This window comes from Pollicipes pollicipes, unplaced genomic scaffold (assembly GCF_011947565.3).
Source record: "Pollicipes pollicipes isolate AB1234 unplaced genomic scaffold, Ppol_2.1 Scaffold_2555;HRSCAF=2994_pilon_pilon_pilon, whole genome shotgun sequence".
Taxonomy (NCBI): Eukaryota; Metazoa; Arthropoda; class Thecostraca; order Pollicipedomorpha; family Pollicipedidae; genus Pollicipes; species Pollicipes pollicipes.
In genome coordinates, this window is record NW_023596136.1 from 36,649,673 (window position 1) to 36,775,873 (window position 126,201).

A 126,201-nucleotide genomic window follows, 5' to 3' on the forward strand; every position below is an offset into this window, starting at 1 on the left:
CAAATAAAAAAAGGCATGAACAGATGTGCAAGATGATCGCGTGAAAGGGCAAAACACAGGAACATGACGCTCGAAACATAGACACGTACGGATAGACCAGCAACGCCACCCTGCTACTGGCCAAAAGTGAGGCAGCCACAAGTGAGCCAGCCCGTCCCCTACAGTGGCAATTCGGACACCGTCAGTCTGGCAGCGACTCTGATCTCATAAAATCGTCACATGGCCTAAACTAGCGATGACGCATTCAGGGGAATATTTACTGAATAGTGAAATTGTGTGATCTAGAACGGCCTTTTGCACTTACGATTGTGCTGTCGGTTATGCTGTTGACGCCACTTAACCCGCCCAATGATGGTGCCACTACCATGTTGTATTAGACTATAATCAAGTTGTGTCACAGCAATACAAAGCCATAGCAGACACCTAGGCCGATTTCTCACCCGCGGTGGTCCAGCGGCGTCAGGATGGCCGAGCGGTCCAAGGCGCTGCGTTCAGGTCGCAGTCCGGTTCTCCGGGCGTGGGTTCGAATCCCACTTCTGACAAAATTTATGCATTCCAAATTATGTCTTCCAATACCCTGTGTAATGCCGTGCATGGTTTATCGACCACATCTAACAAGACGCACCGATGTTTATGTGATGTTCATGGATTGCTCCTGATATAATGACAATCATCGGGCCGGAAAAGCTGAGACCCAAGTCTGCTGAAAATTTATTGACGCCATTGCTGGTGATGGGTATTCGGGTTTCATTTTCACTCCTTGTTGATAAAATGAAAAAGTGGACCTTATGCTACTTTTCCATTTTTCACTTATCGTTAGATCGCATATCGCGTCCAATATGATCGATAATGCCTATTTTCTCAAAATCACTCCAAATCGGTCCAAATTCAAAATTTATATTTGAAGAAGACGACTTGGCGTTAGAGATTACAATGGACTCCCTGGTGACCACAAAGAAAGTATCACTTTTCAACTAGGTTGCTTTTTGCACCGTTTGTGTTACGTAATCGTTCGTCGTACGCTCATTCGCCAAGATGATTGTGTCATAAATGTTTTAAAAGCATACCAACAAATGCAAGTCAGCTCTAAGCCTCATGTCTGATGCCTGTTTCAATAACTCCAAATGTGATAAATTCATTTAATCCCAAGGTATGGGCAGCTTTCACTTGTCAAAAACTTCTGTATTTTTTACCAAAACTGTCAATGTATGTGAATAATGTGATTCACAGCTGGCTGTATAAAACATGTTGCATTACCTTGCTTTGTGGGGCCGATTTCATCCTCCGATGATGGTTTGTACATCCCCATAACCCAGATTGTATTGCTTTGCTTGGAAAAACATGTCGCACACTTTCCTTACCAAGCGCTAGACAAAATGTGTCTCTGACTGTTATTTCATTATTTCGCTGGCGTTGGCTGCCGCTCGGCTGGCTCCGCTAAGGTCAGTGGGTGGGCGTCGATCGATGGTTAATGAACAACAGTGGTGACATTCACGCCAGCTCAGTACTAAAGTCCTCTTTGTCTTGTAGGATGTTTTAGTGAAGTGTGTGTTCTTGCCCGAGTGCTGTTCAATAAATACTGGAATGGTTGGAATGTCATGCTTTTACGCCGATGCTTGTGTGGAAATAACTGACCTGGAACATAGAGCTACATCCACAGGTGGATTTTAAAAGCCAAATTTTCATTCGTTGACGATTGAACATTCTTTTCGATCATGCAAGATTTATATAATCAAAACTTGTTGCTCGGTGGAAGAAAAGAAGCACTGCCACCCGCTGGTTCCAAAAGCGTGAAATATGATCGATACTGGAAGGGTCAATACCCAATACCCTTGGAAGTACCGATTAAGGCCACGCCAGGCCGGGGGGAATGTTGACTTCTCCCCTACAGTTTTTTGAGTATAAGTCAAAAATGAAGGCTTGCAGCAAAATGGAATTGTAATACCTGCTTGGCTATCTGATATATATATATATATATATATATATATATATATATATATATATATATATATAAGCATCAAGTGTTAATGCATGGAGTTTTGATTTACAAAGATCAGGGACTTAGGTCTAGTCAAAAATGGTCAACCTTTTAGCATTTTTGACCACACACAATTTTTTTGTACATCATTTGCCATTATTCAAGCTTGTTATAGCAAAAGAACATCACAGCATTTACATGTTGCTTATTTCGGGTTTTTGGGACACACGAGTGCGGTGATCTGAGGTCAGGTCAATTTTGATTATTTTTTGTAAATCATGCAAATTTGTACATATTTGTGAACAGTTGTGGTGTTGTACGAGAGAAAAAGATTATCAACTTACATACACAAATATCATATAACCATGCAGCACATGAACTTGGTCAAAGGTCATGACAAATTTCTATGGGTATCTTCAGCAAAGCACATGTTGAGCCCCAAAATAAGGAGTTTTGACAAGTAACTTTGGACGCGAATTCGAATACTTCATTGAAGACCTATTCTGATAACACTCTAATGCATAAGAAAGTCAGAATTGGTAATGTAGAGACATGCAAGGTCAAATGAGGTCATCCAAAGTCAATGACCTATGTTGCCAGCGGTAGGGATGCTAGATGAACGAGTGCGACAGTTGTAGCCACCCCGTTATCATGTTTGTAAAGCTGATGATTTCTAATTTCAAGCACCAACGTACATGTTCTCATTTGGTTACAAATGCATAACCCAGTGTCGAAAGGGCCATGTATAATATACACAACAACTATAGTAGTAAATGAATAATATAGATATATAGTATGTGGATATAAAGTATGTTATACATATATAGTATATAGGTGTATAATACGCTATTCCTGCCCACATAACTAGTCATGTAAATCCGGTAAGCACTTCAATTTTTAATTTTGATTGGTTATGAATTGACATAAGCCGACCTGACATGACGTCTGGGTCACCCTAAAATGTTTATTGTCTTGAGTGCTTTTGCCGCACAGCTGCAGCTAATGAAATAAACTTACTGACAAGCACATTGTGAATAAGTATCACTCTTGTACGCTACTGGTGGACCCATTTTGAACGGTGATCTGATCTGGCCTGACTCATGTTGGGGAACAGAACTACTCGGAATGGACTCCCCAGAGTCTTAACGCTTATTTTTGTGTTCCCGGTATCCGTCTTGACGTGCAAACATAGCTTTTAGGCGCATCTAATTGAACAAACGTTTTTGACCTTTCGTGACTTCTGGTGACCTCACATTTTGCCTAAGGTGAAAATTTGGTTGTGCAATCTTCATGATTTGACGGATACCTTCAAAACAGTTTTTTTCCTCATACGACGCTGGAAGTTGAAGATCTTGGGGAAACTCAATCCCTTCCCTACCGGCCGGTGCGGCTGTCTCAGATGTGTCACTTGAGTCATCAAAAGAGCCTGGCGAAATGCTTGGAGAGTTCGAGACTTTGCCGAGAAGCAAATGCCCCCGGCTCACAAGACAAAAAAGTGGCCCACAAAATATCAGCATCGCAAAATATTGATGCGCAGTATATGTTCATGTAAAATGTCGACACAGATCATCATTGATGGATTGTTGAAGGGTTCGGTGGTCGACACATCCGAACAAAACATGATAAGGATGCGGTCACTAAAGCACTGATATAGGATAGCGTATTTGTGATACACACCTCGGCACGTTGGGAATTGTGTTGCAAAACATCGGAACAAACCGAAAAATATAACACAACGAATTAAACAAGGGCGTTTGCGGCGATAATCTTAAGTTATGCTAATCGAAAAATACCAGCTACAAAATATATTGAGAGAATTGGTCTAAAATTGCTTACATGTTGACTTCTTTACTTGTGCAAATGGTGGTGAACCCGATCAAGATGTTCACATTCTTTCCTTCGACATGGGCACAAGGCAGACAAAGACGCAGCATATTGTTTTCAAGCAATGGAGCTTTAAGATGCTGAAACTGTGTCTGGAAGGCTCAGCACCCGATAAAGGCCGGTACTTCGAGCATGCGCCCCAGAGGCGGCAACTTCCTACAGTCTGTTCTACCTGGGCCTTGGGCAGAATACTAGGCCTCCATGGGCGTTACATATACCAAGTCTTTGTGGACATCAATCCGTGTGCATGAGGGTGTGTACCACACATAGATAGTACGCATATCAGATGTATAGACCCCGTACGCCAAACGCTTATGAACTGCATAGCAGGCCTCTGTGCTCGAAATACCAGGATTTGTTGGCTCTTGAGCCTTAGCTGGGTATCAAACTGTTAATCGATGTAAATTAGCAATTAATTTCCCACTCAATGTAACGTAACCATACTGTCAACCACCAAACCACTTTCTGAATCGCTAATCCAGCAGTCAGTGTAAATGGTTGCCCCGAGTCGGTGTGAGTGTCTGCAACATCCGACTCTTGGAGACTTACTTATTACGTCCTTGGCAATGGTCAGCAAAAGCCTGAATCTCACTTGGATTTTGACACGCGATGTAAGTTTTTCCGCAATCCAAAATGCACGCGCACCATTCTGTCATAATGTTCGAATCATCTGTTTCTGCCAAAAACATCACTCACACTCCTCAATATCTATGTGCAATCCAGTGCTTGGATATTTACGCACAAGCACAATTAATGTGTCATTTCACACTTAACTACAGTAAAAGGGACTGCTCAACCTTTCAAAAAATTGGGAAAAGCATCAGTTATGATAAAAAGATTTCTTGTAACTATCGACATGCTTTTAAGTGCAAAGGACTGCTTTAAAAGAAAACTTTCACCCGTAAATAAATATGGCCCTCATAGCGCTATCGTTTGCTTATGTCATGGAGCGTTTTCATGGCACTGGAGTCGCTACTAGAGTTGCCGAGTCAGAGCTGCCACTGTAGCGGCCGGCTTGATTCATTGGTGCTACCTCTACGTGCTGCAAGGTGGCGTTGTTGCTTTATGCGTATGAAATGAATGTGTGCGTGTGCGTGTGCGCGTGTGTGTGTGTGTGCGTGTGTATGCGCGTGCGTGTGTGTTTTCGCGCGTGCGTGGGTGCGTGCGTGCCTGTGTGCATGTGTGTATGTGTGTGCTTGGCCTCCTCTCGTGGTGCTCTCCTACGTTTCTCTGTTATGGCGTCTTCCTTGCTTGCATTAGCATTTTTGGTTGCGGCACCGTTCGTAGCTTATTCGATTATCAGCCTTCTGTCCGTCAGATCTAGGTAATCGACTAAACGCTATCAGCCTTCTGTCCGTCAGATCTAGGTAATCGACTAAACGTCTCTGCTAGTGAGCCGACGTCCATGCATGGCGAAACGCAGTTGGCGTTGGAGGAAGGCGATCAGTACCGAAAGCTGAATGTTAGCAAGCTTTCCTTTGTCAATGCCACGCCTAATGCCGCATGACCTCACATATGCATGCTTAAGGGAATGTTTCACATTTGAAGATATTGAGGTGGGCATCATATATAGTGGTAAAAGCTTACTTGTAACTGTTGGTAAGCTTTCAATGTAAAAAAACGACGCTAAGTAGAAAATGCTCAGCGCCTGTAAAAATGCGCCCCATTACGTCATTGTTTGATGGCGTCATGGAATGTTTTTGTGACGACAGCCATACCTGGCAGCATCTGGCAGTCAGACTTAAGGAATACCTCCAAACACACGAAAGCTGACGCCAGCCGGCCATTCTCGTCGCGGGGGCTGTGTCGGGTGGCGTATTGGTGGGTGGCTTATTTGTGGATTTTTCGTATTGGTGCTAGCCGTAAGAAAAGCTTTGGTGGACCGGTTTACATACGCAAGGTAGCGATCGCCAGCCTTTATGGCAGATTATTAATATCAAAGCACGATATGCTGTGCTGCTGCTGTTCCTGCTGGGCTGTTGATTTTCTCAATACTTTATTGTCGACTCATCGTTGCCTGCGGTGCGGTAGCCCTGACATTGATATCATGTGATGCGCACGTTGGTTAGTTTCTTTATTAATCGTAACTGGAAATGCGGTGCCATGCGAAAATAGATAATCTTTTAACGTTGCTATGAATTGATTGTCGAGACATTGTCATTGCTATGGTAAAGATGGTACGGTTGGGCAACCTTTTTTTTTGCTTGGAATTATTTATGAAATTAACAGTTAATCCGGATATAACCACTGCGTTGCAATGACATTCTTGCTGTTGATAGTCCTTTGGCATTGTTAGATCAGTTGTTACCAGTCATTCATAAATCAAAAGCTGCTGTCTCATGGGTTTAACATTGAGTAGTCAACCAATGTGATACATCGTGCAATGGCACTGGTTAACAGCTGTGGCACTACCTCAGTGCATGACATACTGAACAATGGTATGGTTTCCGCACTGCAACCCATGCTGCTTTCATAATAAATTCCATCATAAAAAGATGGGTCAAGTGTCCTCTCTTGTATTGACTCCCTATCTGACATATGACTGACCAAAAACACATGCTGCAACATACAAATCACTTTTAGCAAAGCAGACAACCAATAACTGCCCTCACTTCCTCAGCCTGTTTTGGGAATCCACAAAACGTAGGTGAGAAAGATGCAGTCACATCTTCCACTTTCACAGTCATGCAACATGCTGCAGCCATCAGGCTGCTTTACTAAAAATAACAGGAAAATTGTTACGTGCGGTTGCATGACACTGCAAACGTGCTAACCCTGCACCAGGCTGGAAACATGACAAGTGCGTGAAGTTATGGTTGAGTGGGCAAAGTGCAAGGAAGTGATGAAGCTGCCAGTGCGCACAAGGCTCAAGATAGAAATATTATAAAATGCTATCCAAGACACCAGCAGCGATACTTTTCCACTTTTCGCAGCACACAGCATCCCACGCAAGTTGCAATGACTATGACATTGATGACTCACGAGCAATGCTTGCCTGCGCACAACATTTGTGAAGACAGCACAGTGCGCATCAGTAAAAATACAGCTCTATATTTTCAGAATTGTTTATGAAAAGACAATGTTGCAAAGCCGAATAACGTGAGCCCATACTGAGCATGTGTGTTAATGAGCTGCACGCACCAGCGCCTACTGCCAAAATGAATTGCTGATATAATGACGAGTAATGAGTTAATTACATGCCCTAATATGTTAATAGGTTCAAAATGTTGGCAAGATCATAATGAGGTACCAGCTTGCCTTTGTACATCTCTGCAACATAGGTGCTACTGCTTCTCTTAGATTACCAGCATTGCTTTGCCATGTTTAAACACAAAGAAGGTAGAGGCAGGTATCAATATATCACATTTTATTGGGAGTCAGTAAACGTCAAGAATACCAAAACAATGTTCTCTCTCAGAAGTACAAACCTCGCACGCGCACTCCCCATCACATCAAGATCGATACAAGCCACTGGAACACACCACCAGTGATCACATACATTTCAGGCCCCCGATTCACACTATTTTGTCCAAAAAGTAATCTCACACTTGCACAGCTTGCGGAAATATCAACTTGCAGGTTTTTTCGCAATTTCCGCCCAGGTTTTCAGTCATAACACCGCACTTCATCGTGACCTCCCTTCGAAACAAAGTCCCAACGGGGGTTCACGGTAATGCGGCTCAGGAGATTGTACTTGAAGAACACAATTTTTTGTTCAAGATTTTAAGTTGTGGTACAAGATGTGTGAAATATTTAGTGGAATGCATATTTAAAATTGTTGTAATGTTTCCCCAATTTCATAATGCCTTGCTAACCCATAAACCCGTGCAAGGTTTTGTGCTCGGTGCACAAGGCGCCAACCGTTCTGGATGTAAGAATTGCGTCAGTAGAAGAAAAAAATGCCGGCAAGGGAGAAAAGACAGCTTTGCTGTCGCGTCTTCTTTTTTTTTAACTTTCGGGAGAGTGTCCGTTTTTTGGGTGCCGTACTCTTTTGCAGGCAGTGGCGTTTTTTATAGCATTGACCTATAGCCAGGAAATGAGGAAAATGATCCGTTCCCGACGAGTGCCGCACAACCCGAAAGTGCTCACGTTTACGTTCGCGACACGCATTCAGCAGCAAAATCTTGCTAACAGCCAATCACCTGTCGCGCATTGTATCATACGTGCCGCATCATCGCTTTTGCGAATGTACCAGCGGCCATGCTGTTTTGACCATAAGCAGAAAGCAGCCCGTAGTATGACTGCGATCGCATGATGTTTCTATGTCGTCATTAATGCCGAGGCAACTTTGAAATAGGCTTCAGCTAAACCTTTTTCACTTCTGCAGGCGTATAATTCGGGAACCAGATCATTTGGGGCCTTAAAAAGGACATGGCCCTGAACTGCATCAAAAGGTCCACAAGATGGCTATTTCAGTTTAAAACGCCATACAACTATCGGACATCCTCTTTAAAGGGCGTGTACCATTGTTGTCTGGGGGGTTTTATCTGAGATAGACCTTTTCCAAGACCATGCAGCGCAGTTCACACCGCTGGCCTTTGTAGGGCCTAAAGCCACGTTGTGCTCGAGGTCCAGACAACTACGATCATCTAATTATTTTCGTCTAGCTTGTGTCGTGACAATTTTTATATCAACGGATTTTAGTTGGCCCTCAACCAGTTTAATGCATTTAGTGCAAGTTTCCAACACCAATCATAAAACTATGCATCGAATCAATCGTCATAGCGCCATAATCAAGTATGCCAATGCAAGCGCACAATATAAAATCACGGACAAATATGCAAGAACATCAAGAGAAAGGACCGAAAGACGAGCGCATGACGACATTCGGTTCCGCAAACGCGCTGCGGCAACATACCGCCATCTCTCGGCGGGCTTAATTAAGACAAATGTATCAGCCCGTTCGCTACAGTGGGAATTCTGAGACGGCCAGCCTGGAAGCCACTTTGACGTCATAAAGACGTTCCATAACGCAATCAAACGGTGACGGTGGTGAACATATTTACTTCAAAGGTAGCTTATGTTGTCTTGAGCATTTTTCGCACTTCCAAGCAAAACTGATAGGCACAAGTGATCTTATTTTATTGCATCTGGTGTTTGCCTCTATGTCTTCACGTGGACCATTCCTTTAAGTGGCAAAGCTTTTCTTGATCATGGGCACGGTACGGCCGATGGGGTAGGGTGTTTGCATGCCGTTTATGTGACGCCATACATGTCTGGGTGACTTTCCCATAGGCGGCGCATGAGCTATTCAAGTTCGCGTGCATCAAGTTCAAGTTGGTATGAGGTCTTAGCATGCCGCTGGATGATCAGCCGAATATCTTTCGCTCGTTCGAGTGGGGGTCAATTTGACCCGCTCTTTAGATTCCATTTAACAAGATAGCTAGAGACACCAAATTGACAGGATAAATTGACCTGTATGTGAATTTACTCACGTCAAAATTTGTGCTTCCAAGATCATGACCTTTGGGCCGAGTAAGGTCAAATCAGATCAAATCTAGGCTTGGTGTTTCAAGTGCCCCTAGACCTCTTCAGGCAGCAGCGGTGGCGCTATATACCTGTTTTAAGCAACACGTCATTGAGATCAGTGACTTTGACTTTTTAAGGCCAAGGTCGCCAAAGATCCACGCAATGGCTTCCATTTCGTCATTCGAACAAGTGTCAGGGATTGCGGTAGGAGATATGGGGCCGGTGCTATAAAAAAGGAACGCCACTGTCTGCAAAAAAATACGGCACCGAAAAAAGAACGGCAGTCTCCATATTATATTAAATAGAGGGCCTAAAAGAAAGAGAACGCGACCGCAAATCTGTGGCTTTTTCTCACGCTGTCGCTTTTTTCTTCTTCTGCTGACGTATTGTTTACAGACAGCTCGGTTGGCGCATTGTGCACCGGAGCAAATGACCTTGCACGGGTTTATGGGTAAGCCAGAAGTTATAAAATTAGTGAAATATCACAGTGATTTTGGATATGTTCTTTACTAAATATCTAACACACACTTTGTGACCAATTCAAATATTGAGCAAACAAATTGTGCCTTACAAGTAAACCTTTTGAATCGCATTACCATGACCTCCCGTTTAGACTGTGCTTTGAAATGTGGTCACAGTGAAATGCGGTGTTACAACAGAAAACCTGTGTGGAAATTGTGAGAAAACCTGCGATTTGATAGTCCCACGGGCCGTACAAGTGTATTATCACACTTATTTCACATTTGTGTATGAATCAGGTGCTTGAAATGGGCGAGATCACTGGTGGTGCGTGCCAGTGGCTTGCGTATGATCTCTCAGTGGCCTGCTATGACTGATTGCGGGTTGGTGCCGCGGCATGGAGCGCGTGTTCTTCAGTACCGCTCTTTAACTAGTGCTGCACCAACAAGAAAGAGTTGGTGCGTTCTACTCTGAATCAGATTCATTCCCATCACGGAGATGTAAAACTCAGTATTTTGAGTTTTGTTTATGTTGAGAACAATACAATAAGGGATGAGTCAAAAAATGTTGTCAGATCTTAGGGAGACTATGACCAGAAACGAGATTTTTCTGAGGCATGGTCACCTGTGCCCCAAAACATCCGAAATATTTTGTTTTCTGCTAAAATTTTGCGTATCCATAGTTCGTGTAGTGATGTTTAACGTTGACGATCTTCTCGACACCGATAGTTGGTGAGGCGTTAAACTGCTTTTCGATGGTTGCGTAGCGATATCGTGCGATGTTGATATTTTGTGGCGTCAATATTGTGTCTGTCGATATTTCGTTTATGAACATTTCTCGTGCCGATGTCTTGCACGCGAAACTTTGCTCTTCGTTATTCAGCACGTTGATATTTTGCCCCGGTTCCCTGGGAAAGCGAGTTCAACTACTTTTTAACTCACCTGAGCGGAGTATGCCTAATCTTGATTCTGGAATAGTCATCTTATGGCGTGTGTCTTGATTTAGAATGAGGTGGCACTTCTAAAAGCGTATAGAGCTCTGACGTGGGGTGTCTTGCTCAACATTTCGGTATCAAAATTGTCAGCTGCAAAATCTTAAGCTTCATCCATTTTCATGAAGGAAGGGTATGTTGAACCTCGAGGATGGCTGGGAGACGTGCTAATCCTTGCCCCAAGAGGGGAGGAATCAAAGCCGTCCCGTCACCACTCAAATAGTCTTTCTTGAGAGCGTCTGATGGATTTTGAGCAAGCTGCTAAAATTTGCTCTAGATAAGCTTATATCTTGCTAATGCATTTTGCCAAGCTCTGAGGCTTCTAACCTTGACAGGTCATGTTCTACGACCTCTTTCTCGAAGCCATGTCGGTGACATTTTGCTCAAAAGCTGCAAGGATTCTTATTTCGCACCAGAAAAGTGTGTCAAAAGGGGTTGATTTCCTTTTGCTGAAGGTAACCAGGTTCGACTTATTGACGGTTATACGGATCGAACCTCATTGACATATATGTTATCGCAGATGGGCTATACGCTTCAAGTGGGCCGAATGGATCAGTTGGTTTTTCATCGTGCTTTTGTTCTCAAGATATTTTACCTTGAAATGCATACCACGAATTCCGTTCGTTTTCGCATCAAGCTTCAGGAATTTAAAACACCGATCTGGTTGGACCATGCGAAAAGTCTCGGCTTCAAAAAATAAAAATAAATAAGTAAGAGGATGCTCCCCACCGCTCGGAATCAACGTTGGTGGTAATGGAACGCCCAGCACAAGGTAATGGAACATACATCTTAAGCCATAGCCCCAAGCACTTAGTGTTTCGTACCAGTGGTATGTCGAATTCTGTTTTCAGATGAGCTTCGTGTAGCGCACGTAATCTCGTTGACAATGGAAAACACAGAGAATCTATTATGCTAGGGGGACCTAGGCTGCTGCCGCAGCTGGTGTGGTGATGCTAGGTGTTTTTGGGACGGATGGACCACTGTAAGGTGAGGACAACGTGCAGGCTGTTTCTCGTTGTTGTTTGCTTCGTGCAGATTCTGGATATTTGACATAGGCCGAAGCTAGCGTCTTGTGTGGATGACACTTTCATAGGCTGTCGAAACTCTGAACCGAGGACTTATCATTTGTGAACGTCAGATGAGATAATCGATGTTGAATAATTCATGCTCAATGTTTGGGGTTGATGTATAGTTTTGTAGAATATGTGAATGCCATATCATGTGATGCCAACGTGTCCAAGATGTTACTATTCCTAAAGGATAAACTGGATGGATGACTGCCGTGCCCTATGTTTGTTGTTTTACCAACTTATCATGCGTAGAATTCAGGTTCGATCTTGCGCTAATTTGCGCCTCTTAAGCTATTTGCCTGTATATCATCGCGGCTGATGGTGTTGCTTTTCTACTCATGGCGATTTCAGATTGCTGAATGGGGTGGTATTTAGGAAATCTGAATATGTTGTAGTCGTCAGTAAAAACAAAATGCACAAAAAATGTCCGAAGTGTTCCAAAAACTTTCAGTGTTTTTAAGGCGTTCTTTAATCTATAGCTTACATAGATGTAGTACTGGAGGAAGCATAAGTTTCTTAGATATTGCATTATATTGTATTTCGCTTAAGAAGATTGCGCCGTGCGCCCAAGCATATACGTCTAAGAACATTGGATGAAAAAATACTAAAACATAAAAACGATGCCGGAATTTTGTGGTGCATATGCATGACGATCTTGTCCATTTTTTTACCTTATGTTGTTGTCGAAACGCTGGTTCGAAATCTTTCAAACATACCAACGTCATTTTCTGATGTCTGCCCATGTGGATCCTAGCGCGGGCTCCACTTTTAAAACTTTTTAGCCAAAGCGTGATTACATGCCGAGTGAATTTAAAAAGTGATGCTGGCCTTTTACTTACAGGAAAATAAGCCATCTTAAACACTCCTTCCCTGTACATTACCGAACCAAATGCCGGACCCATTATCCTGAAGTCAGTGTCCACATTTAAGCTTGACACTTCAACAGAGGCTGGCCCCTAAACGACCGCGTAAGAGGCAACGGCGGCGATACCACACTGGTTGTTCTTGTTGCGGCTCATCTTGATGTAACCGTCGAGGCCCCAGCTAGCGCCCCACCAGTTCTTCACCAGCCAGTAGTCCTTGCCGTCCTCGGTGCCGTAGCCCACCACCAGGGCCCCGTGGCCCACTTGGCTGTCATGGCAGTGGGGGTCGTCGTATACTCCGCCCGAGTACATCTGGAACGACGAGCGCGTGGCGTCGATGCCTACCGACACGGGGCCGTGGTTGGCGACGCCGTCCAGCAGACCGGCTTCGCTGCCTTGCGGCACGTCCGTCCAGTTGCTCAGAGTGGCCACGTTCTTGCTGGCGTCTGAGTGGCAGTCTCCGTTCTTCGCCGTGTACGGATAGGACGACACGGACTGTATGCCACCGTTGTCACGGATGTACCTGCCGGCGAAACGGCATCTCTCAGTTATCTGTGAAATGCCTTTTGTGAATGAGCTGCATCGTCTTACTTCGTGTGACTACGTCGCCATATGTGGCCTTGAGCCAACGTAATCGTTGCTCATTCTGTCCGAACTCTTTTGCAATTAGTTGCCGCTGGGGTCAGAATAGGGGCTTTATAGCCTGCAAAGACCACCGTGAGAAAATGACCTAACTGATCCGCCGGAGATACAAGACTGCAGTGGCTGGCGGAAGCCCGGTGATTTTCGTACCACGTCAACAAATGTGTCTCTTGACACAACTTGAACGCTGGTTCCACATCCCTCCGGCGCCTGTTTCCGAATGACATAGACCAGGACTTCAACACAGGATGAAATACCCGCCACTCTCCCTCTGGCGACCGTCCCCTGACTCACTCGAAAGCCTTGTCCATCCAGCCGCCCTGGCATCCGTAACACCCATAGCGGCCGGTGCAGTCGAGGAGCTGCTGCACACTGAGCTCGACCAGCTCGTGACCGGACAGCTTCCAGGCGCCCTCCAGCGAGCCGGTGGCCGCGAAGGCCCAGCTGGAGCCGCATGCGCCCTGGTTTGGGATCGGGGTGACGGCACCGTGGTCGCGCCAGTCGACGCTGGCTGGCGCTGTCTTGCCCGACATCTGCCGGACAGCGCACGATAGTCTCAGGAGCCGCCAACTTGCGCAGCACCTCTACGAAGAAAGGTGCCTAGCCGGCAGGGAGATGGGATGGTGATATTAGCAATTTCGCGAAAGGTGAGAGACACAGTCGCGTTTGTGTTCGCGAACCGCTACATTTAGCGAGAGGCGGTAAGTTTTGACGATCGTGTTCTTTGTGAACGAAATGAAATACACCTCGGCAGCGTTAGTTGCGAACGCTGACGCTGGTTAACAGGAGAACTGTAACACGCATGGTCAGGATGCAAGGTTTCAGGGCGGGAAACGCTATAGTCGCTGGATCACGGATGGAACGGTGGCTAGGACTAGTGTCCTCGTCTAGTGTATAAGCATGTACACAGCTTGTCGGCCAACTGATTATCTGGGTGTTACCAGGAGTCCTAACATGGGCTTGGGTGGCCGGCTGGATACCCTTTGCTCGGGTGAGGGGTCAATTTGGACCGCCCCCTTGAAATTTCAGGAACTAAGAGAACTGGTGACCCAAAATTCACGGGGTGTATTTATCTGTACCTGAACTCACTTAGGTCAAAGTTTGAGATTCCTCTGTCATGGCCTTCGGGTCAAATAAGATCAAAAAGATCAAACTCCAGTTTGGTCTCCAAAGGGCCCGTAGAACCTAGATAATTTTTCTAAGCAAAAGGTCACACGCGCATCTAAGATCAGCGATCTTGTTTGAACTTTTGAAGATCATGGTGACCAAAATGATACAAGACTGCTTTAAGTTTTACATTTGGATAAGCGATAAAAATTACGCAACGCGGTATGTTCTCAAAAACAAAATATTGACCTGGATGATTCTAGGTCGGTGATCTATTCTGACCTTTAAGAAGTATATGAAAGGTGTCTAATGCGCTACCTGTTATCCGTAAATTCGAAATGAGCACCAGAAACTATCCCACACAGTAATCTTTAGAGTAATAAAACAGGTTCGTTCTTATATTCGTCTGACCTTAATATCTGACTCTAGGTCAACGAAATTTGCTCATTTAAACGTGTTGCCTTGGAAAGTATCTCAGAGATGTATGGCTTCATCCAACGCTTCGATGTTGCATCAGGTTAAACGATTCCCTAGAAATCGACTTCGCTGAATCCATAGCCTGACTTTCACTCGCTGCAGGTCAACAAACTTACAAGGTACATCTAAATGTTTGATGCCAGACGATCCGCTGTTCAATTATCTACAGCTATGCAAAATTTGGCGCGGCTGTACCGGGTCGTTCGGAAACCATTCCGGAAAAACCTTTGAGGGGCCAATTTGAGCCCCACCCGAGCGCGTGTTAATTGATCAGGCACCGGACGCTGGCTGTTTGTTCAGGTTATCAGTCATAAAAATAACTGGTTGGTGATTAACGTTCAGCCACTTACGGGTGGCAGCTTGAGGCAGCTTTGCAGCAAGAAGCTTTGGCATTGCTATGAATCAAAACGGAGTGTCCTCATTGCAGTACAGCGCTCTACCAGTAAGGTGGCTGAGAAGAGCAACGTTTTTGTGTTCCAACTAGGTGCTATCAATCTCTTCAATATTTAGGCATTTTCCCACATCTGTTTGGCTAATCATGCTAATGGGTTTGCTAGCCAATGTCAGGTGTGCTGCTTTCATAATATTTGTCATTTCCAGCGTTGCACTGTGTTAATAATGTGTCAAAAACTATATCCCTTCATTTTCGTAAATACATGCTTCACCAAGTCACACCTCAGGATCTGGCATGCTGTGTATTGAGTTTTTCGTATGTTTCTCGTCCTGTGTCGGTAGTCTTACTTGGTAGGTGCTTTTTGAAACGTTGGGCTGTTTCCGAAGACTGTCCTGATCTTCTAGCATCCACATATTTTCTCTGATCGTTTCTGACAACCATTTGTGGTAACGCATTTGTACCGTTGCTGCTGTTTTTGCTTTTGACTATCGTGCTTGTTCAGCACGCTCAGAAGGCTGCATGTCAGTGGCGCCTTTTGGGTACCGGCTCCTGTTGAATGCCTCGGTGAGATGTGTTTTCTCTCTTCTTAATTGTGTCAACATCGTTTGTGGCCTTTGCGCGATGCATCCAGAAGGCATTCAAAGACATCTCACAATGCCATTATTGACGATGTCCGGGAATGTGACTAGGAGCTCAGGCTGGTGTTCGTTTCCGCCATACTGATGCCCATGATGCCCTGAACTGGTCGGTTCCTTCAACGTTGACACCTACGGACGGTAGCCTGTTGCCCTCGCGTTTCTTAATGCACTGGTTTGATGGTCGCAAACTGGTCATATGGTCGAGAAATGTCATGACGTATTCATGGTGTTGCCCGAAGATAAATAAGACTTCCACGTATCGCAGTCACACTGATGGCTTGAAAGGTACAGTGGTTTCCATCGCCAAGTCTTTGAAATATTTAATATAGGTGTTTGCAATCACAAGTGACAGAGGTGATCCCACAGTCATTCCCTTTGTTTGCTGGTAGCAATGTTCGTTAAGTTGAAACACGTGTACGATCGAACGGAACACGAGTGGTTCCGTGGTGTTGTTGAATGCGATGTCTGTGCTGACCGTTTACCTGTTCTTTCCTGGCTGGAAAATTAGAAAGATCAAGGGTACAACACACATGACATTGGCTATCAACCTCAGTAGTAAGCCAAGCCAAGGCATCAAGTCCAAGCTTTATTATGCCGGAAAAAGCCCAGGAGATGAATAGCAGTTCCAACACAAAAGGATTGGTCTGTCGGCTAGGTCAGTGCAAGAGCACTGGAGTGGCATTAGAACATTTCGGCTCAACCAGCTATGCCAGTGAGAATAACTACTCTGGTTGTTACGCATACAGCTATTGAAAACCGACCACCATCACCATTCAGCCCTGTTGAGGACTCCATAACGCTTGACGATGGCTAGAAAATAAACCGTCGAAATTTTGTGTACCCACTAACAAGGCAGCGTGGAGAGAGTCTGAAGAACGCTTCAACCGTGGTACTAATACATCCCGCGGAGCCAAGACAGTCGGATCTTACCTTGTGCGCTGTGTGAGGTACAGTGCTTCCGACCTTCAGACCTCCGTGCCGTGCGCTGAACTCCTCGTTGGTGAGGTCAGCGAACTGGTTGATTGCCATGGTGAAGGTGTGCTTGCCTTCGGCGTACTCCTTCATGTGCCGGGACACGAGGGCCTTGTTGTTGGCGTACACCTGAAAAGATGACGATGGCGTGTTGAAGGCGTGGACATGATGTCGACACATGATTTCCTTCGTCGTGCCGTCGCAGCTTGCCGCACTTTGGACTAAAATGCTTGATCTGGGCTCAATGAATCGTGATGCTTGATGGCGCAAAACATTCAAATGAAGCGCTAATCGACGAGTTGTGCTGTCCCTTAACCCTGTTCCGTGAGGTCTCCTCCCTCTAGGGAGCGGCCTTAGACCACGCAGATGGACCAAGCGGAGACTGCTAGACGTATATTTCAAACCCTCTGGGCGGGGCCTGTTCCCATTGCGTGCCAGCTCGGGGGCTGGAAAGGAGACATTCATTTTGGCAACGTATTGCTGTTCCCTGTTCAAGAGGTTTGACTATGTCCGGTTTGATCCGCGAATTCAGGTCAGCGACCGTCTGTGTCAGACCAGCGTTAACGTTCGAATACGAGGCGAAGAAAAATTGCGGCTTCCCAGACAAAAGGAGACAATTTTTCGGATTTTTGAAATCGGATTTGGCAAAGACCTTGTAAACCAATAGGAAGTTAAAAGAGGTCATCATAGCAATGGGCCATTGACCCATGCCAGGCTGGTCTCTAGCACCGTCTTCGCCGGGCCGCAGGGGGCCGGCTTCTGGACGAAACGAAAATATAGTTATGGACGAGAAAGAAAATATATCGGCAGGTGCGGCTAACCCAGACAGGCTGAAAGGTCTTAGAATATTTACCCCAGATTATTATGGGGTTGATGGAGGTCACAAAGGTTAAAGTACGTCCATGAAAACCGAAACAACTTTGTTAGCTTAAATAGCATAATTGGAATACATTGACCGGAAGAAGCCTAATTTTAGCGACTTCTTGAAAAAACTATGATAATGGGAAGGTCCAACTATCAAACAAACATGAAAGGCCTTAAATATATCATAAGAATAAGTGCCCGGAGACTCCATCAATAATGATCATTTTTTACAACTTTCAGCACGGCCAGATCGGGTCAACGTCAAAGACGGCCAGATCGGGTCACGGCCAGATCGGGTCAGGTCAACGTCAAAAACCTGCTACGCGTGCACCGGCCTAACATTCTCCATTTCTGCTTAGTTATAGATAGTTTTGTTGGCCTCCTTCCTGCTGAATTCCACATATTTATATAACATGACATATTACCATGTTGATATCATATACGTGATATATGACATATTACACATGACACATATATGACATATTATATCATGGCACGTTAACATGATTATCTGAAAAGTTCTACCAGGGCCTGCACGACTTGTAGAATGTCTTCCCAGTGTCAGCAATAGTCGGCCTATTTTAGGAGCCATTATGTGATAATTTCGATGACAGCAAGCGTGGAAACTTTTTCTGCAATCGCTGATTTGGAGATTGTGCGCGATATACTACCTCAAATATGCAAGCTCATACACGATCGCTCACCTGGCTTTGTATGGGGCCACCGAAGCTATACTTGTGTGACATTTCTTATCAGCAATGTTGCGTTTTGGTGTTAAACGTGTTGTTTGTTTATTTCGCACCATACTTCATGTCACAGTAAGAACATTTCCATGATAAAAATTACACTTCTCAAAAGATTTTCCCATTATCCGAAATCATTTGGGTGTGGGTGGGCTTGTTCTGCTCGCTGAGAAGCCTAGGGCTGAATGCCTTTGTTGCAAATGCTGAGCGCATTCAGTAAGAAATTATTAAAAAATCCACTGACGTACGAATATGTTGGCCCAGATATGAATGCATTTAAATGATACATGGATCTAATGGCGGGAAACTCTGACCACAGTGACTAACTCGGTGCTGAAATAGGCTGTCAGGTACGCTCCCGAGGTTTCAAGGCTACACTAAGCTCATATGACCTTTGGGAATCCTTGTGCCTCAAGGTGTGACTTAAAGCTGTTTTTTTAATTGCATCATATTAAGGGGAGTGTTACACATTTATATGGGTTTTTTAACTGAAATAGCCACCATGAAGACTTTTCGGTGTAGTTCACAGCCCACCCCTTCTTAAGACCTAAACCCCTTAAGGTCCTGAGCTAGACGTCCGCAAAAATAGGGAGAGTGCTTCGGGAAGAGTATTGAAATCACCCTGGCCTTCATGACGTCATAATAACATCATCCAAATCCCAACATGTCATGAACAATGACGTAGCAAGGGGTGTGTATGCTAAACATATATATTGTGATGTCCGGAGTAGTCTTTTCTGTTTAAAAGTATGCCAATAGTCTTAAGTGGGCTAGTTTCATCATATCTGATGCTTGCTTTAATATCTTCAAAGTGAAACATTTTCTTTAATGAGTTGCTTTTGTCATAGTGAACAGCAAGTTTTTGAATGTCGACGAATCGTTCACACTTATTTGATGCACCAAAAATTATTGGGTTTCATGGTCTTGACCACGATCAAAGTTGTGGTCGCAATATAGAGTCTATGCTAGATGCCATGATCCTCGTCATATCTGGCCATCAACGTCCTATAAAATTGATCGAAGTTCTCAAAAAAGGGCCGACGGTGACCCGACTTCATGCCAGTGACACGTAACTTTTGCAAGCTTTAAAGCATGCTGGTTATAATTTCTATGCTGTTTCTTCCTTCTAGCGGGTTTAACGAAATATTTTCACTCCTGAAAATATCAAAGTGGTGAGACCTATTTATAGGATGAATTCCTTGACCGAGCTTTGGGCAGTGACTTCCAAGGATAACTTCAATATAAATTGTCAGCTTGTTTTAGGAGCAGATGCTGTGATTTTCAGCACGCGAAGCCTTCGCCTTGCTGTGGGCTAAATACAATGGAATGTCATAGCCAAATCGGCAAATACATCAAAGTGAGAATGCATGTCGACCTAGCTCATCTTCAAAACTGTTTCATCAAGTACACATTGTATTTGCATCGGCTGCTTTCCGAGCTCGTTGTCGCGTATCAGACATCCTGTTGATATGCGCAGGTATTCTCCAGATCACAGTTTATTTCGTTACCTTCATTCTGTGGAGCTCTTCGATTGGGTTCGCGTAGACCTTGTTGTATTTTTCTTTATAAGCCTCCCACTCAGTTCTCTCGACCAAAGCGGACGTCGCTCCAACCAGCACGACAGCCAGCAGGAGCTTCATGGTGATCACGGCGCCCAGATCTGTGGCCAACGCAAACTCGTGATGCAACCGCCAGGAGGTCTGACTTCCATGCTTGAAAAAGATGTTCCGGAATCAGTTGCGACTGTCGGATCATAATGCCATCACTGCCGAGGTCTTCACCGAGTCAAATAACGGACTGCGGAACGACGTGGGGCTTACGTGACAAAGTCGTTTGTAGAAAAATGTCAGCAACAGGCCAGTGCCCGTGCAAACTAGGGATGACACGACATTACGAATAGGTAATGATTTAGTGGCAACAGGCAGCGTTATGCGAATGGCAAGACTTACAGCTCATCCCTGTCGAAATAGGATTGTGGGCGCCAGAGGCGAGCGCGTGCCACATGTTAACAACCCTAGGGATATACTTTTTTAACTTTCTGATCAGAAAACAGAGGTAAACTCTACATGATTTGTTAGTTTTGACATCAGCGGAAAGTTGTAAACACATCCTGAGTAGCACTCGTAATCCCCGGCTGACACTGGTGCTAATGTTGGCTGACACTGGTATTGGTGCTGGGTGGTTACTGGCACTGATGCTGGCTGACACCGACCCTTGTTGGCACTTGGTATGTGATGTCTCACCTTTGTGGGCGATGGCTAGACGTCTGCCATGAGCAGGTTTGCTTTATATATCTTCTTATCTGGATTCCCATGGCACGCCGATTAAAACGCATCTGTTGGTTCCGGCTACTACGTGTTGACACACGTGCTCGCGTTCCCAAAGTCGTCTTCAGGAAGGGCAGCAGACAGCCTGTGACAAATGTTGGGCACTGGGGTCCTTGAGTGGATGGGACGGTATCGCGCAGCTTCAATGCAGCTTTGTTGGGGTGTTTGCTATCCTCCAGTACCTGGCCGGGGTGGAGCGCACCTCCCGACCTGAAACCTCCGGTACTAACAAACCGGTCAGACGGATGTCATCGATAAAGATGGCTGGAACGAACGAGTACAGCCCTCACTTGTCTGACTGCATAAGGATGACCTGCACCCTAGCCTGGCAGGCTGCACTGCATCGCCATTTTTGTGAGTTTACAGCTGGGAGAACATGCTGCGTTCGCGACAGGGCATGACGCCATATGACGCAGCTGTTGACGAGCAGAAGTGGGAAGAGATTACCTCCCAGTCTTTGGAATATGGACAACACTCCTCTCTGCGTGTGCACTGGGCGAATAACGGAGCGTTGTATGCAGACCGAGTGAGTGCTTTACGCCATCGCCAACGCCATCTCGGCACCGTCATAACCCTACCAAGCCGAGAGCGCATGGACGCGACGGTCGCGGTCCGCAGCCGCTGGATCCCACAGAAGACGGTGCTGGCCGCGGGGTCGTACGGTCACCTGAGCAGTCGACCGCCGCCTGATGGAGACCGGCCAATCACCGCCTTCAAGCCGCCCACCAGATGGCAGGGCATGCCGCGCTGGTCCCAGGCATGGTGGCTGCGCGATACGGACGGCGACAGCTCTTCGTCAGCTGGCGACGGCGGAGGGTCACCTATTTAATCACCATCATCATCATGATCATCATCGTCGTCGAATTCGTCGTCATTGTCATCAGCATCAGCATCAGCATCAGCATCAGCATCGTCGTCATCATCATCATATCAACTAAGCTGATCATGGTACACATCTGTTTTGCACGATGTAGTCGGGGTGCGTTTTTCATTCGAACAACAGTATTGTGTCAATATTCAGCGTATGCTGGTGGTAAGTTAAAGTTGCGACCCAGGGAGGCCGTGTCAGTCCTCCAACAGTCAGCTGTGAGGCTGGAGTTAAGAGTTGATGAGTCTTCATCGTGTTGGAGCGAGTGCTTGATAGTGGGGCGACGCTCATGCTACGTTGAAATGCCACTCACTGATAACATCCCGTACATCAAGACAAACCCCTCTTTACTTCCGCAATCAACCGATCTTGATCTTGTTGTCGAACTTGATCCCCATACATAGGCCGGGTGACATCGGTCATGCCGAGGAAATTGACCTCGCGGAGACAGTCCAGACCGCCGCTGCTGGAGAAATCCCCGGTAGCGCACAGCGAAGGTGAACACGGTGTCTGCTGACGACGGACGGCATGCTGGAAAAACCACTGATGAGGCGGGCATCAGACCTCGTGGTTGGCTCCCCTATCACTGGCTCTCAGCGAGATAAATTGGAGATGGTGATCAGCTCATTTCCGGCGGATCTTACTCGCGGCCACGCAGATGTGGGCCGGCGTAGCGTTGGCGACATTGATTTGGAGCTGCGGGAGGGGGATGAGCCTCAATTCATATGACAGGCTGCAGCTTGATGATATGCAGGTGTGTTGTGTGCTTGGAAACGGAAACCCCCGGCTAAACCTCCCGCAATATTTTGGTTTGCAATGGATTTAATGAATATTGCATTTCCCGGGCGTGAGATAATTTAACATGCCTCTCGTTCGTGAGCAGCTCATATTCCCTGTTATCTACGGGCTTATGCTTATTCTGCACGACTTGAAGACTGCTTCTACACTTCACTTTGACAAAACCTTTCAGAGTTTACAGCTGTCAGAGAAGCCGCGCAAAATTTACGCGTTTTAGATAAGTTGTGTACAGTTAGTGCATCTTTTGCACTTAGCCACGCGAAGGGTTCTGCGGGACCTGGGCATGAACACGCACAAGCCGCTGGCACTCTGCTCGCAAGCCCGAGTGTTGGAAAACAGTATCAAACCTCGTTGATGAAGGGCTCCAGCTTGTTCCAGATAAGCACCGTCTTTTCGAAACCAGCTGGGAACACAATGGCCATGAGCTCGCTCCTGATGGAGTGTCCCTCGAGTCTAATTGTCGCTCCTGACGGCGTGTCTCCTGAGTCAGATCGCGAGCACGGAGCTCGACCGGTTTTATTCTCGCCGTCGGGTCGAAATGATGGCGACCAGTGCTCTTTGCGATCCGCTCAGGGAATATTCTTTCATCTTGCATGCAGACAGAAGTTCCACAGAGTCAGGCCAAACGTGATCTCGGCTGCAAAAGCTTAACGTTTCGCAATGCTCGGCGTGGCCCGTCCTGACCTCTGACGTCATTTGACCTTCAGCGCGGCCGCTTTTACCGGCCGCAGACCGTCCCAGTCCGGGATGGTCTGCGGTATGGTAATAACGAGTGCCTAAAGTCGCTCTGACCCACCCCGTCAATAGTGAGTGAACAGGAAGACAGTCGCTTTTACTACCTGCGCTAATGGAATTGACGAATATAAATAATCTAAAGGTTCAGTGGCGTATTCAAGGACAGGCTTTTGGGGCCATGCCCCTGCTCTCCCCCCCCCCCCCCCGGGGTGGCTGGGTTCCCATGGAGTTGTCAATTTATGTATTTTTTTCAAGTTTGAGATGCTCTAAAGATTTCAAACCATAAAGACATCAGTGCATCAAAAGTGCATCAAAATAGGACCGCGAGACGAGAAAGGTCATCCGAGTAAAAGCAGAGCCCTATAGCGACAAAGAGAGAGCGCATCTTCTCACTGATCTGGGTCCGCCTGGTCGAAATCCCGGCTGGGGCACAGTAAGGCGTTGCACATTGTACCATAGAACTGAAACTTGGGCAATCTGCATGAAAACTAGAGGAAAATGGAAGATCGTCATAGTAGATTGCTGTAACCAATGAATGATTAAGCCGTTAACCTAGAACGCAGCAATGTGAGAGAGAAGAAAAGATGAGTCGGAATCTCGGCCAGCATTTCCCAGTCACTTCCAGCGCCTGAAGCTATTGCATTGCCCAGTCTCACACATTCAAATTCGGTTTTCCAAACCATGAAAATTATTACAATTTTAGCGCTTTATTGCGCGTGCAGCATACATGTACACACGTTCGGTAACAGGAAAAAGTGCAAATGCACTGTACTACGGTCGGGGACGCATTTTTTCGCACGGGCACGGACTACAACCTTTCTGTTCACAGAGTTTGCACAGACTGCATCCTTTCTGTTCACAAAGCTTATATGATATCAGTCCAAGCAGCACAACACAACAAAAGACCCGACCAAAGAGACTCTTCTATTTCAAAAAGTTCGGATCGATCGTTCGACAAAGACTCCATTCAAAAGGTTGGGACGAAATTGCTAAAAACAAATAAACATAACAAAACTACATTGATCCTCCTAGCATCCACATGTGTTTAGATGAATGACCATCAAGCGAAAATCTCGGGATATATCATGAGTTCACGTCATTGCACGTTATATCAACTATTATTCCTGTTTGGAGCCACTCGAATTAAACATTTGTCCAAGGCCAGCAAACCAACACGACCCCTTCTGGCCGACCGTAGCCTGGTGCACTGTGCGCCACCGCACGCGCTTCAGCAACATCTGCCACAGCATCGCCGGCCTGCTCCAGCTCGGCGGGCGGGAGCGCGAGTGGGCGGTGTGTCTGCCACGAGACGGTGCGAGCTGCCAGACCGACACACGTCCGTTTTGACACGGCGGCGGGTCGACTTCTCGTGCGCCGCGTGCGAGGCGCTGTCCGCCACCCGCTGACGCGCGGTGTCCTTCGAGTTTTTAACATTGTTCATGGCGCGCAGGAGGAGACGCCTTTGTCCATGCATGGCGAGGGCCTTGTGCTTGCCGTTGATGCGTGCAGAATTGCTAGAGATTAAAGCCCCATTTGCTGAATTTAACGACTCATTGTGGGTGCGATCGGAGCTTTACGACGCACTCAGCTACAGAGGTTATATGGCGTCGCCTGCCTCTCGCCCCGGCGGCGGAGGCGGCCATCGCGGTGGGTCGAATCCGCACCTCTGGTCTTCCAGACGCGCACCTTGGCCGCTACACTTTCGGTACTCAAAGATTAGGAACCGCTTTGCCCGTTGCGATCAACGCGAGCTGTTACACCAGGCCTATTTTGTTCTTTGCAGGGCATGGAAAGAAGAAAAAACGATGCCATGAGGGCACATGAAGGGTGAAGCGATAAAAACGAGTGAACAGTCAAGCATAGCAGTTTTGTAACCAAGTATAATGAAATAGTAAGAAGTACTAGCAGTTGTATGGTTAGTGTTAGCCAGATTAAGCTTGTCTGGTCCCTACGATCAGCTCAATGTGCACGTATCTCATTCCACCACTCATATACAATGACAGTGTTAGCTTAGTTATTCCCCGGAAAGATCCGTTTGCAGACGTTCTTCGTTCTTTCTCATTTTGCTGACCTATCTTAGGTGAAAGCGTTCACAGGTTTCCCAGCTGCGCTGCCACGTAATCGTGACCGAAAGGATAATCGAGAACTGCGAGGTCTTCTGCACACCCGAGCTCTCTCAAGCAAATACAATGGCAGATGTCTATTCTGGGAGTGCAATGTTACTCACACCCATCTGTTTGCAACTGTGGCGGCAATAAACAGCTTACAAGTCCGACTTTCCCTCTCAGCACGTTCTCCGCACATCACCAGCGTTCTTCGACGTGGAAACCACATCACCACCAGCACCTGACGGCCGTCGATTTAAGCCCTGCGCCGACGCTCTCGCCGCCGGCGCGGCACTGGACATGAGAGGGTTCACCGGGAGCGAGAGTTCCGGCGAGGCCTCCGTGTGATGGGACTTGACTGATACGTCGGAGATGATTAGGTCCTCGCCGGATTCCGTCGAGCTCGGCCCAGACCCATGCGCCAGATCGGACGCCGCCGGCTTATCGGAGAGGCAATCTAATCACAGGGGCGACAGGGCGCTCCCCGCCTCACAGGGGGGGGGGGGGGGGGGGGGGTCGTCTTCCGCGCGTTGGTTACACGCTCAGATGGACCGAAATATTCGGCGTGGAGCCCATGTCAAACCTGGCGCTGAGGAGCGCGTTCCTCCAGGGCATGGCGATGGGCCGGCCTGTCAAAAGTTGTCAGTGGAGAGCGCGGCGTGCTTAGTGTTTACGAGCAGCTCCAGAACCGTTATTTCCCAGAATGGGCTTGTTTTCACCGGAAGAGCGCTAATGGCGGCGGAAGCGTGAGGCGCGTGCCGGCTCTGACGGCCGACCGCCTCCCGACACCTCCCCCGCCACCAGTCCGTTTTCAGGGCTCTCTTGTTTGACACTTGGTGTCAGTGATCAGAGCGCGTGGGATCGAAGCGTCGCGAACACAGCGACGAGCGCACGGCGTTCGACAGAGTGGAAAGATGCGGTATTCTTCAATCACTCGGCGCGTGCGAAACATCTCCACAAGCGCACAGGTTATTGCGGCGCTCTGTGACATTACGTTGCCGTTACCTGGAGGCATTCCGGGTCATGGGGCTCAGCTGTTTTGCACCCTATCGGCATCCAACTGACTTTGTCCTTTGCTGTACACAAGCATTGACTGCCAGCTCTAAGCGCTAGGCGTTCCAGCCACACCCGCGCTGCCATTTAACATTTGGCTCATCGACTGGTGCGCACGTCAATACGAAGTCTAAAACTCTATGTCGATTCCTATCGGTGGAACTTCGCTTACCACTGGAGGCGCCGGAGAACCCTCGCTTACATTGTGAGCGGGGTGAGTCATCACCGGACTGTTCATGGGCTCTAACACTTAGAAAGGACGTATGCCTCGCAGAGCTGATGTCGCTGGCAGGGGAACGAATCTGGACTCCCCACGTGGGGTTTGAATTGCTACTTTTCGCCGAAAAGAGGCTGGTTAAGCCTCAGGACAGCATACGGCCGATGAGCTCGTGTGGAAAGAATGCACTAACAGTTCCAATGTGTACACCAGCATTTTAAAAACAGCCAATCTCTAAGGGCAGTTTGTTACACTTTTGAGGACGAAGGTCACTGCGCACATGATCTTGCATGCTCTACCCACTGTCGCTGTGGCGGGATGATGTGAAATCCGTTCAAGTACATCTAACCCCTGCGCGACAGGCCGTTTTAAGTAAATGACGAACGATTTTGAGCGTATGGGATCATCATTAGGCCCATTGGATTTAAACGAGCTCTTCGATTGGAGTTATCTGTGTGCCCTTCTGGTGTGCAATGTTTCTCTTGCCCAAAATAAAAGCCATCAAATGTCTTGAACACGCTTCCGGGTGACCAGTTGGGTACCTTTCGCTCGGGGGTCAATTTACTTCCCCCCCCCCCCCCTCTTGAGATCTCAGGAACCACGAGAGCCTTGGACACCAAGTTCCTAGAGTGTGTTGGCCTCTACGTGAAATCACTCAGTTTAACGTGTGAGATTCCTAGCTCGTGGCCTTCGGGTCTAATAAGGTCAAACAAGGTCAAACACCAGCTTGGTCTCTCAAGTGCCCCAAGAATGTAGATAACTGTCCTAAGGAGAAGGTCGCATGCTCATTAAAGGTCAGTGATCTTATGTGACCTATTGAATGCCATGGCGACCAAAATCACGCAGTATTGCCATGAGTTTTGCATTTGAATAAGCGACAAAGATTACACTTGGCTTGACACTATGCTCCAAACGACAAAATACTGACCCGGGTCATTTTAGCTCAGTGACATACTCTGACCATGACCAAGAAGTCCATGGAAGATGCATAATGCAGCTCGTATCGTGGTCAGCCGTCTTATCAATCAAGTTGAAATGAGCCCCAGAAGCTGCCTCATGCAAGGCTTAGAGCAATAAAACGGCTTTGTTTTGTCCTTGGTCTTACCTTCATACCCGAGACTAGCCCATTGGAATTTTCTCATTTAATTGTTGTGTTGCCTCGGAAAGTATCCCAGAGATGTATGGCTTCTCCTAACGCCCCGTTGCTGCTTCAGATTAAACGATACCCTAGAAATCGACCTCGCTGAATCCACGACCTTACTTTGACCTGCTGCAGGTCAGGTCAGCGACCTCACAAGGTACATATAAATTGTTGACAGCAAACGATCCGCTATTCAGTTGTCTATAGCTATGCAACATTTGACGCGGCTTCGGCGCGCCGTTCGGAAACCATTACAGAAAACCCTTTGGGGACCTTGACTCCTTCCCCACCCCAGCGCGTGTTAAAAGGAACAAAGTTCGTGAATGGTGTTCTTCTTGTCATGGATCTAGGCCAACCCGCCGGTTTCACAGGTAGCACCTGTGCGCAGAAAAACAATAGCTGCCGGCTTCGTAGACGCATGCCCGGTACCTTGTGCGTTGTTCCTTGTACAAATACCACGCGGACACACTGTAAGGTCCTCAAACAGCTGCAGTGTCATTTCACTGCTTTTCAGCTTCCATCCCTTGGTTCTGGTTGCTTGCACCGCTCTTAACTTGGTTTTCTCTCTGCATCCTGGTGATCACCGCTTTGCATGAAGGTCTCCGCACCCCTGTACGGGCAGGGTCGCTTGCTCGGGCGTGTCTAAAAAGTGATGTTTGGACATTTTGAAATACTTAGCAAAGGTTTACATTTTTGAGCAGCTATAAGAAATGAAAAACGGCAAACATTTTAACACAATCTAATCGAAGGGTTACGATAGAAACATGAAAAGATATCGATCTACTCAGCGCCTCGCACACAGGCCTTTACATTAATTCGGGAAGAACTCCACACTCGAAAGGCGGAGCCTCTCTTTACTTAGGCGCACAGTTCACGGTGCACCACGCTAGCCAGGGTAGCCATGCTCCCTCCAGCGGTCGCGCTGCCGGGGCTCAGTCCTCTCCACCCCCTGGTGACCGTGCTTGTGTTTGGCCGCCGCTGCCACCGCCGCCTGGCGGCGGCTTCTGGAGTCTGCTGCCCAGCCGCGTACCGATCTCGGACTGGATGGAGCCTTTCGCCGAACTGTAGCTCGGCTGCCGTGAAATTATGCTAAGTAAGCTATGAGTTATGACAGTGGAGAATTAGAGCGTGCTAGAGTAAAAAGATTTGTAATTTGTTCGCGCTGAGTAAATACCAGGTACTCGTTACTCTAAACGCAGCGAGGAAGAACGGCGGGAATTCAGTGGGATATCAATCGGTTGCACCTTAAACGTCCTTGATATACCACAGGGCGGGTGTGTCGGCACTAATGCTGTCGCAGTCGGCACTCCGGCAGCTTCATCCGTCCCTCGTATCTTTATCTTGCTTCATCCTGCATCCTCGCGACGCCCCGCTTGTCCGGAGCAGGCTACATGCGTCAGGCACTAATGGGCCGAGAGCTCCGCGGGAAAGGGGCCCCGATCGGTAACCCTGCACTCATGCTCGTGTCAAAGCACAGCGGCTGTCCCTCGCCTTCCCCCCCCCCTCCTCCCCCCAGGCGCATGCAAGTCTACCCCACCGTTAACCATTCCTTAATCCCATAGCCCTGGAATTATAATTTCTGGTGGAAAGGGCTCTCATCCAAAAACTCAGCCTGACAGCTGAATTGCGACATGATGGCCGTTTTGGGCGTCTGGCGTGGTGGCGAACGCTTCACGCCGCTGCTGCCTACGGCCTGTCACGGGCCGGATCTCTCGCCACGGGCTGCTGCGGTCGCCCCGGGGGTCTTCCCGCCCGCACAGCGGCCACCACTCGCTGTGGACAGCGGCGTGGCGCACCCGGCTCGCGCGTTAGCACTCTGAACGGTCGTTCGTCCCCGGGGCCGCGCGACGGCGCCGCAGCAGCAGCTGAGCTCCTGTGGTCACAGCCTGAGTGATGTGCACTCTGGTGCGTACGCGTCGGAGCGGAGCTACCATTCCGCACTGTTGCAAGGGCATCTGCCAGAATGCGTGGCGCTTCATGTAAGAAGTATCAACGTATTAGACCGGCGTCCAATCATTCTGGAATGGCAGCTGGTCGAAAACGTCAGTGTCGTAGTAAATAAAAACTTCAAATCTGCACCCAGGATGCAAAATTTATAGGTCAAGAGATGCTGCAAGTGACGTGCTGCTGCGATTGTTTGTTTTTACCTGTGCTTAAAAAAAAAACAGACGGGAAAAGTCAACTCCCCCGAACGGGTGCCGGTCAAAATGTCTCACGCGAAATACCAATCCGTTTTACCAAAACCAAGAACAGGATCATTGATCACCAGCTGCGCATCGATATATCGATCATCTATCCGGAGATACCGAAATCCGATCGAATATCGATGACGCATTGCCGTCGACAGAAAAGAAGCAAAATTTTCCGCGTTGAGAGCATTGGTACGGCTTTCCAGCCCACAATGTGATATCACGTAACAAGAAATTCCGATTTATAGGAACAAGGGCGTAGTAAAAACGTCGCCTATTGGAGTAGCACGCTTGGTTTTGGGGTAAGGTCGATTTTTTTTGGTCACGGGTCTACGCTCCGTTTTGTCTCAAGGGCTGTTCTAAAATAAGCTTGTCTTACTCAAAGCTACTTAGATTTTCTTAGAGGTACAGAAGCACCTTATCGTTCTTCCAACTTTGACCATTTTGGGGGCGGGGGCCGCTTGGTCCCTTTTTGGTCCGCCGCTGTATAGTAAATGAACTCCACACCCAGTAGTTTACAGAAAGGCGTCTACACCCTGAATAATTTACAGAAATTCACGCCTTTGCAGGTGGCCACAAGCACAGCTTGACGACGGGGATAGGAAATGTAATTCATTTTTTTGACGGCACACTTCACTCGTGATGACAAGGATAGTTTGAAATCTCTAGTTCTAGTTCTAATGTGGTATTCGAACAGATGTTCCAATTGCATTTGACCGAATGTCTTTCTACACAAGTTAACCGAAGGTAATTTGGTCGGCGTGCCTTTTCACCGACTGCGTTTAACCATGTAAATGATACTTTGCCAACAGGACTTTTTGCCGCCGTGTCAGCAAGGCAAAGTTGTAAAAGTTGAACGGAAATTTGCTTGTCAGATTTCATGACACCATGTCAACTGACGCAATCTTCATAAGTCGATATCCATATTTATCGAACGCCAGTTTCCAACATTTTTTGTCGAATGCTTCTTTGCCCAAGGGATCAAGTCTTCAGTCGAATGCCAGTTTGCCGAAATGCTCCATGTCGAGTGTGTGTTAGCCAAAATGTTCACTACTTGAATGCTAATGAGTAGAAATATGTTTAAACATAATTATTATGCGTCGATTTGTTGATAATGGGTCGAATACAGAAGCCCCTTAAACCTCACCTAGCAGCAGCGGATCCAGAAGGGTGGGGGGGGGGGGGGCGTCAACGGGCAATGCCCCTCCCTTGGGGTTTCGAAGGAGCCCCTAGGTTCCGGATGGACACAGGTCTTTGAATCCAAACGCAAAACATGGACTATTCGGGGCGCAAGCAAAAATGAAGGCCTAGGAGCAGACCAAAGTAATTATTTGTCGATTGATTGATTGAGAGGGTGGTGGATAGAGAGCTTTTAGAGCTCATTATGCTGGCCAGGGGCCTACGCTGTTGTCACGGATCCCGTGTGTTTACTTGCCGCAGCGCTCCGATCGTTTAGGGGGGCCTCCACTCGATGGTGCTATTGAATTAAACGCTGTTGTCGGGGCCCTATGTGCCTTCCTGCCGGGACATTCAGGATCGATCAGGGCCCCTCCAGGGATTCTTCCCATTTGCCCGGGAGCCTCTATCTATATGCTATTACGGGGGCTTCATATGTTAACCTGCCGGAGAACTCTCAGGTGCTTAGGGGCCCTTCACATTGGTGTAGGGCTCTTTCCACTCGCTCGGTGGGCGCTGCGCCGTTGCTGGGGCCATATAATTTAATCTATCTATGCGCTCGATAGTCAAGGGCCCCATATTCTTTGGTCTGGGCTCTTTTGATTTGCTCTCACTTTGCAGAAGACATTACACTCTTGCTGGGGGCCCCTCCTGTGAACCTGCCCAGGAACCCTGGCTCGCTCAGGTCCCGCCACTTTGGTTTTGATTCTTCCTTTTGGCTCTGTGGATTGTCCTAATCTTGGGTTCACCTTGTTGTTGATTGTCCTTGGGTTTATCTCGCTTGTTCGGAGGATCCTACGCTGTTGACGGCATCCTCTATGTTGAGATGCCGTGGCACCGTCGGTCGCTCAGGTGCCGTCCACACTGGTCTTGGATTTTCCATGTTCTCGGAGGGCTTACACTATTGACGGGACCTAGCATGTTAATCGGTGGGGCACTCTTGATCGCCCCGGGCCTTTCATATTGATGCTTTGCTCTTTCCATAGGGTCCGAAGGACGTTACTCAATTTCTAAAAGCCCTACATGTGCTCGCGGGCGCCAGCACAGCGCCACTTCCGTCACTTATGGAATTTCGCCTGCTAGCGTGTACGAGTCTGCCCAAATGAACATATGTGAAGGGAAACCTTCATCTGATGCGCGGCGGAAGCGGCGAAGTGGGCGCAAGGGGCGAGGAACAGCGGAGAGAGACACGTTTTTGGCGAGAGCAGTGCTGGGTAGGGTACCGAGCTGTGTACGCTGTTGGGGGGCAGCTGGAGTGACGTGCCGCGTGGCTCAAATACAAAGCATTTTTGGGATCCGCTGGCTGCTTCTTGCAATTAATGCACACAAATCCGACACCTACGAGATGAAAATTTTCTTGGAGCCTTGCCCGCAGATAGTAACGTCCCCATACGCTCTGATGAATGTTTACGCGCCGGCTACGTCGCATCTTTTTTCCCCTTGGCTGCTAAATTTATGGTGTATTGTTCTTCTATATCATATAATTAAATCAGCAATAGTCAATTCGGAGCTCAGCAAATCGGCATTAGCAATAAGCCATCAGCTGGTCACAGCACCGCAGTCAACATGTGGATCAACTGTCGTACTTAATTTTTGATAGCATTAACCGCTCAGTTTGAACTCATGGTTCCAGATCTTCTCCGAAATGCTTGGCATGAAGACGGCAGGGTCCACCATGATGTAGAGAAAACGAACGCGCGCGCTTATGTATGGCCACGGGCCACGTACCACATCTAGACCTGTGGGCCTGTGCACGATGAGGCGACTCCCCGTAAAAGGGATCATAGAAATCTTAAAACTATATTGCCGAAATCCGAGAAGTTTCTTGGAGGGGACCAATATTTCCAGAGGGAACATGATGTTGTATGCCCATCTGCTTGACGAAATCCTGGATCCAACACCGTCGCCGATTTGGGCGCACTTTCACATCGCTAAATGAGTGACGGTTTCAGCAGCTCCCTTCAGATATCGATGATCAAGCGAGATAAATCCATGGAAATTACAGCACTGGAAAGCCCTCGTCACACTGTACCGGGTGAGTGTGACCGAACAATGACCAATGCGATTTTTACAGGTCAACTCAGGCCCACCCCGCGGTAACTGCGAGGACTAAATAAGGTGCGGGAATGCGGACACTAACATTGAACACCTCTTAACACCTCGATCGGGAGGACTTTAGTAGAGGTCGGCAGATGTAACCCCGGGTCACATTTGTCACATCACATCACATCATCACATTTGTCATGTCAGGTCAAGGAGATGAAGGCTATTAGATGAAGGCTCCTATAACCTGAAACTAACACGCGCCCGGGTACCCAGTTGGATACCCTTTGCTCGGGTGGGGTGGGGGGGGGGGGGTCAATTTGACCTCCCACTGAGATCCAAGGAACTAAGAGAGCAAGAGACACAAAATTCACAGGGTGTATTAACGTATGCGTGAACTCACTTAGATCAAGGTTTAAAGTTCCTAGATCATGATCTTCGGGTCAGATAAGGTCAAACAATGTAAAATTCCAGCCTGGTCTCCAAATGGAAGGTCACTGACCTTTTTCACCTTTTGAAAGTCATGGGGACCAAAATCACACAAGACTGCTGTGTGTTTTCCGTTCGAATATGCGACAAAGATCACGCTAGACAGTATATTCCTAAAAAAGAATGTTGACCTGGGTCATTTTGGGTCATTGGCCTATCCGGCCTTAAGGAAGCCCCTGGAAGGTATATAATGCGGTTTCCGTTATCAATAAATTCGAAGTAAACACCAGAAACTACCCCCATACAGCAAGCCATGGCGTCATAAAACATCCTGGTTTTGTCTTTGGTCTGACCTCCATACCTGACCCTGGGGAAATTTATTTACATTATTAATATTATGTTCATTCAATTGTTGTGTTATCTAGGAAAGTATCTCAAAGATGTATGCCTTCGTCTAACACTCCGTTTTTTGATCGGGTTGGACGATTCCCTAGAAATTGCCTTCGCTGAAACCATGGTCTGACTTTGGCCTGCCATAGGTCAGCGACCTTACCAGGTACATTTAGATGTTTGCTGCCAAACGGTTTGCTATTCAATTGTGCACAGCTATGAAAAATTTGGCGCAGCTACGCCACGCCGTTCAGAAACCATTCTGGGAAAAACCTTCAGAGGATCAATTTGACCCTCACCCGAGCGCGCGTTAATAACCGAGTTCAGAATGCATGTGCACCGGATTCAGCGTTCGAACGCATGCGCTGCAATTGTTTTTGCGCTGTCGCTGGTACACCAGGCATGTTCAGGCTATCGTATTTTTCTGTCTCGAATTACGTAAGGGTCTTATCTAAGTAGGGTTTTGTCTAAGTGCGTACCGCTTGGTTTTGTCTGTTGTCTAAGCGCGTACCGCTGTATACCATCAGCGCTCTCCCTATACGAGACCTTAGCAACCGAGGTAGTGGTTATGTCAGCGCGCAGGTACTCGCTACATATAAGCCGGTGCATTCAACCCTTTCTGTCTTCCGATTGGTTTATTTTTTTAGCATTGTATTTGTTCATGCGCAGCCATCATTGCGATCGATAATAATAAATGAATAATAAGTGTTGCAAGACCCAAACGCACACTTAATACGCGCCCGGGTGGCCGGCTAGATACCCTTCGCTTGGGTTTGGGGTTAATTTGACCCCCCCCCCCCTGAGACCTCGAGAACCAAGAGAGCTAGAGACACCAAATTTACAGGATGTGTTGACCTGTACGTGAGTTCACTTGGGTCAAAGTTTCAGGTTCCTAGGTTATGATCTTGGAGTCAGAAAGGTCAAACAAGGTCAAGTTCCAGGTTGGTCTCCAAAGTGCCCCCAGAACCTAGATAACTGTTTCCAAGCAAAAGGTTGCATGTTCATTCAGGTTCAGTGACGTTTGACCTTTTGAAGGTCAAGGTGGCCAAAATCATGCAAGATTGCTTTTAGTTTTGCATTTGACTAAGCGACAAAGGTTACGCTAGGCAGTATGTTCATAAAACAAAATGTTGACCTGGGTCATTTTAGGTCAATTGCCTACTCTGACCTCTGAGAAATCCATGGAAGATGTATAATGCGGTTCCTACCATCAATAAATTAAAAATGAACACCAGAAACTATCCCATACAGCAAGCCATAGAATAACAAAACCGGCTGGTTTTGACCTTGGTGTGACGTTCATACCTGACCTAAGGTCAATTTAATTTGCTCATTCAACTGTTGTGTTGCCAAAGAATGTATTTCAGAGATGTGTGGCTTCGTATGACACTCAGTTGTTGGATTAGATTGAAGGATTGCCTAGAAATTGCCTTCGCTGAAACCATGGTCTGACTTTGACCTGCCATAGGTCAGCAACTTTACAAGGCACATCTAATTGTTTATGCCAAGCGATCCGCTATTCAATTGTTTACAGCTATGCAAAATTTGGCGCGGCTATGCCGCGCCGTTCGGAAACTATTCTGGAAAAACCTTTGGGAGGTCAATTTGACCCCCACCCGAGCGCGTGTTATGCACCAAAATTAACCATTTTTTCAGGCGTATATTTGGAAAATCAATGACACTAGACACATTCCTTTTAACATGCGCGCTAGCAAATCCTAGCACAAAAAAACTCGACACTAGGCGTTGCAGTCTCCACAGACTGCAGGGCCACTGGACTGCACAGCGGCTAGTGGCTAGCTTGCAACCTTGGCCCACCGGTGAACGAAAATGATGACGCTTCCGAAAAACTTGCCTTTAAACACTTGAATCTCTTAGTAGTACAAGTTACGAGACGTAATTTTGAGCATGCGCACTTGGCCGCGCCCCACCAACACACTTCCGATCAATGCGTAACGTAATTGGCAGGCAGCCCCAAACCGTTTGCGTAAGTTATCATTTTAGAAAATTATAAATCGTTCATTCAGTTTCTACCAAATGAATTTGACTCATTGCCCAACCAACGTATGTATGCAGTCCGTCTGAGTGCCGTTTGTCAAATTCGCATTTCAGCGAAGACGAATTCGGATGATGAAGCATTCAGCGATTTTCCATTTGTTTAATTGTCATTTATAAAGTTACATTTTGTCAAAAAGATATTCGGTTGTTGTCTCATTGCCGTTATCATCTTTCGCCACCTTAGCATACGGATTAGTAACATTTTCGCCCATAAGTTTTCATTTCGTGAACATTTTGACTTATTTGCATTTCGACAACACGCATGTGGTCAAAACGTCCCGTCAACGTGCTTATCGCCTTTAAACCGTCTCCCTTTTTACCATGGCGTCAGAAGGACATGGCGTCATAGACAAATGTGCGGGCTTTTCACATCTGGTGAAATAGCAGCCTATCGAACGTATCCAAGGACCAAAAATGAGGTGTTTAACATTTTGTTTAGGACTGGTAAACTTGTAATCCATTTCCATTCTCTATAGGCGTGGTCCGACGGCTTCTACACCGCTCTCCCTCGCGTTTGAATCAAGACAGCACTTTAGATACGCTCAAGGGTGACGAATCGATCCCTTGCATTTCGCTCACAATATCTTCTCGGTTTAGTGGCTTTTTCTTACACAATGACGTAATTAAGTGCGTTTTGCCTGAAATTTGGTACACTGTGTTGCCTAACTTGAGGTCATATTAAACAACTTTTGGAAGCATAACATGGTTCGTTCTGTTTATTAAGCACTCGGCCCACCGCTGTAATTCAGTGGGGTGATCTGCGGCTGTTTTAGTGAGGTTGGGGAGATTGTCGATATTTCGCAGTTGCCTATTGCCATGTTGTTTTTCGTGACCTGACGCCCTGGCCTGAACTTCACAGAGGCTGAGATTGGCGTGAAGGGGAGGTCTGAAGGTCTTCTTCCCTTGTGAGATTTCCAGCTTGGAAACACCCTTTGTGGTTCGCGTGAGCTGCGTAAATAGATCAGCTTTGTCCAATTCCTTAATTGCTTCGTTTACTTCATATCATCGCAGTAACAAAAGAATAGAAGCCATGTCAGATGAACAAAAGGCAATGCAGCTCATGCAGGAAGCTGAGAAGAAATTGAATTCTTCAAAAGGTTTCCTGGGGTCTCTGTTTGGGTAAGTTGTGCGCTATAAGGTATGTGCCTTCCAGTGTCTGAGGAAATTCTGTACATACAGATTTGAGTCATTAGTTGGCTTGTCATCCTTATTTGTATGTCACAATCACCATGGGAGGTTTAGTGGGTGTAGGCCCCCAAATATGTGGGAAAGTGTAGCACTTGCCTTACTGTGGTGCATGGAAAGAACTACCTGGATTCTGTCTGAGCCCTCAGTTAGAGTGCAAATTCCTGTGCATATGCCACATGTTTTCAATGATCAGGGCATCAGTTAAGCATGTATATGTGTGAGCTGTGAGCTAAATTGGAATATATATATATATATATATATATATATATATATATATATGTATATGGGGCAGGAAGTCCTCAATAAGGGCAGCTTATGATACCTTGGGCAAGTAATAAACTGGGCAGAGGTCAGGTGGAACTATAGAACTCATTTGAAGTGCTTAAAAAACAAAGTGGTAGAAATCCATAAAGGTAAGCACTGCACATTGGTGAAATATGTCACAGCTGTATCAATTCAATCATGATGATCTCAGTTACTGCTATATTATCCTGCCAAGTCTGATATGAGGCTGCCTGTGCAACTCTTGTAGCCAGAGTTTGACCAGTATATCAAACAGCCCTGGCAAAGGATCTTGTGCAAGCATGATGATCTTTGCCTTCTCCATCTTCTGCTGCTGTGCTGATCAAATAAACCACCTGCAAAAAAGGCACCAGATATGTTTGTAGTTAGCATGATGGCTCTAATGCTGTGAGGTTCTGTCACTCTTATCACAATTTGCTAAATTTATTTTTAGATGCTGTAAATTAGGTAAAGTGAAGATGTAACTCATACCATGGTAATTTAGAATGGTAAATTGCTATCAAAGAAGGGCAAATTCAGTGTGATTCTCCTGCTTGTGGAGCATAGCAGTAGGGGCAAATGGCAGTCAATAGATGCAACTTAGGCTGTCAGGACAGGCTCTGTGGTTGGGGTTTGTGGTTGGGGTTGGGGTTTGTCGGGCCATGGTACCAATTCTCTCAGGCCCAGCGGTGGCCAGTTGATCCAGATGGCAAAGCATGGTACTTTCAGTGAGATCTTGCCAGTGCTAGGCAGATGCTCATTGATGCTATCTGATGCTGATGTGTCATGCCCAGCACTATTTGCAGCCTTGCCTGGTGCTTATCACCTGGTGATAGCAGGGCAGGAGACATGGTGGAGGTAGGCAATGGAATGGTCATAGAAAAGGAAAATATGGTAGATAACACACTGCCAGTCATGAGTAAAGCAGAAAACACCTTGCTATACACACTGTTTTTAATTTGTTGATGTTTTTTTATGTTTTGTTGTGATCTTATTCCCTTGCTGTGTTCTGTCTGTTATATTGAAATATCACATGGCTTCATTTGCATAAAAGATGTTCTGTGGTCTGTGTGCCTGTGATGTTCCAAATTATTGCATCATTTTCATGTCAGCAGCTGTTATTCATCCAACAGAAGCACATTAGGTTAAAGCAAGTTATTACAAGCTTTCTGGTGCTGGGTGCAGTTTTTGACTTTGTCCTTTCATGTTGAATGACTGGCAAAGAATGTGAATTGTTTGGATTAGTTGAGAAGGTATATGATTATATATATATATATATATATATATATATATATAGGCATTTATTTTATTGTTGAAGGCCATAGATATGTTTCAAGTTGAGCCTCATTTGTCAAAAGTTGTCAACTTATGATTCAGGTTTTTGTCTGCCACTATCATTTTTAGTTGTTTGTGTCCATCAAAAGTTGAAGCCGGGCATGCCAAATCAGAGGCCATGATTCTGGTTGGAAAGCAGTGCATGTTATAAATTAGTTGGCAATATCTTTGTGTGCAAGATTTTGCTCTTTTTGTCACTATTGGTCAAAAAAGCACTGTTCAATATGGAATAAACATATTGTAGATGGCATGTTAGAACATATCATCTAGGGTCCAGTTAGCAATAACAATATTGACATGTTTAAAAATCTGTGATCTGCTGTGTTGGACCATTGCCTTGGAAAGTGTTCTTTGATGTTGCTGTCAGCCACATATGCCCATGAAGTTCATGATGTTGTGTTCAGTTTGTATTTGCTGCTGGGGTCACATGCATAGTTTGACTTTGGAAACATGTGTGCACCCTGAGAATAGTATAAATGTTAACTGAGATGACCATTTCTGTAGATTTATGTATTTGGTAGGCTGTGGCCTGACCATACCCGACCATTGTTTTGCCTGCAGGAACGCAGAATGTTGCCGTGATTGTGACTACTGATTACTTGCAGAGGTGGCTCCAGGGTGGAAGAGGCATCTGAGATGTACCACCGCGCCGCCAACATGTTCAAGATGGCCAAGAAATGGAGCGCGGCTGGCAATGCCTTCTGCGAGGTGGCCAACCTCAGCCTGAAGAACCAGAACCGGCATGATGCCGCCACCAACTTTGTCGATGCTGGAAATTGCTACAAAAAGTCCGACCCGAATGGTAGGTGTGAGACTTTTTAACTGGAACAAGATGCGACTGGCGGGCGGACATTTTCATGCGTATCCTACTTCAACTTCCCCAATATTGTGCATTGCGGGAGCGCCTCGTTTGTTGTCAGTCAACTGTCTAGTGTTGGTATGGTTTCACATTCTGTCTGGCACTTTGTCTGGCATTTCACATTTTCACGTCTTGATCTCACCATCTTGTTTATATTTATATTTCATAAGGTTCACAGAAACATTTCACAAGTCGTGACATGTGACATTTTCGTGACAACGGCAATTGGTCGAGGCGTCCAGCATTATTACAATCCCAGAAGTTGACTGATGCCATTGTTTAACAAGTTCTTCCTGGTATCTTAAAGGTGAGTTATTGCTAGCATTACATCATTGATGCTGAAAACAGGATTTGGGGCCTTTCTTATTCATATCAAAGCTTTCCGTTCTCGGCAAGGTCTGGGTGTTTTTTTTTCTGACCAGCCCTTTGTCCATTCACTGGGTTGAATAGTCATCGTCGTCTGCGCTACGCGGCTGATCAGTGATGGGTAAAAGTGTCGAGTGCTTTTATAATGCCTTGCGCGCAACTTACGGGGTCTGCGTTGTCGGGCAGCCAACTTACTTTGGGTGTACGCGATCGTTTACGCGGCGTGCTTACCTCGCCACCAGACACTATAACAGATTAGGCCATGGACCCCGATTGGTTCAAAAGTAGTTTAAGTGGTCGGAGACGGGTGGTGCGTGGAGGACTGATGACCCTACTGGTAACCCACAGAGTGCCCCAGGGATCCTTAGTCGGTTCGCTATGATTTACGCTATTCATGAACAACTTGCCCAGTTACCTGCCACATAGACGCCTCATTCCATATGCAGATGACACTCAGCTCCTGGACTATGCTCCTTCCAACAAGCAGAGTCTCGAAACACTAAAACATCGTCTATAACTATCTATTTGGGAACTCCAGGCTTGCTTTAGCGCAAACTTTCTGAAAACGAACAACAGAAAACCGACTTTGTTCTCATAAGTGCGAGACGCAATTTAAAGAAAACCTGTAATTTTCACTGTACAATCAATGGAGAGGCTATCTCACCTTCATGGCACATAAAATTGCTCGGCATCACCGTAGAATCGACGCTTTCGTGGCAGAACCATGTCGTCCAAAGTCGTGCAAAGATGCATGCAACATAATTCTAATCTTGCTGCACCGTCTCAGGCATTGCTTCACACGTGATGTTCTCAAAGTTGTCATCGAAGACTACGTTTTTCCATATATGTATATATATATATATATATATATATATATATATATATATATATATATATATGCCTTACTGTGTTTGCGTGTAGGGTGGCGTGATGAAGTGCCAGGTGCAGAGGATTAAAAAAAACTATAAATTTTGCCTCCAGGATTGTCTCTGGCATAAAACGCAGCCAGCATACAACACCGACTCTGGAATATCTAGGCTGGCCCTGAATTCCTGACCTCGTGAAGGAGAGGGGCGTGCTGAAAGTGTTCAACACCCTATGACACAAATACCCCCCCCCCCCGCCGTCCAACCTCTTTTTAAGCCACGTTCCTCTCTTTTGCTAGGGGCGGCGCGCCCCTCCATGCCAGTTTCTCTCCACCTGCCCAGGTGCCAGTTGGAAGCCACCAAGGGAGCCTTTCTTGTTCGTGCCGCGGCAACTTGGAACCGCTCCTCCGGCCACCACCATGTTTTCATCTCTGACTTCTGAGGGATTGAAAGTTGATGTTTCAAAACGCTTATGTTTTGGTCACGTTCTTTAGTTTCTAGCCCATGCTGGTTGCCTTTGTGATTATATGCCATATGTATGTACAAGTGTGATCTTTTTTCGTTTATCGTTTCGACTTCGGACGGTTTGTAGCTTCGAATTTTATGGTATCGTGTTTATCGTGCCGTTTCTCATCGTTTCGTATTTTTATATTATCATATTTTGGAGTAGTTCGTAGTATCGTATTTTATAGTTTACTTCGTAGCATGGCCTTCTATAGCATTTTTTGCAACGTTTCGTAACGAGTTAGCGATGTAACGACCCGAGGTTAGCGAACGCAGTAGCAAGCCGAAACCTGAAAAGCCATCTCGGGAATGGTTGTCGAGCAAACAAAGATATAAACACAAAAATTTGATTCTGAGTGTCGTCGGTTTCCGATCTCACTGCGGGGGGACTGAGCGGTGGCGAACCTGACCTTATCGCGTGCGGCCGACCCGTACGGCGGTATCTCCGTGCGCTAATCTGTGCCCAGCCCTCTGGCAGAAGCCGCCAGTCCGATCTGCTGTTCATATAGAGGCTCTCACCGAATCGGCCGACGACGCTCAGTGAGCAGTGCGCGCTCCAACAAGCTTTCGTGCTGAATTCCTGCACGGACATGATTGCGTCATATTCTCTAGGGCTGTCTGCATGGCTGTGGGGAGAAAGGGTGAACCTAGGGCGGGAGATGAAGGCAGGACCGCTGCGCCTGAGCCGCCTAGCGACCCCCTGCCCTTGCCGCTTTGGTGCGGCCCACCCGCCGTGGCGTCGCGGCCGGCGCGCTGACGCCTGCCCACGCACCGCCAGAGGCCGTCAACTGCCTGATGAAGGCGATTGAGATCTTCACGGACATGGGCCGCTTCACCGTGGCGGCCAAGCACCACCAGACGATCGCCGAGATCTACGAGACGGAGCTAGTTGACCTGGACAAGTGCATCAAGCACTACGAGAAGGCGGCGGACTACTTCCGCGGCGAGGAGTCCACCTCGTCGGCCAACAAGTGCCTGCTCAAGGTGGCCCAGTTCGCCGCCCAGACGCAGGACTACGAAAAGGCCATCAGCATCTACGACCAGGTCAGTGCGGGTGACTGTGTCGCTGCCGGCGGTGGGCTGATGCCGATGTATATATATATATATATATATATATATATATATAATATATAGTATATTATATATGTGTGGTTTAAGTTTTTAAGGCTAACATATATATATACATATATATATATATATATATTATATATATATATATATATATATATAGTAGAGAGAGAGAGAGAGATGAGGAGAGAGGAGCGAGGAGAGGAGAGAGAGAGAGATGGAGCGAGAAGATGGAGAGAGAGAGGAGAGAGAGAGAGGAGAGGGGGAAGAGAGGGAAGAGAGAGAGAGAGAGAGAGGAGAGAGGAGAGAGGGAGAGAGGAGAGAGAGAGGGAGAGGGAGGGGAGAGGAGAGAGGAGAGAGAGGAGAGGAGAGAGAGAGAGAGGGGAGAGAGGAGGGAGAGGGAGAGGGAGAGGGAGAGGGAGAGGGAGAGGGAGAGGGAGAGGGAGGAGGAGGGGAGAGAGGGAGAGAGAGGGAGGGAGGGGAGAGGGAGAGGGAGAGGGAGAGGGAGGGGAGAGGGAGAGGGAGAGGGGAGAGGGAGAGGGAGGGGAGAGGGAGAGGGAGAGGGAGAGACGAGGAGAGGGAGAGGGAGAGAGAGAGAGAGAGAAGATGAGAGAGAGAGATATATAGATATATATATATATATATATATATATATATATATATATATCCCGCCAGGAGGTGCCATTGAGCAGGACGTGAGAGTTCTTGACTGTCGAGCACGGGCTTATTTCGTGTCGCCTCCACCCGCGGAGAGCTTATGAGGTGATCTCTTACGAGCGCCTCTCCCTCTCGGCTGATAGTTCAAGGTCCACGTTATGACCTTACGCGCGTGCTCGCTGTTTTGGCGTATATGAACCCGAGCTTTGCTCACACTCGAACTACAGCGTAGCTGCAGCGATGAATCCTGCTTGTAATGGTTCATGAGAGCTGCGACTAGACCCAGCGGAAATAGGCCAGCCATGTGAGTGTGCGCAGAATGGCCGCCTTGTAGTCGAGCCTCCGAACGTCAGACATTATCATCTGTATGTGGTTTGATGTTTTTTTAAGGCTTCTAATCGTGTTTTGCCGCTGACTGGCGATGAAGCATTTGTGGGAGTAATGAGTTTCGCCCAAGTTCTCTCCAGGTAGCCGTAGGTGAAAGCCCGATCCGTCCCTCTTATCCTCTATCTCGCTTCATCCTGCATCCTCGCGACACCCCGCTTGTCCGGGGCAGGCTGCATGCAACAGCCACGAGTGGGCCGAGGGCCCCGTGGGAAGAGGGACCCCAACCGGGTACCCAGCGCGCATGCGCGGGTTAAAGCCCGGCGGTTGGCCACCCAGGCGCATGTGAGCCTACCCGACCGTTAATCATGTTCCTTCGTCCCATTGCCCTGAAATGATCATTTCTGCTCGAAAGGGCTCTAGTCCAAAAAAACGAGGGTTTTCAAGGTTTGCCCGCTTCAGACAAAACTTGGCCTAGACGCAGCTAGCAACGTTCCACTTGGATACCTCCAGTGACACCTTGTAAGCACCAACGCTGAGAGGGTTCAGTCCCCCCCCCCCCCTCCCGTTGAGTGTCACTTGCTGCTCTCCCCTCGGCTCCGGAGCCCGTTGCTCCCCCCCCCCCCTTGCGATGCCTGACGGCGCGCGCGCTGTGGCCGCCAGGTGGCCGGCACCTCCCTGGAGAGCTCGCTGCTGAAGTACAGCGCCAAGGACTACTTCTTCCGGGCGCTGCTCTGCCACCTGTGCATCGACGTCATCAACGCCAACAACGCCGTGCAGCGCTACCAGGAGATGTACCCGGCGTTCCAGGACTCGCGCGAGTGCAAGCTCATCAAGGTGGGGTGGGCGCTGCCGGTGGGCGCGGGGATAGCGGTGGAGACGCTCCGGCGATCGCTCCCCAGGACGGGGAGGACGAGGTGTATGACCTGTTTTCATTGCTGGTGACGTTGCCCTTCGTGGTTTTGTTGACAGGCGGATTCCCTTCATAACCAGACGGGTGATTCGCCTGGTATATAGCCCCTTGTCCGTGGTCATAACAGCGTCCGGTGTTATCCGGTCACACGCGGGTACAGTGGGGCACGTCCCCAGCATAATTGGGGCTTGATTGGAACTGATGCGTTGTCAGTTCCAGTCGTCAGTCATTTCCCAGAACCCACTACGAGCGTTGTATGATAGTCCGACCCCCACACCACCTGCGGATGTCGGCACCCGTGTGCCTGGTGGCCGTGGCGTCTCCGACGTGCGGGTCCTGCCGCCCATGCGACTTCGGACGGGGTCTTGCGCTCCTGCCGACGCCCTGCGCCCTGTCCCACAGACCATCTGCACCCACCTGGAGGAGGAGAACGTGGACGCGTTCACCGAGACGGTCACCGAGTACGACTCGATCTCGCGCCTCGACCAGTGGACCACCATGATGCTGAACCGGATAAAGAAAACCATACAGGAGGACCTGAAGTAGGCGCGCAATCAGCCGCCGAGTCCACGTGGCCGGCCGGGGGAGGCCCCGCGCCGCCGACGAGTCCATGCCTCGCTCTGGGGGGCGCAAGTCTGCTGGTTTATTACTTTGTTGGTGTGATAGTGTCGCTGACGGCTTCTTTTCTACCCGCAGGCGATAGTCTGGGGCCTGGTTCCGATATAGCCATGTATTGTTGAGTTATGCGGCGCCGGCGTGCGGGTATAATTTATGTGCATCGGTAGCTTGCGGTCGGATGACTACCCTGGCGGGGCCGTTTCGGGCTGGTTTGTGCAGTATAGGACGGTCTCGGACGTGTGGCGGGATCACAGTGGGCTTGGGAGCGCCCCATGTGATGAGCTGAGCTGCACACTATAGCGTGTGAATACCTTTGCGGCGGCCGGAGACGTCGTTCGCTCTCGCCTGCTAGCTACCATTCCAGTGTTTCAAGACGTCTTCTGTTCTGCGAAATGGCGTTCGCAGCAACCGAGTCGCGTGGTGTTCTTCGCTTATCCTGTCCGTGGCGTTCGACGGGGTACGTCGCAACCCTGAGTGGTATTGCTAGTTGCCCTCACTGCACTTCCAGAACTATCGACACGTAACCAGTCGCCCGTTGAGATGCTCTCCGATTTTACTAGCGTCAACTCCTTGGAGCCGTCAGCCGCGTGTGCTGCCGGCGCGTCGTGCTGATCAGCCGTCGCAGCCCCGCGGCCGATGGGACCCCGTCTCACCCTCCCCCGTAGCCTCTCGTGCTTGCCGGCGCAGCGGTCGGCCGCGTCGCCTCTCTCCGCCCTGTTCTGCGTGTCGTGCGTTCCGCTAGTGTCGGCCGGCCGTGCCCTCGGGCGTCGGCCGTGTCGTTTAGAGCAGTCCGGTGCGCCGCCACGGGTCGCCGGCTCAATGGACGTCCATCGCGGCGAATAAATCCAAAGAGAAGACGTGTTTATAGCGTGGTGGCCGCGATTCGGCGGCGGGGCGCGACGAACGCAGCGGAGATCACATCAGCAGCTGGTATCACAACACACTGGCGCGGCGCTGGACGACAACCCTTCGACAGGCCGAGCGCCGCGGAAGCACTGACATCAGGTACCCGGAACAACACTACCTCCTTACAAACCAAGACAATCCTGCAAACAGATGCCCGTATAAAGGCCCGACCTCGTCCGCCCCACGCACGACAAAATTGACGGTATATTTGTCCTTGGTTGACAGAAGTAATATCAATGTCTGTATTTCCATTAATGTTATCCGTTCGCGTACTTCGTGCATTTGTTCGCAGTCCGCAGAACTTCGCATGCTTGGCCCTGTTTGTATAAAAATACTTTGGTTTCCGAGGTTATCCTTGACTCTTTCCGTCCCCTCCGCGGCCTCCCCGCACCATCACCAGTGATCACCGCGGCGACTTGGCAGCGTTGCCGGCTCCCTCAGGCCGGCCGGTCGTCATGGTTATTCTTCAAACTGGCCGTCGTCAGGTGGCTCTAGCGGATCCTCTTGCAGCAGTCCGTCTGCGCCGTGATCATCCTGAAAATACGCCCGTGCAGATCAGTTTGACCGTTCCAGATAGGATACACTAGGTTCGCTTCGGCATGCGTGTCGGATGTCTGGTATTTAACCTCGATCTGACTAGCAACCGAGAAGTATTTAAAGACACATGAAATCGTACTTCCAAGTCAAACAGGGCGATCAAAACGGTGACTAATGACTAACTCCGATCTACAGCCAATCGCAAGTCACAATTATCTCACGGTATCATGTCTCTCACCTCGGACAAGGGCGGGCCGCACGTCTCTCACATTGGACAGGGGTGGGTTTCACGCCTCTCGCCTCGGGCAGGGGCATGTCTCACGCCTCTCGCCTCGGACAGGAGCAGGTCTCACGTCTCTCACCTCGGGACAGGGGCACATTTCACGCCTCTCACCTCAGACAAGGGCGGGTCGTCGCCATCGCCGCCAAACAGCACCGCCATGTCCTCGAGCGGGACGCCGCGCGTCTCGGGCAGCCACCGGAAGAACACGTTCCAGCCGACGGCGGCCAGGCCAGCGTACAGGAAAAACACGCCGGCGCGTCCCAGCGCGTGCACCAGCGTCAGGAACGTCAGCGACACGGCCAAGTTGGCCAGCCAGTTGCAGGAGGCGGCCAGGCCGCTGCCGGTGCCGCGCGCCCACGCCGGGTAGATCTCGGCGTTGACCGTCCAGGGCATCGGGCCCATGCCGGGCGAGAAGCAGATCAGGTACAGGCAGAGCCCGAGCACGGCCAGCCAGGAGCGCGATGCCGGACACCAGTCGGCCGCCCAGACGAGGCCGGGCGCCGAGCACGCGCCGCCCGCCGCCGACGCGTTCGCCGGCGAGACGAACGGCAGGCATGAGCCGTTGGTGACGCCGGCCGGCGTCGGCAGGAAACAGAAGCCGCAGCCGGCCGCCTGGCAGCCGGCGCAGTTGGCTCGGTCGCAGTCTGGCGACCCGGGCGGCGCCACCACCGGCGGCGACTCGGCCGCGTTCAACAGGAAGCCGCCGGCCAGCAGCAGCAGCGAGAGTGCCGCGCCCAGCAGGCTGGCCAGTGTGAGCGGCCGACGGCCCAGCCGCTCTACCAGCACCAGGCCGACAAGTGTGCCGACGAAGTTGACGGCGGCGGTGACAGCGGCCAGCCAGATGGCCAGCGACACGTCCCGCACGCCGGCCAGCTGGATGATGCTGGCGCTGTAGTACATCACCGTATTGATACCGGTCAGCTGCTGGAACAGCTGCAGACCGCAGCCGAGCAGAAGCGCGCGGCGCACGGTCGGCCGTCGCAGCATCTCGACCAGCAGGCTAGCAGCGGGCGGACGGCGGCGCGCCTCGCGCGCACACTGCGCCCCGATCCGCTGCAGCTCGAGGTCGACGGGGAAATCAGCGGGCCGGAGCCGCGCCAGCGCGGCGGCCGCCTCGCGCCGCCGGCCGCGGCCCAGCAGGAAGCGCGGAGACTCGGGCACCGCCAGCAGGCCCAGCAGCTGCACGGCGGCCGGCAGCGCCGCCAAGCCCATCATCCAGCGCCAGCCGCGCGGCACGGCGGCCAGCGCGCCGCACAGCAGCGCCGCCGCCAGCTGGCCGCCCGTGATGAACACGCAGTTGATGGTGGTGAGCGCGCCGCGCGCGTCGGCCGGCGCTGCCTCGGCGATGAAGACGGGTACGACGCTGCTGGCCAGCCCGATGCCGACGCCCAGCACCAGCCGGCCGGCCAGCAGCGCCGCCGGCGACGTGCTCAGGCCGGCCAGCAGCGCGCCGCCGACGAACACGGCGCTGGCCGTCAGCAGCACAGGCCGGCGGCCCAGCCGGTCAGCTAGCGGCCCGGCCGCCAGCGAGAGCAGCCATGCCGAGCCGACCGTGCCGGCCACGATCAGCTCGTGCCACGTGTCCGAGAGCCTGAACTCGGCGCGCACGAGCACCATGGCGCCAGATACCACGCCCGTGTCGTAGCCGAAGAGGAAGCCGCCAATGGCACTCAGGAAGGTCAGCACGTATAGGAGTGCGCAGCGGCCGCTGGGCAGCGGGGTGCCGGTGTCGACAGTCGCAATGGGCGGTAGCAGCGGCTGGTGGGACTCAGCCATGGTGGGTGCAGGTGTGAGTGAGGAGGTGGGAGCTAGTGTTCTACAGTGCTGGCTCACAAGTAATACTTGGTGATCCTGAGTGGACTGACCATAATAAATGGACTTACACTGTTAGCCTCAAAATGGTTTTATGCGGAGGTGAGATGTACTACAGTCATATCTATAATATGGTTATATGTATACTATGCATAGTATATCATGCACACTATGTATGCCATGTATTTTTTACATCTCTATCATGACTTGTATAGCATGACATGCATGACTTTTCCCAACAAATTGTGATTAGAAAAGGTCAATTATGCCTTACTTTACACAGTCACCTCACAATACTGACACTGATACCATACTGATATTAATACTGATACTGATACTGATACTGATCACAATACTGAGTTGTTAATAATAATAAACTAAAAATGACCTAAGCCCAAACATAATGACCATGACTTTCTTACCACAGGACTTTTGCCACATTTCTAGTGGTGTTCTTATGGTAAACACTCCCAAAATTTTAGTTGAATAGCCTCGACCTGCAATGAAAGCAAACAAGTTAATGACATAATGTTAGCATATAGCACTTCTTGGAACACTGAGAAAAAACTGGCTGAAGACTTAAAGCAATCTTTGATTTAAGAAAAGTACATGTTCACTAACTGCACCCTGCAGCAATCACACCCTGTACTGCTGCACCCTGTACTAACAGTTGTGGTACAATGGACATGTAGCTTAAACTTGGTAGCATGTGAACCAAACTTGAGCAACCTGTAGGTACATCAGTCACATAAGTTATATACATCATGCATGTATCAATATATATATATGATGCATCATATGATGCATGATGATGCATGATGATGTATCATATGATGCATCATATTATGCATCATATCATATATGATGCATGATATGATACATCATATATATATATATATATATATATATATATATATATATATATATATATATATATATATATATATATATATATATATATGTGTGTGTGTGTGTGTGTGTGTGTGTGTGTGTGTGTGCACATATACATATATGTACTAAAAATATAGATGTATTCCCCAGCCTCTAGAACTGTTTTAATCTCATCTCAAGCAAAAAGAAAATTAAACTTGTTAGTGCCTCATTGTTTTCATGGTAAGGCAATTCCAGAAATGCTTAGCCAAATAAAGCTAAAAGTAAAAGTAAATGTGCTGATTATATATCCCCATATGGTTAATAGACAAGAATCCACAGTGGTTTGAGCACCTCTCAATACTCCTTTACAAAAATAATGAAATCTTATTTTTCTAAACATCAGCAAAGAGCTGAACATTAGCAATCATCTACATATCACATGGACTGCTTGCTAGTTTTCAGCCCTTCTTGGCAACGCCCAGTGGTTGCTTCAACATAAAGCACTAGTGTGCATTTGACTTTGAGTGTCCACAGGCTCTGACAAGGGTCTAATGAGCGAAAACAGGTCAACAGACCAACTCAAGCTAGCAGAAACAAACATCACGCACACGGCGTGGCTGGGTCCGGACGCCACAAATTCCACCCCATTATATCATTCCTGCGAGTTTGCGCTGAGAGCACATCAAGACTATCATAAAAAACATTAAAAAAATAATAATAAAAATATCAGTAAAATAAAAAAATACTGCGCCCAAATGGATGGCTTCCGCATTTTCATACCGACCACTCATATACCTCACACCACGTGTAGGAATCCTCCCAGTTTGTTACATCGACATAGGGCCTTATGACGAACAGTGTTTGCGCCAGCTCATGTCTCAAATGATGCATATTTGTAAGCTGCATATTTGTATTATTATTTACTGGTAAATGTCACCAGGGCTGTTCAGCGTTCCGAGGCCCCAAGTGACCCAGTGAGGTCGTGGTGATCAGAGAAGCCCGGAGCAGTTGAGCCTGCCTCAAAGTGGCCAGTAGCGCCCTAAGCGCATAGAACGGGCCCTGAACGATACATGCCACCTCTGAGCGCCAGAGACCCTCATTAGTTTCAAGGGCCCCTTTTCCCGAAGCCCTGTTGGTTAGAGGGCTTTTCTTCCGATCCAATCACCCGTGGGGGGGGGGGGGTTAGGTCGCTTTAGGTGCCCTGCGGCCGGTCGCAGCGGTCGCGCCACAAGTCAGGTGACGTCAGAGGGCAGGATAGACCATGCAAAGCACGGCGGCACGTTGGGCGTTCGCTATCAAATTCTGCCGTTGACTTGGATTTGTGCGATCGGATAGTAGGGGTCAGGGCTCTCGACAAGCACTGCTTAGCGTTAGCTCCGATCTCAGAAATCCATATGTTCGAAAGGGTTGAAAGGATCTTTACAAAAGGTCCCCAAGCGTGAGTGGTCATGATGTACAGAGAGGTTAAACTTGGCAGCCATAGGGAAGCGGGGCAGCCATTTGTGGCCTATTGAGCCATCAGACTATCTGCCACTGTCTGAACCTCTATCATGGCAAAAAAGTTGTTTTTTCATTCAGTCCGGCCAAATCCTCATGACGAGTGAGCCGATAAAGCCTTGCCATGGAGCACCTGGGCCCACCATCCCCACTCCCGGTTTAGAACGCCGAAACCCACTACCCCTCCCCCCCCCCACCCTAACATTTTAGGCCTTCCGGGATCCGGAAGCCCGAACTCCAGCCCCAACGCCCATAGTATCTCCATCCATGAACAGCCAGCCCCTCCCCATATGCCGTTGGATACGTCGTATGATATCCATATGCTGTTGGATATCATTAACTTATGCAGCTATTCGACATTCGGTGTTCGCATGTTTTATTGTCATCAATATCAGTATTATCTGACAAAGTCATAAGGATGCAGAACGTAATCTTATCATGCTGAAATGCAAACCAGGAATAACAGTGCCCACATCTCGTCAAATATCAGCGTTAATTGGTTCAGCGCTAGCTAACATTCTTGTGCCTGCAGAATGATAACGTAATGATGGTCGAATTAGTGCGGCGCACGCAGAACAACTTTGAAAACTTGCTATCGGACTATTTTCCTCCTCTGCACATCAACTACCACCACCTTTTTCATACCTATATGCACCTCTGAATTGTTGCGATTGACGATGTCCGTATACATGATACGAACGGCCCGAAAAAAGAAAATTATGATTTGTCGATGACTGGTCTCAAAGTAAATCATCGTTGCTGGTTTCCTGATATAACTGCCTGGCGTCGCATGGCATGGCCATTATGGTTGCATGGCACATGCCAGTTTTCACAACTCGGTGCGGTGCGTTTCCTGCACCCATATACTGAAGAATGCAGCGACCTTTGCCAACACGATGGCGCTTTTTCGGCGGGTTATTTATGCCTGGTTCCCATGAACAACAAAGTAGCAAAGCCCCTCCCCTGTCGCTTCCGGACCCGCCCTTAGCGTTGACATGCATCACCCTTAACCTAAACATGACCAGTATCGCTACCATACACCGTATTGTAACTTAATTCGGTAAACGATCGTGGAGCGCCCACTCAGCTTGGATGCATAGTGCATAGTCTTAGCGGACCTCCCACAAACACATCCCTGGAATTTCCGCTCGCTGATGCAAGGAGGTTAAATTCATGCCCCCATCGTAGCTTGATTTAAAAATACGAAGCTTTAGAGCCTTGTTACTCTGATGGCTTTAAATCCCGCCGCATGACATCACCGTGGGTCAGTAAGAAAGTTCCCTATGTTATGAACGATATGCGATAGTAAACATTTTTGTTCAGGGAGCGTCCTTATTGATTATGAATAAATGCGTCTTTGACAGGTAATCGTGCGTGCAAAACGTAACCCTCACCCAACACCTGTCGCTGTCGCTGTCACACGAGGGTTCAATGTGCGTGGCTTGTGCGATGTGAACATAAATGCACTGGAAAGACCGAATAAGTTCATAAGTTGATTTTCTGGTGTTTATTCGATACCAATGCGTAATAAATTTAACCACTACCGCAGGACATATGCACGACCACAGGTGGCGCCAGTCTCGACTCTGATGAAATCGGATGCTGGGAAAAATTTGAGAGCCGCGGTCGGAGCTACGGGCTCAGGGTCTATAATCAGTGACGATCGGAATGAAGCAAAACTACAGCCATCGATATATCTATAACATCGTGTTGCATTCTAGTAGAGCTTGCATGCACAAAAAATGGAGCATAGTATATTTTGTTATCTTGGCGTAGGCACCAAGGGGGCGGGTGGTACAGTAGTCCCTGAGAAAATGCGGACCTTGCGTGATCAAGCTCGTGGTTCTCCTTACACCCAAACGTGGCTTTTATAAGGATGACTCCCAACGGATGACTTGCCTCAAAACTCGAACCGGAGGGGATTCCCGAACAAAACCGCCTCTGCTTGTGCCGCAGTCAGGATTGGCCAAAAATCGTGATGCGTTACGCACTGCCAGGAACTCGAATCGAATCTATAAAACCGGGGTGAAGCACAGGTCATAAAACGAGCCCGTAGTCCCTGCTACCCAATACCCGGTCGTGTTCCATGCTCCAACGCTCCAGTGATGCGCTTCCACGCCAACACCGCGGATTCCAGAACGGCTGCCAAGTCGGCATTTGGTCGCAGTGTTGTATTTGATTTGACGGTTGACAAACTTCGCCTTTCACATCAATATTTACAAGCAGCGCTATCGACTCTGCGGAGTATTCACATCCCACGCCATTCACTTTCTAAATCAATTTAAACGCCAGCTTCATAGACTTTCGCCCACACATCTTTGCATTGTGATCCGTTCATTACGCACTGCTGCACACACAACAGTAGATACCGTGTCTTGCATGCAGACATCATTCACACGCTCGTGGAACGACAGAATACCACGCCGCAGCACGCCATCAACAGTGAACACCTTTGTACTGTGTCACAGGAAAGGCCGTGTCATTCGCACCGGATCTGTCCTCGGTACTCCATCGCAAAAGGCCGAGTGCAGGAGTTGCGGGGCGCCGACCAGACACGACAAAAACAAAGCGGACGAGGGCAGGTGGGTATGACTGGATAAACAAACCTCGCCCTGCTGGAATTCTCGCCTGACCTCTCGGTCCTGAAGTCCCTGCAAGAGCCCACCCGACTGCGGCTGTGCCCAGCGGTTATGTGTGTCTTATGTCAGGCGCAGACGGTTTAGCCCTTTCAGTGAAGCAAAACATTTCCTCCTAAGCTCAGACATCCCAATTTAAAGCGCATCCTCGCAGGAGGCCAGCACCGGGCTCACCGCTTCCGCTACAAGAAGACCTGTTGTAACCTATCCGTCTTTCCTTCCGTCAAACCCACTTCCTGCCCTTAGTCCCGGGCACCTGCTATACATGGATTTTACGATACTCTCCAAAGTTGATACCCTCTCTTCCGGTAATTTTATCAACAAATAAATGCAAAATATTATAGTGGCTGAAGTGAGCTGAACGCTCGTTCTGTTAACTCAATGCCCGCTTGAAATCGAGATTCACTCATGATCCATATATAAGCCGTTCGACGCTCCTACAAATAAATAATATACACATGTCATAACCGCGCAACGGCCTTAAAGGGCTGCTGTTACATGGTATGAAACCACGAGAGCCAGAACGAACTACAACAACCCAAAAGCCACGACCTACCACCTGCCAACAACGGAGACCTAGGTCAAATCAGCGTCCCCCCCCCCCCACGTAAAGCCTGACTACGAGTATCGTTGGTAAGTGAACGCGTGCGACGGTAACAGGTTAGGCCAAGCAATCGAAGCGAGGCGAGGAGCAAGACAAGACAGAGAGCAATACGGAACATATGGCCGACGATTTATCATTTCGGTTCCCTCATAGCAGCGTTCTCCGAGCCACTGGCATGCCGCAGGGCGATAAACCCAAAAAGGCACCGATGCTGCCATCTTTTGTCAGCTCAAGGGACTAGTAGTAGTCCTCTTCGGCGTAGCCATAGTCGTCGCCGCCGTGCTGGCTGAGAAGCTGCGCGGCAGACAGCATGGTATCGTCCTCTTCGTCGTACTCGGCCTCCTCCTCGTCTGCAATCCGCCAGGAAACACGTCAGCCAGTGACAGCCACGGGCGAACATCTGCTGAGTGCCGCTCTTCGCGCGACACATCGAGCGACGTCACATGCGCAGCAACGAACACGGATGACAGAATCTGCGGCCAATGTGGCGGACAGTTAGGGAGGACCACATCACATACGGCGGGAAGACTCGACACAGTCACGGAATACGTCCACAGCATCAGGCCGTAATGACTACGGAATTGCTAGGTAGGGTTGCAATCCCTCTCTGGACATACATTATCACCAAATGGAGTTCAAAACACTACGGAAAAAAACATCACGCGGTTACCGTGTGTGTGCCTCGGGTGTGCACATGAAATTTAGTGACGTGATGTGGTATGAGCCCTAGAGGGTCCCAAGTGGCACAACAAAATGAGACATAAAAATACAAGTCATACGAAATACAAACGGCTAGCATGACATCTCCCGTGCTGATGGAGCCCATCATCGTCGAAAGCAAACAAGGAATGCCACGGGCGGCGACTGATATGACTCATCTGAACTGTTTTCCATGGCTTTCCATTCAGAGGCATTACGCAACGATTTTTGTCTCAGCATCCCGTGTGCCGTTTATGTCAATCAGGGCCACGCAATGTCACTGCCTACGCTGCCTGCACGTTCGTCACCACCTTCGTGCCTGGCGGAAAGCCATGTGGGAGCCGACGGTTCTCACGAACGGCCGGCGCCGGTGGATGACGCCGCATATTCAGGACGTTCTCGAGGCGGGGTGGCCTCGGGGGGGGGGGGGGGAGGGGGGGGGGCTCACACCCAGCGCCTTGTCTTAACAAATATTGATATGATGAGCACTTTAAAAAGGAGGACTAATTTGGCGTTATGTTTCTTCTCCGGACACGCACAGCCATGACACGCTCCACATACAGGCACACATGTCATTCAACTCGCTTAGAGGTCATGGGACGGCAGTAACGGTGATAACGGTAACGCAATTTTGTACACCTCATTGTTTTAATGTCTTTTATTTAACATGCAAGAGAACTTTTATCAAGTCCACAAAAGCGTGTGATGCGGGGGGGCGGGGCTTCCACATGGCTTTCACTCTGATGGAGAAAATGCTAAGCGTAGCTGGAACAGGGTGCATCGGTCACTCTCATCCTATATATATATATATGTATATATATATATATATATATATATATATATATATATATATATATACGCATACCTTCATCTGGCTGCACGGGCCCCGACTCGACGACCACCGGCCCGGACTCGACCACCGGCTCGGGCTCGGGCTCCGGCTCCGGTTCCGTCTGCGGCTGCGGCTGCGGCTGCGGCTCGGCTGCTGCTGCGGCGGCGGCCGGCTCCGGGCCGGAGCGGCCGCCGCGGGGCGCCAGGGTGGGCGCCGGCCGCGGCCGCCGGACGCGCGACGGCCCGGCCGCCTCGCTGCCGGACAGATGCCGCTTCCTGTCGGCGCGGCGGGCCCGGCGTCACATGAGAGCTCGTGCGGCGGCCGCGACCAGGCAGCCACTGCTGACGACTGTGGTAGGGCTCGCGCACGTGCCGAAGGGGGGACGTGCGCGGAACGTTACCCGATGTGTTGAGCTACTCTGGTCTAGCATGACCTGAAGTCCGGCTCAAAACAAATGGGCTATTTTGGCAGGCAACAAGAACGTAAAAAGCTGTGAGCACATGTGCGGCACGTGAATTTCGTGGCGCAACACGTGGCGCAGGAAAACAGACTGGCACACCACGGAGCGGACCCCACAGCAGCAGCGGTGCTCACCGGGAGGCTGGCAGCACCAGCTCGGCGACGTCTGGCTTAAGCTCCCGCTTCAGGTCCACCTTGGTGTCGGCGGCGCCCGTCAGCTCGCGCAGCACGTCGTAGTTGATCTTGTTGGAGATCTTCTTCTCGTGTAGCATCTTCTCGATGGCCTCCTCGGCCGTGCTTGCCGCCAGGCCGCCCGTCTTCTTGCGGCGCGGGCCGCGCTTCTTCTTCTCGGGCTTGCCGTCCCTCTCCCGCTGCAGACGCTCCTCCTCAGCGCGCTGCCTCTTCACTGCGGCGGCGCACGGCGGTGTCACGGCGGACGCGGCCGGCACGCGGGCGGATGCCGAACACCGGGTCATAGTGAAGGTTACGTTACGTTGGTGCAATAGTCGTGATGTGATTACTTTGGATCGTTCGTAAGTCGTCACGTTCGGTTGCGCCTCGCTAGTCCAGATGATTTTGTTTGAAAGCCTACCTGGAGTGCCTTCCGCACGCTTCACAAGGAAACAAAATATGAGGTTTATCCAAGTCCCTGGGCTTTCTAGACACAATCTGACGGTCACAAGTACATGCCGGCATCCATATACCATGGTACATATACCATATACATATATACCATATACACATAGTACATCTGGCGGACATATGCCGGCGTCCACACCACGCAGAACGTGCCAGAACGTCACCACCGGCGCACGCAGACCCCTAATCAAGCGCGCCTCTCACCCACCTTCCTCCTCCTTGAGGAAGTCGGCGTTCAGCTTGAACCAGAGCTTGGTCTTGAACCGGATCTCGCGCGGGGACATGATGTACGAGTCGATCTCGTCGTCGTCGATGCCGCTGATGTCCAGCTCCAGGCTGGCCGGGTCGTCGCCGTCGGCGGCGGCCGCGCCGTCGCCGTCCACCGACGCCGTGAGGCCGAGCAGCGCGCGGCTGACTCCCATGCCGCTCTCGGCGCCCCGCGGCGTCAGCGCCTCTGGCGGCGTGTCCGGCGACCGGTCAGTGGAGCGTGCGGGCCGGCGGCGGCCGGGTCACGGCCGGACACGGCGTGGGGGCCGTGGACCCGGCGTGGCGGCGACTGCAGTGCCACCACCGACCCCAGGCGCCATCGTAAAGGCCGACGGGACAGCGCCGTCGCGCGTCGGAACACATCACCGTCAGCCTTCCGCCCTCTATCCAGGCGCGGTGGCATCGCGTGCCTCACAGTCCATAAGTAGCCGGACAAGAACAGATTGCGGGCCCCGCCACACGTAGCCGGCCATCGGCATCGACGGCGTGGGGCGTCAATCCCGCTCACCCCGGTCCTCAAACGGCGCTGGCGGTTACCCTCCGGGCACAGCCAGCGCCACCGGATGGCCGCGCATCCGAGAACCCACCGGGGCGCTGCGGGGCGGCAGCTGCAGCGGCGGCAGGCGGCGGCGGCGGCGGCATGAGCGCGGTGTCGGCCGCCGGGCCCAGGTCCTCGCCGACGCAGTCGCGGATCAGCTCCAGCGTGTGCTCCTGTACAAACAGCGAGACGTCCTGCGACTCGCGCCCGTCGCCCGATTCCGGAGACGCTGGCGGCTCGTCTGCCGGGCGACGGGGGACGGCGGTCAGGCGGGGCGGCGGCAGACACGGGAGAACGTGGACCAAGGGCGCAGCCGGGCAGATGAGGGCCAAGGGTGTAGCCAGGCATGTGAGGACCGGGGGTGTAGCCAGACATGTGAGGACCATGCTTGCAGTCAGGCATGTGAGGACCAGCGGCTAGCCAGGCATGTGAAGGCCAGAGGTGTAGCCAGGCATGTGAGGGTCAGCAGCTAGCCAGGTTTGTGAGGACCAGAGGTGAAGACAGGCATGTGAGGATCAGTGGCTAGTCAGGCATGTGAGGACCAGCGGCTAGCCAGGCACGTGAGGACCAAGGGTGTAACCAGGCATGTGAGGACCAGGTGCGTAACCAGGCATGGAAGGACCAGCGGGTAGCCAGGCATGTGAAGACCAGAGGTGTAGCCAGGCATGTGAGGACCAGAGGTGTAGCCCGGCATGAGGACCAGAGGTGTAGTCAGGCATGTAAGTACCCGCGGGTAGCCAGGCAGCCATTCATGGCGGTGATGAAGAGATACAGTATAAAGAATGCATAGTGACTGGCATAGCAACATGGCACACCAGCCACAACCCGTCGGGTTGTACGCCATACTCAAATAAAGGCGACTATCTCTGACTGCGGCAGAACCGGCTAACATCGCTCAGCATGGTCTCACCACATGGGAACCAAAACCAGCACACCTCGTCATGCTGCCGGTGCCGGGCCTTGGCGCACCGCAGCGATGTTCTCACCGATGGAGTTGTTCCATGTGTCCTGTAATCGCTTTTTACGATCATCTAATTGTTTGTCGATCTCTTTCTGCAACGCCTTGATTTCTAGCGTCACCTCTCCTTCGTTCAGCTGAAAAAACCATCGCTAGAATCAGACAAATGGCGGGCTAGTTAAAGTGACGGTGTTTGGCTGACCCATTCAACGCCAGCCCCCACAGACAGCCTAAGACTCGCTTAAAACATGAAAGGTGGGAAGTTAGTTTAGACTGTCGTCAAACAAACTTTGTGTGACGAGCAAACTATTGCCAGTGCAGTCCACACTTCAGAACCAGCGCAGGACCACCCCGAACAAAGATGCGAATCTCCTCACAGCACACTGCAGAAAGGCCCAGGCCCCGTTGCCAACAGCAGCGCAAGTCACCGACTCCACAAGAGCGCCGAACGACCACCACATCAGCCAGAGACGCCAAACCCGTGAGCTTGCTACCCGTCGGAGCGGACCCCGCGGCATTTCTCTGTCACGTGGCAGGTCACCGACCTGTGCTATCCGCTCCTTGTCCTTCTTCCGGGACTTTGTGAACGCTGGCGGGTCCATCTCGTCCTCCAGGTCGACGTTCATGAACTCCTCCACCGTCAGCGACGACGACGGCGTCTGCTTGAACTCGGAGAGACTGCGCACGCGAGGCGTGTGGATCAGCACGCGGTATGCTTCAGAGGCGAGCGCGGGTGTCGGCAGCGCACAAACTCATAAAATCTTTCAGACTTTCAAATATTTCATTTAGATATTCTTCGCACAAAAGTCAACTCGCAAGAGCAGCTCGCCGAGAGCTTCGCAGCACAGAATGCTTCTCTTGTGTTTCAGATCGTTGAAATAAACTCCTGTCGATCTTTGAGCAGATACGCCCGACGTTCCACCCGGAGGACGATGCTCGAGCGCCCCCCCCCCCCCCCCCTCCCCTGCAGGGTGCCCCGTTGCCGCCGGCCCCGCCGGCCACCGTACCGTTTTTTGACGGTGCTCTGGTGGACGCGGACGATCTTGATGACGTCATCGACGGTGCGGTTGAAGCCGTGCAGTCGAGTGGCCATGAGCAGGGCGGCGCCGCACAGGCCGGACGGCCGGCGCCCCATGTGCAGCCAGTCGCGCTTCATGCGCTGCATCAGTCGCGCCGCCGTCACAGACACCTCGTGCGTCCGGCCGCCCAGCTCCAGCTTGTTAGCGTAGCGCAGCACGTACACGCACGGGTCTGCAGAGACAGGGGACGACGTTTAACAAGGGAGAGGGTTCAGCGGCCTGCGTGATGGGAAGGGGGAGCAGGGGACAGAACGGAAGGCTAGCTGTCCAATTATCCACTGGTTGTGTTATTTGCATTTACATCATGAAATTCAACTCGACTGAAAGATTCAAACAAACACTTGAAGACAGTGTGTTCGAGGCAGATAGCCTGACGGACGACAGTATGGGCCAAGGGTTTCTGCCCGTCTTGGTCAAATATTGATTATCTGGGCCGCGTTAAACCTAGGCGATATGGCAGCATCTACTGCAGCGAGAATAACGGAAGCCTTGACGGGAACACAAGAAACACGTAAACAACGTTCGGGAGTGGGGGCAGTATGCATCCTGCGGGTTATCAACCTCTTTACATGGTGAATTGATATTTCCAGTGACAGAAGAATGGCTAATAAACCAGTGAAACAACAAATCATGGAAAATCTTCAGATCACCCAGGCTGTGGCTTGGGAAAATGGTGAGTGCTTAAAAACGCGCCACGTACGCCGCAACAAGAGAAAACTATCGCAACACATGCAGCAAATAATCAAAATAATCACACCACAGTGGCAAAAAATGGAAGGCATTTAGTGAATGAAAGTTTGCACCTCTCAGGATACAATATTCACCTGCAATGCTCCCAACAGCAAAGCGGGTGCCACTCAAGAAGAGAAAGACAGCTGAATGCACCTTAAAATCATATAAATTGTGACTGGCAGAAATTACCACATATTACTTCAGAAAACATGAGATATGGTTACTCTTCCTTCCACAAATTTGCACTATTAGAAAATCGATGGCAATTTTTGATGTACTTCATTGCAATGTTAAATGATAAAAGCTTGAAACAAGGCATCTCAGATGAGTATTTTTAAGCATCTAGCTGCCATGAAAGCTATAAATCATACAAATCACATGCAACCCATGTATCATTTTACTGAAACATTTCTGCATAAACAGTTTTCTTGATCTAGCATATTCAGGAATCAAATATTTGGAGTAAACACAGGACTCCTACAGAACCTGAGGTAACATAAGCCTCATAACCACCATTAGAAATGTCTTGATGTTCATTGGCATTTTTGCACCTAAAGAAACACTACCTTATCTTAAGAAAGATATGCTAGAAAGAGACCTCAAGAAACACTATTGCCCTGGTTTTAACTGGGCTGGATACAAAGCTACTACCTGAACTGACATCACACATAGCTCAAAGTGTACAATGCAGATTAGTTGTATCTGGCACAGTCCCAATACACATCTCCAATCTTCCAGTGTGCTGAGACACTAAAAAGTCTTAATCTTCCAACAAAGTGCAGGTTTTGGGGAGCAACAACTAAATACTACCATAATTTTCTTGTGCTATCTTGTTGCCGCCTCATGCCAAAATTTTGTATCCTGCATTCTGCAGCACAAAGGGAACAATGATTGTCATGTTTTATCAGAGTGATGTAAATGTGTCTGCCTTCACCTAGCAAGATTGTGCAGATTAAATTGTGTGAGCATTTATACACTAGTTATCTACCATACCAGAGCTTCATGTACGTGGATAAACACGGGCATGTGCACCCCTCCATTGTGTGTGCTTCTGAAATGGCATGTGAAGCGTACTTGCTCATAGAGTTCTGCGTGGACACAGGTAACATCTTGAGTAGTGTTGCACAGCAAGTCTTCAGTGCAATAATTTTGAAGTCCTTGATAGAAAAAAGTTGAGGATAAAATTAATTTGTAGGTAGCATGCACAATGCAGAAGAGGGAACAGTGTTACAGAAAAATGCTGCACATTGATGCACAAATCCCATTTGTTAGCAATTATTGGTAACAATGGCGCACCATTCTTAAAATTCCAGCTGTTTAGCAGGGAGTCCTTTGCTTAAAGAGCTGACCTTCAATGTACTTAGATTATTTGAACCAATCATTAGGATACATTACAAGTATATTCAACCTCTGAAGGCAGGGGTCATGGCACATAAGTCCTCCCTTGAGAGGTTGAATATTCTCATAACATACTCTGCAAATTGATGTTTTTCTTTAACTAGGATCTGATAACATCTTGCTTATCAGTATGTTTTGGGATAAGAACACTAGGAGTGGCATGAGTGATGCATCTTTAGTCAGACATGTAGTTTTGAATTGATGTATTTGTATATATTTACCTTAAATGCTTGTAAATGGGACCAAACCACCATGCATACCTCCAGTGTCAATGTCTCGGCCCCACCACAAATTTCGCCGGCTTCGGCGCAAAATGGCCATTGCGGTCCGCGCACTCCAGAACCCCATCACCATCACAAACAGTCAGCTCTGCCGCCCGTCCTCTAACGCCACCGCCTGGCCGCCGCAGCGTACGGCAATGTGGGCGGCAACCTGTCGCCGCCGCCGCCGGCGCCGGCCGACTGCCAGGACGTGCCGCTGCAGGTGCAGCAGCCGTTCAGCGCGCCCACCTCGCCGACGGCGCCGGGCGCGCGACCGCAGTGCCTGTCGCCGACGCCGGTGCCCTCCACCAGCGACCCCAACTGGCAGGCGACCAGGGCCGGCCTGCGCGAGCGCAACGCCGCCATGTTCAACAACGAGCTGATGGCGGACGTGCACTTCGTAGCCGGACCGCCCGGTGAGCGCGCCGGCGGGATGTGGAGGCGTCCACGCCGGGCGGGCGGGCTGGGAGCCCTGGACCGCACAGACGGGCTGCAGCCGAGCACAGCCGGCACAGAGAACATCGCCGCCTGCGCCCGGACAGAATGCAGCCAGAATTGTCCACCCTGCGCCGCACCACACCCGGCGTTCTTGGGGGGAGAATAGTTTGGATGTCGTTTTTGGGACGGACGTGATAGGCCGTTAGGTAATGAGCAACGCGTTACACCGGCCCAAAACTGTCCAATACATGCCGTTGGCACGTCCCACACCCGGCACGCAACTCCTGAAGAGTGTGCATTTCTCATCTAAACCGCCAGCGTTGGGAACATGGCTGGGGGGATCCACGCACCCTGACGTTGACCCCCACCAAACTCGAAGGATCAAAAGTCGCACCACTGCTCGCCGTCCATGTTGACGCCCACCTCCTGACGCTTCGCCCTGAACGTGCAGGCGCCACCCAGCGGATCCCGGCGCACAAGTACGTACTGGCCACGGGCAGCTCCGTGTTCTACGCCATGTTCTACGGCGGCCTGGCCGAGGACCAGGACGAGATCGAGGTGCCGGACGTCGAGCCGGTGGCCTTCCTCGTCATGCTGCGGTGAGCGCGCCGCCTCCGCCGCCGGCCGCGGGGTCGGCGTCCGCAGCTGACGCGGCGGCGACGCCGCTTCGGTGGCCGGTACGGAGCGCCAGGCGAGCGGAGAGGTCTATTTGGCCCGTATCGATACGCCGACGTCCTCGCATCGCCTTGCGTCCACCGCAAGGACCGCCGCCGCTGGCGACCACTTCAGACTTCTGTAAGCGCTATTCCGAGCACAGCTCCGAAGCAGCCGGGCGGCCGCGCGTGGTGCCGCGACGTGTCCGACGCCGTTCGGGGAGCTGACGCCCCGTCCGCCGTCCCGCCGCAGATACCTGTACACGGACGAGTTCTTCCCGGAGGCGGACACAGTGCTGGCCACGCTGTACGCCGCGAAGAAGTACATCGTGCCGTTCCTGGCGCGCGCCTGCGTCGGCTACCTGGAGACGAGTCTGACAGCGGGCAACGCGTGCCTGCTGCTCAGCCAGAGCCGGCTGTTTGAGGAGCCGGAGCTGATGCAGCGCTGCTGGGAGATCATCGACGCCCAGGTGCGACGTTCCCGTCGGGCGCGGCGACGGCATGATCAGCGGAATATGCGTCCGGTGCTTCTAGTCTAGTCTTCTAGCTGTGCTCTGGTGCATGATATGCTGTGATGATGTTGATGATAATGACGATGATGATGATGATGGTGATGATGACGATTATGATATGCTCTGTTGATATGCCATGATATATGATGTACGATATGCTCTGATTCATGATTCGCTATCACACGCCGATGTGGTTTCGGATGCGCCAACGTCCTCTTCAAGCATTGCAACATGCACTGATCGACCGTCGGTAGAATGTGCTTCGTGAAAACACGCTTGTGCACCATGTGGGTCGCATGGGTGGTCGGCTCCACCATCCTCAGCAGGGACTGGGCCGACTCCGTGCGGTCGCTGACGTCCCGGGTTCTTCTCCAGGCCGAGGTGGCTCTGCGCTCGGAGGGCTTCACCGAGGTGGACCACAACACGCTCAAGTCGGTGCTGGCGCGCGAGACGCTCAACTGCAAGGAGGTGGTGGTGTTCGAGGCGGCGCTGAGCTGGGCGCGCGAGGAGTGCCGCCGCCGTGGCGACGACCAGCCCACGCCCGAGAGCATGCGACAGGTCGGCGCTGGCTGCTGTAGGACGCCCCTCGCAGGGGGCATGTTGTCTGGCAAGGTTTCCCGGTGGCAATGCGTGCGATTCAGTTGGCAAGTAATTTTGCGACAAGGAATCAAAACTATGGGATTCGAGGTCAGGATCGAAAAGGGCAACATCGGTATTTCAGTATTGATGGCGCTTATGCCGGTGACAAGTTACCGTCATTTCCAAGCCAAGTGGTATTGGAATCATCAATTTTGCTCGCGCACTAGCAGTGACATCCAAGTGTCGGTAGTGCGCCGCATGTGACGTCATCGTCCGTGGTCTCCCGTGCCGGCGAGTGACGTGCCGAGCCTGACCCGGTGCCCCGTGCGTGCCGGCAGGCGCTGGGCGACGTGCTGTACCTCATCCGCATCCCGGCCATGAGTCTGGAGGAGTACGCCGACACGGCCGCCCAGTCGGGCATCCTCACGCTGCAGGAGACCACCGACATCTTCCTGCACTACACGGCCAAGCAGAAGCCGGCCATCGAGCTCTCCTCCGTGCCGCGCACCGGTCTCAAGGCGCAGGTCAGCCGGGCCGCCCTCTCACCGCCGGGTCGCGGGCTGGCATGGGGCCATGTCAGCCCCGGACGCACGGCGAGCGCAGTGGCAGGCATCCTGCTGTGACCAGGACGGCGCAGGCTACACAGGATCCGTTCCTTCGGGAGGTTTGGACGGTCAGGGCAGCCGCTGGCTGGCTCTTCTAGGTCTCGTCTCCTGACGGATCGGCTCAATGCCGACACGATGCCACTGGCGCTGTTTCCGCACTCTCTATGCGTCTGTTTTGTTTTGTTTTTATGTTGTGTGCGGATGCCCCGTGCGTTCATGGCTTTGGCCGGGGTCAGCGGCGGTGGCGCGCCATTCACGCGGACGCCGCCGGCAGGTCTGCCATCGGTTCCAGTCGTCGGCGTACCGCGGCAATCAGTGGCGCTACCGCGGCCGCTGCGACAGCATCCAGTTCTGCGTCGACAAGCGCATCTTCATCGTCGGCTTCGGCCTGTACGGTTCGTCGAACGGGGCGGCCGACTACCGCGTGCGCATGGAGCTGAAGCGACTGGGCCGCGTGCTGGCCGACAACACGGCCCACTTCTTCTCCGACGGCAGCAGCAACACCTTCCACGTGCACTTCCGGCACCCGATACAGGTGGGCGGCGACGGGCGGAGCGACGGCCGGTTCGGTCGGGGATCCGAACGATTGACGAGTGCCGCATTCATCGCAGCGGCATGCTCAGTAGGGCGAATAAACATCGATGACCATTGCTGGGCATACAACGTACCTAAACGATGCTTAAATCCCGGGCGATGTCGGGTACGTCCGGGCCCATCGGCGGCGGCCTTGATACGCGCGACAGGCGTCTTGGCGTAGATAGGATCGGTGCTGTTCATACATGCGTGGGGATCCTGCCAGGTTTATCACTCACGACCCTGCGCGTGTCTTCGTGCGCGCGACCGATCTGCCGCGTTCACGCGCACGCTTGGTCCCTTCCGCCCTGATCTTGTTGCTGACGCCCGGCCGGCCGTGCGCCACGCCCCGCGTCCTGCCCCTGACCGGCCGGTCCCGTCTTTAGGTGGAGCCGGACACGTACTACACGGCGTCGGCGGTGCTGGACGGCGCCGAGCTCTCCTACTTCGGCCAGGAGGGCATGAGCGAGGTGGCCGTCGGCCCGGTCACCTTCCAGTTCCAGTGCTCGTCCGACTCGACCAACGGCACGGGCGTGCAGGGCGGTCAGATCCCCGAACTGATGTTCTACGGGCCGGCGCCGGCCGCCGACGAGTCGGTGCGGCTGTAGTGGGCCGCCGCCGCCGCCGCCGCCGGCTGGTCAGTGCCATACTGCGGGCGGGGGCGCCGCGCCGGCCGCCCCGGGGCGCCCCGATGTCAGGGACGGCCGCCAGTTTCAGGATCTGAGGTGTGTTCGGCGGGGGAAGGGCGGACGCGCATCGGTTGCCGCTGTTGGTGAGTTGTCGTGTCGTGTACGGCAGCGCTGTTGTATTGAGCCCGGCAGCGTTCCTTCGTACTGACATATGCCTGTCAGGGCGAGTGTACAGTGTACGTGTTCGCATGTGTTCAGGTCGCGTCGACGACTGGGTGCACAGCAGACGCGCATGTTCACGATGTGGCGCGCGCGCGGCGAGGCCCGCGCTGACGTGTCGTGGGCGCGCTCGCGGCGCCGCGGCGTCTCCGTTGTGATGACCCCATTGATCTGACTGTATATGGCAGCGATAGAGCTGCGGGTTATATTGCCGATTTGTGGATCGGTGTCACTTTTACGGCTCGGGCAAATGGACGACTGTCTCCATAAATACAGCAATCTTGCTACTAGATGACGCGTTTTCCCAGCCTCGACCGTTCCGCGAATGGGTCATGCTTTGTGGTGGATCTCCAAATTCTGAGCAAGTGCGCGATTCAAAGTCCGGGCCAGGCATCGAACAGGACAAGCCACGTCTCGCAAAATGCGGCACCAGCGCGATGCGTGCCCTCAGCTTCCCTCGCTCATGTCACACAGAGCATCCATATTCAGCTGCTTGGGTGGCAGGGGCGTCGATATTTGTGCATGCATGCTTCACGTCTGGCTTGGAGTTCACCACCTGCTGGCCCTCTCCGTGTTCAAAATCGGTTAATTGGCTTCGAACCGGGCGGCGGTCAACCCGGCATCCAGGTGTTGCAGGCTTGCAGGTCGGATGTCTGGGTTCGGGGTCAAAGGGTAATGGATTGGCACCGACGCACAGCGCGCGGGGGCCGCCGGAGAACCAAGATTCGTTCAGCATGCATTTATATTTCCATTCTGGACACACTTCTGAATAAATTTTGGGACACCACACATGCAACGAGCTGTGCGTCTCAACCATTGCGACCTCACGAACGGCCGCGACTGAACAAGTCAACTGAGCTCGGGTCCGTCCCCGCGGATGACATACATAGGCACGAATATTGGTCACAGGGGCGTCAAAACGACTCAGCTATTCGTACGACGCATGTGACTTATTCCGGGCCGATGGCAATTTGGGGCTTCGACTCGGAGGGATCTATTGATTTCATGTGAACAAGAATCAAGCTCACCAATCTGAAGGGACTGTCCCCCATTTGTGTGGCCTTTTGGACTGATAGCCACCACCATGATTGTTCCTTGCAGTTCATAATCAAGTTCTTTTTAAGACTTCAAGTCGTCTTTTTCTGAGCCAGATGTACGCGAATTTGTGCAGGCAATGACTTGCATATGGGAAAGTCACCCAGGCATGCACGTCATACAAATTTCACGCGAGCACTCGACTCCGACCAACGGCGCCAATAGCTCAAAGTCAGGACTTGGCCTCTGACTGCATGTATCGATCATCAACTGCGCTGCGCCACAAATAACGTTAGTATTTGGACAAATGACGGTCGTGAGGCTGGGGATCAACTAACTTCAGAATTACCACCGTAACCGAAAATGCAAATGCAGGTACGGAGGATTCCAGCACGGAAGACAAGGCCACCACAAAAAATGCGGAAACAAAAGCGCGCACACTCTTTCGTCAAATCAACACACGTAAATGCAAAGGTCACCTTGAGGCACGTAGAAGCACAACCGAGTGACCCCGACAGCGACAGCGGCAACTCTGGCCGCGACTCTGACGTCACGAAAACGATCCATGACGTAATCAAACGAGGACTTACAGTGGAACGCATTTACTTAGTAATGAAATCGTGTTATTCAAAGCAGTTTTTTTGCATTTAAAAGTATGCCAATGATTACAAGCGTGTTTTTATCCATCATAGCTGATGCTTCTCCCGTATCTCCAAACATGGGACAATCCCTTCAAAGGGAGCATCCCACTTTGTACCTTGTATCTCTTTTTGTGCATTTCACTTGAAGTGCAACAGCCACATTCAAGATCATTCGGTGCAATTCACAGCCGTGCCTTTCATAGGCCCTTAATAAATCCTTCTCGTTTCGGAGCTACACGCCCGCGAAGATGTGCAGAATATTCCGGGGAGACCATTTCAATGTCACCCCGGCATCCGTGGCGCCATAATAACGTCATTCAAATCCCGCCATTTCATTGGCAATGCGGCGATCAGGGATAAGAAAAATAGGATTGTCGAGTCGTTCATAGCTGGTGTTCATGAGCACGGTTGACATATATAATGGCCGCCAATTGGCTCTCAATTAATATTATGTAGGGTACGATTGCGTGATCGAACAATGACGAATTGAGGAGCATATGCACTAAACAGAGAAATTGTGCTGTTTAGAGCAGCCTTTCCCACTTAAAGTATCCCAAAGTTATAAGTAAGATTATTTCACCATATCTCATGGTCACTCTTATTTCATCAAATGTGGAACATTCCCTCTAAGCAACTAATGGAACCTGCCTTGAACTGATCTACGCCTGAACTGACATCAACATGGCTGGAAGCCATTCTCAGAACACGAGACTGGGATTTCAACCCTGAACCGGAACTGAACCAAACAACCCAGTTTCGAATCAGAATGACGTCAAAGTTGGTGCATGTCAGTCCCTGTTCAACGCCATATGTAACAGCTTTCAGACTTGATCTTAGTGTTAATAAACGCAAAACAAATTAGATGTCATTGGTTGGGGGAGGGCGGGGGGGGGGGCACAAGATACGTGCCGTAACGAAAACATTGAGCATAGTACCGTGTGCAGGATAAAATTGCTTCAAATGCCAATGTGGCACCTTTTTTACACAATGTGCGCAAAGCTCTACCTCTGGCCATAATTAACGCTTTAATACACATTTGGATAGCATTGATTTTGAATAACTAACGCATAGAACTTATGCTCCGAAAATAAAGCAGAGATATTACTGCACTGGTAGCCGGGCCTCAAGCTCCAAGAATCTGAACCGGACTTCGACTCATATGTGACTCAACGTTACACGCGGACATGGAAACGGCCACGCCGAGACACAGGGCTCGGCACCACCACTCCGACGCAAACACAGATTCAGCTTAGACCTGGGGCTGGAAGGCCTGGTTCACACCATGGGGAACGACGCACAGCGAACGGTTTGCTACGCCAAGTACTGCCTTGGACACACCAGTAACATAGGTTGGCCCCGTTGGACAGGCGCAGGGATGGCACCCGTGAGTTACCAGCCGCCACCACGACGCTGTAACTCACGCTGCTGGCGCCAGACGCTCCCGGTAACCTCACAAACGGGTCCGATCAATGCACTGGAAAGTTCGTCTTTCACGGGAGTTCAGCCGGCGGAAGTTACTGTTGCACCGTTCGAAAGCTCGTTCATATACTGCATTGTTTAAACGTCGCCTGGCTACGCTCATGACCACGCCTGAAAGCTTCAATACACGACAGGTCGGCGAGGGGGCAGGGGGGGGGGGGGGGGGTGGCAGCCGACAACTCAACGCAATATTTCACATAGCTCTTCGGCGGCGCATGCAAATTAACAGGGTAAAACTCGCGCTTATCTCGCTCCCCCCCCCCCCCCTCCCCTCCCAGGCTCCAGTGGGGTTCCACTGTTACTGGTGCACGCAATCCATTACTTTACAACCAACAAAATGCTTTGTTCGGTGCGGCCCGAGCATAAGCGTAGGAAAGTTTCAACAAGGTGAGGAGGGGACCAGGCTTGGGGTACACTTAGGGAAATGTTCGTGGGTGTCAAGCACGGCGACCAGGGCAGGAGTGGGATGGAGAACTTTGTCTGCTCTTAATGCACATAACACATTTTGGAGATAAGTGCATGTCCTCATTGCTATACTGTGTGTACACCTTCAGCCATCTTCTCATCGTGCATGATCTTACGTTCTTGACCTATCTGTACCATTCAGCAGACATGGCATGCTTTTTAAAATTGTTCATGTGTTTCAATGACGTTTACCCTGGGGAAGCAATATTCCACGAGCGGGGAGGAATTTGGGGTCACTGGGGTCATCTATCTCTACAGTTCACGTGACAAATTAAGGCCCAGGTACAGGCTGGTCAGAATTTCAAAGACGCGCCAATGGCCTACGATGCGTCTAAGTTTTCATGTGCCTGGGTTTCGCCAACTAATGTGCAAGAAATGAGCTTCTGTCGTAACAGTTTAGACAGAAACAAATTCGGAAGCTGAATGTGACATGTCAGAAACAAAGCGACAAAAGTCATAAAACCGGTGTTTCTCCAGTACAAACCCAAGTCATAGAATACAAGAGATTCTTTGGGCTATTCCTTGTCTGAGTCCGCTGCCGCCCACCAGTGGCGGCCACTACCCTGGACCGGCTGTCCCCCGCACGACTGACCGCGAACTGATCGCATGAACGCTTTGCTGCATGTGTATGGATCAGCACCACCGCTTATTGGTGTGCAAAGCAGATGGGACGCCTGCCACAGTATCTAATGGCGAATTATACTTCCTCACACCGCACGATAGCAAAATTCAAACTCTCGGGAATCTGGTTCCTTTAAGCATAATTTTGTTCAGCCGGCAGCCTGCTTCAGCGCAGCCCGCTTGATCCGTCGTTTTATGTTGGACGAAGACGAACACTTCTTACACAAGTTCCGTACTTACATCTGTCGCACACGTTTTGCATAGCCCGGCATTTTAGGAGAATAACTGATGTTGCACGCATTGCCGGCTTTCCACACAACTTACATGCTCTTAACATTATTGTGCTACCTGACTGAAATTGTGGTCGTTATCTGAAATGTCTACCAGGTTACGGACGCCTATAATCACCATGATTACCTTATTGGCCCGATGAATATATATATATATATATATATATATATATATATATATATATATATATATATATATGTTCTTCGCAAAACGTTTAAGTTAAAGATAGACGTGGCATATCCATCTTGAACTTCACGAACCTATGTTGAAGGAGCTTAAAACAGGCAGGCAACAAACCAAGGCTATATAAAAAGACAGGACGACGGTTTTGATACTTAAGTAATCTGGAACGTGCCATGAAACATCTCAGTTCGCCGTACATGATAGGATAAGTTAAATAGGATAAGTCCGTTATATAGAATAAGTCCGTTCCGGTGGCTCAGTTGGTTAGAGCGCCTCCTTTCCGATCTACCCACCCGTGGCGGGGTGGGTTCGAGTCGCTTTAGACACTCGCTATTTGCCCCCGACAGGCCGGTGGCAGCGGTCGCGCTGAAGGCCAGTTGACGTCAGGGGACAGCACGGACCGTGCCGAGCATTGCGGCACGTTAAGCTTTCGCCACCAAATTCTGCCGTTGACATGGAATTGCGCGATCGGGTGGTAGGGGTCAGGGCTCACACAGCAATCACTGCTTAGCGTGAGCCCTGATCCCAGAAATCCATCCATTCAAAGGGTTCGGATAAAATATTCTTTTTAAAATAAGATACCGTCATTTACCTCATGAATCAATTCTTTCCAGCGCGGTTTGTGGGCAATTTCTAACCTAGGTGCATCGACTAAGTGAACCTGATGTAGAGTTAGATCAAGAACGCGCGACACAAACCCCAGGCATGGATCGGTGTTCTGGGTATCCCTTCTCACGAGGAAGGAGCATTTACGTTAGACTACGTTTGCGCAGTCGTAGATCAGGAGGTACCCGCGCCGACCTCCGCTTTTGCGGTATAAGACCTGCTTTTTTAAGAGCCATGGGACGTGCCGATTTGCAATGACCACAAGCCCAGCTTGAAACGTTGAGCACTGTCGATATAACCAATGTGAACACTAAAACGCTGTCTGATCAGTACCTCCTGGCGCATTTAAGGTCGACACTCCAGCGTAGCAACCCTGAACTCGTAAAGCCGAAAAAGGATCTGAAAGTATTCCTTTCTTTCTTGTGTAATATTCAAGAAACACTCATCCTTTTTGGACACTTAAAAGGGGCCTGACCGTTTCCCGTACGAGTCGAACAAACCTCGGCGATTGCTTTGCAATGATAACTGAGGAATGGACCACCCACCTCCCTGGTGCTGAAATCCATCAGGGTTTCCCAAGTAAGTACAATGCGCTGCAGCCGGGACTTTGCTATAAGATAGCGTAGACACTGAGAACAAGGCCAGAACTCTGATGCTAGGTAAAACTATATCTACAGCACGACCATGTCGATGTGATGCGCTCCAAAAGTCGCGATCCTCTCACAAACTCTGTGGTCCGGCGCCATACTACGTCCTCATATTCCACCAGGTCCAGGTCCTCGGCGTCTAATCCATGCAATGCCTACAGAGTTTTGTGCCAGACTTACAAAGGTTACAAAGGCCTGAAATGTCACCAAGTAATCATACAAGAATCCGTTGGGAAACTTCACCCGAAGGCATTTTTCCAGGATTCGAGATCTTTAGACATCTAGCAGATTAAAGGAAATGTTTCAAACTTCAAGACATTGCAGTAAGCACCAGATATAATGAAACAACCTTACTTATAAATATTGGTATCATATTACGTGCAACTATTGGCATTTTTAAAGTAGAAACCGACCGCTCCAGATAACACAATTTCTCTGTTTGGTAAATGTGCCCTTTGATACGTCATTGCTTGAATCCGTCACCGTACCTTGCACAGCATTGATTGAGAGCCAATTGACGGATGCTATATCTGGAAACCGTCCCCACGAACGCCAGATATGAGCGATTCGACCACTGTATTTTTCATAGCCTTGATCGCCACATGGCTTATTGAGTGGTAAGATTTGAAAGATGTTATTATGATGTTATGAATGCCAAGATGGCACTGAAATATTCCCCTGAAACAGCCTTTCCGTCTTCACGGGTGTGTAGCTCAGAAACTAGAGAGGTTTCGGTATTAAGAAGGGAAGGGCTGTGAGCTGCACCGATTGATCTTCAAGACGGCCATTTCAGTCCAAACCTCCCATAGGCAAAGTTCCAGAGTGGAGCGCTTCCTTTAACTTACAATTTCGGTACGTAATTCCACATGTGTGAGGATCTGAAGTTTGAACACAGTTCGTTTCACACGCATTAATAAAACGCCGACGCAACACGACTGCAAAGAAAAATCAGCACTTCCCCGTTAAGTACTAAAACTGTACAGCATCACGCACGCTGATTGGCTGAAGGGCAGCCCGTGCGCGCGCAGAGCCGCGCGCGCTCGGTACTCACCCATGATGGGTATGTTGATGCAGAGCGCGTTGGCGAGCGCCATGTAGGTGCGGCCCAGCTCACACACGTCCACCAGCAGGATGTCGCTGAAGTCGATCAGCATGTCTGCACGCACGCTCGTCAAGGAAGCCAACGCAAGTCAAAAGGCAGCCGGCCGGTGCTGAAGTACGCCACAAAGCTAGCGACACACACAAGTACAAATACTCTGCATAGGTGCATGGGTCCAAATAAGTGCATGGGTTACATGTCCTTAGCACATTGTGGTCGCTGTAGGCTGGATTTTGTCCCTGGACAGCGCACCCTGTCACCCTGGAAAAACGACGAACTAGTGCAACGGGGTTCGTCCAAACAGCTAGGCTCAGCCCTGAACATACTGATGGAGATCCACTCTGACGTTTGGCAAGCACATGTCCATAATGGCTTGATCGTGTTATGTACGGGCATTCCTTACCGCCTTGATGCGCCTGATTATGTTAGCAACTGTGAGTGAGTATGCACCCTTGGCACAATGGAAAATATCCAGCTTAAGATTGGACTTATTACATAATATCCGATTGGACTTAAGAGCGAGGTTTGCGCGGTTTTGGAGTGAACATGGCCCATACGTTGGCATGTACATGCTTCTTATCAGCAGAGCGCTTTTGGAGTTCTTCTTTGAAGGTAGATCATTAAGCATTCCTCCCACAATGTCGCATTACCTTCAGGGTTCATTTCATAAATGGCCGCATTTTGCCGTTAAGTTCGCGTTACTCTATGCGAGCACAAACGGCACGTTAGTACATAAGAACTATCAGACATACGCCATTGCGCGGTCTTTCTTTCACGCGGCTTCGCGTTCCCAGCGAACGGTCGCAGCACTAAATAAACCGACACCACAGACGGTCCACGAGTCACCACCATGCACCTGTTTCTTGGATTAATAGGTTGCCTTCAACTCGGAAGATCCCGCCCCAGGAAACAACATGCTCAGCTTCCGCCGGAAAGGATACGCGGCGTGCCCTCGGTGCGGCAGGTGATGTAGAGACAGGCGCCGATGACCTGGTTGCTGCGACGGCCCCGTGTCAGGCCGCGCGACAGCGCCATCTTGAAGAAGTTGTGCGCTGTGTCCACGCAGTGCTGGTTCAGGCTGCAACACCGCACAAGTGGGGCATCGCAGGAGATGCCAAGTACGTGGGAGGGGGTGCGCTGGCGAAACTCTCACAGCGACACCAAAAGCCCAGCTTTTTGCATGAATCTTTCGCATTCGTAGACGGGACGACGGGGTAGTCTTCCGTGCATGCATGCTTGGATTACGTTATCAGTGGCTTTAGTTCCATCACAGGGTACGCATTAATCTAATTAAGATCAACAAAGCGCGAAATGGCATAGAAACGGATCATGTAAGTGAACAACACTAGAAAGGGAAAGTATCAGTCCACGACAATAAAATAACTGAACACCAGAAAAAGAATGGAGGAAGTCCTACCGAAGTTGCTGGGCCAACCAGTTTATTTTCTTCTTGGCATTTCTGAGCGTCAACTCGCGCGATTCCTTGCCAACGCCCGTGTGAAATCCTGCAAAGCAGTTCATTGCGTTTTATTGCAGGAGTGAGAAGATGGCGATTATTGCATTCCGCTAACTGGCGGAAGCAGGCAGACGTGGTAGCCAGGAACAGCATACATTCATCACGAAAAGCACATAAAGGTTTTTTATTAAGCGTGGGAGCGGTCGAAGTCACGCAACTCGACAATTGTGTAACAGACTAAATGAACCTCAGTACGGGCTCACGAGCGTGACATTTAACCCTACGCTGCGACTCCAATCCCAAGAAATTCCCGACTTAATGCAACCGGGTGAGAAGTACATCCTCGCCCACTCACTCACCGGCAGCCAGACCCTTGGATCCCTTGCCGTCGGCGCCGACAAACTGTCCAATGGCGTTGCTGCCGCCGTGCGCGTTCTCCTGGAACTGCACTTCCGAGACGATGATATGCTCCTCGAGCACCGAGCCGCAGCCGGTGCAGACGGCGTCGCCGCGGCCGGCGTCCACGTCGATGTCGCCGCAGCCGCAGTGCTGGCACGTGCGGGACGACATGGCGCTCCTCCGACCGGCTGGTGCGCCTGCGGCCAGCGGCGGAGCTCAGGGGGTGGCTGGCGCGCGATTCACGCCGGGCAGTAGCAGGAATTGGGGCTTTTAGGAGTCGGACGCGACTTAAGTGGCGCATTCATGCTATTTCGCATTTAGCGCTCACGGCTCCCGCGCCCACTTGCCGCTGGGGCGATGAGACAATGGGACACGGTCCAGAGTCGAGCTCACGACCTGCCGTATAAGGTCGGGCCACGCAGTCCCCCTATCTGCACTTGAGATGTCTCCACGCACTTTCACACGCTCGTCTCTCACGTTTTCAAGACAATGGGTTCTCAAAATTTGTTTCGATCCCCTGCAATTAGCCGCGCAAACGTCGGCTTGATCGGAGCAATGGCGACCGAGCTTAGCAAAACCTGAGCTTTAGAAGTGCAAACCGCTCACGTTTCTACTTTGCAATGCTAACATAAGACTTATTTTCAAGAACGTTGATGCGAAGGCAACGTATTAGACTCTCAATTGAATAAAATGCGTAGTAAATGTATGCCGAAGCGGAGATAAATGCAGGCCATAATAGTTTGCACACTATGAAGGGGACTCACGACACGGATTTATAAACTAATTGTTAAGAAAAAAATTGATGAATTTGTTGCACCCACAACAGCATAAATGAGTCAATCGATGTGAGTGAAATGATCATTAAACACACACGCACGCACGCACGCGCGCACACACGCACGTACGCACGCGCGCACACACGCACGTACGCACGCACGCACCATTCAATCGTTACATCGATCAGCATGGAAAGGGATTTAAGTGGCATAGGAGCCCTAACAACGGATTTTCAGCCAAGGCTGAGGGATAAATGTTTATTAGGTACTACATTTGTTGGTTCACAATCATGTCCATGTGTTCTGTAAACTCAGGTGTGCAGCTGGGCAAGTTGATGAGATGAGCTCCTACTCAAACATGGTTCATGATAGGTGCAAAATCTGAGCATGAAATTCACAACCGACCATTTGAGGGGTGTTGATGTGATGTGCAGAACAACTACATTAGTGTCCTTATTTTGCAACTGTGATCTAGTCTAGTGAGCATGGTACACTTTGACAGGATATTGTCAGCACAACTGAAATTCCAACCATATATCTTGAGACTATGATTTGTAGGACTAAGCACAGGTCCGCAGTGCCCACTCTTCTTGCCAGGGTGAGAGGCAGGCGACGCCATATCGCCTCAGCAGCTGAGTGCGTCGTAAAGCCTCAATGACACTCACACTAGCAAGTACCATCAGATGGCTTTCAACTTTCATGGTGCCTTCACAAGATGGGAGCATTTTCTTTTTTTGGCCAAGGTTTGCAGGTAGTTTGTCGTTTTGGTGGATGTGACATTAACCTTAACAGCAGGAGCTAGAAAGCACACGTGATTGCCTATTAATCGACACACTACATAACAACATGAGCAAAGCTTGATGAATGAATTTACTCTGTTGAAGAACGGGCTACAGTTTAACTACCCAAATGCATGACCTTACACGTACCATAATTGAATGGCATCCCTCACAGGAAAGCCCAGTTAACCACATTCTCTAAGTCAAGTTGAATTGGTTCACTTGGTCGAAATATTCTGACATCCCTACCAAGTTAATCTTGTCAGCAAATTTCAGTACACAATTATCAGTCCTATGTCAATATCATTAACCAAAATAATAAAGAGCGAAGAGCCCAACACTGGCCCCTGTGAAACCCAAATCTCTGTTAACTCCCGCTAGTATTGCGTACCAATGAGCACTGTTTTTTGGTTTCCCATCTAGCAGCTAAGCCCTTACCAAGCTAAGAATTTTCCCTCAATGCCATGAAACTTTAACTTATATGCCAGAAATTGGTGTGGCACCTTATCACATGCCTTACTACAATCTAGATTAGCAACATACAAAGTATTGCCTTTATTTATCCATCTATCTGTCCATATATATCTGACTACCAGCATGCTCCATAAACTCTAGAAATGTGTCAAACAGGACCTAATGGAAAGGAAACCTTGCTGACCACTACTTATCAACTGATGCCTATCTAAGGGTGACCGAACACTATCCGTCACGAATTTCTCTAAGATCTTACATACTCCTGATGTTCGACTGACAGGCCTGTAGTCACTCTTTCCTTTGGTACCCTTCTTAAAAATCAGCACCGCATTCACATTGCTCCAGTCTTCATGTACTTCTGAGAAGCTCTATGATCTATCAAATATCAACATGAGAGTTACCCTAGCACATTACCATAGCTAAAGTACTAACACATTTCTTCGATGCCCTACCACATACCTGGTCAAATCTGACCACCTTATCTAACTCGGTTTCTTTCAAGCTACTCCATACCATATTCTTGGTCACTGTCAAACAGACAAATGCTGTGTGGAGCCTGATTTAGAACATGACTTATTTAAACACATATCATAGCTGGAGCACATATGGATGGGGACCAGCAAATAACCCTTAAATCAAAATGGTGGCAAACTTGTCCAGGATACTTTTGTGTAACAGCAAGATCCCTCTTATGGTATTCCTTTTAGAATGGCTATGACCAGCTTGATTCTTTCTGTTAGTTACAAAGGCAAATTCACCCAAAACATGATTTAGCATTGCACCTCATTTACACAATAAAGTAAGAGTTTTACAGGAAAAAGACAATGAGACATGAGGGTTATTCTAGGTTTCACCATCTCCCATCCAGTATAACACCTAAAGTTGTTGGACAAGCAAGATAAAAATATAATGTGATCATCTAACTGATGAATGTTCAGCATTTGGATAACTCCCAATCTAGTTTTAAGCCCTGGAGTAGTCAAAAAATGCCCCTTTAATAGAGCATTTTTACAACACTGTGAGGTCAACACTGACAGTCTGATAAGGCAGCTTCCTCCAATAATCTACCACCCTACAGACAGGGAGTATGATGCCATTGTGTTCTGCCATGGGTTAACTTAATGTTATGTGAATGTCATCTTACAGTGTTGCTTCCATGGAAGTCAAATATATCTCTTGGATAACCATGCTGTAGACCCCTAACAGCTTTCAATACTCCAATGAAACCTACCCTAAGCTTTCTACTTATGTTTGAAAGTAAAACTGCAGATCATTAATCTCTGTTGATGAGGCATATTTTGAATGCCATCAGCTATTTTGTTTGCTTTTGTTTTGCACCCCTCTTAAGGCCAGCAATCTTCTTTAAAAGTTGGAGCCCAACTCTGGTCTCAACAATTAACAGAAACAAAGTCCATCACCAGCACAAACAACCCAAACACTGCTTACTGGAACAACAGGCTGACCCAAGGCACACAACAAAGTATTTGGAATGCAGAAAACCCTGCAGCCAATATATTGGTTATCATACTAATCTAAGGGTATGCAGGCATGCATCCAGCCAATGGCTTAACTAAAGTCAAATGTTGAGAGGTCAAGATCAAAACCTGTTAGACTTTTTCCACACAAAAGCCACATGTGCAATGCTTACTTTAACATACCTTAAGGCTCAACCCACCATTGCTACAGCAGCCTGGTAGACTTTGTATGACAATGGCTTTTCATGGTTGTGGAAGGTGAAAAAATTGTTACCCTCCTGCATTGGAATAAATGCAAAAAATGGGATTAGCCATTTAGAAAAGTTAAGATGGTATATGAACATATGAATTAAAACACTACAGGCTTCTGGTTTATTTCTATCTGCTGTTAACATCCCTGAGATGCAAAAATGCACATATTCTTGGAGTGAGCACTGAACCCCCAAAAAGATGTAACAGCTTTGCAGCAGTACTGTGTCTCCACCATGGGCTATTTTGCTGTAGGCTGAATTTGAATAAATAGTTGTGATACCTTTTTCACTTTGAAATTACTCAAGTTTAAAAGATATTTGCCTCACCTGCTACTTTGATTCATTAACAGTTATTATGCTTTAGTGGTGGCTTAACCGCAACTGTTATTTGTGCCTTCTTATTCGACTTAAACGGGCTGAGCCTGCCAATTTGTACGGCATGTATCCTTTTTGAGAAGTTTTCTTGGGAGACAAACCATACAACGTTTCAGCATTTTGGTTCATAACTTTAGAACAAAACTAGACTGCAAACAGTATGCGTCACGCTGAAAAGGTCTGGTGAATCAGTGATGTGGCATCATGATCATGATTATGAAGGTCACAGGGGGTGCTCACTGCAATGGTCATTTTGCACCCAGGTGACATGTGACATTGCATAAAAAACTGCAGTTGTTTACACTAAATTCTGATATTGCCCAGTTTGGTACACAGTGACCACTAATTACAGCCTGTACATAGCCAATGCTTCAAGGAATTGTGATTTCCAAAAAATTACTTCCAGGTACAAATACTACCCACAACATTTTCAAGCAAATATTTTTTAGAACTAGAAGGACTTCCACCTGGCCAACTTTAGAGACAAGTCTGTCAGGTTGAGTATGCTGACAGATAGATAATATACACCCAGCACAGTGGAATAATCTTTTGCATGTTTCACAGTAGGACTATAGGTGGAAGTGGGCACTTTTAAATTCAACATTGTTGCTTGTGGTTGTAAAGATATGTAAGTACATGTATTGCAAATTTTCAGCCCATTCTGCCAAAAAATCAGACTTAGAGGATATGCTCAGTCATTGTAAAACACATTTTCTAACACCAGTGTGATCATATGTACATTATGTATGTTGTTCAGAGCATTTGAGAAGAACATTATGCATACATATATTACAGAAGTAATAGCCCCATTCCTCATAGGCAACCCAGAGGAATGAAGAGATAGATGTGTTGATATATCAGAAACATATCTTTATAGAAACAAATAATGATAGCCATAGATGTACCACAATATGAGTCTTTAAGACATACTGCTGCCATTCGTTTCAATAATGGCACCTTGCCTAAATATCGACGCATCTACCCCTTCATTTCCCTCGTTTTTCTCCGGGGAATAAGGTTATTGTTATTGCCTTATCCACGCACAATTCTGACCAACTCACCACGTGGAAAGTATTGAACAGAACCGGGCGGAACCGTGCGAGACTGATCCCATCCACCACGCGCACCCAACGCACCCAAATGTGATGTTCTACTCACTCCTCCCTTTCGAACCTCAAGCAGTATGTTCGTCGTCGCAAATGGCTCTCGTAGTCCATTATTGTGATCACCTTTAAATGCGTCCATATGCTGACTGCCTTATAATCTGCCAAATTTAGGCGTAGGCTTTTGTTCCTTTGGCGGAAAATATGAGCTCATTCCGTTTGATTATCCGGATTATTCAAATGCTCGCCGAATACAGGCGTTAAGTGGTCTCATTTTTAACCTAAATATAGCTTTCGTGCATACATAGCCATGCAAGAAGTGGGATTTCCACCCCCGACTGATGTGTCATCCCCGGCCCAGGGACGTGCTCTGCCTTGGAAGGCATCCCAAACAGGGAGCGGAAGCCCAAATATCCGACCCAGGGTCTGGTACGGGCTGACGGGCGCTGGAAGGCGAGACGTACAGCCGTTCGGACAAAACACTGGAGAATAATCTCAATTTTGAAGTACTGACCTTGGTTAATAATCGACAAGCAGCGCCCACGTTGTGTTCATTCTCGCTATGAAACCTTCGCCCTGGTCTGAACCATGGTCTTATATATGAACCATGGTCTGGTTCGAACCAGGGTCTTACACCCAACTCGGCTTACCTGCAAAAGTTTCTTTTTACCCACAATCCCGTGCTGACCAGCCTATAAGACACAAGGGTCTCTTATGATACGCAGATTAGCCTCAAACGCTATAACATACACCGAAAGGACATAAGGTACAGCACAGTAGCCAATGGTCAAATAGCTCACCATAGTACACTACGGCGTTCGGTGCGTGGGATACCATTCGTCACGCACCTGCAGGCCATGGATATAGGGGCAGGGAGTCCAGGTGGCCATGCCCCCCCCCCACTTTTGAAGGCTGGGGGCCCCCCAGTCAGGCCCTCCCCCCCCGAAAAAAACTGTTTCTGATTGAAGTTGCATTCAGCTTACTTTAGTACTACATTAAACATGCATGCTGATTTGCTCAGTCCACTAGCCGTCCTGTCCAAACGCGTTATCTTTTTCGTTTGCCCATTGGTCATTGCTTAATGTCAGCCACGAGGACGACACCGCGCGGCCTGTGGAGACTGCAACGCCGGGCGTCGAGGTGGTTCTGGCTGAGATTTATCAGCGCGCGCGTTCAAAATCATCTTGAATATTTTTTTCTCAGTAATCGATCCCGACTGAATGTTGGATATTTCAAGAAGAACATAGGTAAGCCATGCCATTACAAATTTTGGCCCCACTTTGATCTACAACAAAAGTTCACGAGTTCTCAATATATTAGAACAACAAAAAAATGTGTGGAACTGGAGTCTATGTGACAATTATTGGACCGCCTGCGGCGATCAGGGGTGTCATTGCGTCAGTCAGGGTTTCTGTGTTGGTCCAGGGCCAAATGTGTGTGTCAGAAGGCCTCCAGGGCCAGGGAGGGGAACAATGTGATATAATGTATCTCTCTAAGGGGCCCCCGGTCGACTGGAGGATCCCATCCCGTGTTGCTAAGATGACAGACTGAAGACACCCGGCGGCAACGGTGGAACTTTGCGTTTTTCTTTGAGAGATTGAACCCATCAACCTCCCCATCCTATTTCCAAGACGCATTTCTTCACGAATTCGGTCCACATTACTCTGCGGTCACAATTTGGACTTCAGATAAGAAAGGAAGTCCCTCAGCTTCTGGTTTTTCGGTATTATAAGGTCAAAGTGTTTACGTTGAGTTAAAGGCCTGTCACATATCAGGATGTAATGGCGAAAAGACATTGTAGTGATTAACAACGATTTTATTGACGGTAGTTAATATTACGAGCTGCGTTCATCACCATGGGCTCATCTCTTGAGGATGAGCACGGTACAGGAGATGGACGTTTGTCGTTTAGTAATATTTCTTCATAGATATCTCAAAGTTCCCGAAAATGTAAGGCACCGTTTTTGCATCTTGTTTTAGTCCAAAGACGTATCATTTGCTGGAAAAGAGCCAGCTACTATTTGGCCGCAGCACCTGCCTGTCAAAGTGGATGCCGCGGGTGCCCACGAATGGCGCCGCTTCGAGGCCTCTCCGGGAGGCTGAAGGAAAGCAACAATTTTAAGTGGTTGTTGGCTGCTCCCGGAAGTATCAGCTACAGGGGCTTTAGAGCATCTTCATTGAATGACGTGACGACAATGCTCCAGGGCTATTTAAATTTGATGGTCTTATTCTGCTTGTGGTCGAACAAGGCAGGCAGGGGTGTATCCTGAGGGTGGATGGGAGAAGGCATGGGGCCATGCCACCCACCCATTGGGCCACTCATGAGCCAACCCTTTAGCCACACCAAAATTGCATTTCCAAACCACATGATCTTTGTTTCCAAGAGGCACCAAAAGTCCTCTTGGCAATGGCTGGAGGCATGAAAATGACGATGCAATGGCCTACTCTCACAACGAGAGTCACCTGTGACAGTCAGAGGTCGCGGAACCGAACGAGGACCCTCCGCATCATTTCAACAAAGAGACAGGGGTCGATAAGCTAAATTGGTGTCTTGGCGGCGCGAATCAAGCACTGGACTCTATGAGCCGGTAAGTGATCGCTTTGCGTCAACGACTTGCCCATGCGTCGATCCTGTGTCAGACGCCCGTGTCAGAGGACCTGCCGCATCAGGGATGGGACTGGTGCATGGCGCTTCCCTTTGAGGGCCTCCGGATCGACCAGAGCACCCCGGTGCGTGTAACGCTAGAACAGAGGTTGATAGCTACCCCTGGCTGGGACGAAAGCGCCTTTCAGCTCATGACCAGGAAAACTGACCCATGTAAATTTGAGGTGGATTCTCTAGACTGAATTAGCAATAACAGCATCACGAGCAATCGTGATTACAACATCGCGCCATGAGTCCGTGGTGCTGCACATGCTAAAGCATGTGCAAAACAATATAAATATGTGTACGCAATGGCATCGGAAATACGGATGTATTGCACTTTGTGTATCGTGAGTAACACGTACTAGAAGGTGTTGTTCTTTTTTAAAGCTATTGTCCTGTGATGCTACAACTACCTTATAAATCGCATGCAAGACAATTTCACGTGCTGGGAGCGTAGTCTGCCTAATATCCTTGTTTTTTATATTTAAAGCTTATATTGTTTATGCATCGCTTGCGCCATATTCCACAACTAGAATCCAAGACATTTTTGCACTCCTTCAAGGTGCTCAAAACACACAGCAAAAGACTTGAATATTTCCATGCCAACCGCACAAAACATGAAACTCATATTCCAAAGAGCTCCCCATATGTTCACCTCAAGTAAGCTTTTCACTCAAGAGTCTACGAATGTTAATAGTTTCGCCGCTTTCTGCTACTGCCATCAGCATTTTAATATTCGCTTTATGACATGCCACTCGAGTGGCCATAGTGGCCATAGGAGTTAGACGATGTGTATGTTAGTGTATGATGTGTAAGTTATTGCTTTTGCGTTGAACCACTCACTGTAGGGTTTGATTACCCGCGGCTTGACAAGGTATCCTGGTGGCTGCCTAAAAAAAATTGTCGGATATAATTTACTTTTTTAAAACGGCGCGGCTCTACGCGAGATCAATTCAGTTTGTATTTTAAGGTCAATAAACTGCAGACATCAGGCGTTGAACAAATACAAGGAATACATGACCGGCGCTTTTCATTTTACAGTGGTTCAGTGGGCTCTTTCTAAGCCGATAAAACTCAGAAGCTATGCCAGAATTGGACCCGGGTTCTACAGACATATTAAAAACCCCGCGGAGGCAGACTATAGATCGGAATGGGTCAGCCATGTGCGTTAACATGTCCGAGCCATGTTTGTCTGGAAATTTTCAACATTCAGTCAGGATCTTTTGGTGATATAGGTAATGCAACCTAGTTTTGAGCATGTGCGCTCGCAAATCTTTGCAACAGAAATCGACGTCAGGCGTTGCAGTCTCCGTAGGCCTCGTGACGTCGAGCCAGCGGCGAATGTTAAGCTTCGGTTAATGGGTGAACAAAAATGCTGACGCTTCTGAAACAATTACCTTGGAACGCCTAATAGCTTCAAACCTGACATTTAGAAGGTAATCCCGGCGTATATTTCATTTGTGTGATTTCATTTTGCGATTGTGGTCAAATTGCATGCGACTTATAAGGTAGTTGTAGTATAACAGAGTAATTGCTCAAAAAAGAGGCATACCTTCTAGTGTATATCATACACAATACGCAAAGCCAATACGTCCGAATTTCCGATACCATTGCCTACGTATTTTCATATTGTTTTAGCTTGTGCAGCACCACGGACCCATGACGCGATGTAATCTCGATGCTCGTGATGCTGTTATCGCTAGTTCCGTCCAGAGAGCCTACCTCGAGTTCACACGGGTCAGTTTTCCTGGTCATGAGCTGAAAGGCGCTTTCGTCCCAGCCAGGGGTAGCTATCAACCTCTGTTCTAGCGTTACACGGACCGGGGTGCTCTGGTCGATCCGGAGGCCCTCAAAGGGAAACGTCACGCACCAGTCCCATCCCTGATGCGGCAGGCCCTCTGACACGGGCGTCTGACACAGGATCGACGCATGGGCAAGGCGTGGACGCAAAGCGATCACTTACCGGCTCATAGAGGTCGGTGCTTGATTCGCGCCGCCAAGACACCAATTAAGCTTATCGACCCCTGTCTCCTTGTTGAAATGATGCGGAGGGTCCTCGTTTGGCCCCGCGACCTCTGACTGTCACAGGTCACTGTCTCATTATGAGAGAAGACCGGTGCATCTTCATTTGTCAGGTCTCCTGCCATTGTCAAGAGGACTTTTGGTGCCTCTTGGAAGCAAAGATCATGTGGTTTGGAAATGCAACCTTGGTGTGGCCAAAGGGTTGGCTCATGAGAGGCCCGATGGGTGGGTGGCATCGGCATGCATGTTTAATGTAATACTAAAGTAAGCTGCAGAGAAAGTGCTGGGGGGAGGGGGTACAGGTAACATTGCTGACCCTCACCCCCCCCCCCAATATTCAAAAGTGGGGGGCAAGGTCACCTGGACCCCTTATCCCTACATCCATGGCCTGCAGGTGTGTGACGTGCAGCATCCCCACGCAGAGGATGCTGTGGTATACAATGATGGGCTATTCGACCATGGGCTACCGTTCAGGACTTTACGTCCTTTCGGTGTATGTTATAGCATTTGAGGCTAACTTGCGTATCCTAAGAGACCTTTGTCTCTTGCGGGCAGGTCAGCAAGGGGTTGCGGCTGAAAAGAAACCTTTGCAGGTAAGCCGAGTTGGGTATAAGACCGCGAAGGTTCCACTGCAAGAATGGGCAAACAGAAACGCGGCAGCCAAGTGCGGCAGGTGCGCAGAGACGTGAGAGCTGGCTGTAGCAGGTCTGGACAGCCAACGGTGGCAGTTCACCATGGAGTCCCCCAGCACGCCGTTGTTTCCCCTCGGGGGTGTCAGCCCGCTGCGAGAGGCCGCCGTGAGCATGTCACCACCAGCCAGGCACCGTGCATCTGATAAAGTGGCTAGACGGGCTCGATAGTGACTGGTTGTCACGCAGGCCGTGCGACGCAACCCTTGATATGTCGTAGGTTATTTATACATTCCGGTTAAGGTGGGCATAAATAGGCTGGCCCAGCGACGGAGGTAAGGCACTCGTGGTCCAACACAGACCTCAGCAGCACTATGGCGTCCGTCCGTCTGCTTGTCCTGCTCTGCGCGCTTCTGGCCACCTCTCTGGCCACCCCACGCTGGCTCTTTGGACGCCACGGAGGCAGAGGCTATCATCAAGGAGGACGCTACGAGGGATATGGTCGCGCAAGGAGCTACGGATACAGAGGCTACGCCGGCTATGGTGACTACGGACGCGGGACAGGCTACGGATACGGAGACTACGGCAGTCATTATGGCTTCGCACCCGGAGGAGGCTACCGTGAATGTGGCAGCTATGGATGCAGAGGACGTTGAGGACATGGTTGCTACGAGCTGCAAACCAATGATTAAGATGGTGATGATACTTTGATGAGGGCTTCCGTCTGTTTTGGCGAATGTGCCATTCTTGCACATGATTTTGCATCTGGTCTGCGGCGAAGATACCCAAATACAAACAGGCACTCTTGATTCATGTTTGCAGAACGATGCGTCAAGGATGGCTGACGTCACCGGCAGACGCCGCCATTTACCTGCGATATGTTTTCTTTTGGTGGTCATTTGGGTGTTCATTTTATTGTTTCCGTGCGACATTTTATTAGGAGACGACAGTTGGGGCTCATAATTCTACCTTTTTGTTGCAGCATTTTGGCAAAGTAAAATATTAGAACAGATTTACAGGCGTGCAGTTTTAACAAACGCCGCGCAACCAGCTATGAAGCACGCAAATGGAGGACACTCCGAGAGCGTTTCAAAGCCCTGTTTAATCTAAAATGCCGGACCTGTCTCCTGTGAGAACAGTAACATTTATTGGAACGCATTTAAGTCCTAGTTATTTGTTTGAGCTTGGTATTTATACACTTCAATATAGATGAGACAGATGTCCACACGTCACACGTCACACGTTGTCACATGCATCACATGTTGATAAAAAGACGGCGATGTGAAATCGTCGAAAGCATGTTAGTACTGCAGAGGTTAACCTGTATCCGGCTGGCATATCGACGACAAAGAGCGCACTTTTACCCCCCCCCCCCCCCTGCTTGAAGATAAACGTGCTTCCTGGAAAAGCTATGTGGCTGCCATAAACGGGTTTACCACACTGTCAACTTTGGAGCAGGATAGAGACTGCTTCTGGTAAATATCCTTCAGTTGCGGTGCCAGCACTGAGAGTCACAAGCCACGCTATCACCAACACGACTGAGATAGCGAACACGATAGGATGAGCTCTGGCCGACAGATGGCTGCTTTTGCCGATAACCTAGCGTTCGTACGTCAAAAGGAAGAGAGCAAGCGGACTCCAGTTCCATTTGGCGGAACAAATTATCATACATATAGCGAAGCTTTCACCTTGAGCCAGCTGTGCTTGGGAATGAAGACAGCCAAAAGTGCACCACCCGGGCCTGACGAAATATGTAACGAAACGCTAACCAAGCTGAGCGATCGTTTTTACATCAATGCTGACGCTTTTAATTACATGTTAACCAGTAATGACTTTCCTGACGCGTGGAATGAATGTGTTGTGATGCCCGCCATTTAACCAGGATAAGATCGTTCTGACCCCATACACTATCGTCCTACACCATCGCCATTCCTTTGCAAGGTGATAGATAAAATGGATAACGCACAGCTGATGTGGGTCTTGAGGTCAGCGGTTTTCGATCAAATGCGCAATGTGGATTTTACCCAAATCGTATCACTGGTTTTACCTGTTGTTTTTTACCACTGAAATCAGATCCTCTTTTAAAACATACCGGTGCTGTACATTGAGCGCGTCTATGACACCGTTTGGCACCACGATATTCTGTCAAAAGTTTTCGGGTGTGACCTGCGTGGCCATGACCAAGGCCAATGACCAATTTCCTACAGAAGATATGTTTTGGTGTCTGAGTTAGTGGAACCTTGTCTGATCGCTTCGAACTGTTGAATGGTGTTCCTCAGGGAAGTGCTCTCAGTTGCTGTCTTGACAAACATTTTGATATCATGCCGTTTTGCCATCCTTTTTGCTATCATGATAAATGATATCCCTGATTGCGCACCACTGAAATTCGGTCCATCATTATTCGTAGATAATTTCGCTATCTGATGTTCAACGTCAACAGTATCCGTGGGCACACAGCTTCAAGTGTGTTTGGACAGGCTGACGCAATACCCCTGGACAAATGGATTCTTTTTTCGACCGCTAAGACCACCTGTATACACTTGTGTGTTTAGGAAACAGTGCAGAGACCCAGAACTTCACCTGTATGGTACCGACCTTTCGGTTTGCAGCGATGCGAAGTTTCTGGGCATGACACGGGATCGTCGTCTTACTTTCATTCGCCGCGATCGACCTCCCAAAACAAAGTGCCCGAGGGGTGAGAAAGTTATAAAAGCTGTTTCCGCGCCACGTACGGAACAAACAGGTGCAGCGTGTTGAGGCTGTACAGGAGCGCTGATCGTTCTGTTGTCGATGATGCTTTTACTGTCTATGACAGCACTCTCATGCCCACAAGGACACCTCTGGACTCTGTACACCAATTCTGTGTCTGTATCGCAACTGGAGCGCTTCAGGCGTTGCGTTCTGGCGGTGTGCTAGTGGAAGCTAACGAGCCACCGCTGGGTTTGAGGCGTCAGAAACTTGCGTTCATTTACGCGATCAAAGTAGCACAACTCTCGACTCAATCGGTACATGACTCATTGTTTTCGACTCACCCGGTAAATGACTCGTTATTTTCGACTCACCCGGTCCATGACTCGTTGTTCTCGGGCTCGCTTATTCGCTCCTTTTTAGGGGTAGGAAAGCTCTTCAAGCTCGATATGTATGCGCGTCAGAAATCGGATGCTGCAGACTGACATCCCGATAGATGAGATCGCGACAATCCCTCCAGATCAGCATCAACCACCGTGGAAATTTGCATCTCTGGCGCGTGACCTAAACTTGCGCCATTGCAAGAAAGGATATACATCCAGGGTGGAACTTGTGCAGCATGCTTCGGAACGAATGTCCTTGCACGACGGCTCTCTGACTATTTTCACGGATGAATCGAAGGGGATTGCCAGGACTGTGTGAGTGCTTCTGTCTGAGATGACGTCACTCAGATATTGTCTGCCGCCGACACACCCTGTAAAAAATCCTGGAGTCGAGCAGCCCCTTTCGCCTGATCTGTTCCATCTGGGACGAGCTCCGACTTGCGAGCGATCAGGGCAGTTGTGTCACGTGCATGTGGATTCCCAGTCATGATGAAATTTTAGTAACTAAGCGCGCAGACACCACAACAAAGATGGCGGCTAGCCAGGGCCGCTTACTGCCTGTTAAAACACAAGCGTGCGACGCACAGCAAGATTTTAGGGTGTGTGTGTGTGGGGGGGGGGGGGGCAATAGCAGAGGAAGTGGGACGTGACGAGTAGCTACTTCAGGGAGCTGAAATGCCTAATCTGTGAGTGAGGGATGCCACACTCACTGACAGGGTTTTCGCGTGCTGTTATCACCAGGACGTGAAGGCGATGGTTAGATCTATTGGCCTGCGAGATGTCACTTAAAAGGAACTGCTCAGTTACGCCGTGTGTGATGTTAACAACGAACCCTGTCTGATGCGAAATGGTGAGAATTGTCCACGTTTAAGATGATGTGTCATCGTTTTTTCTTGACGCAATCAATGCACAAGCAAAGGGCATTTGGGGTTCAATCGATGAAATTACATTTAGCCGGTAAGCAAGCACCGATCGTTGAACTTTAACACGTGCTCGGGTGCGGGTCAAACTGACTCCCCGAAGGTTTTTCTGGAATGGGTTCCGAACGACGCGGCGTAGCCGTACCAAATTTTACATAACTCGAGAAAATTGAATAGCAGATCGTCTGGCATCCACAATTTAGATCTGCCCTTGTAAGGTCACTGACGCATGGCAGGTCGAAATCAGGCCATGGTTTCAGCGAAGGCAACTTCTAGAGAACCCCTGAATGGGATCCAACAACGGAGTGTTAAACGAAGCCATACATCTCTGAGATGCTTTCTTAGGCAACACAACAATTAGACAAACAAATTACATTGACCTAGGGTCAAGTATCAAGGTTAGACCAAGGTAAAAGTCAACCTTTTTTATTACTCTAGGACTTGCCGTATGGGGTACTTTTTGGCGCTTATTTGGAATTCATTGATAACAGAAACTGCATTATACGCCTTTCATGCACTTCTTCAAGGTCGGAATAGGTCACCAATCTAAAATGACCCAGGTCGACATCTTGTTTTTAGGAACATACTACCTATCGTAATCTTTGTCACTTGTTTAATTGCAAAATCCAAAGCGCTCCTGTATGATTTTGCTCCCCATGACCTTGAAAAGGTAAAAAAGAGCACTTAACTTACATGAGCATGTGATCTCTTGCTTAAAACAGTTATCTAAGTTGTAGAGGCCCCTTTAGGACCAGCTTGTAATTTGACATTGTTTGACCTTATTTTACCCGTAGGTCAGGACCTAGCAACTTCAAACTTTGACCTAAGTGAGCTCACGTAGAGGTCAATGCACTTTTTAAATTGTGTGCTTCTAGCTCTCTTAGTTTGTGAGATCTTAGAGGGGTCAAACTGACCCCCAACCAGCCAACCAGGCGCGTGTTGACTGAACTTGTTTTGTCAATGACTGAGTTTTTGACCAATTCGTCAGAAGCCATAGCTGCAATGACCAGTTATGACTTAATGGGTCGCAACCTGGGTATATTTTTTGATGACCTTTAAACCGACTGCCCGAGAACAAAGCCTTGATTATTTTAGACTTTTCGGAAAACTGCACTATCGTCGCCCAAGACGAAGCTCAGCATTTTCAGGGGGGTGCACCGCAATGCACGCTGCATCCTTTCGTAGAATATTCACCAGAACCTATACAGACTACGTATAAGAGCCACTGCGCGCTGTCAGACGTGATGAAGCGTACCCCGCTATTGCAGCCCACACATTTCTACAGCGCCTTCTCCTGTAGTAAAAAGCCTCGTTTCAAATATGAAAAATGTATTGCTTTTCAGATGAACCCGCCGCGCAGTACATGTGCAGGTTCAGTTTCCTGAGCTTTTTTTTACGAGGACTGGCGTGAAGCACGAGTGGCATTACGTTGTTATGTCCTATGGAAAGAACTTATACGACGGGGTTGGGGGCCTTTTGAAAAGGGCTGCTGCCGGTGCCAGCATGGCACGACTCCATTCCGATCATATTCTCTCTGCTGAGAACCTAAATCACCTCCCACAGTGCAAGGCTAATGTGCAGACGGTATGTTTCTTTTAACGAGAAAGGAGAAGTTCTGCAGATAGAGGATGAGCTTAGCATCATATTGACCACGGATAAGACTGTCGAAGGGACGCATAAAATTTACAAAGTAAACCCAGTGAATGTTCAGACTTCAGTCGCTTGATTTGAAGAGTTTTGATGAGGTAGAGTGAGTGAGACTGAGTCACTGGCCCACTGAGTCGACCTCCATTCACATGCAAGCTGTCGCGTTGTAAAGCTTAGTATTTTCTCACAATGCGCTCATTTTCCTCCTACTGTGCAGCGAGACGCGTGGGAGATACTGCGCCGGCAGCCGACCGTGAGACTTGGGCATAAAGCGTAGTCCCGTGTTGTGCAGTTATTTCCAAACCTTTCCAAGCCAATAACCAGCTTTTTTCTGATTATGAGGCTCAAACTATGCGCTTACACATGTAAATGAGGGAAGTTGAAAATCCCGGAGGAAAATGGTTTGCTTTGCATTATATTTATTCACAGTGCCGCAAACAAGATGTTTTGCTGTGATGATTCCAACCACAAAGACGGGTGGTCTGGGAGGTTTTTGAGGGATTTTCACATACAAGTTTCTAAGCTTTTTCATTGTGGTGAAAAAAATTGCCACCGCCCGTAATCCTTCAACCACATAACTCAAAAATGCCAGATGCTGTGACTCTGACACCGCCCAGTTGAGAGGCCTGAAAATGCCACAGACGTCTTCAACACCGGTGACGTCTGACTCATTTTTAACAGGATCCGAGAAATGAGGGTGTAAATTGTTCCTTTGGTTTCTCGATTTGTCATGAAGTGCCCCGAAGACAGTTTACGGTTTGCAGGTGAAGCGTATTTTGTGAAGCAAGTTGATGGAATGCCTTTGGTAGAGCTGACTGGCAGTAGGCCAACCTAGCTCATCACGCACGTCGGAAGTATGATGGAATTTGCGACGGCCAAAAAAAAAAAAACGCAGTGCATGGCTCAAGAGCTTTTGGAGGTGGTGTGTGCTTTTCTTTGACCCGTTGCCATGAAAGGCTATGTGAAGAATGAAGAGTGACTGAACAGTAAAGAATGGCGAAACAGGCGTCACCATACCCTCAACACACATCAAGAAACGGGTTTCTCCCCGGATGTGACTCAATTTTTTTCAAACCGAGGGGGGGGGGGCTGAAGCCCAAGTTGGGGCTAAGTGGGAAAGTACAGCCCTGCTTGATAATATTGTTAACTAATATACGATGACAGAAATGTGGTTTCCTATTCAGTTGGTGTAAGGGAAGAGGTGTCAGCCCCTCCAACTTTGGCCATGCTTATCATGCTGTAAAAGCCAGGATGCCATTTCGCAAGACGCGTTTGTGGACTAACCGATGAAAAATGTTGAAGCCTGGTTAAAAGATGGCCAACAAAACGGGCTTCTCCCCGGATTCGACCCACTTTCTTCCCAAAGTTGTGGGGCTGGAGCCTAAGGTTGCCGGGGGGGGGGGGGGGGGGACAGGCGGCTTCAGCTTCCCTCCCCAACTGAATAGGAAACTACACCCACGGGTACAAAACTATTTACTTCTCAATTTACAATGATCCAATGCCTTTTTCCCATTGTCTTTGCGTACCGAAGTTCCAAGACTTTTCCTTGAGACCAAAAGCTGTGGGAGTTTAACTTTGTGGATATTTACAAAAGTGAAAAAGTACAGTGATCCGGGAGATCACTTTTTGCCGACAAACTTGCCCTTTGGATCACTGCATGGACAAGCACAGATGCCACACGACAAAGATGGGATATGCCGAATGGATGGTAGTTTTTTAGCCAAAACTATATGTGTCTATTTCCGTAGGAAACGAGATCACTGCTCTAAACTACGTGTTGCGTTCTACGGAAAATGAATGTCGCTTAGGTCTGATGCAAGTTCCTCGGGGAAGTTTCGGTAGCAAGCTGACATATCGCCTACATGGCACAGGTGATATGGAAGCTGACATATCGCCTACAGTGGCACAAGGTGATATGCAAGCTGCCATATCGCCTACATGGCACAGGTGATATGGAAGCTGACATATCGCCTACATGGCACAGGCGATATGCAAGCTGGCATATCGCCTACATGGCACATGCGATATGCAAGCTGCCATATCGCTTAAAGCAGCCTTCGAGACAAAGCCCAAAAGCCCTAAATGTAAAAATGGAGAAGTCCAAAAGCCTATCGTCTGACTATCAGTCTAAGGATCTCACCTATAGCTAAATTCGGGCAGGCTAGATAATACGATTAGTGGCGATGCTGGTTAAGAACGCCCAGCAGTGCCATCAGGAATCAACTGATCACCAAAAGCCTCTCTCATCACCGCAAATTTAAATATCATGCACACAACCAAAATTCCAAGTATACAATGTCCCTGAACTAATGACAGGATAGCTGCTGCTGTAGGAAATCAGGCACATGGGCCCCAGACTGTGGCATGTCCAAATCACAAAAAGCAGTCTTCTTCCATCCTCGGGACTTACCAGGACATCATATTTAAGCTCGATCAACAGTTGGGTTTGCTTTCCTCGGCTGCAAAAAAAAAACAACCAAGGACCTCAATAGCCTGTGCTGTCGAATATGTGGCAGGACTCGAACCGGTGGCAGGCAGCAACGGGGGATGACGTCCAATATGCGGGCCTCCTCAAGGCCATGTCCCCTCATGAGAAGCACGTGTGCGCCTCGAGCCTCACCTCAACCATCCTCAAGCTCTGAACTATACCTTAGGCATGCTTCAAGCCAAGCTGCTTCTTATTGCTGGACAACATACTCGTTCTGGCAGGAGGGGGGGGGGGGGACAGGATTAAATCGATCAGACACCACCCCTGCTAATTTTTTAGAATTTAGCGTTTATGACAAAACGAACGGCTTAAAAATTGTGTTATCGAAACCAAGGGGATTAAATATGTTGGCAACAACATTTAGGGAACGGAAGGTTGTGAGGCCCATGGGCTGATACCTTGCCCCTAATCATGACCAAAGATAGACACTCCTGGCATTATGCCACCACCAAACAAACTGTATTGATTTCCACTATCAATGTAGCCTGCACATAATGTAGGCTGTCTGCCTTCACAATCTGCACTTGAATGCATATGCATAGATGTATTTGACCCTTACGCTTGATGTTTATGCATGAAATGCATAAGAATGAGCTCCCAACGAATCAACCAATCACTTGCAAAAAGGAACGAATGGCTTGCAGAGCTTTCCTGCTACAGTGGGGATGCTATCATCAGCAAATAACTAACATTGTCCCCAGAGAGAACAAAATGTCAGTCTTTCACCGAACTCGTATGCTAACTGGACCACAATCCTACAGAAGTCCTGCGCTTTGAAGTAAGCCTCTTGGTAAAAAGAGAGATGGCAATGGAGCCTGTACCCCCCCCCCCCCTCCCCCCTCCTTGCCTACATTTGCTACATCATCTCACTCCTTTCTTCTCATTGTCTTCCATTGCCCAAATCACTATCACATAAATCTCCAGCAACTAAGATTGCGACAACTATATTTGTTTTGGCTTTGATCGCCCCATGTCCCATGAAATGGCAGGATTTGAATGGCGTCATGGCACCGTCATGAATGCCAAGATGACTTTGAAATACTCTCCCCAATCTACCTTTCCCCATTTGCGCGGGTGTGCAGCTCAGAAACCAAGGGGCTTAGGTCTTAAGGTGTTCAAGATGGCTATTTCAGTTTAGAACCCCATATAAATGTGGAACACAAACTTCCAGGGTTTTGTGCCGATCGGCTTCATAGACTCGGAGCACGGGGTTGTCTGCATGGGTCTGTCTCATGACGGTGCCCCCATTTTCCGAAACGGGCCACCACGTCAGAGGGAAACGCCTGCCGTTACCCGGACATTCAAAATTAGAGGGATTGCCCCATTAAAGGGACTGCCCTTGGGGCATATTTCAAAAAAATATTCCGGTGAAACCTCAAGACTAGTTAGCCTAATAATAGTACTGGATAGCGACACTGCGGTAGCGTTACTGAGTTGCAGCCCTTTCTCACTTTCTATCTCCTAAAGCGTATGGCACCCAAACAAGAACGTCGACACTGCCCGCCTGTTCTGTGATCTTGTGTTCGCCGCCACTGCAGACTTAATACCTGTTGTTGAGCCCCGAAAGAAATTTACTCCATGGTTTGACAGGTCCCTTCGAGACTTGCTGTGTGACAAGTAAATGACTCACAGACGCACAAAAGCGCTTCCGACCGCCGAAAGCATTGCTCGGCACCGTACTACAACAGCCGACTTCAGAACAGCAGCTGATGCTAAACACCGCGAGTGTTTGTTGGGTCTAGTGCGAGACTTTAAGGACAGCCCGAAATGTTACTGGTCCTTCGTTAAGTCCTTGAAGTCATCAGTGCACATAACTCCCGTTCTTGAGAGCGATGGCAGTGAGCGCAAGGGTGATGAGGAGCATCCCACCGGTGTGAATATGTGTTTTGCTCGAAGTTCTGCGACTCTAACGTTCGTGTATTGCCTAACCCACCTTTGCTCGATGCGCCTGGACTAGACAGCTTTACCGTAACAATGACCGTATAGCCCACCTGTTACGCGATCTCACTGTGCACAAGATCTGCGGCCCCAACAGGCCCAGTGTCCGGATTCTCAGGAAGTGTACCTAGGGAGCTATATGTTCCGTTAGAAATAATGTGCAAGCTCCCTCTAAACTCTGGTGTCTTTCCTGCCATATGTAAGCGAGCAAATTTGGCACCGGTGCATAAGAACGGGTCCAAAAAGCTGCCTGATAATTACAGGTCTGTGCCTTTGCTTCCTATCTGCTCAGAAACATTGGAGAAAGTTATGAGTGAAAGCCTATTACAGGTTCGTCTATCCGCCCTTCCCTCATCTCAGCGCGGATTCCTTCCAAATCGCTCCTTGCATCACAAACCTTTCACGTTTTCTTGAACACGCCTGGAGATCTATCCTCAAAAGGTAAACAAACAGATGCAATGTACACCCATTGCTCTTCAGCATTCGCCAGCGTCAATCACCTTCTTCTGCTACACAAGCTTTGCTATCCTTTTTGCATCACTGGCCGCGCTTACAGCTGGCTGGAGTCGTACTTGAACAATCGTTTACAATGCGTAGTGCTGAACGGCAAGCAGTCTGACTGGATTCCAGTGCAATCTGGTGCCCCGCAAGGCAGCATCCTAGGACCGCTGCTGTTCGCCTACTTTCCGGCTGACGTTCCTGACCACATTGAGTGTGAGTGGACTTATGCACGCTGATGATGTTAAAATTGATCACCGAGTCGACAATGTGGCATAATGTCTTGCACTTCCACCGGATTTGGATAGCCCCTGTGAATGGTCCAAAAACTGGGACTGAAATTGAACCCAGCTACGCGTAATACCATCTCATTCGCCCTCCGCACGTCACCTGTTCACCTTTCATACGCACAAGACGTTCACCGCTTGGATAGCTGTCCAGCAGATTCGAGATCTTGGCGTCTTGCTGGACACGAAACTCATCTTTGCCAATCACATAGATTCAACTGTTTAAAAAAACAGGGTGCTGGGTCTTCTCGTGCAAACGTGCAAATGCCGTCGTGTCCTCGCCAAGCGCGGTTGAGTCACGAGGCTTCGCTTTGTGCCTTCACCGCTCAGGTGAGGTCATTGATAGAGTAAGATAACGCTATTGGAGCGGAGCTGCCGTTTCCCATCTTGCCCGGTTCGAAAGACGGCGCCGGTTTCTCGTGTGGTTGGGTTCGAGTAGCCAGTCCCGGTGTCCTCCACTAGATAATGGAACATCGTCTGGCATGCTTCAAAACAGCATTCATCAAGGCACGCTTTATTCAGTCTGACATCTTATTTCTATACAGCGTATATCATCACGGGCTTGACTGCGCTTCACCTGACATCACTGTTCGGTCTGGCTATTCCCGTTCAGCGCTTCCGGCACACCGGCCTTTTCCACGAGCCATTTCCAACGGTCAACATTGTTGAAAATGGATTTGTCGTACGACTATCCGCTGTTTGCAATCATTTTTTTGAAGCATTCTCCTTCAACTAACTTTACATCTAATAAAATCATTCCGACCTGATTTGTTTAGGTTCGCTGGCATACGTGGAACATTTCCTTGGTAATCGTTGTGTCTGAGTGTGTAAGGTGTATGTGCGACTGTGTGTCATGTGTATGTGCGTGTGTATGTATGTACGTATGTGTGCGTATGTATGTATGTGTGTGTATGTGTGTGTGTGTGTGTGGTGTGTGTGTGTGTGTGTGTGTGTGTGTGTGTGTGTGTGTGCGTGTGTGTGTGTGTGTGTGTGTGTGTGTGGTGTGTGTGTGTGTGTGTGTTGTGTGTGTGTGTGTGTGTGTGTGTGTGTGTGTGTGTGTGTGTGTGTGCGTGTGTGTGTGTTTGGTTAGGTCTTTCTTTCTTAAACAAACAGCAATACGCCACCACTCTTTTAATTGAGGATTCAGATTTGCAGGATTGATATAAACTGGAAATTCAAATCTTGTAAGCCATTGAATCACCATAAACATTGCCGTCAGCGCAAACCCTGTCGTTGACATTTTCGTTGGCGTTTCGTACGCGTCTGCACATTTTTCTTCATTCCTTCAGCTTCACCAGTTAAAATACTTCACGTCAGTCATTCGTAACACCGTAGTGTTGGCATAGGTTTGAGGCTATTTCCTTGGCACTCTTTTCGCAGGACTTGAACGAGCTTTTGTCACCAGACACCAAAATTTCGTCCAGTTGTCTCAGATGCAGATATTTTCACCCCACTACCTTAAAAGCATCCATTATACCCACACTGACGACCTATGAGGTACTTCACAATGAAAAACCTCATTTTTAGCCACAGAACGGTCTCTGTCACATTACCTTTTGTTGTCGCAATAACTATGCCTACCCTGTAAATGTCTTATTCGCCGTAAGCATCAGTTTCTCTGGTAAACCCAAGGCAGTGTGTGCAAGTCTGAGGAAGTTAGCATCTTCACACATTTTCCAATATTCACCGGAGATTTTTCCTAACGCGGTGTTTCACGCCAGCCCTGTACTCGACATGTTGACACAATGCGAAGAAAATATACTTAGGAAAATTAACGGGAGAAAGAAGTATGGGTACTACAGGAAGGAAGCTGCACCCTACAGCAATTAACTAACGCAACGCACGCAAAGTTTGCGTTGCAATGCAACGCTAACGCACGCAAGGATATGATGGACTGCCTCGGTGGACGTCACGAGCCATCCATGACAGCGTCAAGAACAACCGTTTTCCACTGAAAAAGACATGCCCCAAAGGAAATTTTTTTAGTGCTATCAAAGGAGGAACAGTGGGAATAGTGCTCGCAGGAGGTGAAGTATGTTGAGAATCGAAAGGAATTTTAGCCTTCTCTATTAATCAATAGACTCTTGGAGCAAATCGGGCGGTTGCTTTTGCTGCAGGTTCGTGCCACGGAGACAACAATGGGTAAATTAAATGAATTCAAACCTTCACTTGAGTGCATGCTAACAGCAAATTTCAATGATAGCCTTACATCTGCCATTCAGCACAGCCCAGAATAACAAACCTCGTGTATTTTCAGCACCAGAACCCATAATACGAACAACAGGCGTTTACGAAATGTCTGATCCGCAGCGTGTATTTACCAGCCGATATTACAATAATTACTGGAAGCCGATGTTAAACGGCCGATATCACGATCATGATAGAGACATGTTGGCAATAGCGGCTCAAACCTTAGGCACAGACATATCCAAACAGTTTGGCAGCTTTTGCTGGAAATAAACCACTCATCTACTTCTCGAATTACGGACGCCATTTCTCGTCTTCGCCTCCACATTCCTGCATCAGTTCCAGTTTCCCCTGAAGAGATCGGACCGCCAGATGGCCGCCTCTTACCGCGCCTCCCGAGCCTGCGCGGCGCGGCGCATGTCCCGCGCCCGTGTATCACGACATCCGTTTGCCGGTACCAGCGCGTGACACGATTCGGCGGGCCCGCCGCGGCCGCGGGGTCGTCTCTTCACGCCAGGAGGGCGTGGCCCGGCTTTAATTAGCCTAATGGCCACGTGAAATGTCGGCCGGCCGGGCCAAATGAGGGCGGACGGCTGGCGCGTCCGCCGCCGTCACAGGAGCCTCGCAATGACGGACGACGCCTGTCGACGAACCAACGCCGCCGGGACGGGGAGGGGACGGGCGGGGGCGGGCGGGGAGCGGGGCCGGCTTACTCCGGTGACGCCCTCCCGGACCGGAGCGGCCGTGCTCTTGCAGTCAGTGCCGCCGCTGCTGCTGCTACCGCTGCTGCGGTGGTAGCAGCGGTGGGACGGCTTCCACCAGTGGGTCCCTGACGCATCACCTCACCAGTGGGTCCCTGACGCATCACCTCACCAGTGGGTCCCTGACGCACCACCTCACTAGTGGGTCCCTGACGCATCACCTCATCAGTGGGTCCCTGACGCATTACCTCACCAGTGGGTCCCTGACGCATTACCTCACTAGTGGGTCCCTGACGCACCACCTCACTAGTGGGTCCCTGACGCATCACCTCACCAGTGGGGTCCCTGACGCATCACCTCACCATTGGGTCCTTGATGCATCACCGGTCCCTGACGCATCACCTCACCAGTGGGTCTCTGACGCACCACCTCACCAGTGGGTCCCTGATGCATCACCTCATCAGTGGGTACGTGATGTATCACCTCACCAGTGGGTCCCCGACGCACTACCTCACTAGTGGGTCCCTGACGCATCACCCCACCGGTGGGTCCCTGACGCATCACCTCACCAGTGGGCCCCTGACGCATCACCCCACCAGTGGGTCCCTGACGCATTACCCTCACCAGTGGGTCGCTGATGCATCACCTCACCAGTGGGTCCCTGACGCATTACCTCACCAGTGGGTCCCTGATGCATTACCTCACCAGTGGGTCCCTGATGCATCACCTCACCAGTGGGTCACCTGACGCATCACCTCACCACGGTGCATTTGGCCCGGCACGCCAAAGCCAGAGGTGAACTCACATGCTTCGGTCACTGTCCATGTAATGGCACGTGGTGAGCGGTGGCGAGGAGGAACGACTGCAGGCATGGAACCAAGACTGCAAGCCGACAAGCTTTTCCCCAGAATCCCAGTCGTCGGGATATTCAACAGGCTGTACGGACGTGCAGACACACACACCACACACACACACACCACACACAGAGAGAGAGAGAGAGAGAGAGAGAGAGAGAGAGAGAGAGAGAGAGATAGAGAGAGAGAGAGAGAGAGAGAGAGAGAGAGAGAGAGAGAGAGAGAGCGAGAGAGAGAGATATATGTATATATATATATATATATATATAATTGATTTTATTTTATTTCATTATGCTACTTTCTTGCAGCAGCGTACTGGCAGCGATATTTCTGCTTCCGACAGAGATATCCATCGGCATTTATAGTGACGGAGAACTTGGGATACAGACATTAACAAAACTGGTGTAAGCTTGCAAAGCCCTCCGAACTCCGACGTGCCCACAGCGGGTAAACGTCACGCAGTCGCAGGGTCTGGGATCGAAAAGGCTGTAGCCGAGGTATTCGGTTACACTGCATCTGGGTCGCACCAAACTATCACGCCGCGGTTCAGTTTCAAACGGGCACGCACGCAACCGTCTCCCAGTCACGACCGCGAAGCTGAAAAGTCGATCCGACAAAGCTAACCGCGGGGTGTCAGGGTGGGAGGGTATCAGAGTCAGTCCCCTGACCAAAACCCAGCGGTGGGAGGATGAAAACGGGTCATAGAATGAGCGCAGAAGGGCAGTCAGGAGCGTGTTTCAGATGCGTGGAACACGCCAAACCATGAGTGACGCAATATGGTGTGCCTTCCGTGGCAAAAGACCGTCGCTATCAAGGTCAATGCCTGCCAAGCTTCCAGGCGTTGAACACAGCCGTCGTTCAGAAGGACGTCAGCCACAATATGAAAGAGTGGGAGCCACGCCGGTGATCTACAGAAACGTGCTTCCCTGACAGAAAAGATGCCGGCTCAGCATGCCGGCAAGCGCTAATGCAAGCGCTGCACGCCAGCTGAGCCGTGTGTCCACGCGACTGGGAGTGGGTGGGGTGGGTGGAGCAGAGGGGGCTCCGTGGACCTCCAGATCGAACATAACGCCCGCGAGCGCGCACCGACGGGCACCGGCCACGAAAGTTTCACTACGTTATTTGCTGCAGAAGGTCTCTCCGAGAACAAGACAGTGAACTTTTGGTGTAATCAAGTCATCGTGGGAAATTCCAATGGCTACTCCCCTAACAAAACTTTCCTCCGTGCTGAGCGGATGTCCAAATTGTTTTGCACAGCTGGCAAATGTTTGGTTTTGGGGGCCATTGGCACAGCACAGCACTGATGAGTGGGAGTCATGGAGTCGCGCCCCCAGGCCACGCCCTTGCCGATGTAGGATGGGCAATAAATATGTGAGTAAGTGTGAACGAAATGAAAACATTCATAATGTGTGGCTAAAGGGTGCCTTCCGGGCCTACGACCCCGTCTACCTCCAAGCCCAGCAATCGCTGGCCGTTGCAACTTACGCCCCATGACAGGGGAGCGTACCAGCTCCCCAGCATCGCCCGGTTCTGTACAGAGAGGTGACCGAAAGCCTTCGTAACACGCCAGCACGTCAGAGGCGGCCAGAGCGCCCCCACGCGCCAGGGCTGGCAGCAGTCACGGGTGAGCCCCGTCTGTGGCACCACTGAGCAGCCTCCTGCGCAACAGTGGCAGCCTCAGGGGAGCAATCACACTCCCCGTGCCTGCCTCAAAAACTGCAGTTCGTTTGGCGCAAAAGCCGGGATTAGATTACCAAAACGCGGTCCATGTAACAGTTGGGAAATGACAGAGACGAATGGTATCGTTTGATAGTTTTCGGGGCGTCTGGAATTAAGCCTTCCTCCTGATGAGAGCAGCCTCCACGCTACAGGTCGATCGACAGGCTACCCGTGACTCCCCAAAAGAGGCGGTCAGAAGCCGGGACGCAGCGTGCGGAACTGCTGGAGGAGTGCGATGCACCAGGTGTGCGGCAGAGAACTTTATTGGTCTTCACGCCGTGGCAAGGCTCAGCTGTGTGACAGCAACAGCTAACCTCCCGAGCGGCCCGTTACACGAGACGAGCCGGTGTCGGCCTCGGCAGTCACTCCGGGCGTCACAGTCAGCTGGCATACCTCGATACGTCCAGTCGTAAGCAAGCCACAGGCGTCGCGAACCAAGGAGGGCGAAGGCGTGTTCCCAACTCTCGGAGTTAAGAGGTTTACAAGGGGCTGACGGTGAGCAATTTGCGGAAACATCGGTCCGAATTCGCCGAAATTCGGAAAAAATCAAACATTTGGCCCCCTTCCATTGAGGAAAATTCCGGCTACGTGGCTCAGTAAAAACAGCTCTGAAGTGAGTCACGAGTCGGCCAGCCATGATCGGCGGTCACAAACGCTGCGCAGCCAGTAGCGGCGTAGCAGCAGCGCAGCAGCGCAGCAGCGCAGCAGCAGCATAGGGTAGCCAGCCTCAAAAGCTGCAGCGCTGACCGCCGAAACCGATCAGCTGGTGAGCTGATCGGCGCTGAGCTGAGGCTGAGGCTGCAGCTGAGGCAGGAGCTGTTTGAACCATTTCGACAGACTATTAAGAAAAGAGCCGTTGTGCGTGGGGCGTGGCAGTACGGTCGGTTCCGGCACGACCACACAGCGCATGCGATCACGCAGCTTCGCGCCACCCGCGGCGTGAAGCAAGAGAGTGCAGGCCTGTGGCAGGTGCTTCTTCGGAGGATTCGCCAATGGCATGGGATAAAAGATACTCGGGGCGTTACTAGCTTGACGGAAACGAAATGGCCGGCACAGGCGCATGATCGGTATAGGTCACAACTGGAGCTGAGGATTCCGATTGGCAGAACTCAAATGGGCCCAAATAGTTTCGAAACTACAAATCCTTGCATTTGAAAAACAAGGACTCAAACTTTGCAAGTCAGCTTACAAACTGTAAACACCACACCGATTGTGAAGAATCATCATCGAAATGTGTCAAATCAGGATGATCAAATATTATCTTTGATCATATTGCTTACGAACCAACTAATATGTCGGGTGAGATAGGACTGAAAACTGAATCTCCTGCCCTTCTGTTTATTCCATCGTTCTAAGTTACGACCTAAATGAATCATTAAGATGCATCCAGTACCACGTTTCAGTCTGGATTCAAAGACACCTACCGTAGGATTTTGATAAAAGGCCCGCAAATATTTAGCTCCAGTCATAAAATCACCACCCTCATCGGTCTGCTGCACCTGCTGATTTCGTCACCACTAATCCATGTGAATCGAGTAACTATCGCAGCTAAGACTGTGTTAAAAGCCTTATTCCTCAGAGAAAAACCAGGAGAATGGAAATATAGTTGGATTGCTATTTCAGGAGCATGCCTTTGTCGAAACAATAGCAACAGAGCAATCGTCTGCTATTGTTTTGATAAAGGCATGTTGCCGAAATAGCAACAGAACTACATATCCATTCTCCTGATTTTTCTCCGAGGAATAAGGCTATTACTGCTGCCTTATCTATGTGAAAAATGTTCCTCGCTAATGCACCGAACAACTTACGTAACTGTTGCAGCTCATCAATGGAAGTATCGAAAACTTGCAGCTCGCTCCACCGCGAGGGAACTCTGGCTCCAAGATCATTTCGGGAAAAACACAGCTCAGATGACTAAGAGCGAAGGCAGGTGCCACTGTATGATGCACGATTATCGGCGTCCACAGTAAAGAGGAAATTTTTGCACATAGTTCTACTTGTTCGGCGGCTGCACAACATTTCGGCACGTGTCATCTAATGGCCATTGAACAGAGCGCACCGCAGCTCCGCTGATGGTGACGCCGGCCAAACGTACGCTGCTGTACTGCGTCTCATCAAATGCGATGTCTGTTTCACTGGAATTCGGCCCGGTACTGCTACGATCGCCGCTGCTGCCGCCGCCGCTGCCGCCACTGCCACCGCCACTGCTTCTTCTGCTGCTGCCTGCTGCTGCTTCTTCCGTTGCTGCTGTCGCTGCTGTTGCCGCCGTAGCCGCCTTAGCCACTGCTGCTGCTGCCGCCGCCGCCGCCGCCGCGTACAAGATCAGGCGGGGTAACGGCTTAACCTGGGGGGGGGGGGGGGGGGGGCGGGGGGGATAGGGGTCGGGGGACGGGCTGCAGCTGATTCCGATAGATTGGTTCTTCTGTTTTGCTTGGTTTTAGCTGATTCTTCTTCTCGTTTCCTAATAAGCATGCGATTTGCTCTTTCCAGCTTTGGCTGTCTGAAAGTTTACAACTTTGTGATACCATCTTAAACTAGCAATTTTCTCTATGTTTGTTTTACTCTATGTTCTCTATGTTTGCTTCTTTATCTCTATGTTGAATGCCTTAACAAATCACGTGATCGAAAATATGCCACGCAATTTTCATGCTTGAATCTGCTCTTTTAGGAGAGAGATTGCTGCCTCATCCTAATGCCAGCTGTAAAGCACATATGCTATTATAAGCTGTATGTGTTACACACACCCACGCCCACAGCCACACACACATACATCCACATACACACACACACACACACACACACACAACACACACACCACACACACACACACACACACACACACACACACACACACACACACACACACACACACACACACACACACACACACACACACACATATATATATATATATATATATATATATATATATATATATATGCATGTATGTATGTATATATCTATCGATATTTATATCTACATCTACATCTATATCTATATATATTATACATATATATATATATATATATATATATATATATATATATATATATATACATGGGGGGTGGGGGGTGGGGGGGGTGGGTCTGGGTGAGTGTGGGGATGTGGGTGGGTGTGGGGCGTGTATAAGCTAAATGTGTCATTCTTTGATCACTGCATGTAGACGTTCACCAAGAACTTCGTACAGTGTGTCATCATAAATTGCATTATGTTCATTCATCTCAACACTCATTCAGCTGGGTATATGAAGGCTGTCAAATTCAAAAGCCACGAAGGCATGGTTTGCGTGCTACCATGTCCTCCACCAGGTCCACACCATTGATAATGACCATGACAATGTATGCATGTCATGGCGAGTACGCTCCTAAAAGTGCGTACTGAGCAGCGCGGCCCAGCCGCCCGCCATGATCTGCATGCTTTGCATAGCACAGCGACACAGGCGTCCAATGTAAAGCCTAGAACGACCAGCCGAAGTGACACTCGTGGTGATGCAGTGACTTTCGTTAATGTGCTGCACCGCGCTTGTCGTCCTGTATGACAGCCTACATGCGTTCCTTCGGACGGACGTTGATGTAGAGCATGCAGCCGTTAGTTTTCACTGTATGCAGCTCGATTTCCGCCGCCGCCGGCCATATTCCGCCATAGGAGCAGTGACGTCACGTTTGCCATCCAATGGGCGTCGGGTCAGCGGGTCTGCAGCGGCGGCAACACGGGTCGCGTGACCTTGTCTGCATATTCGCAGTGGCGCTCTCTGCCTCCATCACGCCATGATTGGTCACAGCGCCCTGCGGCAAGGCATGCTGCCTGCAGCTGGCGCTGGTCGACTACATCATATGTGATGTGTTTGATCATATTATTGACATAATGCCACTAGGTCACGATACGTGACGTGCGATTCTTCTGGCAGTGGGCGGACGTTCCGTCCTGGTGGAGATCTTTTAGATGCAACCTTGACTCCTGTGGAAGCGGGCGTCACACAACGGTCATGGTAATACGCAACAGCTGGCGACAACCGTTTACCCTAGCCTCCTGTGCGTGTGACGTAAAGCCACAATAAAAACAGCACGCAACTGATGGTTCAACAGTGACTTTTATATGAATTACGTTAGGTATTTTTGACCATCTTTCAGCACTGCTTGGTCCTGTTAACCACTGGTTACATTGAACGAAAACCCCATTGCTTCTCAGGTTACACTGTGGGTGCCAGAAGTGTAGTAGTTAAGGCGTCTGCGTTAACCATCACTTCTAAGCTTGTTTGTCTGCCAGGAGCCTCGATTCCCCCCAGTGCTCGCCCCTCCTGCCAGGGTGAGAGCAACAACAGCTGAGGTGGCACTGCGGTAAGTGCAACTTCCCACTTCTTCGATGTCCGTTTGGCCCGTAGCTGAGCAATAGATGCAAAACAAGTGATGGGACGCTCGTCATAAGGAAATCCCAACGGCATCCAGATTTGAGATTGCTTATAGCTTCTAGCGATTCGAGCATGGTTTGTCTCACCGCGGCTGTCCGCAGTAGTCTGGACATTTGTGGCGCCCGTGTCGTGCTCCGTCGGCTGCCAGGGTCCAGGGGAGTCGGCGACGCCCCCGCGTGCCCAGTGGTCACGTCACGTGGCCGACCCTCGGTCTGGCTCCTCGGAGCGGCCGGCCGCTCGTCTGACGAACCGAGAGGCTGCTGGACGCCTGCCGCCTGTCGCGTCACGTGGCCGACCCTCGGTCTGGCTCCTGGGAGCGGCCGGCCGCTCGTCTGACGAACCGGGAGGCTGCTGGACGCCTGCCGCCTGTCGTCATGCTTATCGTTTAAAGTTGTTTCCATCGCCACCTCAAAGTGCAGCGGCGCTATCAGTTACGTGCATTAACGTCGTCGTAATTAGCGCGCTATTGCTGGGTGGCCGTGTGGTGGCGCTGCCGGTGTGCCGCGAGGTGGCGCTCTGTAGTGTGTGGTGACCGCACGACGCGGGTTGAGTGGCATGCCTGTTCCTTATTCAAGCGGTTTTTATGTTATCTATTTACCATTGTATTATCGTTTTGTAAAATTATGTACGTGCAGGTGATGCATGCTTCTAGACGTCTACTGCGCTTGTTTGTTTGCCACTAACTGTTTGCATGGTCCATTGGTTATTCGCTGTTTGCTGGGACAGTTCTCGATGCTGACGTCTTGCTGCTGGTCATTCGGAGACACGTGTCGACCTCAAGAAACCCGAGAAAGCTACAATTTGCAACTGCAGTTGAACATAACGTTACGCCCTCCGGCCCCTTCCCTCCCTTGTTACGGTTCGGTTATGTTTCATCAATATCCTCCCCCTCCTCCACGGCGACATGATTTATGGGCGGTCCTATAGACGGTCGGACATGGGCAGTAATCGAACACCGCGCATTACAAAGGTCTGGCGCCCACGGCGGGTTCCAAGTATTTAGACTTGTTCATTGATTTATGCGACATTATGGTTATTCAACTGCGCTGAGTTACCCACACCTGTCATTCCTAACACAACATCATATTATTAAAGCAACTTAGGCCTGAGGACATGTCAGCACACAGCGTTATGTATGATAGGGTAGGGGGACTAATTTTTGCGTGCTTTTTATATTATGGCAGTGTATATAATTTTGTCGTACCTCATAGAGCAAAACAGGATGTTTTAAGGCATTTTTATTTGACTACGCCGAACTGCAGCCGCAGCGTAATGATTGGCTAGTTATGTACCAGCGCGTAGTAAATGTTGAAATATATTAGAACCCCCCTTGCAAAGCGCCCTTTGCTTGCATCGAATAATGAGCATGCATCAGAGCTAGATTACAGCACTTCCTAGCTCTCTGAGCTTCGATTGACAAGGAAGCTGATGAACAAATTGAGTCATTCGTCCTCGTAAAACCGTGACTCACGACAGAGCACGCCCCCTCCCCTGCCCCCCCCCCCCCCCATCCCCAGGCCAGATTGGTCGCAGGCTATGTTGGCCGGCCGGCTGCCGGATTATCCCGGCCACCGCCCTATCAGCGCGCGGATCGCCGACGGCCAGCGCAGAACGGCCGCAGGGCGAACGGCCGGTCGGCCGCTGTCTAGCCGGGATCTCCGAGCGGGGGAGGGGGGAGGGGGGGGGGGGAGGGGAGGGAGGGAGGGCGGCTGGCGGCGGTGACGGGCCCTAAATCAGCCTCAGGATGGCGCCTCGATTGGTGACGTCCAATCGACGCTTGATTAGAATTTGTTGCTTGCTGGAGCTGAAGCGGGAACGATATGGAAGAGTGCTGGCGTGGAGTCGCCTGTATGCCTGTGCTTCACGCGCGTGTGCTTGGAAGTGTGAATTTTCATTTGATATGTGATAATGAACAGGAACAAAGCCCAGTACCACTCCCACCAAGCCTCCACGCCGCTGGCTTTTTACTTGCGGTGTTGTTATGCGCAGTCACTCTATGGCGGTGGCGATGTTATTGTTTGGGGCCGGGTCACGGTGGCGTAGCTCGCAGCCAGCCTCATGAGACGCCCGGCGATCAATACTGGGTCCGACCAGTGGTGGCCAGGCTTCGCATCAGTGACTCATACTGGCCTGGTCCGCAACAGCACGACCGTGGGCACCGCACCGACCCCACACTCCATTGCTGCCTCGCATAGTACCGTGCTGAGCCGCCGACATGACGCTGGCCGAGTTCATAGAGCTCTCTGCTAGTTGCGTCTGGCTTCACATCCAGCTAATTTCCACGCCATTAGGTGCATGACATCGTTGGCGCGGTGACATGCAACAGCAGCGGACCTTGTCTTGTGACATTTTGACGGACAGCGCATTCACCGGAAGTCCTGTTCGGCGAACGGCAGACCGAGCGGCGCGGCAGGGCACGGCTCCAGAGCGTTACCCCCGACGACGGGCTACCCCAGCTGCGGCCCTCCCGCCTCTCGCGCGCTTTACGAGCACGCGTGGGCTCCCACGGCCACCCGTGCCGCATCGCCCAGCCTTCGCCGCACGGGGAGAGCGTTTGCTCGTCCGTGGCTTAGCCGGCTGCGTTCCAGGCCTGCAATTTCCGGCGCCGGGCAACAACCAGCCGGGCGCCGGTCTCCGCCGGCCGGAAGTGGCGCGCTTCCGGGGCCGGCGCGGTGCCGATCGCGGGCCTCGACCCGCAGGCCCGCGGTCCCTGCTCGCCGGTGGACCGCCGGTGCCGACGAACTTGCGCTCATGCAACATCGACGCGATCGACGAGAGGTGGCGACGGGCGCGGGGCCTGGCGCTGCTGGTCGATACCGACATCTGGCAACAATTGCAGCAGTCTTGCCGGTCGGATGGGCGCTAAGATCATGAGATTTCAGTCCGTTGGGATGTACGGACTTGCTCAAGATTTGATACAAGTGGTTGGCTGGGGGCTGGAGGATGTCGTACATTTATAAAAGCGTTATGTTCTATGCGACAGCAACTTATCAAGCAGCAGGACACACGTTGTAACAAGGTGTTGCATTTATCATGGTTAGCGTTGGGACCGCGGCATCACTCAAGTCACAACCCTTTGCAGGCTTTTTCAGGCTTAGGTAACACTTTTCAGGTTTTTCTGCCCTACATTCCATGCCGACCAAACCAGAGATTTGGGAGACATCGAGCGAATGTGTCCGATTCTAAGAGATAAGAAGTGGCAACCCCGCCTGTTGTCAAATTTAGTGGACTATTTGCATGACGCACCGATTAAAATAGGTGCGTCTCTAGCAATTTAAAACTATACAGGAAATACGCAGAAACTAACGCAAGGCGTGATCTAAGACGGCTCGAACCCTTAGTTCTAAGTAAGTTTGGTATTGATCTAACACACGTCCTCCATCGACGAGGAGGAAAATGACTGACCATGAGGAAATGACTGACAACACAATCGTATTTACTTAGCAAGGCTTGCATTTTTTTTAAACAATGAGACATTCGGACGGACTTACTTGACTCGGTTCCAGCGATTTTCTTTACTAGTTGTTGGCGATGTCATGAGAAGTGATGCATAAGTTCGCATGGTGTCCGTGCCTGATAACAATCGAAAGCTTTAGCAATTGGACCCTCCATTTGCACTGGCGTAGTATGCACTTAAAATTTTAAAACGGCTGCTGTTGCACACGTTCTAAATAAAAGCGACCTAGAAGCCATGTTGCCTGCTCTCACATCGTAGTACTCCAGACTGCCTCGGGGCAGACACGGCAGGTCCATCCCAGCTCACCATTGTCGGATTCCAGCCGCCCCCCCCCCCCTCATCTGCGGCCCCTCGACTGTCGTCGGCGGGTGCCGGGCGTGCGCGCTGGCCCTCGTCGCGGCCGACACCCCGTCGCCGCCGACGCGGGCACCAGTTGCGCACGGGCGGTGGGCCGGGACGACGGCGGCGAAGGGCGACGGAAATGGCTCGGTCCCTCCTGCTAGCGGGCTGCCGCGCTGCTCGCGCTGCTGAACGGTCAGTAGCCGGAAGGCACGGAGTCTCAGGCCAATCAACTACTTGTGTATTCAATGGCAGACTGGCTGGTTCGTTGGAAGGGGAGGCCATAAACATCTGACTTGATAAAGCTGTATCTCCCTTGGTGACCGGCTTTCATACTTCCTTCCCTTTTTAGAATTTGGCATGCTGAGTCTCTCTCATGTGGTGGGTGCGGACTTGGGTCCGGCTCATGTCTGTACGGTGGCGATAGCTGTGTGAAAGCCTTTATCACATGATTGTCGTTATACACACATTTACACAGCTGGTGGACGATACGTCGCGGATGAGGTCAAACTATGACATTTGGGCTTGTTTTGGAGCTGCACTCCGGCCGGATAACACGGGCCGCGGTCTGGATGCCCAGCCCCACCAGCCTACTGTGATGTTATTTTGAAACACTCGCGGTAACTTAAAGGTGTCATGGTTGTCTTTTCATGCCACGCCAGTGTCGTTCTTCTCATGTTATCTTCTGGGTATGTGGCATATCATACTAAAATGGGTATGTGGCATTCAAGTAGCGAAAATTTATGTGAAATGGTGGTGGCATTCAAAGCAAGCGAGAGAATACTTGCTTTTGCTTTTCTTGTCTTTGGGAGACTGCTCTGTGCATCAGGTTGGTGAGCATGGATACAAGCTAAACACTCACAAGTCATTTAGCATGCTATCAGTGCAGGCGCGTTCCTTGAGATTTTTTAGTGACTGGAGATTTTGTAAAATGTGTATGTGTCGGAGGGCTCACAGTACGCGGCGTACCTTACCTGCCAGCGTACCAGCGTAATTGCTTACATTTGAAGCCGTCGCCATCCCCAAAACTCGACTGCCAGAGCGCCAGAATCTGAACACTGTGCGGCGAAAAAAATGTGTTTGGGATCCCGAAACTGTTCTTATGACGCCAGCCGGTGATGGTGACCTGGCACCTGACGAAGAGGGCCAGACTAGGCAACTAGGGCAAGCGAGTCCTGGCATTATACGACACTTCAAAGTAGGTCGGTTAAGTTCATATTTTGTCTATTACAGTGGCCAATGGGATTGTGAAAGTCTTGAGACTTATCTGTCGCGCTATATTAGGCAAAACATTCTGCAGATGTGCTGGTGTGTTTGCGAAACATATCCATGCTCTTGAAACGCCAAAAGTTCGTCCGCGGTTTGTACCTTATGGGTTGAATAAGGTACAAGGTGTTGTAAAGCCTGTCTGAATGATGTGGCAAGTCTCCTTCCCAAATGTCTTCGCACCTAAGACATTGTTATTCTTTCAACGCTTTTTGAGTGCTTTAGGTGGAATGGTTTGTCAGCTACAGCAGTCTGAGAAAGTGTGATTCGGAATCACGTCGAGACCCGGAGAATCGCTGCTCGAATTACACTGGGCCCATGTAAAAGTGTGGAGATTCGAGTGCTATCTTGAGTCTGAATGAGATCAAGTACAAGTCTGCTTATTTAATGCGCGCTGATCAACACTTGATGTCTGTGGCCAGCCCCTGCTGGGACCAGCAGGGTAGGTCCAGCCCAGCATATGACTGTTTCCCAGCTTCACCGAGTTATGTGGCCTTCACCTCATGAGCCTTGTAAAGCATTATTTTGTTAACACAGAGTCCATCTTAATCGTGTTTGAACATGATAATGTATCATCTTTATCTGCGTTTGACACCGTGTCCCTCGTTGACCTACTAGGAGAAAAACAGAAACATTTAAAGTCCGGCTGCAAGCCTTTGTAGTAACGATTGTGAACAGAAAATTAAAAGAACTCGGCAGGCTTCATGCCGGAATATCAACGGACCTCTCCTTTTTCTCCTAGTTTTTAACGAGGAATAAGGTCATTGGTGCTCCTCTTATGTATGTATTATGTTTCCCCGCAGCTGCACTGAACAACTTACCTTTCCATCAGTGTTCAACACTTGCCAGTGTCGCCTTCTTGCATCTGTGACATTTTACGCAAGATTACCCATGGTTATTTGCCTAGGTTTGCCCCGAAATGCAGTCGGCCCGACAACAAGTCGACCTATGCTAAATGTTAGCAGCACATGAGCACGAGTTGAACGATGCAAGGCATGCAAAGTATCAGAGAATGGCTAATAATGTATAAGATGAGCTTGACCTCAGATAGCGGAATACGCGAAGTATAAGCTGTTGAGAAGCTGTAAGCTTTCTAACGACCTTGCGCTTATCCCCTTTTCTCCAGTCTGTCACGGGCTGGCAGGGAGCCGGTGCCCGCAGCCATCAGTCAGCTGTGATTGGCGAGCGCAAAGTGACCACTGCGGTCGACGCGCTGAAACACAAATACACAGGAAACAGTTCTGATTGGCGCGAGATCCTATCGTTGCCGGTGAACCATCGCCCGAGGCAACCACTTCACGCCCTCACTCGACCGGGGTGGCCTGAAAGCCCCAACCTCTACTAACTTTCGAACTGAGAGGGATAGAGCGTCGGGAAAGGCGCGAACCTGTTGCTTGCTGTTTAAGCTATTCAGATGTAACAACCTGAAAAATAGAGTAGGATCATCGGCAGGTAATTCTGAATTCACTTCTGCTATTGTTTCGATAAAGACATGTTGCCGAAATATCAACCCATCTATATTTTTCATTTTCCTGGTTTTTCTCCGAGGGATAAGCAGCACTGTCTTATCCATGTGAATAAAATATTATTTGCTAATGCGCTGAACAACTTACGTTAGTTTTTATTTTCGGGTTCATAGATTATCTTTCAGGCCAGGATAACGACACTAAACGGGCCATGTCATCGACACACAATCTTGTTACCGGTATATCTTTCAAACAAAGAAACATTAAATAATTCCGTAACCGCCAAGATACACTTTGGCGTCTTCCATTTCTGGCAATGTTCGGGTGCTGGGGCATGGATCAATGCATGGCCTCTCAGGGCAAACAAGGATGCCAGGGATTCGCCGTGCCATGTCGATGCCAGTTCATCATAGGCGATCGTATGGCTGCCTAGATGCCGCATGTAGGCATGAATAATTCAAGGTTGTGAGTTTGTCCGACTTTGAAGGGTCAAACGGTCGTTAGAATTGTCTGCCAACAACTGAAGTATGCTGTTCATTTAGCTAGAATTATCCTCACACGACATTTACGAATGGGCTCCTGCATTCAGGTGCTCAAAAGCAAAACAAGTTGAATAATAAACAATCGCCAATGCAGCTCGTTGGCCCACATCATGGAGCAAACTATTCTGAGCGGAATTACCTGTTTCATACTCATTTGAGCCAGCGTGACCTTGAACCAACAAATTCATCACAATTGGTTGTTTCAACCGCAATGTGTGCAATTGGTCGTTCAAATGACAGCGATATGGTGGGTCGTGACAAATGTTCTTGCAAGTGTAAATTATGTAAATGTTTGGGGCGTGAATGGCCAAGACTGGTATGCTAAATGTTTCACCCAGCAGGTTTCATATAGAAGATCTTTGATGACCTCGCTCATTACCCTCAGGCCAAAAAGTCTAATTTAGCTAAATTCAAGATCGGTTATAGGTATCAGCTAGCAGCATGAGCCGATTGCCAACACATGGAATGTGTTGTTCATTTAGTGAGAAACATCCCTCACGTGGCATTTATAAATGAGCCATAGATCAACACCGATTCAAATCGAAATGGTGAAGAATTGGAAGTAGGTTTAAAATGTCATAAATTTAGCACGGCAAAACATTTAACAAAAATCAGCATGAGATCTCTAACTGTTATAAAGGCGGTCAAGAAACGGAAGTCGATAATGAAAACACAAAGAGTGAAGTGTTTGATCTTGTATTCGCGGAGTTCACATAGGCCCAACTGCTTGCAGCTGTTGGGGACAGGACGTGAATGTTGTCCTGTTTCCGATCGGCCGCACCCGGAAAAGATCTGCTGCGCAGAAAGAGAACTGGCAGGAGTGCTGCATGCACACATATAATGTCATTCCTTGGAGGTTTGTCAGATTTAGGAAAACCGGCCAGAGAGAGAGAGAGAGAGAGAGAGAGAGAGAGAGAGAGAGAGAGAGAGAGAGAGAGAGAGAGAGAGAGAGAGAGAGGGAGAGAGAGAGAGAGAGAGAGAGGAGAGAGAGGGGGGAGAGGAGAGAGAGAGAGGGAGAGAGAGAGGGGAAAGAGAGAGAGAGGAGGGAGACAGGAGAGGAGAGAGAGAGAGAGAGAGAGAGAGAGAGAGAGGAGAGAGGAGAGAGAGAGAGAGAGGGAGAGAGAGAGAGAGAGAGAGAGAGAGAGAGAGAGAGAGAGAGAGAGAGAGAGAGAGAGAGAGAGAGAGAGAGAGAGAGGAGAGAGAGGAGAGAGAGAGAGAGAGAGAGGGGGGGGGGGGTAGGGAGCGAGACAAAGAGAGAGGTGTCAAGCTCCATAGTGTGAGACCCATGGGAAGTGACCTCCTGAAGATGCCCAACTTTGAAGTGCCCAGCTCACTGAGAGCCGTGCGCGCAGTACATCAGCGTAGCGAGGGTTGAGGAGAGCTAAGAGGACTGCCGAAAGTAGTGTTGACTGCTGCAGGGGACAGATGTATTAAAAGCTACTGGTCAGAGAACACGGACTTGCTTTCAAGCTGAAACAGGTAGCTGTTCTTGGATCACATAGACAGCATCCCACTCATTTACCTGTGTACACGGAAAATAAGGTCGGTGGCTCAGCACATACTAACCGCACAAACCAGTAATGCCATCGGAACGCATGGCGAGTGTTTCATTGATTCGACGTCACATTTGTGCTAGTTGCATGCAATTTGTCAATGATAGCCGGCCGAAGAAGCTGGCAGCGGCGGTAGGAACGTAAATACAGAGTTGTGAATTGAATATTCGCGTCTCACTTATGGATGTCGGTGCTGCCTCAAGCCACGCATTGGTGCGAGCCCAACTGCGAACCCGACAGCACCATCCCAGCGCACTATGAGCCGCAGCTCATCGCATTCAGGAGCTTATGCAAGATCAAGTTGGTCATTAAACGTCGCTGCATATGCATCTTGGGCACCTTCTAAAGAGTGTTCTTAGCAAGCATAAATATTAATTCGTACACTCAACGGCAACATGGCCCAGGATGGACACGGGACTTCCTTTTTGAAGTCTGCTGTCTTCTTATGCTGATGGCAAGGGCTCAGTTTCTTAAAGCAAGTTGGGGGAGCTGATCAGTTAAAAAGGACTAAACATCCCACAAAAGCGTCAAAAAACGAGTTTCTCTCCGGGTTTGGCCAGCTTTTTTCTCAAAGTTTGGAAGAGGGGCTGGAGCCGCAACCTAACAAGAAACTACACCCCAAGCTGATGATGGTTTTCGAGACCCAAAATACCCTGCACCTTTCAAAATGAAAAGCTGTTGGCCCGCACGCTGAGTTGCATGTGTCCACCTGGCAACATCATGCCTTTCGGAACGGAAAAGAAATCATGGCGGCAATGGTCTTCGAAACGTGCCTACGGGGACGCCAGAAGCACGTTCTTGCCACTGAGTTATGAGCAATATGCTGATGAAACGCTCGGCCATATTTTGCGAAGTCTTGACATCAAGATCAGGATTTACATTCCACTCAAGGCTGTCCCCCACCGCTGCCTCTTCTAGGACGCGTGCTGAACGACTACACATTCCCGGCACTTCAACTCAGTTGCTTTCAGGCACCGCGGGTCGTTAGCGGGCCTGGACTGCATCGCCCCCCCCCCCCCCCCTCCTTTCCCCCCGTCCCGGCTGACGGCAGGAATAATCCCGTCTATCACTTCGTTTGAACGGTTTGACTTGTGATTTAAGCCTCCTTCAGCAAAGGTGTGTCAGATTGACTTGCAAATGGATCTAACCCAGCGTGTTGGCAACGCGAGCAACGCCTCCCAGCTGTCATACATCGCGACTTGGTTCCGCAAACTTGAAATGAACTTTGACGCTCAACCTGTAGACCCATGATCATTCAGGCAAGCGGTGCTGCAGTAGCGCCATGATCATTCAGGCCAGCGGCGCCACAGAAGCCCCATGATCATTCAGGCCAGCGGCGCCACAGTAGACCCATGATCATTCAAGCCAGCGGCGCCACAGCAGCCCATGATCATTCAAGCCAGCGGCGCCACAGTAGACCCATGATCATTCGGGCAAGCAGTGCCACAGTAGACCCACGATCATTCAGGCCAGCGGCGCCGCAGTAGAACCATGATCATTCGGGCCAGCGGCGCCACAGAAGACTCCTGATCATTCAGCCGAGACCCCAGACTATTCAGGCGAATAGCGTCACATGACGTGTCACTGAATTACGTTCACGGCTCCGACCAGCTTACACTAATCCGGTTGGCTTGCATCCGTGTCTAATTACTGCTGACGGTCGCGGCTCGTCTGGTATGACCCCAACACAGCCAGCGCCACGGACTCTGGCAAGGTCAGGGGGTCATCGGGATTGGGCCACGCGTCAGGTCGGGGTAGGGGGGGGGGGGGGCGCCCCGGCCCCCTAGCTGGATGCCGTACTACTACTCCGCGAGTTGGCAGACAAGGCGGACGTCTTGGCGGCGTCGGCGTCAGCCTGATATCCGCCTGCGCTCGCTGGCCGGAGAGCTGTCGGGTCTCCGGCCGGCTACTGTCGGCGCGTCCAGGCCTGTTCGGCCCCCAGGCAGGAGCTGTCGGGGCGTCTGGAAGCTGTCGGCCGGCGGGCGCCGCCACCGGGTGGCGCCCGCGGGGCTGGGCCGCCCCCCGCGGCCGCCGGCGGGCGCCCAATCAGGCCGATCGCGCCCCTTCCCGCTGCGGGCGGGGCTCCGGTAAGTTGTGCGCTCTTCGGCGGAAGGAATTGGGCTTGGCTGCCGAGTTGTGCTCGAGGCGATCGTTTCCGTGAGAGCGTGTCAGCTGGAGTGGGCTTGGCGGATGATAACGCTGGATTAACGCCATCACCTTCACCTCGCTCTGGCGCTTCGAAGCAATTTCACCGTTGGCGAATTCGGGGGCATTAGTTATAGTCAGACCTTACCTTTAGTTTGATTGAAGTACAGATGTGCCTGTGTCGTGAAATGTGTACTTGTGCTTTCCAGTCTCCATACCATTGCGCAAACTGTGGTGCAATGCGACACGAAATACCCAGGGGTGCGCCTGATGTGCAATCCGTCTGGCTAATTAAGCGGGTTTGTTAATCTAGTCAGATAAACCAGTACTATGTGTAGATATCGGCCAGAATGACCGAATGATGGTCACACTTCAGGTCAGTCATTACGTTCGTACGCTGTGTTTTGTGACTTGTAAGTGAATTGGACTAACGTGACTCCACGCAACCTCTTCCTCATTCCCTCATTAGGAGGAGGTTGAGGGGGGAGGAAAATGTGAACTGCCGTTCATATTTTTCAAACTGTTATAGTTTCCTGCATATGGCTGCTCGCTACCCTTATCCTGAATTTGCTGTCGAAAGCATTGGCTATGCCATTCAATTCATGAGATGCCTAGTGCAGGCTTGCATCGAGTGTCATTATTTGTCCATGCGCCAGTGTATTGTTTTCTTACAAGGTGCACAAAGAAAAAGAAGTACAATAGCTCACAGCGGTTGAACTCAACTGCAGACAAGGATGTAAAGTCCTCAGCACGATGACACCCATCTGACCCGAAAGTATGCAATGCAATGAATGTTAGATCATATTCTACTTAATATTCACTGTTTACCAGCTTTTTCCACAAGACCGAGTGTGATGTGTTTAATCTCTTTGGATAAAATCCAGAGAACTTTGGCCAGGAAATGAAAAAGTAGATCCGAATTAACCTTCCCGAGAGGAGAGCTGTTTGCGTGTCAGTCGGGAAATGGAGGGCGCCGTTTGCCGCCGGGCTATGAATGACCTCGAGTCAAGAAACAGAAGCCAGCAGCCAGCGTGGTATATCCGAGGCATAACAACGCCGATTGCGGCTCTCTCGGCTAAACTTTTGTCTTCTTCGGAATGCGTTGTCTATTACCAGTTGACCGCAAACGATCTTGCTAGTTTAATCTGTCGGCAAACCTTCACAGGCTCGCTCGCGGTCAAAACACATCGGTCTGATTGGACTCCGTACCAATTTCGGTTATGCAAAGAAAATAGTCAAAGCACTTCTGAAAAATAAGGCAAGCATTTCACCTTCAAGATCTTCCCAGCGTTAGTTAAAAAAGTTATTTCATACGCGGGCGGAGCCCTAAGCCACATGTATTTACATATCAGACAATGCAAGTAAAGACGATCCTCGGCTCTAAACAAAGTTTACCTGCGCCACAACAGCGAAGCAGGACAATGAAAGATCATATGAGATCATCAGAGCGCTAGGCTGACAACATGCAGACAAAGCTGACAGAGAGTGGACACAAATAGTGGAGGGGGGGGGGGGGGGGGGGGGGGTGGTACAGGCTGCCACCATGGGAACACACGTGTTAAGGTTTGGTTTGTGATGGCAAGTGAGCTCAGATTCAGCAAGTTTTAGTGCAGCCTCAGCTCTGCAAGTGCGCAAAATTGTCATGGGAACTTTTGCAGCAAGATGCAACTTGTGCGTGTGACTTTTTAAGAATCTAATCACAAGAAGAGTTCCAAACTTTTTGTATTTTGCGTCTCAGATACGCTCATTTTACTCGGCTCGTCTATGATGTGTTTTCCACCAAAGCAGGAATATGTTTATCAGGAGTACACAATGGCATATTTATGTCGTAGATATAGTCGTGCACAGTGTTTCTGCCCACCACAACCCGCCTGGCACGTGTCACACGTTTGGTTATCCGTCCAAAGCTAGCCATTTTGCTCCGTCTCCTTTTCCAAGCCACTCGAGCAAAGAGGGTTTAGTGAACGTGTCTTTGAGTCTACTGTTAAGTTAGGCAGTCGTGTTCATATTGTTTGTATGGTGGTGCGGATTGATAATGCAGCATTGATAGTGGCAGCTGCGGTTTGTAGTAGAGTTCCGTGGTAACTTGGCCAAAACTTTGTGCCGTTAGTAGCCGCGCAGGGAGACAATCGCTCCACTGACATCTGCTGTTCAACCACCACCTAACCTTCCCTCCCCGCCCCCTACGAACAAGGCAGACCGCTTCCAAAGGGTTCCGTACTTCATTCGCTGATCCGAGAGCTAAACTTGCCGTGTGATGCCATCAACGATGCCATGCGATGTCATGTTATCTGCGATACGACACGATACGAGCAAATATTATCGAATTACAGCGTGATACCATACGATGCGTATCGATACGATAGCATCTGTCTGCAATATGACGGTGCAAATGCTGTTCACAGTCGGAGCACGCGGACCACCACCGCCCCACAGTGCGGGAACTATGGGTCCATATAAGTATCCATAGCGCACGTCTGCTGTATTCTCCTCGTTCTCCGAGACTGTCGGTACCCCCCATTGCGCAGCTGTGTGCAAGCTAGGTGCGGCTTGCTTTTTCAACAGACGTAGAAAAATTGGACCTCACGTCCGTAATTAAACCCTGCTCTGTACTACTTGTGGAAAGCACACGCAGTGCTTTACCACTGCTATAAAAAAGATCCGACAGCCCGGCGCCTTGCGGCTGGTGTAAGTGATGGTTGGAATCCGATGCGCTATTATTCAATTTTCAGCGGTGGTTTTCCCTTTGGATTTCGATTATCTCAGTGGTGGAGCATTGCGCGTGGACCACGTGTTACACAAAAGCCCTGGTTTTAAATCTATGACGGGAGGGGCACATTTGCATCGCACGTCGCATGAGCGGTAGTATCTTCCTGCAACGCCGCTGCACAATGTGGTTCTCCGCAGCCTGAGTGCGGAGATAGCACAACTCACGCATTAGCTTACGGTTGTTATGAAAACGTTTATAACGCATCCCTAGAAGACGCACGCACGAGTTAGATTTCCTTTGCCCACTTCCCGCGCTGCTAATGGAGCTGTGCCCATACCCACTCGTTACCCATGGAGCTGTGCCCTTACCCACCTGTTACCCATGGAGCTATGCCCAAAACCACCCGTTACCCACGGAGCCATGCCCATACCCACCCGTTACCCATGGAGCTGTGCCCATACCCACCCGTTACCCGTGGAGCTGTGCCCATGCCCACCTGTTACCCATGGAGCTGTGTCCATACCCACCCTGTTACCCAGGGAGCTATGCCCATACCTACCCGTTACCCATTGAACTATGCCAATACCTACGCTCTACCCATGAGGCTCTGCCATTTCTGCCCATGCCCACCTATTAGCTATGGAGCTGTGCCCAGGCTCACGCGCTACCTATCCATAATCAGTTGTATCTACCCGTTGCTCAGTTTGCATTGATCGGGGAATTACATTCCAAATTACGGAAGAGTTGCAGGGAAGTTTACAGCCAAACAGACTGCCTGCCTTGATAATCGCAACGGTATTTGCAAATGAGATTGATTATGGCTGAAAAATGCACAATCTACACTCTGCAACATTTCGCGGGGGAGCACCCGCATTTTGTAAACAGCTTCCCCACGCCCGTGACGGTGTTTTTTCCAAAGCACATACCCAGCCCATTCCATCGTCCATTGCAATGGACATCCATGGGTTTACCCAACCATCAAGTCATCTAATTCGTGCCGTTCGGATAAAGAGATTATACGTACAGAGAGTAAAACGCTTGGATGACAAGGGAGGAGACCGCCCTGGTGCCAATCGACAGTGAAAATATGTCGTTCTTGGTGTTAACGTACGTATTGCGGATATTTTAAGGCAACATCAGACTGAGTTGCCACTTGCATTACGTACCCACTGCACAGCCACCACACGATATACCGCACTGCTTATTGTTCTATATTCATGGAAGTGCTTCTGCTTCATTTTTGGGGCATAAGTGCACACAGCATGAAAATAAAATGATCGCAAGACATTGTAAGATATCACGTTCATCAGATGAATTTTTGAATCGCTGAGCTTGCAACACGCATCTGAAGTTGGTACCTCACCCGTACCGACTTATTCAATATAGGTAAAAGCATGGGAATCCCTCCCTGCCGTTTTTTAGATGAAAAGGTCTCAACCCAAAGATTTCAAAGGGTGTCGTTAATCAAACATTTCTGAGTCACTCATATTGCGGAACTGGCTACGCAGTTGGCTGAATGGCTTGCCATTGTCCGAATCCGAAATAAAAGTGGGTCATTACGGGAAGTGAAGCGGTCCTGTGGGCGTACCATTTGCTAGTAAAAGCCGCACCGCACTGTTATCGTGAAAAGAAGCATGAGCTTTCCCTCCGGTCGGGTGATTTACAATAATGAATCTGCAGTGGTTCTAAATCCAGTACTGGCTGACGAACGGAACAAAATGTGAGCTCACTGTTTGCAATACTAAATGTGAATGTGAAAAAGGCTGGATGTTCCGTCGTCCGGAGCATTTGAGCCAGGACTCTGCAGGTGATTCGAATCATTTGAGGCTCTTTTCTTAACCTTCTCGCACCTTCTGCAGGACCTCAGGGCCTCCAGCTCACTATCTTGATGAATGAGGGATTCGCCTGCAAAACTGGTTACATGCATCTTGGAAGTTTTTTTGACGTGTTTTACTAAGGCATTTAAACATGTTTCATAGCAAATGTTCTATAGTAGGTTGTCGGTGCTCCAGACGATAAGCCAGCGCGGTCGGACCAAGAACGTTTCGTTCACGCTGACAGCAAAATAAACAGACATGAGTGCTAGGGAACTGCGTGCATAGTGCTAATGAACCAAAGTCAGGATGGGTGTTTATTTCGTGTCCGTGGGTAGCCAGGATAACGGAGGATATCGGCGTATGATATATGCTTTCTCATTTTTTGTTTCTCTAACATGGCGTTCGCAAACACATTTCCGTAATACAAGTCAATTAATCGAGCATGTAATCTTGTAACCCTCTCAACTTTGCTATTCGGGCTATGCGCTGTTTTACGGACGTGCTCAAATGCATGCGCACACGCAAATGCATACACACACACACGCGCACCTTGATGATAAACACACCAAAGCGTTTGATGTACTGTCACGCATCAGTATGTCGGTTTGCAATCCTCAAGCTCGCCAGGTACAGACCACCCGGGACCGCCGATTCCCGTACTGCCACAGGAGAACGGTTCCACATGGACGCAGTCCGGGTGGGCAACGCTCCGACGGGCTACCTCAGGGCGCGCCATCGGCAGCTCCAAAAGATGGCGAACGCTCCGACGGGCTATCTCTGGGCGCGCCATCGGCAGCTCCAAAACATGGCAACGCTCCGATGGGCTATCTCGGGCGCGCTATCGGCAGCAGCTTCAACTACGGCCAACAGCTCGACGGGCTATCTCTGGGCGCGCCATCGGCAGCTCAAAAAGATGGCAACGCTCCGACGGGCTACCTCAGGGCGCGCCCATCGGCAGCTCCGAAACATGGCAACGCTCCGACGGGCTATCTCAGGGCGCGCCTTTTTTTCGGCAGCTCCAAAACAGTGGACAACCGCTCCGACGGGCCATCTCATGGCGCGCCATCGGCAGCCTCCAAAAGGGTTGTCAGGCGCGCCACGCGACTGTGGTTCGACGCTGTGACGCGAGTTTGACTACTGCATCGTGATACAAGCACACGCTCCTCTTTCACAGGCATCGGCTGAGCGAAGGGATTTGTGAAGGATTTTATGCAATGCCGCCAGGTGGCGTCTTGACTAGAACCTCTCCAAATCTTTGCCATTTTAACTCGGCTAGGATTTGAGAGTCTTGATCATAATCGTAGTTAACTGATATACTCGTACTAGTTAACCTTGGATAGTTAAAATTACATGCTTGGCTCCCTGGTTCAGTTTGCATACTCGGCCTATATGGTTAACTTATACTTGGCTACATGGTTCCACCATATACTTTCACCCGTACATTCATATATCACATGAGGTAAGTTCACCCTGACTACAGGGCGGCGTACGTAAGTCTTGAACTATGGAAACTGTCCGACCCTGGATGATCTGGCGCTTCCCGGCCGTTTTCTAGAAAGCCGCAAGCTTTGCAACCCCGGATTGCAAGCGTCAAGCAGTATTCAGCAATATAAAACCCAAGTCTACAAGGGTTGTGGTGTTCAAATGCTGGGCATTGACGTGCAAGCTGTTTCAGGGACCAAACTTTTTCCACAACATTGCAGCTGGTTAACCAAAGAACAGGTAAGGTTTTACCGAATAAAAACACGGAACGTGGGATGAAATGGAGTCTAGATTTTGACCACCTAGCGTTGCAGCATTGTGAAAGTAACAGATTTGACGGAGGAAAAAACAGAGAGTCGTATCAGCAAACTATGAGTTAACGTGTTGTGTTCAGACGGTCACGCGCCTCTGTAGCAGCGATGCTTTTACTTGTAACACGCTTGTCATGAACATATAAAAGAAAGCAAAAGCAGATAGACCTCACTATGGGCCTCATGCTGACGAGTAATCCGTAACTTCTGCGGTTCAATATTTGCCTTAAGATACGGTGCAGAACTGCGGTGGATTCGTACCTGGCACAACAAAGTATTTTGTAATCACGCCCTCTCCTTCAGACCTGATGTCGATCCCAAATCAGAGTTGGAAGGCGATCTGAGCATTTGGAATAAGCCCGTCCAATGCATTAGCTCGATGATGGTGGCACTGTGACACGTCCTTTGCCACCGAGATCTAGAGTATCAAGTCCTAGCTGACCATTCTGAAACGCTCTGTGTAAGACCTGCATGGGTTCTGGTGTCAACTGAAGTACGGTTGATATTCAACATGCCAACATGCCCTTGTACAAAAACTGCATTTCTCGTGCTCAAAATTTCGCTGGTCTCATCATTTACTCGTTCATTCTGCCATCACGCAGTAAAAGACCTTTAATGGCAGTTTTATGATTTATGACTTAATCGACCAGTTAATGAACGGATAATCAAGCGCTTTTATTTATTCCAGCCGTCGGTGTTGAACCTGATCGCCCTCCACATGAGCACTGATCCCAAACGGCCCGCCATTACCGGCATCCCATCCGCAAACATCATTAGTGGCCATTTTCTGTTTGTCCGGTACCAACAGGCATCGTCTCCCCAGGCCGGAGTGACCTCCCGTCCAGCACGGTGCCTCCGGGCGGCGCCCTCCCCTCCCCACCCCCACCCCCACTCGGCCAGCCGTGCTGGGCCGCGTGGCACCGCGATGTCCACCCCAGAGGCCGTTCATCAGCATTCAGTCCGGTCGCTTGCCCCGCTCGTGGCGGACCGGGGGTCAGCTGCCGGACGAAACGCACCAAATCGCTGGTGAAATTGCGCCGCCCGGCCAGGCCCGCCATCGATCCTGGCTCGGGGCGGGCCGACCGGCGCCACGGCGAAAACAAGCGGTCGCAGTCGACTGCCGGTCAACATCGCGGCGCTCCTCGTCGGCGGATGATCCGCGCACGTCTGCGCCGCTCCCGTGCCCGGCCGGCTGAGGAGATCGCCCGGGTGCTCGGCCGGTTGAGGAGATCGGCCTGGCCGCTCGGCCGGCTCCGCTGAATTGGCAGCTGTTCGGCCGCCGTGGGCTGGAGCTTATGGGAGGCTCGCGAGGGGGGGGGGGGTGATTCCGCTGCATTGTCGTCAGAAACTATCTCGTTCAAATGGAGTGGCACCGCAATGTGCGGCTGAGAAGCCTCACTGACTGCGACTACGGCTTCAGGCTGACTGGACTGAGGCTGGCTGACGCCGCTGACTGCGACTACGGTTTAATGGTGACTGGACTGAGACTGGCTGACGCCGCTGACTGCGGTACGGACTGGCCGTCGGTGACGCTCCTAGGCGTGGCGTATTCAAATGTAATGGTTCGAGTGCTGCTTCAGGATATTCTTACCAACAATCACAAGGTTGCGAATGCTATGATTTTGTTCTTGGTACGCGATGTAAAGGATTACAAGGGTACTGTGATGCAAGGCATTTGGTTGCGGTGCGTTTGCTGCTGTACACCTTATCCACGTTTTTGTTTGGAAGTGCTTCAGCTGATGATCATCGGTGTGTTTCACACAGAAAACACCAAGAAAACGCCCCAAAGAAACTGCCGTGCTGGTGCTTTCGTACAATTAGACATTCATTGTTGCACAAAGCCTTCAAGCTTTGCGGACTATAACGTAGATATATTTTATCAACATTGTCCCATCCCCACCCATAAATACGGTAAATTCACACACCTGGAGTCGTCGGTGTTCCTGGTGCTAATACCATCAAACATCCCCATTTCACTGACGCTCGGTCCGTGTTCGGCTCTGTTTGAGAGCCGACCAATAACGGCGCCGCTTTTGAAACCGCCCGCGCCGTAATCCGTGGCGCTGTTTGCCGTCCAGTTGTTGGCGCTGAGCAAGCACAAACGCCCCGAGACCACTCTTTGTCCGCGACAAACGTCGGCGTTGTGACCGGGAGGCGGCCAGTGTTGGCCGCCTCTGCGACCAGCCGGCCGCGGCTGCGGCGCGTGCCGACTGCGGTGTCGCCCGTCAGGCCGCCCCCTGCTCCTGGGCGCGTTGAACCCGACCGCGGCTCTAGCTGTGGAGGGCTTCCAAGCGCGCTGGAGCGTGCGCCGATTGACCCAGAGCACGGCTGTTGAATGCAGGCTGCTGCCCTGCTAGGTCACGGCATGGTTTTGATATTGGATGTGTTGGGTCGCTCTGAAACTGACGTCGTGTGCAGATATAGCGCATATGTCCTCTGGGAACTGCACAGCTCTTAAATACGCTGGTCCGCCCACCCTCCGACTTGGTTGATCTCAGACCACCATTGCACCAGGTTTCCCTCCAGCGGACGCTGTTGGAGACCGTTTGTCCATCAAAAGCATTTGATCATGGCGCGGCGCGGCCACCGCATTAAAGAAAGCCATTGTCCGACCAGATTAGACATAGCCTCCCATATGCATTCGTCGCTGCAACAAAAGCGCCAT

At 49.8% G+C, this 126,201-nt stretch overlaps 6 protein-coding genes and 1 non-coding gene across 7 annotated transcripts in view; 4 read left to right on the forward strand and 3 right to left on the reverse strand.

The window, feature by feature from the left end:
• The first annotated feature begins 458 nt into the window (after positions 1-458).
• On the forward strand, positions 459-542 carry TRNAL-CAG (transfer RNA leucine (anticodon CAG)). The gene has a single exon. It is a non-coding gene; the product is annotated as a tRNA-Leu (tRNA).
• Positions 543-12,324: 11,782 nt separating this feature from the next.
• On the reverse strand, positions 12,325-20,207 carry LOC119109731 (procathepsin L). Its single transcript, XM_037233482.1, has 4 exons — positions 20,060-20,207; positions 16,903-17,073; positions 13,651-13,889; positions 12,325-13,237 (listed from the first exon to the last, which is right to left on the reverse strand). The coding sequence occupies exons 1-4, from the start codon at positions 20,189-20,191 to the stop codon at positions 12,808-12,810; spliced, it is 972 nt and encodes a 323-aa protein (XP_037089377.1). The 5' UTR covers positions 20,192-20,207; the 3' UTR covers positions 12,325-12,807.
• A 16,606-nt stretch (positions 20,208-36,813) lies between these two features.
• alphaSnap (Alpha-soluble NSF attachment protein) lies at positions 36,814-45,917 on the forward strand. Its single transcript, XM_037228175.1, has 6 exons — positions 36,814-36,857; positions 36,940-37,199; positions 39,491-39,687; positions 42,259-42,524; positions 44,193-44,366; positions 44,845-45,917. The coding sequence occupies exons 2-6, from the start codon at positions 37,111-37,113 to the stop codon at positions 44,986-44,988; spliced, it is 870 nt and encodes a 289-aa protein (XP_037084070.1). The 5' UTR covers positions 36,814-36,857; positions 36,940-37,110; the 3' UTR covers positions 44,989-45,917.
• LOC119100848 (proton myo-inositol cotransporter) lies at positions 45,905-47,864 on the reverse strand. The gene is made up of 3 exons (XM_037224015.1): positions 47,396-47,864; positions 46,898-47,362; positions 45,905-46,500 (listed from the first exon to the last, which is right to left on the reverse strand). The coding sequence occupies exons 1-3, from the start codon at positions 47,771-47,773 to the stop codon at positions 46,426-46,428; spliced, it is 918 nt and encodes a 305-aa protein (XP_037079910.1). The 5' UTR covers positions 47,774-47,864; the 3' UTR covers positions 45,905-46,425.
• An 8,119-nt stretch (positions 47,865-55,983) lies between these two features.
• On the reverse strand, positions 55,984-80,470 carry LOC119100854 (transcription factor IIIB 90 kDa subunit-like; the record flags this gene model as incomplete). Its single annotated transcript, XM_037224027.1, has 12 exons — positions 80,391-80,470; positions 75,160-75,396; positions 74,762-74,849; positions 74,286-74,422; positions 73,297-73,401; positions 59,608-59,851; positions 59,146-59,278; positions 58,629-58,737; positions 57,732-57,883; positions 57,046-57,265; positions 56,334-56,604; positions 55,984-56,014 (listed from the first exon to the last, which is right to left on the reverse strand). Coding segments are annotated over exons 2-12 (1,701 nt in total), but the record flags the coding sequence as incomplete, so codon positions are not given.
• Positions 60,206-66,567, forward strand: LOC119105695 (BTB/POZ domain-containing protein 6). The gene is made up of 8 exons (XM_037229166.1): positions 60,206-60,352; positions 62,219-62,485; positions 62,959-63,106; positions 63,414-63,630; positions 64,048-64,230; positions 64,590-64,775; positions 65,131-65,391; positions 65,816-66,567. The coding sequence occupies exons 1-8, from the start codon at positions 60,280-60,282 to the stop codon at positions 66,035-66,037; spliced, it is 1,557 nt and encodes a 518-aa protein (XP_037085061.1). The 5' UTR covers positions 60,206-60,279; the 3' UTR covers positions 66,038-66,567.
• Positions 80,471-117,577: 37,107 nt separating the features above from the next.
• Positions 117,578-126,201, forward strand: part of LOC119100863 (alpha-soluble NSF attachment protein-like) — a 12,330-nt gene continuing 3,706 nt past the window's right edge. Inside the window, exon 1 of the mRNA XM_037224039.1 lies at positions 117,578-117,592. Coding sequence (XP_037079934.1) covers positions 117,578-117,592 — 15 coding nt within the window. The remainder of the gene's footprint in view (positions 117,593-126,201) is intronic.

Excerpts from the sequence above, each read along its gene's own strand:
- LOC119109731 (XM_037233482.1), bottom strand. The coding sequence starts at position 20,191 with ATGAAGCTCCTGCTGGCTGTCGTGCTGGTTGGAGCGACGTCCGCTTTG. Across the intron at positions 13,890-16,902 it reads TACCTCACACAGCGCACAAG|ATGTCGGGCAAGACAGCGCC; the intron begins GTAAGATCCGAC and ends GCTGTCCGGCAG. Across the intron at positions 13,238-13,650 it reads TGGATGGACAAGGCTTTCGA|GTACATCCGTGACAACGGTG; the intron begins GTGAGTCAGGGG and ends TTTCGCCGGCAG.
- alphaSnap (XM_037228175.1), top strand. The coding sequence starts at position 37,111 with ATGTCAGATGAACAAAAGGCAATGCAGCTCATGCAGGAAGCTGAGAAG. Across the intron at positions 37,200-39,490 it reads TTCCTGGGGTCTCTGTTTGG|AGGTGGCTCCAGGGTGGAAG; the intron begins GTAAGTTGTGCG and ends GATTACTTGCAG. Across the intron at positions 42,525-44,192 it reads CCATCAGCATCTACGACCAG|GTGGCCGGCACCTCCCTGGA; the intron begins GTCAGTGCGGGT and ends TGTGGCCGCCAG.
- LOC119100848 (XM_037224015.1), bottom strand. The coding sequence starts at position 47,773 with ATGCTGCGACGGCCGACCGTGCGCCGCGCGCTTCTGCTCGGCTGCGGT. Across the intron at positions 47,363-47,395 it reads ACTGCGCCGGCTGCCAGGCG|GCCGGCGTCACCAACGGCTC; the intron begins GCCGGCTGCGGC and ends CTGCCGACGCCG. Across the intron at positions 46,501-46,897 it reads ACGACCCGCCCTTGTCTGAG|GATGATCACGGCGCAGACGG; the intron begins GTGAGAGGCGTG and ends GCGTATTTTCAG.
- LOC119105695 (XM_037229166.1), top strand. The coding sequence starts at position 60,280 with ATGGCTAATAAACCAGTGAAACAACAAATCATGGAAAATCTTCAGATC. Across the intron at positions 63,631-64,047 it reads GGGAGATCATCGACGCCCAG|GCCGAGGTGGCTCTGCGCTC; the intron begins GTGCGACGTTCC and ends GTTCTTCTCCAG. Across the intron at positions 64,231-64,589 it reads CGCCCGAGAGCATGCGACAG|GCGCTGGGCGACGTGCTGTA; the intron begins GTCGGCGCTGGC and ends GCGTGCCGGCAG.